Source organism: Capricornis sumatraensis, chromosome 20, assembly GCF_032405125.1.
Source record: "Capricornis sumatraensis isolate serow.1 chromosome 20, serow.2, whole genome shotgun sequence".
NCBI lineage: Eukaryota > Metazoa > Chordata > Mammalia > Artiodactyla > Bovidae > Capricornis > Capricornis sumatraensis.
This window is the reverse complement of record NC_091088.1, coordinates 39,969,736-40,110,897: the sequence shown is the minus strand read 5'-3', so window position 1 is coordinate 40,110,897 and position 141,162 is coordinate 39,969,736. Positions and strand designations below refer to the sequence as shown.

The window sequence follows — 141,162 nt, the reverse complement described above, 5'->3', positions numbered from 1 at the left end:
CCTTTCAGATCATGAGTATGTCTACTTAGATAAAGCAGAATTTTATTAATTTCTGTTCCACAGTGAAAATTCCAGAGGGTCAATAAGCAGAAAAGTCTCTGTTTAAAATCCAAAAATTCCTTTAGGCCTAAGAATAATATACAATTAGGAAAATTATTTGCATCATTTAAAGTGTGGGTGAATTTAGTCCATTATCTGTCAGTATTTCCTAAGCTCTATGGAGATGATTTAAATGGTCTGCTGGGCTATTTTGATGTGTAATTCTCAAGATGTGTGCATGTTGTTTTAGGTCAATCGGGAAAACGTTTTGTTGCCTCAACCTTGCTGGCAATAGTGTTTTTTTTTTTAATTGGAAATTATCTATGTAACAGAAGATCAAATACTACTTAAAGAAGCATCCCCAAGAGTATGACACACTGTAACTTGGATGATATTTTGTATCAGTCACTGACACTTTATTTAAAATAACTTCCATTGCGTTCTGAAACCTTTAAATTTTATCCTAACCTTTGGCTAACTTGGTTAACATGAACTGCTTTTTTCCCCTCAAATGGAATTTGATAGTAAATAAATACACATCAAAAGGAAAGCCAAAGAATGATCACATATTAGAGGACTGTTTGGTTTTAGGAACCCAAACCCAACCAGTTCCACAGGGGACAAAAAGCCAGACCCTTGGAGTTGGAGCTTACCTCAGTTATAGCTCCTTGCCAGAGGCATGAACTAACTGCTGTACAACAATCTGGACATTGGTGGCTGTCTTTAGTTTTGCCTATATGCTCAGAAACCTGGAATTTACTGTTTCACAGGGTGATAATTGATGGTCAGTTCTTCCTTATGCCAAAATGAAATATGCCTTTCTGGAGTACCTCCTGCAGAACCACAAAAGTTGAATCGCTTTTCCACATACCAGCCCTTTAGAGAGGTAATGATAGATGTTCATCAGTTTCCCCTCTACATCCTTTATCTTCCATGCTGCTGAATCTTAGCTACTTCCTGCTTCAGCCAAACAGTGTCATGTCCCCTTATGAACTTAGTCACTGACCACTGGGCACCTTTTTATTTATAGACTGTCCCCCCAAAAATGTGGACTGACTGACAAGAGTATAGAGACCCGTTTCTTTGCTAGCCCAAAGGTTTTATAAGAGCAAGTGAACATGGACTCGATTCAGTGAGTCTTGTGTGCTCAGTCATGTTCAACTCTTTGCACCCCCATAGACTATTGCCCGCCAGGCTCCTCTGTCCATAGACTTTTCCTGGCAAGGATACTGGAGTGGGTTGCCATTTCCGTCTCCAGGAGATCTTCCCAACCCAGGGATCTTCCCAACCCAGGGATCGAACCTGTGTCTCTTGCCTCTCCTGCATTGACAGGTGGATTCATTACTGCTAGTGCCACCTGGGAAGCCCCAAAGGTTTTATGGACCCTACCTAGGATGCTTCTTGGCATTCTACATGACCAACTTTCCAATTACAATTGATATAGTTAAGGCATGATTTTTTTATTAATTCTTACCTTGTTCTTATTTTAACTCCACTACAAGACGTCAGTGTTTGTATGTGTTAATCAGTTGTGTCCAACTGTTTGTAATCCCATGGATTATAGCCCGCCAGCTTCCTCTGTCCATGGAATTCTCCAGGCAAGAATATTGGAATAGGTAGCTATTTCCTTCTCCAGGGGATCTTCGCAAGCCAGGGATCAAACCTGGGTCTTCTGCATTGCAGGCAGATTATTTACCATCTGAGCCACCAGAGAAGCCCCACAAGACTTCAGTGGTCCCTGTTGAATTTTAGATTTATTCTGTACTCAGTTTGTCATCCAGTGTGTTAGGCCTCCCTTCCTGCTTCAGGTCATCCACAACTTCTATGAGTGTGTGGCTGCATTCTCATCCAAGTCACGAATGATATACCCTGAATTGACTGGGCCAAGGCAGGAGATTGGAGCATGCTTCTAGCAGCCTCCTTTGGGCGGTGGGTAGGGAGGACTTGCTCATCAGCCCCCTCTGGGACTGGGCTTTAACAAGCCTGGATACCATCATCCAGCCTACATTTCACTTTCTTGTCTATGATGTGCATTGGCAAATGTCCTGTTGAAATCTGATTTTGCTATGTCTGCAGCATCCTCCTACTTGGTATTCCTGCAAAAAAAAAAAAAAAAAAAGGAACTAAATCTGGTGCTATCTTTTCCTTTTCCAACTGGCCACATTAGAGAGTTTCACCTAGGGGTGATGAATTTCACTGGCCTGTAGTTTTCAACTGTCTTTTGTCCAGTGAAACTTTTGATACTACTTGCTTTATGATTTACAGCACTTTTCTTTGCTTTTCCTAGACTTCCAGAGGTATAATTCTTAATAAGTTTTCACTCCCATTGTCTTGTTTGAACCTTACATTCAGGTTGGCAGATGATATGCCGATTTATTGGATCCTTTAATTTTTGGCAGAGCCAGGATCAGAGTCCTACTCATCTGAAACCCACATATCCTTGCTTTTCTGCTATATCCTACTTCCTTGTGATATTTAGAAATGCCTTGTAAAATGCCTCTGCTTCCACAGAGCCCTCGGGTAGCAGTCACCTAAAGTGAAACTGGACAGGTGAAATGTATTTTTTTTCCTTTTCTTCCCATTACCCTCTTCCTTCCCCTTTCCTCCCCTGCCCCTTCTCCTTTCACATCTATTCCTTTTTCTTTCTTTTCCTGAAGAAAGGAAATTAAAGCCTACTATTTTTGGTGTCAAACCCTGGCTCCCGGGGGGGAAAAAAAAAAAAAAGCCCTGTTATTAACGTAAAAAGTGTATTATTAACTGCCATAAAAATCACTGCCTTGTGGTCTTAAGAGGGTCAAGGAAGGACGAGGTGAAAAGCAGGATATTTGTATTTGGGGAGTCTCGTTTAAGGCCGATCTTTCAACTCGTGGCTCGATTAGGATTAGGCAAAGTTCATGGTATATATAATAGGTTAAAACTAGTGAGTAAGACTGAAGTACCAGGATGCTGTCAGAAGCATTTGAGTCCTTGGTCAGGTTCCTCAAGATTTCTGAGTTTCAGGTTCCTCACCCTTAGAGAGTTAGACGAGATTTAGTGAGATAACGTGGGACTCTGGCACATGATAAGCGCTCGATAAACGGCGCTATCCTGTATTGTTCTCATTGCAAAGCCTAAGCTTTTCGCTTCAGCGCCTCCGTCCGGTGCCTCAGCCCCCGGACAGCGCAGCCGGAGCGGCCACTGGACGGAAGACCTGAAACAGGGGTGCTGTTGCGCTCTTCGGACGGCAGAGGCCGCCAGCGCGACCTCCGCCCGGGCGGCTCCCGCTAGCACCGCCGCCTCCCGAAGCAGGGCTGCCCAGGCGGCTGCCTGACCACCGCTCACCTCCGACCACCGCCCACCTCCGACCACCGCCCACCTCCTACCACCGCGGTGGCCTCACGACCCTGCAGGAGCCCGCGGACTTCGCAAGCCCGGCGGAGCGCGGCAAGCGGCGCGGACCGTGCGGGGCGGGCGGCGCGGGTTGCGGCGGGCGCGGGAGGCCCGGCGGGGTCCTCGTGGGTCCTCGGCGGGCCCGGGGGAGGGCCCTCTTTGTGGCTGCAGTTGGCAAGATGGCGCCGGTGGGGGTGGAGAAGAAGCTGCTGCTGGGTCCCAACGGGCCCGCGGTGGCGGCCGCCGGCGACCTGACCAGTGAAGAGGAGGAGGGCCAGAGTCTATGGTGAGACTGCGGGGCGGCCGGGCTAGGGCAGCCGGTCCGGGGAGGGTGCGATCGGGTGGGGCGGACCGTCGGACGGACTGACGGGCAGTCGCGGACCGGTCAGATTCAGGCTGGCCCCGGGGCCGATAGCTCTGCCGTTTTCCCACAGGTCCTCGATCTTGAGCGAGGTGTCCACCCGCGCCAGATCCAAGCTACCGTCCGGCAAGAACATTCTGGTCTTCGGTGAGCGCCGCCGGCGGGGCGTTGTCCGGGGAGCTGGGGTGGGCTAGGCGGGGCGCCCTCTCCCTGGTCCCTGCCTTCCTCTCCTCTGTCGCCTGCCTGCTCTGGAGACCCTGGCTGGATAGCCCTAGTGTGGCCGAGTCACCACGGCCGAGGTCGGGACACTGCCCCTTTTCGAGAGCCCAAGGATGCTGGCAAGTGCTCTCGGCACATTCCTCAGTCGCTTGGCCGCAATATTAGCTTTGCTTTAAATGTCCCTGAGTTCTTGTGCTGGTAGCCTCGAAGTTCACCAAACTGGGCATGAAGAGGGGAGGGACTGGATGAGGAGGTTAGCGGAGGAGGCGGGGGGAACGAGGTGAACTGGGGGTCGTCGGATTGGGAGGAGATGCCACAGGAGCCATTTCTCGATCTTGATGAAGCAGTGTAAGATGAGAAGAACGCCACGAAGGGCAGCAGCTTTGGAGTCCCCACCAGGGACTTTTCCTGCATTGTTTCAGGCTTCTCTGCTGGGTTACCTGGCTTACGTCCCTCAGCATCTCTGTCTAGTGAGAGGCTTTGGCTGGTTTCATTCGTACAGCCAATACCCATTTGTTGAGTGAGTCCTGTACTGCCCAGGTTGGATCTTGGGATTGTACAGACATCCTGCAGACACTACACAAGAATCTCAGTCTAGTGAGACGGGGATAGATGTCTTGGGCATAGGCAGATGACTCTGGAGCATCAGCCATGGCTTGCTGCTGTTTGGAGTTAGGTGTTTTGAAGGATAAGTGTCAACATGCAGGGCCGCAGAGGGTTGTGTTCTCAGGAACACAGGTGAGGAGGATGGAGGAGGTTGGAAGCTAGCACAGCCTCCTTGCGGAAAGTGACTGATGAGATAAGGTGGAGGTACACTGTGGAAGGCTGAAGAGTCACTGCTTTTTTCTGAAGCCACTTGATTCTTAGGGGCTTTTTATTTCACCTATACGGTCTGATTCTCATGGGAATCACTTGGAGGGTGGTTTTCCCACAGTTTTTGAGTGGAATGGATGGTCTTTAGTTGATGACCACTGTAGCAGGTAATGGAAAACGCTTGGAGGTCTTCACAAATTGGGGGATCCAGGGCACCAGATCTCTGTTTAGAAAGGGGACTCTGGCATAGAGCGGCAGGTGGTCTGAAGTCAGGCTGAGTGCTCAGCACGTCCCGATGGGATGCGGAGGGCCTGAGTGAGAGTGGCATTGGGGGCGGAGAGGAGAACTTGGATCTATGGATTGCCTTTCAGTTTTCTTGGTCCATAATTCTATATTATTAAATCCAAGGAGTGCCAGCAGTGTTTCTTGGTGGTGGCTCCTTCTGATGTTTAAGGTTTCTTTTGAGGCTGGGGGAGGGGAGTTGTTCATTGGGTGGAGGGGGACGAGGAGAGGCTTGGTAGTTACTAAGGTTGCTCTTTAAGAGTTTTGCTTAGGTCTGTGATTATTTTCATTGGTTTCCTAGCCTTTACGGTGCTTATGAAAGAAATGTACGAAAACTGAAAGTGAAAAGCAGCCCCATCATTCATGATTATGAGGCAGGGTTAGAGTTTTTTTCATTAAGGTTGATTATGTTTGGAAGATTTGCTTTTCTTGGGGTAGAAGTTTATTTTGTGAGACACTAGCCCCACCTTTTACTTTCACTTTTCCATATGTGTGTCTTATAAATTGTAGATAGGGTCTGTGGACCTGCCTTCTTCCTTTCCTTGGGAGGTAAGGATGGCTGCAGTAGATTGTCATTTGAGATCTTGGAAATTGCCACCTTTCTCACTACCCCCCCCCCCACCCTGATTACTCTTGCTGCAGGTCCTGCTTTGTTTATGAATACAGATGAGACCTCTGTAGCAAGCTCCGTATGAAAGTTCCTTGTGTGACTGTGCAGACTCCCTATCCTTGCCTAGAATAAACAGTACACTTTGTCTTCTTACATGCATCACTTGTAGGTGAAGATGGTTCTGGTAAAACAACCCTCATGACTAAACTTCAAGGAGCTGAGCATGGCAAGAAAGGAAGAGGCCTAGAGTATCTCTACCTCAGCGTCCACGATGAGGACCGAGATGGTGAGTGAAGCATTGATACCCATGCAGGTGTCTGAGTCCTTGGTTACCATTCCTGTAAAATAGCCAGGCATTCTCAATTTTCTGTTTAGTCCTAAGAGAATTAGTCACAGGGGAATAGATGAAGTGTGTGTCTTTGTAGGACTTTACCTACTTATCTTTATATAGAGGATGGTAGCAAAATGGGGAATGGGCCTATTAGCTGGGTGGCCCCACTTAAAAGGAGATACTGAGGGTAAAGTTTCAGATGCACATAAACATAAGAAACTAAGAAATTTTTAAGTGCCTTGAACTTTTCTATGAGAGAAATGCTCGGCTGGCTGATCCGGGCACCGTCGTTACTCTGGCTGATTCTAGTGGAAAATCTGAAATTGGTGTAGTTCAAAATGTAACAGCTTAACAGATATTCACAAGAGAATTTTGGAGTTTTTTTGGTGACAGTATAGAATTGCTGATTTCCTGGGGGATGTTTGTTTAGTGTTTTTTGTTTGTTTTCCCTAAGTGGAGAGAAAGAGACTCAGAGGCAATAATGTTCTCTTTTAATTCACATTTGTAGAATGTCGATAGTAATTGTTTTCTACCTTCTGGGTATTTGGGATGATTAAAAGTGCATGGTAAGCTTTCTTATAAGGATTAGATATCATTTAAAAGTTTTTTCTTATGAGTCCAGTTGGAATAATGGTTTTTGGTTACCACTAGTCAGTATTGCCTCCTTTCTAAACTTTCAGATTTTATGTTAGCTCTTGAATGACTCTAAAATAATTATTAGTGCCTAGGTCTTTTAATTTGTAGGAAAGTTATCTGTGTAGCCTAAGAATGAAACATCTTCTTTAAATTACTTTCTTTAAAATTGCCTTTACCCGTTTAAATAGTAAGAATCACCATGTAACAGTGATTTTACAAGGGGACAAATTCCACCACCTCTAGTCCCTCATTTCTTTATTGCTGAAATGAAGAAGCTGATCTCAGGTGGTTCCTTCTACCTTAATTCTTTGAGCTCCAAGAATCATTTAAACAGAGGGGCAAAAACCCTTTAATCTTAATGTTATGGTCATCTTAGAACCCCAGGGACTTTTTTCCTGCTCCTCCTTCCTTGGCTTCCTTTTCCTTGCTGAACATTCCCTGTGTTCAGTGTGAAAGAGAGGTAGAAGGCACTGAGGACTCTCCTTGTCTGAGGTGAGCAGAGGCTTTCCAGGGCCCGCCTAGGCTCACTGGAGTTTGTGTAGGTAGTAGGATTGGGACTCAGGGGTCCCTGAGCTAGATTAGGGGGCCTTACATGTCTGAGTCTTTTGCTTCCTGTCCTTGATGATTATTGTGGAAATAACCTGGGCATTGTAGCCAGGCAGAACTGGTTTAGAATCCCACTCCTGTAGTCACTAGTTGAAACTGACTTCCCTCGTTCCTCGGTTTCCTCATTAGTGATATTGGACAGTGAAACTAGTTTGTAAGTTGACAAAATGAGAGGTGGCATGTGTTAAGTGTCGCTGAGTGCTTGAAACACAGTGGTAAGTCTAGTACCCATTTTTTTCCCCCCAAAAAACTTTAATTTTGTATTGGGATATAACTGATTAACAATGTTGTGGTAGTTTCAGGGGAACAGCAAAGGGATCTAGTAACTTTTTGAAAGTATATGAAACATGTATATACTCTGTACATTTCTACAGATGCTTATTTCAAAGGGCATAAACATATCTCATCCCAGCCTCAAAGTAACCATGTTCACTTGCTTTTTTGAGTTGAAGTACATGTTAATTTTTATTTCAGGTTCCTTAAGGTTGCCTTAAAAACTTCTTGACCTCTGCATTTATGGGATTTTTTTTAGGCCTCCTACTTGCAAGTTCCTCTTTGATGATAGCGTTGTCCTTACCTGTGGTTAATTATACATTTTTCAGCCTCCCTTTTTTTAATTGTGTGTTATGACTGGGTTATAAATATACATTTTGCAGGCAATCACCTAGGTAGAGAATATAGGTTCTGGTTTGTCCTTCATTTGTGGTAGAACTTGACATGTCAAAGGACCTCTGCCTTCAGAGTTTGGGGTATCCATTTAATACCACTTGTGATGTGTGTGATCTCCATGCACACGGGTGAGTTATATGTAGTGGGCAGTGGGAAGAAAGGAGCTATGTCTTGTGAGGAGCAGGCATTAAAATCTGCAGACTTCAGGTACAAGCAGTATTTTTGAAGGCATTCATAGAATCCAAATCAAAACTGCTATCTGAAATGTGTTAAAGGTTTTGAAAGCATAGATGTAGATACCTTTATTGTACTGTTGAAATAAAGTCATGAATATAAAATTTTTTTAAACCTGTAAATTAATTGATTATACCAGAAAAAGTTAGCTAACTGAAGATAGTTTTTTTTTTAAAAAAAAAAAAAAAAAAAAAGCAAGAGACTTCATTGGGAAGGGGCACCCAGGCAGAGCACAGGAGGGTAAGGGAACCCAGGAGAAATGCACTGACATTTCTTGGATTTCATGGCTTGAATTCTCGGATTTTATGCTGATAGGATTTGTTTCCGGGTTGTCTCTGGCCAGTCACTCTGACTTAGGATCCTTCCTGGTAGCACACGCATTGCTCAGTCTAAATGGTTTCCAACGAGGTTCTGGGCGGTCAGTAGGACACCTAGAATCTCCTTTAGACTTTTCCCGAATTTGAAGACAGGTTTTTTAAAGTTTAAGTTGGAATTTATTGGGGAAGAAGTTAATAAAATTATATTTTTGCTAGTAGGATGGCTCCTTTGAGGTGCTTATATTTAAAAAAAATTTTCTTAAAAAAGATATTTAAAAATTTTATGTATGTTATTAATTTGGAGAATTCTACAGTTTTATTATCTAGGTATAATTTTAGAATCATGTGCTTCATTAAAGGTCAGCACGTGCACATTTGTGCATGCGTTTTTAACTTTACTGGGGAAAACTAAACTACCTAAGACACAGACTAATTTGATGAGCCCCAGTATATCTACCCCTGCCTTCAGATTAGCAATTCTTGGTGAGTGTTATGTCAGCTATATACTCCAAGTTGGGTTATTTTCAAGCAACTTCAGATGTTATTTCTTTTTATCTGTGACTACTTCCATATGTATATCTAAAAGATTAGGATTTTTGAAAATGTAATTATACCAAAAATAAGTGTAGTTCCTTAATATCATCAGGCATCCCATAATCCATATCTTAGTTATGTAAGTAATGAGTTTATCTCAGCATTTAAATACAAAGGTCCTGTTTCTTTGGCACCCTTTGTGGTATGTGAGCTCACTGTTCAGTGTGACTGACAGAAGAAGAGCTTGTTTAACCACAGGCTCTTGGCCACAGCTTGCCGCCTCACAGATTGCTGATATCTTAGAATGGATTATTTAGACTATGGCACAGTTGTCCAGGGAACTTTTGTAGCTTTTATTCATGGTTTCTGATTCTTACTGAAAGCTCAAATGTCCTTTATCCTTTACTCCTCAGACATTGCAGCAGTCCTGTTAGATGTGGGTACAGTATATTATGGTTGTTAAAGAAATTTTATGGTTTGGACAGTTCACAGGGCACCTTGATGAAGAGTTGTTGTGTTTTCTGGTTAGGATTTTTTTGTGTTCTGTGTTGAATTCTGTGGCTGTCATCTTCAAATGTATTCCTGCTGTGACTCTCCTTTTCAGCTGTGCTGATGGTCATCATCAGTAACTTCACTTTGCTTCTTTTCTTAGATCACACACGCTGCAATGTGTGGATTCTGGATGGAGATCTATACCACAAAGGTCTGCTGAAATTTGCAGTTTCTGCTGAATCCTTGCCAGAGACCCTAGTCATCTTTGTTGCAGATATGTCTAGGCCTTGGACTGTGATGGAATCACTACAGAAATGGGCTAGTGTTTTACGTGAGCACATTGATAAAATGAAAATTCCACCAGAAGAAATGAGGGAGCTGGAACGAAAGTGTAAGTAATGTAGGGTTTTCTTAATTGGAAAATTCCCTGGTCTCTTTGGACGATTCCAACCACCTTCCTTTTCACAGGATCAAGAGGCTGCAAAGCTCCGCTTATAGAGTGTTTTGTTTTGTTTGCACCATTTATTTCAGAGTTGCTTTTGTCGATTCAGTAGTCAAAAAGTCTTCAAAGCCGGAATTCCTTTTCTGTCCAGTGGCTGGGACTCCGTGCTTCCCCTGTAGGGGATACAGGTTCCATCCCTGGTTGGGGAAGTAAGATCCCACAAGCCTCGTGGCATGGCTAAAAAAAAAGTCTTCAAAGCAGTCTTTGTCTCATCTGTCACAGTTGAAGAAAAAACATGAATCAGTATTCCTTATTGTCATTGGTTTTCTTTTATAATAAGTGTTCTTGCCTCATCCCCTAAAATGTGATTGGTTCTATAAGTCTTTTTCCTCTTCTGTTTAGCCCTTGTCTGCTGAGTTTGCATCTGTGGGTATGGAGATTTATTATGATTTCTGTAGCAAGTCCATTGCCCTGGATATCATTGAGGTCCTATGGACCCTTTCGTATGCAGGTTTAAAGGAAGCCTCACAAAAGATAAATCTTTCAGCTCTTACCTTAGTTCATTTTGCCATCCAGCAAATACAATTTTAGTAAGGAATAGGAAGTTCTTTTTTTTTTTTTGTCATTAAAATGAAAGGATATTTTAAGACTCAGGACATCCAAGGCCTTTTGAGAACAAACTTTAAAGGAAGTTCATTTTTGTTTTATTTTTCCTTTTTGTGATTCAGAAGCTTGTTTTTCCTTTTCTTTGCTTCTGTGCAGTTACATCAGCTTCTGTCCACTTGCCAGGGAAATGGGAGGGGCAGGGGCAGGGGCTGGAGCTGTGGCAGCAGCAGCAGCGCTGTCTTGGCCAGGGCAGTCTTGGCTCCGCCTGGCTTATTTCCACAGGATGACATCATTCCCTTTAGTGAATTAATGAGGGCTGCTGGGGCATGGCACACGGGACCTTCATACTTACTGGCAGAGACACATCGGGAATCTCGATGTGCTTTTCAAATCAGATTTCTTGCTGGGTGTCTTCCTGTCATAACTTCAGCTTGCCCCTGGCTCAAATTAGCTAAAACAGATTTAACTGGTGATTCTTTAGTTTGCCGTGTGCATGTGTTTCCTGGGACACCCGCCTGTGTGCTGCAGTGATTGTCATGCAGCTTAGCGCATCTGTCCTCAAACACTGACTTTTTTAGATAAAGCCGATCTTTCCCCTAAAATAGAGACCCTGAAGACAACTTCTGAGAAGAGTTCTGAGGCTGAAGAGCTGTTTTCCTTTCGCTGCACATTTACCATCGTACCCAAATTAGTGGCATGGGAGATTTCAGTTTCTGAACCTGTTTTCTTAGAATTGTAAACTTTGTAAAGGTTTGTTAAAACAGAAAAAAAAAAAAAAAGGAAGAGATTGGACCAAGGATATTTTTGCTTCCTAGAGAAGGCAAGTGTCTGCCTGGGGCCATGTCTGTTCTAGGTGTTTGGGGTACATACAGCAGACAGGGTGCCCAATCCTGGGGGCTTGTGTTCCCATGACACACTGAATTTATTTTGTGGTCTTAGTCATTGATGTCTGTGTCACTTAGGATTAGACTGAGCTGCATGTGACACAAGCCCCAAAATAACAGTGGCCTAAACAAGACTGGGCTTTATTTCTCGCTTTTGTAAGTGAGATCCAGCAGTGGTTGGTTAGTTCAGGCCTGGAAAGCGGCTCGAGGAAGACAAATCAAGGACCCAGGCTCCTTTTTGCTTACTGCTTGGTCATCTCTAGGGTGTGGTTCACTTCCTCTTGGCACCTAGAGCTCCAGCCTTCACATCTGTGTTGCAGGCAGCGGATGGAGGAAAAGCAAAGGACTGAAGGGCGTGTGCCCATGGTCTTCCTAAGAAGACATTTCCTTAGGAAATGTAGTCGGTGTGGCCGTGTGTTTTAAGCGTCACGGTTCTGTTTGGTTATAAGGGAGAAGAGGAGGGGACACTGGAGGGCAGCTGGAGATTGTTGAAATCGCATCCATGCCTCATGACTCTGGTTAACCTTCTGAGGGCCTCTCGTTTTCACTGCCCTTCGTCTGAGATGTTTGGAATGGTATTCACGCCTTTGTGTTACCCTTTGAAGGAGTGCCTTAGTTAGTGCTGGTTTCAGGTTACATTTTAATAAAGCGGTTGGCCATCTTCTCGCTTGAAGGACTCCCACTTTCCAGATTAATTGCGCTCTAGGTATTGTATTGAGTAAGCAAAAGGCTGCCGCCCATCCTGCTTTCAGTCTCCAGTCAGCTGAGTTTGGAACGCTGCTCCCTGGCCAGCCGCTCTGTTTCCGGATTAGGGTCCCCAGTGGTCCTGAATCCATGGCAGCTGTTTGGCAGCAGGATTGATGGGGGAGGACAGAGCAGTCCCTGAAGCTGCCAGAAGGTGGTGGTGCTTGTGTGTAGGTTGGTCTTCTCTTTCCAGCTTTGTGTTGGGGGCTTTCCTTGCTTATCAGGTAGAGGAAAACAGTTAGATACTGTCTCTTGAGTCTACTCAGAACTGTGGAACCAACAGATGATAAGTGATCTAGGAGGGAAAAGAACAGAAGGAGGTGGCAGTAGTAGGGTAGAGCGCTGCTCCTTCCTGTACCAACTCCATCTGACGCCCCGGGTGGGTGGGTGGCTCCTGCTGTGAACTCCTGGCCATGCCACCTGCTGGAGAGAAACTGTTAATACTATAGTATGTGTGCACTTGGGCTTCCCTGGTGGCTCGGTGGTAAAGAATCTGTATGCCAATGCAGGAGACGCAGGTTCGATCCCTGGGTCAGGAAGATCCCCGGACCGAGGAGCCTGGCGGGCTACAGTCCATGGTGTTGCAAGGAGTCAGCCACCACCTAGTGGCTAAACAACAACAACAAATTTGTGTGCCCTAAGTGAAATGTACATATTATTATTCAGATTACACAGTCCTCACTTTATTTTTATCATTCCTTTTCATCACCTCTGTTAGGAATATCTGCTCTGCCTTCCAACTTATTTTTTTAATGCTGGGTTATTAAAAACGTGTGCATTTCCTGTTGTTTTTGGATAGCATTAGTTAGGCCAGTCCTTCAGAGAATAAGGAGCCTAGCCCAGGGTTTCCCAGCCGTGTTCATGTCATGGCGTGTGTAGAACACGACGCAGTTTATGCAGCATGCTGGGAGTGGAGGTTCAAGGAGCAGACTGCTGGAGCTGCCCACCCCGCCTGCCTTCCAGTAGTCACCTGGCTCACCTGTAACCTGTTCCAGGCTCTGCTGTGCTCATTGTCTTGTGGCCTGTTTGACTACTGCATGTGACCTTGGGGAGTTACAGATACTATCCAGTTAAGCCATTGTATTTTTCATTGACCTGAAGATCTGTTAAAATGCTTTTAAAGAGAAAATGTAGGAAGACTAAAAAGAGAACATATGCTCAGTTACATTTATGTATAATTCGAGAAAACGCAAACTAAATCTCACTGCTGTGGCCCAGATTCAATCCCTGGTCAGGGAACTGAGTTCCCGCAAGACACAAGTCAGGTCTCCCTTCCCCCCACAAAAATCAAATTTACATTTTAAATGTGCAGTTTGTTGTGTGTCAGTCTTGGCTCCATAAAGCTAAAATAAAGCAGATTTTTAAAAAATAAGTGGGAACTTTTGATTCCTTCAAGATCCTTCAGCAGTTATCAAAAAACCCTTCTCTGTTTTTGTCCAAAATGCAATGCAGTGAAGATCTCTTCAGTCAGTTGTTTATATTCGCAATGAGTTTGTATGAATGAGCTTAATTAAAGAGAAGTTGTAGAGATGAAACATTACATCTACACTTTTGGGGTTAATCAGTGGTTTTCAATTTATGTGAAAGACATGTGTTCCCAGATAATTCCAGAAGCTTGGATAATGATAACCTAAACTCTTAGTAAATTAGAACTCATCATTTGAAAATATTTGAAACCTGTTCTGTGAGTGAAGAAGAGAACATGTGCTTTTCTCCAGGTTTGCGTTCATCTAGTCCTGTGTGTTTTCTCAGTGAGCATGTTGTGGATGCGAGCAAAGGTCCTTTAGGGTCCTTTACTCGTGTTATTTGTAGAAGAGTAGAGCTGCCCATTTGTTCCTCTGGCTCAAAGTAGCTTTAATCACCATGTCCTTGTTCTCTGGCCTGACATGTGACTTTGAAGCACCAAGAAAAAGGTGCAGGTCTGTAGGCTTTGCCTGAACCAAGACCATAGACTACTCTCAGCTTGAAGGCCCTCCTGTGGGGTTGCATCCTTGGCCAAAGTAGTGACAGTGTGTTCCAGGGAGTGAATGTTGTAACACTGACCCCTCCTTGCGTCAGGCAGGGACAGGTCCATGACACACATACCTCAGGATCTCTTAAAGGTGAAAGTCCACAAGAGTGAGGACGATGAGGAGATGCAGGTGGTGCTGGGCAAGTGCAGCCCCACTCTTTACCACAGACACACCTCTGTATGGAAACAGCATGTTTTTGTGTAGATCAGGTGGTTTTAACTATTTCTAATGAGAAAGCTGGGGAGTTTTATAAGTTATAACCTATTTCTAGTGGTTGCCTCTGTTGAATTAACACAGTTCAACTATCCTAATATTTTGAAAGTGTAAAACATAAGAAAATCATTGGGAGTTCCCTGGTGGTCTCGTGGCTGGGACTCAGCGCTTTCACTGCTGTGACCTGGGTTCAATCTCTGATTGGGGAACTATGATCCTGCAAGCCTCCCTGTGTGGACCAAAAAAAAAAAGTGTTTGCTTTTTGTTTTCATAGTAGGAACTGTTGAAGCCTTCGAAGATTTTTAAAAACCTGTTTAATTGTTAAGAGCTGGATACAGTTGAAGATGACCAGGGCACTATCTTTGCCACTCTGGGGTTACACTGCTCAGACTGAATATGTCAGAATTGAGATTTTTGCATCAGTACCCCTAAGTCCCTAGTACTGCAGTTAAGTTGGATGCAATTAGGAAGTTTGTCACAACTCTTAATGTTTTGTGCTTATTACTCCCTCTTTCAGTCTTCTAAAGCTGGCTTGTGCATTTTTTATTGTGTGAATGCATGTGTAATTTTCTTTTCTTTCTTTACCTGTAGTTGTGAAAGATTTTCAAGACTATGTCGAGCCTGAGGAAGGTTGTCAAGGTTCCCCACAAAGAAGAGGGCCTTTGACCTCAGGTCCTGATGAAGAAAATGTTGCCCTGCCTCTCGGTGACAACGTGCTGACTCATAACCTTGGGATCCCAGTGCTGGTGGTGTGCACAAAGGTGGGACTCATAAGGCTAGCTGGGTTTGGGCAGTGAACACTTACCATCTGTAAGAAACTTTGAGAAGCTGCAATTAGGTGTCTTCTTAAGGGGATGTTGGGCTAATTCAGGGTTCATTAAGGTACACTGAATATATCAGTATAGAAAATATCGTCATTTTACCTTGCTGCCAGAAATGTGACATTTACTTATAGCTTGAGTTAATCTCCTCGTGGAGCACGGTCAACTTTGTTGAGGGATACAGACTTGGAACTGGAAGTAGTTTTCCTGAGGCTGTGTAAACCAGTTCATTTAGCTCAAACTAGTAGTGAAAAAGGAACACAGAAGAGCAGAATTCTTTTGGCCTTTGGTCTCTAAAGTCTGTTGGACTTGTTTTCAGAAAGGAACATAGCAACCCTGGAAAAAGAAGAAAGTGGATTCAGGGTTTGTAAAATAATGAGGTGGGAATAGAAATTAAGGGTAGTCATAGAGACATAAAGTTGTGTCTCTTAGAAATGAAAAGGAAATAGCTGTAAAAACACTTTGGGTTTCAGAAGTTCTGTGATCTTAGTCAGAGCTGGTAGGTTGCCCAAGTATAGCATGAGCTGTTCACATTATACTCTGTGAGAATGGAGCCCTGTGGAGTGTGCGGTGCACAGTCATGTCCAGGGGCCTTGTTCCCTGATGTGACCTTGTTTGATTCCTAGAACAACTGTGAGATGATCAGGGCTATTTTATCCCACTTTACAGATGTGGAAGCTGAGGCCCAGGATGAAGGGAAAAATCTCCAGTTGCTTTTCACTCTTGTCTGTTTAGTTAATTAACGCTTGGACTCTAGGCTGTGGCTTCCTTCTATGAAGCTGTGATAGTTTTATTTCTGAAGCAGCCAGCGGTCCCAACCTCAGCAGGCAGGGAGGCAGAAAGGTGACTCCCTTCTCTTTCTGTTTTCCCTGCAGTGTGATGCGGTGAGTGTCCTGGAGAAGGAGCACGATTACAGGGACGAGCACTTTGACTTCATCCAGTCACACCTACGGAGATTCTGCCTTCAGTGTATCCTTGGGGCGCTGAGCTGGGGCCCAGGGGCACAGGCTTCCCTCTGTGTGTTGATCCGGGCTTGCTCCAGATGGGGCATCTTCAAAGAGATGAAGTGCTTCCTGAACCCAGAACAGTCTCATGCCAGGGTGAAACTGTATACATGTCTTTACTTTTTAAAATTTTACAGTGTTGGTATTTGAGACTTAATAATTTCTGCCTGTTTTTTATTGCTTTCTATTTTTAATGGTGTATATATGATAGGGTTTCATATTAAGAAAGCTGATACGTGATAATTTTATTACAAATTATCTTTACTGTATCTTGGAAATCTTGCTAAACTTCACTTTTTTTTTTTTGTTTTTAGAAAAGGTTAATTACCCAAATGACAGTGTTTTAGATGCTTCAGGGTTTCCTGTTTGTTTATGTTTTGTCCTGTCAGTGAGAGAGATGGTTTGTCAGCAGTCTTTTGAGTCTTATTTCTGTGAAAATCCAGTAACCCCACGTCCTGGGCTGGGGAGGGTAAAGGTGGGTTCCACTGCTTCCTTCGGGCTCTTCAGCTTGTCCAGCTCAGTGGCGAGGGCCAGTAACATGGTGGTGGCCGTCTCTCTCATGCTTAATGGCACACTTGGTCACATGTGGGCATCTGTCTGGGAAAGAACCTGTGTGCCTTGGCGAGGCTGAGGGTTTTCCCGGGCTATAGCCTTAAAACCAGTAACTTGACTGCTTGGGACACAGCCTAATGGGTTAGAAGATGGCAGTTTACATGTTTTTAAAAAAAAAAGGCCCATGTGGCCCGTTATCATCGACATGCTCTATGCTTTTGACTTGCTTCCTCTGCTGCTATTCTTTTTTTTTTTTTTAATTTTTTTTTTTTTTAAATTTTAAAATCTTTAATTCTTACATGTGTTCCCAAACATGAACCCCCCTCCCACCTCCCTCCCCATAACATCTCTGTGGGTCATCCCCATGCACCAGCCCCAAGCATGCTGTATCCTGCGTCAGACATAGACTGGCGATTCAATTCTTACATGATAGTATACATGATAGAATGCCATTCTCCCAAATCATCCCACCCTCTCCCTCTCCCTCTGAGTCCAAAAGTCTGTTATACACCGCTGTGTCTTTTTTCCTGTCTTGCATACAGGGTCGTCATTGCCATCTTTCTAAATTCCATATATATGTGTTAGTATACTGTATTGGTGTTTTTCTTTCTGGCTTACTTCACTCTGTATAATCGGCTCCAGTTTCATCCATCTCATCAGAACTGATTCAAATGAATTCTTTTTAACGGCTGAGTAATACTCCATTGTGTACATGTACCACAGCTTTCTTATGCATTCATCTGCTGATGGACATCTAGGTTGTTTCCATGTCCTGGCTATTATAAACAGTGCTGCGATGAACATTGGGGTACATGTGTCTCTTTCAGTTCTGGTTTCCTCGGTGTGTATGCCCAGCAGTGGGATTGCTGGGTCATAAGGCAGTTCTATTTGCAATTTTTTAAGGAATCTCCACACTGTTCTCCAAAGTGGCTGTACTAGTTTGCATTCCCACCAACAGTGTAGGAGGGTTCCCTTTTCTCCACACCCTCTCCAGCATTTATTGCTTGTCTGCTGCTATTCTTAACACTTTCTCTTAATTGTGTATTGATCAAAAATGGAGCAACCTGTGACTAATACTTTGAGGGTTGTGCTTGTGTGTTTTTGTCCCCTTCTGCAGTGAATTGATTTTCCTTAAGCAGATTGATCAGATGGAGCAGCTTTGATATACACATCAGTTAAAGAAGAGAAAAACCTCGACTTGTTGTATAAGTACATTGTTCATAAAACATACGGTTTCCACTTTACCACACCAGCCTTAGTTGTGGAAAAGGAAGCAGTTTTTATGTGAGTTCTTTATAGGTGATGCTTGTGTGTGTGTGTGTGTGTGTGTGTGTGTGTGTGTGTGTGTGTGTAGCAGAATTTTATTACAGTGAAGAAGGGACAGAAGAAGCTTCTGACATAGACATCAGAGGAGGGCAGAGAGTGATGCTTTTGAATGCTTCTCTTTATGGTACATTTGCTTTTTACATTTTATCCTTCCAAGTGACGTGCCTCTGTTTCTCTCATACAGCCAGCTTGCTTGGCAAAGTTCTTAGAGTTGGACCTCCTAGGGCATAGATACACCCAGCTTTACCTCTCTGCTGCTTTCCAGATTACTTGCCGTTCTGCCTCCTGTCTGAAGGAAGTGGGTGGAGTGAGGTCAGGTGTGCTGCCTCACTTCATTGAAACCAAGTTGTCAAAACATTTTTGCCACTTACTGTCAACTCTGGTAAAATACTGGCTGAGAAAAGGAGTGGCAGCATAGGGTGCTGGCGCTTCGGGGATCCTGGACGTTTTCTGTTGCAATGTCTGGTGTACTAACATCTGTTGGCAGGATGGCTGCCTGTGCCCTCCCTGGCATCTCATCAGCTTGGGCTTTGGCTGTACTGAATGCCTGTTGTGTTTCTGGCATTTCACACCTGGGAGCCACTGGGGCCGACTGTCCTGGACAGAGACTTGGAACCTGTGTCATTCCCTCCCTGGAGAATGAGAAGCATGGCGGATGCATAAATAAATGTTGAAGGTGTGGTCTCTGAGAGGCCTTGTGCGTTTTTAGGCTTACATGTCCTCTTGACTTAAAAAAGAATGGCAGTTCATCGAGCAAACACTGAGCACCTCCTAGGTGACCGTGTTCTTTGCTGAGGACGCAGAAATGAACAAGCTGTGGTCCCTGTGTGTGGCCTATAAGAGGCACGGCTGAGCGGGTAGGTCACTGGTGGCGTAGTAGAGGCAGTGCCACAGGAGAGCAGAGGAGGTGCTGGGAGGGGAGTGGAGTGTGCAGGCCAGAAGGAATGGAAGGGCGGGAGGGACGGTGTGGGAGAAGACTGAGGGGAGGAAGCCAGAGCTCTCGGGGGCTGAACAGGCTGTCTCCTTGACATTTAGGGAGAGCTTCACTCGGCAGAGTCCCAGACAGCAGACTTAGAGACGTGGACTGATTTCAGAGAACCGTTGTCCAGAGCAGGCAGGCCGGCAGCAAAGCCACAAGCTCTCCGTGAGTGGTGTGCTTTTGGAGTCAGTCAGTACCCGAGTCACTTAAGATCTCAGGAGGAGGAGACACAGGGAGACTGGTCGTGTTCAGGGCTGGTCTGGAGTGGAGAAGAAGCTCAGAGCTTCTGAGGGTGACATGGGTCGTGGCAGTGTCTTTGGTACCTTGGGTCCTGTTGGTTGTTGCTCGCTGAGGAGCTGGTGAAGTCAGCAAAGCCATTCGTGGGGAGCACCCTGACTAAGCACCTCCTAAGGGGTTATAGAGCTGTAGAGCTAGAGTTGAATGGAGAATGGGAAGCCTAGACAAAAGTATGTCATGTAGGGCATTTTACAGTTACTCCTTACCTTAGGCTACAGCTTAACTTAATGGAATCTGGGTGCCATCCTGCCCTGCGATGTCCAGCTGGGCAGCACCCATTCAGGATCCTCAAAAACTCCTGTGTTCCTCTGGTTTGAGGCCCAGGGTAGTGCAGGTCCTACCACTCCCCGTTACTCCAGGGTACATATTCACACATAGTAAAATTAGCTAAGCCTTAAGAAGACCATTGTCAGAAGAGGTTTCAGACGACTCATGGGTGGGTCTCCATGCCAGATTCCAAGAGAAACAGTCTCACCCTGGGCTCTGTGTTGCTCTGTATTCTCCCCTCTGTCAGAACAGGGCCCCATGGTGTCCTTGTTCTTCTGGGTGGAGTTGTGGAAAAGCTCTGAACACTTCCTGTGGTCCAGGCAGCATGTACAGTCAGAGAGATCTTTCGTTGGCTCCTCGGGCCTTGGCCCTGTGACCTCAGTATGGAACTGGACCTGCAGTGAATATTGGCTTGTCTGCCAGAGGCTACCAGCCAGCCCAGCAACTGCTTATCAAAACTTGGGGGAAAAGGGTATCAGCCGGAGGTCCTCTCTAACCCGGAGTGAGCGCGGCGTGTTCTCTAATGCAGTCTAAGGAGAAGCAAATCAGTCTCTGTTTCTTTGCCTTTAGACCTGCAGGCTGGGACAATGAAAAGAAAATAGCTATTTTACATGAAAATTTCACAACTGTTAAGCCAGAAGATGCATATGAAGACTTTATTGTGAAACCTCCTGTGAGAAAGGTACCCGAATCAATCATTTTAAGGGTTGTAGGTGTTCTTACACATTGAACCACTTAGGGAGTAAAAAATGGATAATAATCCAAGGCCCTTTAAAAAGTCTTTAGATGAAATCTGGTGTTCTGTAAATTGTTCTGGGTGGTGCAGCATGAGAGGTGGAGTGCCTCCACTGCCTCTGGGTTACTGTTCGTAGATATCCTTTGCTCCTGAGATCGCCTGCAGACCCTGAGCTGGGAGGTATTGTTTAGAACCTGCCAGACTTAAAATGCCCACATGCCAAGGCTGGCCTTGAAACAGGGTCTTTGCTAGGCTAGAAAAACCTACCTCTACAAAGACTCCCCAAACCCATGTTGAGACATGAACCCAAGATTCTCCTTTCAGCGTGAATTTTGACAAGTAGTTGGGGTGTTCTTGGCCTGTGACTGCAAATGAGTGTGTTGCTTCACTTCACAGCTGGTCCATGACAAAGAGTTGGCAGCAGAGGATGAGCAGGTGTTTCTAATGAAGCAACAGGTAAGAAGACCAGTGAGGCCAGAGCAGAGGCTTTGTCATGAGCGGAAGGCCAGCTCCTTGGGGCAAGGTTAGGGGATACCACAAAGAGCTTGCGACGACAAAGGGGTTGTTACCAGTTCTCGTCATTCCCTCTCGTTTGTCGGATCAGTACAAGGTACCTGCCTTGCAGATTCTCCTACAGCGATAGGCTTACTACCTTATTAAGTGCCTGTTCCTCTCTGGGGTGTTTTTTGGCCATGCTGAGTGGCATGCAGGATCTTAGCGCTCTCACCAGGATTTGAACCTGTGCATCCTGCATTGGGAGCTCAGAGTCTTAACCTCTGGACCACCAGGGAAGTCCTTCAGTGCCTGTTATGTCTGTAAATGTTAAATGTACATTTTCTGACATAGCGTTTTCCATGTTAACAGTTTACCAAATGCCCTGACCTCACTTCCAGTGTGTTGCGTAGCCCCCACACAGCCCTGTGCATGAAGGAGGTGAGCCAGTACACACACTTCGTAGGTGAAGGGAGTAAAGCCAAGCTGACAGTTGAGAGTGCAGACCCCGCCCCACCTGTCTGTTTCACTGAGACTATTGTTAGACCCCATGGTGCAGACAGGTCAGCAGAGGGAGTTGATAGTTCCTCTGCCAGCTTTTCCTCCCTTCTGTGCCCTCTTTACTTCTTTAGCTTAAAAACTGGGTCCTGGAAGTATTTTTTTCCCACCATCTATCAAATTGCTCAATTAAAAATGTTTGCATTTATAGTATAGACCCTGTGACTTGGTTGTTAACGGTGCCCTCTAGTGGAATACTCAGAAGTGTTTCTCCAGACCGGTGCACTCTGCAGGCATGTGTTAATGGCTGGTGTGTCCCTCTCTTTGCAGTCGCTCCTTGCCAAGCAGCCAGCCACGCCCACTAGAGCCTCTGTAAGTACCTTAAATTAAGCTGAGGGTCAAGGGCCAGTGTCATGGGTGGCCAAGCTTTATACCATTATTTGTGAGAGCTTATATTTGTGTCGGCTTCTATGTTTTCAGAGGGAATGTTGTCCCCCTAAAAGCCCAGGGCCAGAAACATAGTAGAAAATCGAAAATGTCTGATGAAGGAATACAGAGCTCTGGGCATTAGAGTGAACAGGCTTTGTTATCTTGATATTTCTTCTCTCAGGAGAAATTGGGATCTAAAAAGAAACTGAGCTGAGTACAAACTCCCATTCCTGCCACCTATCTCCCTAAACTATGAAAAATAGCCCACAGAGGAATGTCTTTGTTTTGGGAATATGTATTTTCTGTTATTTTGATGCCTGTGTGTGACTCGACCTGGTTTTGGACTTAGGAATCCCCTGCAAGAGGACCCTCTGGCTCTCCGAGAACCCAGGGCCGGGGAGGGCCAGCCAGCGTGCCCAGTGCCTCCCCAGGCACGTCAGTAAAGAAACCGGACCCGAATATCAAAAGTATGTACCCTGTCTCCTTGGAGGGTCCTTGGCCTCTTTCCTGCTTTAGGGGCTGAGTCAGTGAGTTTGGTAGGTGGAATCTTAAGGCAGCTGAGCTGTTTTCTTCCCCACAAGGGCTGTTTTCCACTTGCTGTCTCAGAGAGGGAGCTCATGGGTTGGCAAAGACCAAGGTCTGTTCCTTCGCTGGAGTTGGTGGCCCTCACTCCTGACGTTGTAAAGGCCTTGGTTAGGCCTCTCTGTATTCAGGGAAGAATACAGCATAAGTCATTTAAAAATGTATATTTTGAATCCTTGGTTTTGTTTCTTAATAGGTATATATTTTTACCAATTATGAATTGTCACTTCCTTTGTCAAGCTCAGTCCCTTACTGGTTTGGCCCTCATCCCACTGACTTAATGATACCCCAAGATACTGGCTTTAGTAAAACAATCAAATTGTATTTAATTCTTGCATGTTTGATGCCTGTATTCTGAATAAGAGTTTTTCACAGCACCTTTGGAATGTCATGGGCTTATAAAGCTTCTGCCTCATGGACAGGGAGATGATTTGGAGTGCAGGTTCAGGTGAGAAATATAAACAAGTTTCACTTAATTAATTATGCTAACATGTAATCAGCCTTAACAGTAGCAGTATATAAGGCATCATAGTGAAGGAATGTGCTCAGTATCAAAGATCATAACCACAAGTGGATAATTCTAAGCTGAAAAATAGTTTGTTGTTTAATTGAGTCATCCAGTTTGTGTGATGCTTTTTTCCTTAATGTTTCCTTAGATAATGCAGCAAGTGAAGGGGTGTTGGCCAGCTTCTTCAATAGTCTATTGAGTAAAAAAACAGGCTCTCCTGGAAGTCCTGGTGCTGGTGGGGTGCAGAGCACATCCAAGAAGTCAGGTACTGAAGGGCCCCAAAGATTTATGACCCTTGGAATGGAGGGGTGCGTGAGGTGCTAGACAGGAGTGTCTGCTTCCACTGACCTGCAGACCCTCAATGTTCTGAACAGGTGTTTGGTTTATACTGAGCAGTATACTTTACAACAGAATTACCATGTTACCATCCATGTTTCTTGGCACATTTGAGATGGGATTTATGTATATTTGGTTCTCTGGGTGAATTGAGGTAGATCCTAAACATGTGGCCCAGGTGTAGGAGCTCTGTCCATTGGAAGTATGGTCTAGAGTGTACTGTTGACATTTTATTTACTTTTTAATTTTTACGTTGCTTTATAAGGATTTTGTTCACTCTGCTGCCCCCCAGTCTTGTCATCAGCTGCCTGTGAACTCTGCAGCCTTTTCTCCTCCATGACGCTCCCTGTTTTGTCACACATACACGTCTCTGTGACCGCCCACTCATCTGTTCTCCCAAATGGGCAGGTGGGGCAAGTCTATTACTTGGAGGTCTCTGAAACAAAAGAATCAGTTTCCTCAAAAATTATAAATTTTCTCAGGAAGCTTGAGGCCATTTCAGAAGGGTTTTAATTTTCCATTGGCTATAAGGAATATTAGTTAACACAGTGTTTTCCTTAATTGGTATTTTCTGATCAAAGCCCTCGGGAAATCACTGTATCCTCAAGTCAGCCTGGGCCTTCAGGGGCTCTTGTGTTCTTGGAGACTCAGGAGTCTGGTCTGGTGGCCCAGGCTATAAGCTGGTATTCCCTGGGAGGAAATAGGGTTCATTTTTAGGCCCCAGTTCGTGTTCCATAATGTGTGCACCAACTTTGTGCAAGGTTGAAATTGTCAGCCTTAGTCTAATATTCTTATTGAAATATGGTGATTCCAGGATTCCATATGAGTCCGTTGTATTAGAAACAAAACATAAACATCTGTCTGAGGCACAGAGAGTAGTTTGCTGCATGCCAGAAACTCAAATACCACCTCTCGAAGATGGTGATGAGAGTGCATAGGGCTCAGAGGGTTTTCAGAAAGGCCTTTGTGTTTGGCACAAAGGCATTCCCAGGCAGGGGGCAGTAATGTAGTCTGGGAGCCCAGAACTGTGGCATTTGGAATAAAGAAGGGCTGAAATACGGTCTGTCTCCATATAGTCAATACAATGAAAAAAGACTTTTCTCATTCTTACTGGAATTATCACCAAAAATGATAACAGAAATCTGTATTATTTTAAATGTTCTTAAAAATTTTTTTTTTTTCTGGTCTCTCATCAATGCTGCTTTTTTTCTTTTTAAGGACAAAAGACTGTGTTGACAAATGTTCAGGAAGAACTGGATAGAATGACTCGAAAGCCAGACTCCATGGTAACAAACTCTTCAACAGAAAATGAAGCCTGATCCTCCTTAAAAAGTGCATATGTAAAATGACCAAATAACTATGTATATTGATCTTCTCTAAGACCAGGATTTTTCTGATATGGCACATGCTATCAGTTTTTTGGGGCAGGGGAGATGAACTTAAAAAAAAACTTCAGTGGCTGTCCGAGTGTGAAATGCACCTTTAGGAAGGTTGTGTGTCAGACCCCTCTGTGATGGATAACCCTTGGACTCTCAGGCGTGTGGCTCTCCTGTGGGCAGCAAGTGCAGCTGGGCCTCTTGTGGAAGGGAAGATAGATGGAGAGAAAGAGGGCCCACTTTCTTTTAGGGTGGAGCCAGTGAGACTGGGAAGTCATTGATCAGATGGTGGCTAGTCCAACCAGTTGCATGTTAACAGATTCACTTCTTCATGTGAAGCACATTAAGTAGCAGAAAGTCCAGGGAAGAGAAAGACTGGAAGGAAGAATGAGAAAAGTGTTGGGGAAGCTGAATGTTGCAGGAGGCAGAGGAGGAGATGAGCAATGTTAGTAAATACTGTGTGTTCAGTAGAAGTCAAGTCATTTTTAAAACTTAAAAATCAGAAGTGTTTCCAAACTAAACACTAAGCAAAATAAGAATTGGACTTGTTCTGAATGCATCTTTTCCTTGTGGAAGATGTGTTAGGTGTGGGGATGCCTGAGTCGGGTGGAGCTGATGTGGGGTGGGAAAGATGGCAGCTGCCCAGGGCTCATGTGCGTGGCCCAGGCTGTGTCCTCGTGGGAAGTGTTGGGCTCCACACATGTGCATCGTGGGGCAGTCAGTCACTGTGGGGTGTGTTTAAAGTCAGCAGTTACAACATTAGTTTACCTTGAATTGTGTTTTCTGAATAGCTTCTGCTTTGTCATTTTTTATTTTATTTTATTTTTTTACTACCACAGGCTGGCCTATTAGTAGAGAATGGGTGACCAACCTCTCATTTTATTACCATAATGCAGTGTGCTACAGAAAGTATGAGGGAGGTTTTAATGTAATTGCACTCTGATTAATTGGCTCACACTGTCCCTGCCTTAAGGTCATTGGAAACCTTCATGGAGTTCCAGTGATGCGAAAGGGTTTTGTCCTAGCCCCCTGGTCTGATCAGTGCTATCAGATAAATTAGTCTGAATGTTTTGTATTGAGGATGGAAAGGATGCATTTCTCTTGTTTTATGTCTTTCATAAACTAGCATTTTTTTTCTTATGGAAATAAGTGTTTCAGGTGTTTCCATTTAGGGCAAATTCATGCACATTGTCGTGTCACACCATCATCCTGGAAGTGACTTCTGTGGATTTAAAACAGCACTTTTAATTTTATACATGACACAAAACGTTGAAATGCAAACACTACCATTAATTTAATGTATAGAACCTTTGTTGTCAGACCAAGGGAAAAACCACAGTTCACTTCTGTGGAGTTTACTTTTTTTATATGAATGTTTGTTGTACTGTTTCTGAGCATAACTTCCCTAATATCGTTACTTTTACATACCAGATTTGACTGACCACTAACTGTACTGGGTGTAACTTAATATCCTGTGTTATATAACAAGACTCTAAGACTGTCTTGAATTGCTTTTTTGTAAAGGTCTGAACACTGTTAAGGAGAAAGCTGAGTATTTACTTACCTTTCTGACAAACATAAAAATATGTTTCTTGTGCCAGTTTTATTGTTGAAAATACACTTCCCCTCTTTTTTAATTCAGTTTTTTTTTTTTTTTTTTTAATGTATTCTGGCTTCCAGTTACCAGATTGTCCAGGTGATGACAGTAAACTGACTTGGAATGATAGTTGTGGTATAATGACCAATAGAGGCCAAACAGCTTTCGGCCACACGAATGATGAGGTCACTTTATCCCTCTCTAGCATCTGGCAGGGGCGGGCTGAGGGCACAAAATAAGTGACCTCAGAAATAAAACAAAATTCTTTGAAAGGCCACATATCCAGGAGGGATACAGTGTGATTTTAAATTTTAATGCAAGACTTTACTTTTATCACTTAAACTGATACGCACTTTTTGTGTCAATATAAAATGTACTAAAACCGAAGAAATGCCAGGACGCCTGTCTTGTGAAGGAGGATTTCTTGGCAATCACTTTTAGTTTCTCTGGACAAGTGGCTACTCCTAGGATCAGAAGAAGCTGATGTATAGTGTCACGTGCTCAGTGGTTGCCAAAGTCTACCAACTTTGGGGAGCTGCAGGGTTCTTTTTAGGGGGGGTGGGAGGAGGGGGCATATTTTTTGTTATTTTGGGGGTTTTCAAGCATTGGAACCAAAGGCCAAACAATAAACAGCCTTTACTTTTTAAAGTAAAATTCATTTTATTTGCAGAATACACTTGTATGGTAGACTGTTAAAGATAATTTTATGACTATTTATATACATTGTAGTGGCTACATCTGCTGTTTGTCTTCAAAATGGAAAAAATCAAAGAAACAAGCCCAACCTTAAAGATATGGCCATGATAAAGGCCATGAATTGGTCTTTCCTAAAAATGCAACGGGTATGCTGCTAGAATTATTTAATTTTGTTTGCACTTTTTTTTTTTTGATTGGCATTTTTAAACCAGTATTTAAACTGAAGATGTGTTTTATTAGTTAATTGAAAGTGACTGCTCTGTACATCATGACCTTAACAATGTTGATGCTGTAAGTGAAAGTTCACTGTTGTCTCTATACTAAGTTGATTGGTGTTTTTAACTTAAAAATTAGGACTGCAGATATATTCCCCCACTAGCCTTAGTCCAGGGGTGTGACACTGTCTGGATGCAGTATGCAGTCATGTGGAACCTTGCTTTCTAGTGCTGAAAAGAAGATGTCTCTAATTACTGGCTTCAATAAACACGAATCCAGACTGCTTACAATTTTTGGTGACTTTCTTTATGATAAATCATCACGCTGGAGATACATTGAGTTGTCCACTAGTCATATATGGGGTGTCTACCATGTAGCTAAAGATATATACCTCTCTCACTTGAAAATATCAAATATTCTATTAAAGAACATTTTAAAGCCATATTCTGAGGTATGTAGAATTCCAGGCTGTGGGTAAAGCACAAAGGTTGTGAGTTGTCCAGCATAGTTTCTTGCCTGTTAGGTAAATTTTTGATTGTCAGAATTGGGCTAAGAAATATTTGCTTAACTTATTTAGAAAACTTGAGGATTCATAGAGAAATTTCAGAGCAATTATACCATAATGTTTCTCACTTACTGAAATGGGCAACAGTAAATTATGTTTAAGAAAATCAGATACTTTATATTAGAGATGAATTGTGTTTCTGATTATTACACTTTTAAGCATGTTGAATTTTCCGTTCTTTTTAAGCTGATTGATTACAGAAATTTTCTCCCCAATTTTTTATTTTGAAAAGATTTTTCAACAGAGAAGTTGAAAGAGGAATATATTGAATACCTGTGTTCTTTTACATAGATTCACCAGTAATTGACTTTTTGCCATATTTTTTTCTCTTTCCCTCTCTTTCTCTCTCCCTCCTTCCTTATATCTGTCTCACTTTTTTTCCCCTCAAGCCATTTAAAATCAGTTTGAAACACCAGGGTATTTTACCCCTAAATGTATTAGCTGAGTCCAGGCCAGTTGTCTTATGAGAGTATCCCACAGTCTGGATTTGTCTTAGTGTCTCCTCATGATTTCATTTAGAGTAAACAGTTTTTGTGAGAGCGCTACCTGAGTGAAGTTGTATGTGCCCCAGTATGGCACAGCGGGTTACTGCTGTGTTGGTGACGCTTTGATGAAGGTGTGTCCTCCACGTCTGTCAAACTGGGGTGATACCCTTGAAGACCTTGGCTCTCAGCCACCTTTTACACATCATTTGTAGCATCCACTGATTATCGTTTCCTAAATCAGTTACCACACTAGAAGTTTTTAAATGGTAATTTTCTTATCCCATCACTCCCTGCCTGCATCAGCTGGCATTCATCTATAAAAAAGTTTTCTTCCCTCTACCCTTCTTGTTTTCACTATGAATTTACAGGGTTTTTTTTAAAATTCGAATTGTTGTAATCTAATGGCTCGTTCTTTTTGATGCTCAGATTGCTCCAGATTTGATGAGTGGGAGCTTCTTCAACCAGCTGTGTCCTTTTTTCCCTTTTATTGAGATACAATTCATCATTTTAGAATATTCAGGGGTTTTTAGTATGTATATTCATTATATTGTGCACCTATTGCTATCATCAAACTCCAGAACATATACAATACCCCAAAAAGGGACTCCATACCTGTTAGTCCCATTTCCTTCTCCCCATTCCTAGCAACCACAGATCTGACTACAGATTTGCCTATCCTGGATATTTTGCATAGGTGGGCTCATTCAACATGTGGCCTTTTTATATCTGGTTTCTTTCATTCTAGCATGTTTTCTAAATTCATCCGTGCCGTAACATTGTATCATTCCTTTTTATAACTGAATGGTGTCCCATTGCACGGAAGACCATATTTTATCCATTCATAAGCTCATGCATATTCGGGTTATTTCAAGTTGTCGGTTATTATGAATAAGGCTACTTGAAGATTCATATATGAGTTTTTATGTAAGCATATGTTCTTTAGGCAGATACTTACAAGTGGAAGGGCTAAATTGGTAATTCTGTTTTAGCAGAGAATCACCAAACTTTTCCATAGCAACTGAACCACTTTATATTCCTGCTATCAATGTATAACATTCTTTCTCCATATCTTGGCCAAGACTTGTTTTCTGGGAGTTTTTTGTTTGCTTTGACTATAGCTCTCCTAGTGAGTGAAATGGTATCTCAGTGACTAATGATGTTGAGCATCTTTTCATGGCTTGTTGGCCATTTACCTAGCCTCTTAGAAGAGGTGTCTGTTCAAATCCTTTGCCCACTTTAAAACTATTTGTCTTACTGTTGAATGGTAAGAGTTCTTTATATATTCTAGATAGTAGACTCTCAAACATAGAGCTGTGTCCTTTTGACCCCATCATTGTTCTTTGAGCATTTCTCTACTTTCTGACACAAAAAGGTATTCCAAGCTCACCTTGTATTTCCCCTGACCTGGAATCAGCCATTTTCCCAAGGAGTCCTGGTTCCTTTAGAGAGGGTTGGTATTTAGAAACCAAGATCTGGACTGTAGGCCATGCTTCACGTTATGGCTGCTGTTGCCTCTTGGCCCTTTCAGTGGAGTACTTTTTCACCTAAAAGTTGCCTAAAAGTTGTTTATATATATATATATCAGTTCAGTTTATGATTGTTGTTTATGGCTACACAGTACTTGCTTATGCGGATGTACCGTAGTTTATTGAACCAGTCTCTTGTAGATAGGCCTTTGGGACATTTCCAGTCTTTTTGTTTTTAGATAATGCTGCAGTTAGTAACCTTGTGCATGTGTTGATTTTATTTGTGGAGATGCATCTTCAGGTGTGCAGCTTGTGGGATCCTAGTTCCCCGGCCAGGGATCGAACCCAGGCCCTTGCCGGTGAGAGCTCAGAGTCTTAACCACTGGGCTGCCAGGAAATCCCCAAGTAAATGTAGTTTTTGTTAAATGTTTCAGCGTCCCTTTCATAAAGATCACATCATTCTGTACACCTGTCAGCGGTTGTGGAAGTTATTAACTTGTTATATTTTGGCCTAAAATTTAGTTTAGGAAATTTTGTGAGTAAATAGTTTACTTTATTTGATGATACCAGTGATTCCTCTAGGTGTTTTATATAAATTGATTTAATCTTCACAAAAATCCTCTAGAGGCAAACTAAACATGGATAGGTGAGGCAGCTACCAGGGTCAGAGCCAGAATTTGAACCCAGTCAGCGGAGCTATGCTTGAATTCAGTGTGCTCATTTTGAAAGCAAATGGGGAAAATAAAAACGATTGAAAGTGTTTTCATCCATCATTGTAAGCATGCATGGCGCGCCTCTACACCTCTTCCCCTTTTCTGTTGGGGATGAAGGAGTCCTTGTTAGGCGGGGAAAAACATGGCAGAGAATGCACCCAAAGGAAGATCGCACAGTGCGCCCATGCAAAAGGGGGCGGGACTTCAGTCAGTCACTTTGCTGAGAAAGGCAAGGTGGAATGCCTGCCGTTCCCCTTGGAAGGATCTCTGCCTCTTAGGTAAGAGCGATTTGGTGGGTCACGGTGGTAAGGGCTCCTGGCAGGCCCTGAGATGTAGAGCTTCATCGGTACAGATACTCTGGAGCATATGTGAGAGGCCAGCCTGCCCGTCTGCCTGCCTGGTGGCCTTCATACACACTGCGCGCCACCACCACCCCCCTTCCCTCTCCGGCCACCTGTGGACTGGGGACAGCACGTGCAGTGAGGCAGCTAGAATGTTGGGGAGTAGGTTCCAATCCTGGTGTTTGCTCTGACTTTATGGAAGTCTCATTACTTTTGAATCAGGTAAGTAACAGTTTAGGCAGATCAAGAAGTAGAACAAGAAAACAGTGAGGCTTGGGCAACTTCATCCCTCTTAGGCCTCCTTTTGTAGTAAAGTGGGGATAAAATTTCTTCCCAGTCGTTGTGAACATTAGAGGAGGCACACAAGTGCCCGGTATGTGGTAGGTCCTCAGTGTGATGGTTGGCCCTGAAAATACCTCTAGGAAACTCTCCAGTGAATGTTGTTCCAGCAACCCCTTTGTATGCCTGTAGAATCTACCCTAGCCATTTGTGGGATTTCACGGTTAGCCTAAAGATCGTCTCATCTCTGAAGACAGTAGATGTCGGAGGGATGGATATCCTGTGACCGCTTGTCTGGTTCTGTTCCCAAGGGATCCCACAGCAGAGCCTTGGGTTCTGAAGGCAAGGACACTACTTAGTACTTGGTGCTGTGTGCCTTCCCCTGTGAAGGCCTGCAGTTAAGCACCAGGATGCGGAGTGCTGTCCTGATGCTCTTTCTGACTTGCTGGGGGAGGCACAGATGGTGAGTTCTGACTAGGAGGAGTCGGAGATGACAGGCCTGTGGCAGGGTTGTTGGGAGCAGGAGGAAGAAGCCAAAACTCCCACTGTGGGTGGACATTGCTTCCTGCTGGTACAGAGAGCCAGACTGCGGTTGAGGCATAGCCCAGAAGTCTCTCCCTGGCCTCTGACTGAGGGACTCACAGCTTGATGGGAGAGGAGACACTGCTGAGGCAGCAGGGGTTGAGAGGCCAGGAATTGGGGCAGGGGCGGCCACCAGATAACTGGGAACCAGGGTGCTGTGTGGGAGGGTTGAGAAGTCACGAGGTCGTTTCCCCAACCTTGGCCAGCATTTCAGACAAGAAGAACCTAACCTTTAAAGTGTTTCTAATCTTGTGAAGAAATTTCTATGTGGGTAAAGTTAAAAGTAACTTTTGTGTTCCATCTTGATTGTTCTCATCAAGCAACTCAAGATAAATCACAGGACCAATACGAGATGTTTTCATTTATGTTTTTCATTTATGATTTATTCATTTATGTCAAAGATGTTTTCCTGGAACATTTAATTGAACTTACTTTTGGGGTGTAGGACTGAGTTAACATTCCTAATTGATTGTCAGCCTTCACCATCTTCCTCAGCCTGCCTCCCCACAAACCCACCTCACCCAATCAGCTTCTCTGTGGAACTGTTTTAAAGTCCTTGAAAGGCAAACATGATGTGAACCTCAGATTTTAAGCATCTTAAGTTTCACGTGGGGAAGAATTTAACAATTTAAACTATGTCCCTGTTGAAGGCAGTAATTTATTTTAAAGCGTGGGGGGTGCTTTGGCACATCTGTCAGCAGCCTGTGGCATGTTACATCTGTCCTTGATACTTAAAATATTTGGCAGCATTTTACTGTGAATCCATTTCTGACCTACTCAGAATCATCTAACAAATGCTGGCCTGGAATGAATCCTTGGAGTCCATGGGAAACGAAACAGTGTCACTGTTTAAACTATGTATACAGACGATATGTGCGTGGTGAGGAGGTATTTCCAAGGTTCCAATTAGCACCAGGTGGCTTTGCGCCCTGCAGGCCCATCTGAGCAGATCCATTGTCTGTTCCAGCAGAGCTGCAGGAGGCCAGCAGGCGGCAAGGCTTTGCTCTATAGTAAAGCGACTGCTGGTACGGCCCCGAGTTGTGGTACAGGCCCTGCCCCTCTCTGGCAGCCTTGCTGTTGACATTGCTCTTTGCATCTGTGAAGGCCTAAAACTAGGTTTCCCAGAGTGTCCTCTGGCCATGTCATAGTATAGGTGGTCAAGAAGGATGGGAAGACTCAAAGTTTAACTCAGTGGAAACAGGTTTTCAGTCTTGATTTGTTTTATAGGGGACTGGGTAGGTGTGACTCTTCAGAAAGGCTCAAGTGTGGGCGTTCCCAGCTGACCATGACTGTGGACAACCTCCAGGTTCCACAGAACGCCCTTTGAGAACACCCACACGTGGGGTTTGTAAGGCTGGGTCAAGGTTCATGTTTTCATGACTTGTGGAATTTGGATGCTGGTGATCTTTGCATGTGGCTCCTCGGTATCCTCTTTGCTGCCCCACCTTCTCTTCCCTCTCACTGCCCCCGGGAGGATCAGCTTCTGTGGACTGGTGAGTTTGTCATAACTAGGACAACTCCTGGGAGGTTTTCCCCCTGGGAGCAGGTTTCTCCAGGGGCTCTCACAGCCATCATGGTCCTAGGCACAAAAGGAGTACAGCAGACACAGCTGGCTGTGGGTCCTTAAGGGGGAGCATCACCAGCACAGCCTCAGACCAGCCACTTGGCCCACACTTGGAACCAGTGGCGTTGAGCTGAACTGGAGCTGCTCTGACATAAAAGGAAAACCATGGCCCACAGTTCCAGTCTGGACGCCTGGGCGGTGAACCCTGAGACAGGAGGACTTGGGTGACAAGTCACTTAACCCCTCTGAGTCTTAGCGTGTTCATCTGGAAAGCGGTGAGCAGGTTCTCATCTGCCTCACAGGGAGGCTGGATGCATTGAAATGGACATGCAGCACAGCGCCTGGTGTGCAGACCGTCTTGAAACAGCCAACCTTGTACCAGCTGTGTGAGAGACACACCTTAGTTTTTGAAAGGGTCTTAGAAATCACCACTTTCAAGGTGGGGAAATAAGGCCAGGGAGGGAAATGACTTGTCCAGGTCACACAGAAGAAAGCAGAGTTGTGACTGAGAATCCAAGAGGCATTGCTGCCCCATCCCTGCCTTCCTCTACACAATTGTGGGCCTCTTCCCAACCCAGCCGAGCTAAACACCAGGTCTTAAATCCAAAGAAAGAAATTGCTAGTTTAGACTGTGAGCAAGAGAGCTATTTTAGGGCAGGCACACTTTCAGCACACCATAAATTCCATCACCTGGGCAACTGCCTGATTTCTTGGGCAAGGCAGCACTCCACCATCTGCATGCGTGGGCACCTGAATACGTGGTGAGGTATGGGGCTCCTGGGGCCTCCTCCCTGCTGCTCCTCAGCTACCACTGTCTTCTCCCAGGGAACCGTGGGCAAGAGAGGGTGACTCAAGATGCTGGTGATGGAGGGGAACAAGGTGAGCCTTCCCCACAGGGCTTATAGTCTACCACCACAGTCAGCTCTCTGCTCCAAGTAAACAGGTCTTTGTGGTCTTCCTGTTCCCCACCGACTTGTCCCTATAGCCTTTAGGTGGGCAGAACTTGGTAGGTCAGGGTCGGGTGGGGTGGTGACCCCAGGCTGGGTTTGGAACATGAGAGTGTCCCTGTGGGTGAGGATGAGAGAATGGCCTGGCATGGAGCATTAACCTGAGCAGGCTGAGGAGGGCAGCTACCTGCCCAGGGCAGGGCTTGGGTGAGACACTGGGCTCACAGCCCAAGTCAGGTGAGGAGAGCAAGCCCGCCAGAGGGAGGGTGGCGCGGAGTTGACTTGGCTCAGGCTGCCCACGCACGTGGGGTGAGGAAAGCATCCACAGGAGGCGTCAGAAACAGGCAGGGGAAGGGAGCCTCCACAGGAGGAGGGGGCCTGGTGTGGGGCTGTGTGGCAGGAGTGCATCTGGGTAGGGAGGGAGTGATGGGATGGATGAACACAGAGGCAAGGATCAAGCAAATTACCAGATGAAAGAGTAGCCAGGGTACTCACCACCGGAGAAGGGAATTACAAAGAATAAAAAGAGAAAACTAGAATGTTGAGTTGGAGTTGGACATAGCGCTATGAACTCATTTTCATGCCTAGAGAGAACGAATATATAGATGTAAGTATGTGCATGTATATGTGTGCATGTATATACATACACATTCCCTAGCTGGTTGCACTGATAGCTCAGGCCTGGGAGCAGCAACAGCCCACTGAACATACCTCAGGTCCAGACTCATTTTCGAGGTACCCTTTTCCAAAAGAGTCGGGGCTGGGATAGGGAAAGTATAAGTGAGCTTGGACATCTATGCCAGACAGAAAGGGCTCAGAGCAATGGAGACGTGTCCCAAAAGAAAAAAACCAAACAAACAGCAGTCCAGTGGCCAGGATTGAGGGACAATTTGAGCATTAAAAAACAAAATTTGTAATGGATTACAACCCATTAAAAAAAAAGGAAGTTGTGAGCCTATATTTATATAAATTAATTCAAAGTTTAATAAGAAACAGCATTCCCTGCCTTCTCAAAATTTCAATGGATATGATTTCTTTGGTGGGTTATAATTCATTACAGTCAGTACTTAATTTGATTGCTCACAGATTTATTTGTTCATTACAAGAGGGGGGTGGGGAAGAGTAACAGTGGAGGACAAGCCTGGGAGACCCAAGCCTAATCCCTAGAAGTAAATGCCATCAGTAATATAAGTGTCAGTACCAGTTCAGTCGCTCAGTCATGTCCGACTCTGCGACCCCATGGACTGCAGCATGCCAGGTTTCTCTGTCCATCACCATCTCCTGGAGACTGCTCAAACTCATGTCCATTGAGTCAGTGATGCCATTGAGCCATCTCATCCTCTGTCATCCCCCTCTCCTCCTGCCTTCAATCTTTCCCAGCATCAGGGTTTTTTTCTAATGAGTCCGTTTTTCACATCAGGTGGCCAAAATATTGGAGCTTCAGCTTCAACATCAGTCCTTCCAGTGAATATTCAGGACTGATATCCTTTAGGATTGACTGGTTTGATCTTCCAGTCCAAGGGACTCTCAAGAGTCTTCTCCAGCGCCGCAGTTCAAAGTCATCAATTCTTTGGCCTCAGCCTTTTTTATTGTCTGGCTCTCATGTCCCTACATGACTACTGGAAAAACCATAGCCTTGATTATACAGACCTTTGTAGGCAAAGTCATGTCATTGACGGTTGGATGGTAGTAATATATCTTGAGTAACTTTCAGGTTTTGATGGTTGTATTCTGGTAAAGCAGGAAAATATCCATTTGTAGTATTTGAGGTGATGTGGTTTTAGGTTGACAACTTACTCTCAAATAGTTTTGGGTGGGGGGAAGTTCTTTGTTCTGTACTTACAACTTTTCTGGAGACTGTTTTCAAATACATTTAATTCAAACAAACCACCTTTGAGTCTGCCCACGTATGTGGACTGAAGAGTCAGGTGGTGTGACATTCAGGCCATTCATGGTGCTGCTGCTGCTAAGTCGCTTCAGTCATGTCTGACCCTGTGCAACCCCATAGACGGCAGCCCACCAGGCTCCCCCGTCCCTGGGATTCTCCAGGCAAGAACACTGGAGTGGGTTGCCATTTCCTTCTCCAATGCATGAAAGTGAAAAGTGAAAGTGAAGTCACTCAGTCATCTCCGACCCTCAGCGACCCCATGGACTGCAGCCTACCAGGCTCCTCTGTCCATGGGATTTTCCAGGCAAGAGTACTGGAGTGGGGTGCCATTGCCTTCTTTTCAGGCCATTCATAGGAACTCCTAAAACTGTTCCACTTCTTTGTGTTTTTCTCAGCTCACATTTCATTCTCCACCCCCCTCCAAGTCTCCTGGCTTTCCACACTTTGCCCTTGGCATGTCCTACGATCATGCTTTCTGTCCACTCTGATCGTTTACCTAAGTCCCATCTGCTTTCCATGCCCCTTCTAAGAACCAGGTCAAAGAATTCCTGGAGCATTTCTGGCTGCCCCCTGGCTTTCCCTGAGTAGGTCTGGGGACCCCCTAGGCATCCAGAGAAGTATTCTTAGGGGCCTCTGAGAACTTTCTTCTTTCAAAGAGCTCTGTACATTTTTCAGGATAACAGCTCTAGTACCCATTTGATACAGCAGAGATAGGACTTTGAATTATTCATTGGTACTTCATTTTCACCCACATCCAGTCATGTCAGCTCCCTGCTTAGAGAGCACAGTGCGGCTCCGATGGCTCCCCTGACTGCAGGGGCCTGCAGTATCTGCCCTTGCCCCTGCCCTTCACATACCTTTTGACCCCTCTCTGTCTGAACAAGAACCAAGACTGCTCCCCTCTTTCTGAACCTCTACAGCCTTTCCATCAGGGCCTTTTTTCAGGCTGGGTCCTCTTTCCAGAAAGCCTTGCTTGTTCAGAATGGTGACAGCAACAATCATGAGTAAACATTTGCTGAGTGCCTCCTTTGTCTCAGACACGATGGTAGAGCCTTTACAAGGTACAGATGAGGAGACTGAGGCTCACAGATGTTCACGACTTGTCTGAGGTCATGCAGCCAGTGAATACAATCCTATGTTCCACAAATGCTTCTTTGCACGTCCACCCCACGTCTGGCCCTGAGCCAGGCCAGAGGATACAACAGAGAGGCCTTTGCCCTCTCGGAGCTCATGGTCAGAGACCGATGGGTAAACAGTGAGTCATAACACAGTATTATAAACACTTTGATGCAAGGAACCGTGGAAGCCAGGGCCGGAGCACCTGACCCAGCCTGGGAATGCAGGAAGGTGTTCCTGATATGGGGAACATAGCCCTCTGCTGTTTTGAGGTTTAACTGCTTTAATATGTGAGAACAAGTAAAGCAGTGTCTGGCATGTAGAAAGCATGGTAAGAGTGCCACTTCCTTCTTCCCCTCCTCTTCTTCCTCTTCCTCTTGGCCTTATAAAGGAATGGATGTTTTTAGTGTGGAAGAGGGCACAGAAGGTGAGATTATGAGGTACATTCTGGCCTAATGGAATTCAGGACACCCAAGGGTGACTTCTAGTGAGAGAAAGGTCATAGGAAAGAGGATGAAGCTAGTACCCTGAGGGACACCGAACGCTAGGAGCTAAGCCCATAAGATGACTGACGAGAGCCACCAGAGAGATGGGAGGAAAATCAGGAGAGCCAGGGGCCATCTGTGCCACGCAGGGAGATTGTCCCAAGAAGGCAGAAGCATTTGGCAGGATCACATGCTTCTTGGTGAACTCCTCCTCAGCTTTCGAGACGCAGTGTAACTCCACGAAGCTTTCTCTTCCTCTCTTACCCTGGGCGACTGTACTGGCCTTGTAGTCCTGTATATATGGTAGCAGCAGATTCCTGTTCCCCACCTTAGGGCCTAAGCATCAGACTCTTGGGGGAGGCCCTGAAAATCTTCCCCTTGAGTGAATCCTGTGCACATTAAAGTCTGCAGCCGCCTGCTTTCTAGAGACAAAAATCCCAGGGTAGGAGTCTCATTGGCTCAACCTAGGTCCCAGGCCCACCCTGAGCCCATCTAGGGTGAAAGGGAACCCTGATTGGTCATTCTTGGGTCAGGTGCCGACTCTTCCCAGGTGGGGATCACCTGGAAGGTGGGAGGTGGATGCTGGGGTAGAAGAGGAACGGCCTCGGAATACAAAAGCTGCTGTTACTAGGAGCAGGGATCGTGCTGGACAGACAGAAGTCCTCTACGCTTCCACAGTTCTTTTCAGAGAGCCTCCAAGCTCCAGCATGTGGTTTGGGCACCGGGTGTGGGTGGGTGGGGGGTGGGCCATCAGCAAAGATTTACTTTATTTGTCTCGACTCCTGGCTAACCTGGGCAGCTCCTGGAGGCTCACAGGCTAGTTTAGCAAACCCAGGCTGGTGGGGGCCACAGTATCGGAGGTAAGTGTAGGCAGTGTCCCCGTTCCCTTGTAGCCACACTTTCCTCTTTCTTCCCCAGAAAACCTTTCCTCTGCGCCTGCCCTGGGAAGAGAAGGGGAGAGGGGAAGGCAGCCAGGGAGAAGCCAGGCAGCTGCTGAGCGGGCCAATCTCCCCCTGAATCAGGTGCTAGCAGGGTGTGGAGGTGGCAGGAACCACAAACTGGGGTCCCACGGAGGGTGGGATTCCACTGGAGGCCCCCATGAGGGGTGCAAATGGTTTGGCCCGGATTGTCCTTGGTCATAGGAACTGAAGGAATGTCAAACTGGAAAATCCCAGCGAGCACTATTTTTAGAGGAGACTTGGAGAGCATTTTTCCGGCTGAAGGGACAAGTTCTTTCAGAAGCAGCAGTTAACTCTAACCCCTGAACCGCTCCCGCTTGGAATCGGCCCAGGCCCTCCAGGCTCATGGGAACACTCGAGGTCGGGGTGGGGGTGGGGTGTTTAATGGGGGAGGGGGTTATCGACTCCTTTCAGACATGGAAAGAGGTTGTTTATTTTGACATCTTTGAGTCGAATCCTTCAGACATTAGGAGTTTATACCGGAACCTTTCTTTAAGAGTAGAGAATCATTTCAGGCCAAGCTCATAGTCTAGAAACATTAAACATGATTTTCTTGGGTGTTCGCATCATGCTTAATATTAATATTGTTCACGATCAACTTAGTCTTCCCACTACCTGCTTTATGCTTGCAGTGTTCTACTTAACTACCACTGTCAGTGTTTTTCTGTTTGAGGTAGAAGTCTCTAGGGATCCTGCTAATTACTGAGCTTATTAAAAGTGGTAGATTAGATCTACTGCTTAATTGAAGTCACAGGAAAAGCTACCCCAGCCCCCAAAACTCAGGGGGTTGCCCTGGGGAGGGGCCTCAGTAAGAAACAAAGTGAAATTGGAAGCCCTTCTCTCCTCACCTCATCAGGCAATGCCTTCAGGGACAGGGACCCCAGTTGGGGAAGGTGTTTTGCTCCCAGCCTTTCATGGAATTTAGAATCTAAAGCCCTTGTAGTACCAAGGCTTATGAGGTTAGTACTCTCCAAGGAATCCATATGCCTGGGCAGGAGAGCTAGAGTAAGGAGTCCCCCAGACTTGGAGGTGGTTGCCTTTGGGCTGAATGAGAAGCTAAGAGATTTTGCAAGAGGTCAGGCCTGATGCAGGTAAAGCAATGAATACTGAGGCATAGCGTGCACCTTCAGTTAAAGAGTTTATTCCAGTACCTTTTCTTTGGAAAAGCCCCTGATGCTGGGAAAGATTGAGGGCAGGGGGAGAAGGGGACATCAGAGGACGAGAGGGTTAGATGGCATCAACGACTCAATGGATGTGAGTTCAGTCAAACTCTAAGAGATAGTGAAGGACGGGGAAGCCTGGCGTGCTGCAGTCCATGGGGTCGGAAAGAGTCAGACACAACTGAGCAACTGAACAACAAAGGATGCTGTGCTTTGAACAGCTCTTTCACAATGAGTTTATGGACTGAGCTAAGAATCAGCATTATATTTGCTGGCAAGGCTATCCACTGGCAGCAGTGAGTGAAGTAGCGTTTGGTTCCTTCATCAATCTCTTCTGAGTCTGGTTTCCTTGAGTAAGCCCTAGATAGGTGGACCAGATGCTGGAACCCAGGGATCTGAGGGCTGCCCACCTCTCTGTCATTTCTTCTCTTCATTTTGTCTTCAGCATTTGCAGACACCTGGAGGCACAGCTCTAGCCACAAGCTCATGCTCGATTACAGTTGACCACTTGAGGAAGGCAACGGTGCCAAGTTTTATCTACTACGTGGGATTCCCAATAACGCCCATTGAAAGTCTGTGAACTTTTGCTAAAAACCAGAAGGAAAAATTTCGAATCTGTCCCTGGAACTAAAAATAAATGTAGGCTAGTGTCCAGGAACAGGGAACAGTTAATGAGGACTGGAGAGGAGCCTCCAGTCTTGCTTCCGCTCAATCTATCTCCTTTGATGAAGGCCAAGAGAACATTCTAGAGGGAGGTGTCACTCTTCTGTTTAACACTGCTTAATCTATCCTCTCACATGGCCCCTGAGGCCTTGCAGGGAATGCCCAAAGCCACCTTTCACCCTCTTCATTGTGCTTTGCTTTCTCACTTATCTCTGGGTCTTTGTGCATGTTGTTCCCTCTTGCTGAGACACTTTTCCACCAATCCTTATCTCTTTGCCTTGCTAGCTGCTCTTTGTATTTCAGACTTCAGCTGAAATTCTGACCCACAGACTCAGTGAAATCCTTCCGGGAAATTCCCTTACCACCATGAACAACACACAGCACATTTTACTGGTTTCAGTGCTTGCTCCCCACGTCTGTGCTGGCAGGCATGATATCAAACACTCAACATTTCTTTTTAAAAAATCATTTAAAATCTGCTGCTGCTGCTAAGTCGCTTCAGTCGTGTCCGACTCTGTGCGACCCCATAGATGGCAGCCCACCAGGTTCCCCCGTCCCTGGGATTCTCCAGGCAAGAACACTGGAGTGGGTTTTCTTCTCCAATGCGTGAATGTGAAGTCACTCAGTCATGTCCGACCCTCAGAGACCGCATGGACTGCAGCCTACTAGGCTTCTCCATCCATGGGATTTTCCAGGCAAGAGTACTGGAGTGGGTTGCCATTAAAATTATATGAACACATAAAAATTACATGAACATATCATTGAGAGAATCAAATAGTTCTACAAGGCCTATAACCCCCATTACATTTCCAGCTTCCTAGAACTGACATTTTAAAACTTTTAACCAATCGTATTCATCATTATATGGGAAGTCCCTTTACCATTATCTTTTTAATTGTCGTGCATATACTGCTACCTCTTGAGTTTTAAGCATGTCTGATAAGTATTTAGGTCTCTTGCCCACCTTCCCCTTCTCCCTATCACACACAGACACATTGTATCTCTCCTAATATGTCCTTTCTTCCTAATATGACCAGGTACTGTGGTGAGATCAGCACTAATTGTTTACATTGTTATAATTATGCAGGTATTATTCACCTGTGATTTACCATACTTCTTTTCTATGTATCATTTTATTTCCCCACAGTTCATCTATGAATATTTCCTTAATTTTCTGTGCAGTTATCCCTATATGTGCGTGCGTGCTCACTCAGTCGTGCCTGACTCTTTGTGACCCCATGGACTAGAGCACATCAAGCTCCTCTGTCCATAGGATTTTCCCAACAAGGATACTGGAATGGGTTGCTATTTTCTCCTCCAGGGGGTCTTCCCAACCCAGGGATCAAACCCACGTCTCCTGTGTCTCCTGCATTGGCAGGCAGGTTCTTTACCATTGAACCACCTGGAAAGCCCACATTTATCATTAATTTATCTGAAAACTTCACTGAAACTATGAATCTTTCTTTTCTGTATATTCAGACACATTCTTACTGCATTAGCCAAAAAGTTCTTTGGGTAAGACAGTGAAAAACCTGAATGAACTTTTTGGTGAATCGAATAATTTCATCTTGAAGATGTCTCCTGAACCCTCTAGCTGCTCTAATCTGGTCTGGTCAACCCCCAGCCCTGCTGCACAGGGGCCTATGTCTCCCTCACCATAAGGACTCTTATCACCTCTCTCTATGCTGCATCCACCCTTTCCTGGATCCCATGTCCTCTGCTTCTTTGGTTTAAATCCTTGTACTGATGGTATTCTTCTCCAGCAGCCTCCTGAGAAGAGACAGGAGTCTTTCATGTCCAAAAGAGTCTTTCATAAGTCATCACACCCAGTTGATACTCCAGCTGGAATCAGACTTCTAAGTGGGCATCATTTTTCCTCAGGATATGGAATGATTTACTCCATTCCCTTGAACCTCCCCCTAAGTTGCTTTTGAAAGGTCTGATGCCTTTCTTTCTTTCTTTCTTTCTTGATGCCTTTCTGATTCCTGATCTTTATAATGAAACCTGCTCAGTTCTCTGGAATCTTGAGGCTCTTCTCTTTGCCCCAGTGATCTGATGTATCTGATGCTGGTCCATGTTGATTCATTGTGCTGGGCACTGATGGGTCCTTTAAATCCAAAACTCATATCCTTTGGCTCTGTAAACATGTTCCTGAATTATTATTTTTTGTTTTCTTCCCTCCATATTCTCTGTTCTAACTTTATGAGAGTCTTATTATTCTATTAGCCTCTTGGACTATTCGTCTAATTTTCTTTTCTCTCATTTTCCACCTCTTTGTCTTTTGATTCTTTTTCCTGTGAGATTTTAACTCATAATGAATTAAAATTTGTTTTGCTTTCATATTATTTAATATCCAAGGACACAAATACATATAATTTTTAATATGGTACCCCCTACCCTCAACTGTGCCTAGTGTTCCCTAGCTAAGGGACTCTGTCTTCCCGTCTCTAGAGAAAAAAGTTCTAGTTGTGGGTGATGGGCAAGGGAGGGGATCCAGGAATCCATTTGCTTCTTAAAAGTCTTTCACTTGGGTTTTTTTTTAGTTTGTTGTTTAGATTTCTGCTTTCACTCCCACTTCTAGATGTGTTTGGTAATGTCATGATTCCCAAGCCTTTTTTCCTGTGATATGACCTAGGATGCATTTCAGCCTTCCCCTGTACCAGCTTAGGGTTTAGCTTTTTTGGATCTGCTAAGTCAGTTACCATTTGCCCCTTTGCTCTTCTGCTTCCAACATTTTGTTGCCATTGTCTCCTCTCTCATTCTTTGTCCCTGTGGTTTTATGCCTTTAAAACATAAATCCGTGTAACTGTCATTTCACTGGGATTTGGGAAGAAAGCAGAGGCCAGAGCCTGCATCCAGTCATTCAACTTGTCTTTCACTGACAATCTCCAGGTCTTAACATATCCTTTAGCATAGAAGTGCCCAGTAAATATCTGTTGGTTGAATAGAGTGTTCTTGTCTTTCCCATCTTTGGTAACCAAAAGGTGAGTGCTGTTTAAATTGAGATCACCTTAGTTATGGCATTTAATGCTTCTCACTTCACAACCTCATCTGAAATATATACTAGGCAATGGACATGAATTTGGGTAGACTCTGGGGGTTGGTGATGGACAGGGAGGCCTGGTGGGCTGCAGTTCATGGGGTCGCAAAGAGTCAGACACGACTGAGCAACTGAACTGAACTGAACAACGTGTAGTGAAAAAATAATTGGACGTGAGCTGGCTCTGTCCACCAACCGTGTTGCCTGGGACTACCAGTCTGAAACCTTAGTCGAGTCTTCTGTAAAATGGGAATAACACTTTCAAGGGTCTTCCTCAGTGCCCCGAGCATGATAAGCTCTAGCTATTTGAGGTGTGGAAGGGTTCAATACCAAAGCGACAATTCTTAGAAAGTCAGTGTTTTACTTAAGCTTAAAATTAGTCTTCACACTTGAATTGCAAATTGGCCCCTAATTAATGCCCTTCAGTGTAAAAAATCTGTGTTTTACTTGCCTTGATGATTAGACAGAGATGGCAAAAACCTTTGCATCTAAGAGAGGAAACTAATGTTCATCACCAAGGGTCTCCTATGGGCAAGCGGCCACTCCTCCGTCAGGCAGGTGGACCCAGAACGTACACTGGGAGTTATTCACAAATTCTAACTGTGTGTCTGTCTTTCAGACCCGGTACTAAACGACCCCACTCACTCACTCACTCACTCTGATTTCTCCTCACTTGTGTCCCTGACCTCAGAACCGGTTTGCTGCCCGGTGAGGGAGCCCAGACACTTCGCCCCCTCTTGTCAGTCAAACAGCCCAAGTCAGGTCCACCCCGGGCTTACTGTTCTCAGCACCGAGGTCGCGCATCTTGGCCTTCACCAGAAAGTCCTCCGGCCTACTTCCTCCAGGGGAGAAACTGAGGCAGCGCCCTGGGAAGGCAACACCGTGCCCGCCCAGGTCCACCTCAACCCTCCGTCAGCCCCCACTCTCGGGTCCCCACAATCCCCCATCTCCTGGACCCCTGCCCTCCCACGCCGTGATGGCCTGACGCGCAGCCGCGGCCGGGCCCCCCGCAAGGGCAGGTGAGGGCGGGGCCGGAGTTCCCGGCGCCCCGCCCCCAGCCCCGCCTGGCTAGAGGCCCCGCCTCTCCGAGGCCCCGCGGCGTGGGCCGCCACCTCCCCTTGCGGGAGCAGCCGAGCAGAGCGCCGCCGAGCGGCCAGCGGGCGGACGTTCGCTCCGCCCCCTCCCGGCCCGCCGCGCCGGCTCCCGCCTCCTCTCTCCACTCGCTCCCGCCTCCCTCCCTTTCCGCTGCTGAGGCGGCGGGAGCCGAGCCCGAGCGGACCGAACCGCGGCCGCAGCGGGGCGGCGGGTGCAGAGGCGGCGGCGCTGGTGCGGGAAGTCAGTCTGTCGTCGTCTCCGTCGGCGGCGGCGGCGGCGGCAATGCGGCGGCCCTGCTGAGCCCGCCAGCTCCGGGCGCCGGGAGCCAGCCGCGCGAGGCGGCTCGGGCCGGGCGGCAGCATGCGGAGCGGCGAGGAGCTGGACGGCTTCGAGGGCGAGGCCTCGAGCACCTCCATGATCTCGGGCGCCAGCAGCCCGTACCAGCCCACCACCGAGCCGGTGAGCCAGCGCCGCGGGCTGGCCGGCCTGCGCTGCGACCCCGACTACCTGCGCGGCGCGCTCGGCTGCCTCAAGGTCGCCCAAGTGGTAGGTGCCGGGCGGGGCCCCAGGTGCGGGCGGGCGGCCTAGCCGCGCGCCTTCCCTCGCTGCTCCCGCTTCAGGGGGCGCAGGCCCTGCCGGCCTCCACCGCGCTCCGGGCTTCCCATCGCCCAGCTCCATGCGCCCCCTCTTCTAGCCGGATCCCCGGGCTTCCCTCCCGCCTCCCTTGGGGACCCCGCCTTCCCCAGCCCTGCTGCCTCAGTTGTGCGCCTTCTTCCTGAACACCTGCCCTCGGGCCTACCTGTCCACGCCAGCCTTCGCTATCGCGAGCCTCTTTCACTGTTGGACTTGGTGGTCCGCGGAACCCGGCGGGGGTCACGCCTTCCCCTGGGTGCTGCTGGTCATAGCAACAACTTGTGTTAGGTTTTCGGGGGCCGCACATCCTCCACTGCTCAGGACCGTCGTCGTTTGTCTCTGGTGCCACTACTGGGAAAGGTTTCTTCCCCCGGTGCCCAGCAGAGTGCTGAGTATATGGTAGACGCTCAAATAAATGTTGGTTGAATGGAGGCATGTAGTCTAGATGCATTGAGGGAGCCCAACTCTGCCCGCAGAGTCTCCAGTTTATACTGCAGAGGTTTTGATTCCTTCTAATTAGCCCAGAAGATAGAACCGGCATCTCTGAATCTTCCGCCCCAGCACGGTGGCTGGCATTGCCCAGTTGGTACCCAGAGTTAAATCACTGCAGGAGGGCAGCCAGTTTTGGAGGTAATAGAAACAGAGAACTTTCTGTTGGGCTTGTCTATGGTAGAGCTCGTTCCTCAGAATACTTATTTTTAGCTTCCAGGGTGTTCAGGACAGTGTCCCCTCTGCCTCTCTTTTGTGGGTTTCTAACGAGCCTGTTTGGTTAGTTGCTTAGCTCTGTTTGTGGATAGAGCATGCTCTTGTTGGGACAAAACTGTGTCTCGGTATTCCCTGACACAGGTAGGCCTTCCGCTGAGGCCCCTTACAAAACTTCATTGACTTCTCAGCCAGAGAAGCCATTTGCACGGACCTGCACGGTATATGCATTTTGTTTCTTCCAAGCATTGGTCTCCTTGTGCTTACTTGAGTACGTTGGTAAAGGTTCCTTGGGAATCATTTAACGTGAATATCCTTTCAATAAAGGTCTCAGTGTTTGTAAATTGCAGAATCATAGCCTGTTTTATCTTTCTTTTGGGTGAAAGGCTTGTTCTGCTGATTGTGGGGTGGTAGTTTTTGAAGGGCTCTCAGGAAAGACAAACGGAGCAGGTTATTCCTCTCTAGAATTTTAAACTGACCTTATCTGTTAAACTGGAATGTTCTCAGAGATATATTGGTTCTGGACTTAGGCATTGCTGTTAGTAAAGAGAATGGAGAAGGTGGGGGAGGTGCCATTTACAAGAAGCAGCTAGCTGATGTTTGAGTACAGCGCAGATAATCACAAGTGAATAAAAGAGCTGGGAGAAAGGGAATTTGGACCCAGGTGGAATTTAGGGATCTTGTTAAGTACCTTGCTTTGTTCACTCGGACTTTTAAAGGTAAACAGACCTGCCACTTAAGGGATCTGGTAAAAGAATGAAATCCAGTAGTTTGTATAACATGTTAGCTATCACCTCATTGCTGGAATTTTGTCACCTAAGGCCATAAATGGAAACCAGTGATAAATGGTATTTATCATTGCCTTTTTGTAAGTTGCTATTTTTGGTAGAACTTTACTTTTCATCTGGAAGAACTTTGGTGTCCAGCTCCTAAAATCTCCCCTAACTCTTGCCTCTAGAATTTAAAGAGTGAGAGGTTGTCTTATATGTGGGTGAGTGAAGGACAGGGATCTGCTTGAAGGGTATGGCAACATGAAATAGTCTCCCATGCATTTAGCTTTTCAGCCTTGATTAAAAACTCAGGGTTTTTAGAGGGAAAACCCCTCCACAAAACTCCAAGAAATTGGACTCTTGACTTAAACTGGAAAAGAAAACAAGAGTCGTTATGAAGTTTTTTTTTTTTTGGCTGCCCCACATAGCATGTGGGATCTTAGTTCCCTGACCAGGAATCGAACCCATCTCTTCTGCCTTGGAAGCACTGGCAGCTTGGAGTCCTATTCACTGGACCACCAGAGAAATCCCTGAAGATATTTCTAAGATGTTGCAACATCCCATCAAGAAATATGTTTCATATAAGTTTTAATTCTGTGGCTTTTGTGAAAAGTTTGATTTTTTAAAATTTTGTTTTAGTCTTTAGAGACATTTTTTTTGTAGTCTGTGGCCTATTGCCACCTGTAGGTCCTTGCTCCAAGTGTGGTCGGCAGTAGTCCTAGCATCTAAGAGCTTGTTAGAATTGCAGAATCATAGGCTTCACCTCAGACCTTATGAATCATAATCTACAGTTTAGCAAGATTTGCCAGTTCTCCTGCACATTAGAGTTTGAGACTTACCTTTCTGTAATCATTTTTAGTGTTAAAACTTTATACCTGTGTATGCATGCTCAGTTGTGTCCGACTCTTCATGACCCCATGGGCTGTAGCCCGCCAGGCTCCTCTGTCTGTGGAATTTTCCAGGCAAAAGTACTGGAGCGAGTTGCCATTTCCTTCTCCAGGGTATCTTCCTGACCTGGGGATCAGACGTTTCTTGTATCTCCTACATTGGCAGGTGGGTTCTTTATCGGCTGAGCCACCAGGGAAGCTCTGTATCATTTTAGTGTTAAAACTTTATATACAGGTACTGGCTATCAGTTCTCTGTCAGAACCGTAAATAGTCAGCATCAAGGCTGGGGTTCTTCTGTAAAATAAGCCTATACCTCCCTCAGGATTAAGAGGATGAGGTAATAGGTGGAAATTAGCACCTAGCTTATTAGGTGCTTAGTTAGTGTGTAATAAAATGTTAGCTGTCACTGTTGCTAATTAATTAAAGAAACGTGATGAAAATGCCACCCCAAAATTATAACTAAATTTTTAAAAATAAACTTTCACCACCTCTCTGGTCCCTCTTTTTAAAAAAGTTTTAGTTATTTGTTTTTGGTTGCCCTGGGTCTTCGTTGCTATGCAAGATCTTTCTCTGGTTGCCAGAGAGAGGGCTACTCTTCACTGGTTGGGGAACATGGGCTCTAGAGCACACAGGCTTAGTTGCTCCGTAGCACGTGAAACTTCACAGACCAGAGATCCAGCTTGTGATCCCCAAATTGGCAGGCAGATTCTTATCCACTGCGTCGCCGGGGAAGTCCTAAAATTACATATTTGAACTAAAGATAGCTTACTTCCTAGTGATTTAAAAGTTAAATTGATCTTTTAAGTGGAACCTTATTTGATCATAAAACTAATCTGAAATAGCATGGAGATTAATCAGTGCATTTTCATAGTTTATATCGTTGGGGAGAATATCTCAAACAATGTGAATGTACTTTTTGTAGGAAAACAGTTGGTTTAAGCTGTAGATTTAAATACCTTCTTCTTCCTTTTGAATGTGGATTCTGTGAGTGCTTATTGGTTTTTAGCTCCCAGACATCATTTAATGAAATAGTTAATGTTTATTTATTGTTCATTGTTCTATTTTGATTTTGTTTTTTTCTCAAGCACACTTGGTTGAAAGCAGAATTTTGCTCTTATGGTGGGGAGGGGCACACTATCAATTATACCTTGATGTCAGGACAGTGTCAGAAAAGCACAGGCCCTCGGTGGGACAACTTTCTGAGTAATAATAACAGCGGACATCATTAATGAATGCTTACTCTCGTCACTTTTATGGATGAGAAAATTAGAGGCACAGAGGTTGTGACTCCTTTAAGGCCTCATGGTTGGTGGAACTGGGATTTGAACCCAGGCAGTATGCTCTTTAGGCTTTCCAGGTGGTGCTAGAAGTAAAGAACCTGCCTGCCAATGCAGGAGATATAAGAGATGTGGGTTCGATCCCTGGGTCAGGACGATCCCCAGAAGGAGGGCATGGCAACCCAGTCCAGTATTCTTGCCTGGAGAATCCCGTGGACAGAGGAGTCTGGCAGGCTATAGTCCATAGTGTTGCACAGAGTCAAACACGACTGAAGTGACTTAGCATGCACGCACACGTACTCTTTACTGCCTCCTGAACACATCACTTTGAGTTGTTCCACTGAGCAGGACAGACCTTGAGTCCAGGAACATTTCTCTGGTCTTTGGTCCACCCTTTTGGGTGATCTTTTGGCTGACTCTTACATGCTGAAATGATACGCTCTACAAGCATTTTGATTTCTCTGTGGCCATTGTGCTGTCCCTAGGAGAGCAGTTCCTGTGTAGTGTCCTGTTCCTCAGCCATTAGTCTTGCTCACTTTCTGCAGTGAGGGGATGGGCCTTGTCAAAAGAGCCAAGACCAGAATCAGCATTTAAGTTCCTAAAACACCCCTCAGCGAGCTCTTTTGCATCAGATTCCTTTCTTTCTTTCCTTTCCTTCTTTCCTTCTCTCTCTCTTTTCTCTCTTCCTTCCTTCCTTTCATCACTTGTATTAATGTTTTTGGGCTGTGCTGCCCAGCTTGAGGGATATTACTTCCCCAACCAGGGTTGGAACCCGTGCCATCTGCAGTGGGAGTCTTAACCACTGGACCATCTGGGAAGTCCCTGAATCCCTTTCTGAAGTTCCTCCCATGCCTGATTGACCTTCTGACCTTGCATTGCATTTGTCTAGGACTATTTTTTAAAACAAAGTTGGGTAGTAGGTGATGTTTAAATTCAGACTTTAGCTCTGCTGATCGCCTTGAAATCTCTTAATCCCATTGTGATTTGGCTTCTCCCATAGTAAAATGTCAGAGAAGGCAATGGCACCCTACTCTAGTACTCTTGCCTGGGAAATCCCATGGGTGGAGGAGCCTGGTAGGCTGCAGTCCATGGGGTCGTGAGGAGTCAGACATGACTTCACTTACACTTTTCACTTTCATGCATTGGAGAAGGAAATGGCAACCCACTCCAGTGTTCTTGCCTGGAGAATCCCAGGGATGGGGGAGCCTGGTGGGCTGCCGTCTATGGGGTTATACAGAGTCGGACACTACTGAAGTGGTTTAGCAGCAGCTTAGCAGCATAGTAAAATGTGAGTGGTAATGACTGAACGTTTGTGAACGTTTGGGGAATTATAAGAACTAAAGGGGTTAATGTTTGGCAGGTGCTTTCTTAGGTAACTCAGTGACCACTGTGAGTATTTGCATTTCAGGGTTGGGTAATAATGTATCTTTTATTTGATAGAAACTGTGTCAGTTTTTCATCCCAGGCTGGGGAGCACAGTTCCTGCTTTGCTGACTACACTGAAGCAGGGTGGGGACCTGCAGAGAATGACAGGTGAAATAGTTCCATTGCATGAGATTCTCACATGTACCTTAAGGTGAGAATAGTTAGAATAGTTTTATTTTCCCTTGGGAATTTTGTTATCTTTGAAAGTTGTGTTCCTGCTCAAAAACTTGGAGTCAAGGAAATTCTAGCAGAAAATCGAAGATTAAAACCATTCATAAGTTTTTTTTTTTTTAGTTTTTTATTTTTTTAATTTTAAAATCTTTAATTCTTACATGTGTTCCCAAACATGAACCCCCCTCCCACCTCCCTCCCCATAACATCTCTGTGGGTCATCCCCATGCACCAGCCCTAAGCATGCTGTATCCTGCGTCAGACATAGACTGGCGATTCAATTCTTACATGATAGTATACATGTTAGAATGCCATTCTCCCAAATCATCCCACCCTCTCCCTCTCCCTCTGAGTCCAAAAGTCCGTTATACACAGCTGTGTCTTTTTTCCTGTCTTGCATACAGGGTCGTCATTGACATCTTTCTAAATTCCATATATATGTGTTAGTATACTGTATTGGTGTTTTTCTTTCTGGCTTACTTCACTCTGTATAATCGGCTCCAGTTTCATCCATCTCATCAGAACTGATTCAAATGAATTCTTTTTAACGGCTGAGTAATACTCCATTGTGTACATGTACCACAGCTTTCTTATGCATTCATCTGCTGATGGACATCTAGGTTGTTTCCATGTCCTGGCTATTATAAACAGTGCTGCGATGAACATTGGGGTACATGTGTCTCTTTCAGTTCTGGTTTCCTCGGTGTGTATGCCCAGCAGTGGGATTGCTGGGTCATAAGGCAGTTCTATTTGCAATTTTTTAAGGAATCTCCACACTGTTCTCCAAAGTGGCTGTACTAGTTTGCATTCCCACCAACAGTGTAGGAGGGTTCCCTTTTCTCCACACCCTCTCCAGCATTTATAAAACCATTCATAAGTTTTTATGATGCTTAAAATAGTAAAATTATCATTCAAGGCCTCAGAAAAATGTCTAGTACACGTCTGTTTAAAACCAGACAAAGACAGTTCAAGAAAAGAACACTCCAGACCATGTTCATCCTCATGAACACAGGCACAAAAATCCTCAACAAATATGAGGAAATCGAATCCAGCAATGTTATGTAGAAAGAATAGTACATCACAATCATTGTGGTTTGTCCCAGGAACAAAAGGCTGGTTCAGTTTTCCAAAATCAGGCGATAGAATCCACCATGCTAACAGTTTAAAGGGCAAAAAACACTTGATTATGTCAGTGCAGAAAAAAAAAAACTTTTGAGAAAATTCAGTATTCATTCATGATAAATGTTGCCAAGCAAACCTGGAAAAGGGCATCTGCGAGATATCTACAGCTAACATACTTGGTGGTGAGAGAATACTTTCCCCTTAAGATGGGGAGCAAGGGAGTGAAGTCTGTTCTCACCACTGCTATTCCGCATCCTACTGGAAGTGCTAGCCAGTGCAGGAAAAGTAAATAGAAGGCATTCAGATTGGAAAGAAAGAACAGCTGTCCTATTTGCAGATGGCCTGATTGTCTATGTAGACAGTCCCATGGGAATCAATAAAAAGAAAAGCTCCAAGGACTAATGTGTGAGTTAGCAAGGTCAACACACAAAAATCAATCATATTTTTATATCCTAATAATAAATCACTGGAAGCTGAAATTGGGGGCGGGGGAGCAACCCTTGTCAGTTACGATAGCTCTGAAACAAATGAAATAGGTCTAAATCTAATAAAACGTGTACGGGATCTGAAAGCTATGAAGCACTAAAGGAGGAAATCAAAGACTACCGATATAAGTGGGCAGACATATTCATGAATTGGAGGACTCAATATAGTTATTAAAATATCTTTTCTCCACAAATTGACCTCTAGGTTTAACATAATCCCAAAATCCCAGCAAGGTTTTTTTTTTTTTTTTTTTTTTTTTTAAGAGACAAGATGATTCTAAAATTGATATGCAAAGTCAAGTTAATCAGGTAGAGGAGTGGTGAAGGATTGGTTTCCAGGGCAGAGGAAACAGCAATGTGAAGAGAGAATGCAGAGTTCAGGGGTATGTGTAGGGGGAAGGAGGTTGAGGAGGGGTTCTGAGAGTACGGGCTTTATGTCTCTTATCACTGCAAGACTTTGAGCCATTGCTTGTTCACTTCAGGCCACAAGCAGGTCTCCTTGTTTGTAAATCGAAGCTGATCAGAGCACTACTGGCACGGCACCTGTGAGCCTTCTGTACAAAGTCCTTAGCAGAGTGTCTCTCACACAGAAGTCACGTGAACCTGTTGGCACTGTCACACATCTCTGAAATGTCCTAGTTGGGAAACTGGGCGACCAAGGGTCAGGGTGGAAGGGAGACTCATTTTTCACTGTATGACTCTTCATCCTTTTGTATATCACATGCAAATATCTTCTATTCAAATATTCCCAGGGCGTCAGCTGTCACTAGCTCTACCTCAGGATAGATTAGCCTTAAAGCTGTTATGCCAATCATAATGTTTAGTTAACCTCTTATTACTTTCCTTACTTTGTAATTTGGAGGCCCTTGGGGAGAATGACTTCTATAATACAGACATCTTGAAGAAACTTGAAGCTTAGGAAGTTTTTCAGTCTATCTTCCTTAAAAAAAAAAAGCCTTCAGCGTAATAGCAGGTGCTTAGTACATTTGTTGATGCTAATGGGAAAACTTCTTGCATCTGAAAGGAATTTACCCTATAGCATGGTGACTATAGTTAATAATACTGTATTGCAATTGAAAGTTGCTAAGATAATAGATCTGATAGGCTCTCACAGGAAAAAATTTTTAACTATGTATAATGATGCATGTTAAATAAGACCTACTGTGCTGATCATGTGGTGATAATGTCTACATCATTATTGATACAGATATTTGTATATAGAGATATTGAATCATTCTGTTGTACACCCTGTTATAATGTTATATGCCAGGTAAATCTCAATGGAAAAAGAAAACATTGTAACTTAGAAGGAAATTAGGGAAAAAAATCTTAGGCAATGAAAAGAATTTTGGAATTTTTCCCTTCCAAAGACTGCATTAGATCCCCTGATCATGGTTTCCCCTGATCATGATTTCCAATTTTTGCTAAAAAGAAGGATCCTTCAGTAAATGTCCTGCATTCTTCTTTTGAATTGTTACTATTTTGGTGGTGGTGGTGTTAAATTTCAAGTAGTACTTCTACTAGATCAAAGGGCAATATCATTACATTTCTGAACATTAAAAAAAAAAATTATGAACTTGGTCCTACAACATACCTAAAGTTCTCAGTTTATTCCAAGTTACCAATGTCCATACCCACAAGAACCTCCAGTGGGAAATGGTGAGCTCGGTAAGACCTTCAGGACTCCTCTTGGGTCCCAGGACCAAATTAATTCTCAGCTGACAGCTCTGGAAGACCTTTGTTTTTTCTTTCTTTCTTTTTTTTAAAATTTCCTTTCCATTTTATTGCCATATGTGTGTGAGTGCTCTGTCACTCAGTCGTGTCCCGACTCTTTGTGACCCTATGGACTGTAGTCTACCAGTCTCCTCTGTCCATATGATTTTTCAGGCGAGAAAATACCGGAGTGGCTTGGTTTATTGAGATATGCTTAACATAAGCACTGTAAGTTTAAGGTATACAGCATGATGATTTAATTCACATACATCATGAAATGGTTGCCACAGTTAACTTTAATGAACAGCCCTCTCCTATAGATAAAAATTAAAGAAATAGAGGGCTTGCCTGGCGGTCCAGTAGTTAAGACTCGGTGCTTTCACTGCAGTGGGCGTAGGTTCAATCCCTGATCTGAGAACGAAGACCCCACATGCCATGTGGCACAGCCAAAAAAAAGAAGAAATAGAAAAAATCTTTTTTGCCTTGTGACTAGAAAAACTCAGAATTTACTCTCTTGACAACTTTCATATATAACAATAGCAATGTTAATTATACTTACTCTATTGTACATAACATTCCTAGTACTTACTTATCTTGTAACTAGAAGTTTGTACCTTTTGATTGCCTTCATTCCTTCCCTTCTTCCATCTCTGGTAGCCACAATTCTGATCTCTTTTTCTATGAGTTTAATTTTGAAGTATAATTGACCTACAACACTGTGCTGGGGCTTCCCAGGGGGCGCTGCTGGTAAAGAATCAGCCTGCCAGTGCGGGAGACATAAGAGACGCGGGTTTAATCCCTGGGTCGGGAAGACCCCCTGGAGGAGGGCATGGCAACCCACTCTAGTATTCTTGTCTGAAGAACCCCATGGACAGAGGAGTCTGGCGGGCTGCTGTCCATGGGATCGCACAAAGCTGGACACTACTGAAGTGACTTAGCATGCACACACTGTTAGTTCCTGTTATATACAAGATAGAGTTTGATATTTCTATACATTTCTAAGTTATCATGATGATGAATTTTTTTCTTAATTAGAAAGTTCTAAGAGCCTTTCTCAGGTCATGGCACCTCAGAGGATGCTTAGAGGGGTCAAGGGGTCAGGCGTACACGCCCTGTCAGATCCGTGAGGATTCTCCTGGTAGAATGAATGGGTGCTTTCCTGCGTGCTGGGGAGAGGCATATTCCAGCCTCTGGAATTAGTGCTGCGTTTACCTGAGCTCCAGCACAGGTAATGGGGTGTGTGATTCACCCCATTAAGGGCTGAGGTCTGTGTGGTGGCCAGAGCAGTTTATTTTCCATGATGGTCCATTTAGCTTCCTGAGCTGTTGAAATGACTGAAAATACCAGCATTCTGGCCTTCAACCCACACCTATCACTCGCTGACTCTTTATCCTTACTCCTAGAAGTAGCTTCAAATCCTTTTGTAGAATGATGTCATGTGTCTTTAGAAAATAAAGTTGTTTATTAGAGAATAGAGCAACAGTCAAAGGCCTGATCACAGATCCTACATTTTCCCAGACAGCCCTGATTTCCTGTGCTGTCTCAGACTCTATGTAAGTACATCCTAAGTTAAAAAAAAATTATTGTACTTTAAATTATGAAATAGTCCAGTCATTGAAATCAGAGCCGCAAGGGCTCATATATTGACAGTGTGTTCTGAGGTTTTTCTTTGGAAAGTAAGAATATTCCTGGGGGACAGGCTGTATTTGCAGAGATAAAAGCGGGTGAGACAAGTTGGGATTTGGATTCGTTAGCAGAGTCTAAGGAGGAGAATAGACCGGGAAAGGCAGAGAATGAGAGAGCAAGACACCTCTGGGTGAGGGCATGGCCTCAGCATCTCATGTGGTGGCCAGGAGCCAGTTTACACTTTCAGAGGCTCAGTTGAAAGTGGTCCAGAGCTGGGAGCAGGCCTGTAGCTGACCGAAGAGGGGGCAGATGAGTAGTACAGAAGTCAGAAAGTGACACCTCTTTTGGGAGAAGAGCTTGCCTTTTTAGCATTTGGAAACCGTCTTATTGTGAAACAGTTTAATTTCTTTTTTTTTTAAATGCTATTTTTAAAGCTATAATGGAGGTAACAAAATATCCTTTACTATTGAAAATATTTTTAGCATAGTCTTGTTTAGTTGCTAACTCATGTACAACTCTTTTGCGACCCCCAAGGACAGTAGCCCACCAGGCTCCTCTGTCCATGGGATTTCCCAGGCAAGAATACTGAAGTGGGTTGCCATTTCCTTCTCCGTGAATGGCTCTTTCTTAAGAGCACCTCGAGGCTGGGAGAGATGTAAACAGATAGTTGCAGTATAGCGCAGGGGTGATGTAGGTACAGATTGCTGTGGGCACGTTAGACCAGGAACATTACAGCGTGGAGGTTACAAGCGATCACACTAAAGTGGGATAGCCAAGATTCAACTTCAGGCCCTGCCAGTCACACACTGGGTAACCTTTGAAACTGTTCACCTCAGAACTAGAACTTGAGCCCATACACAGGGACCAGAACCTGGGCAAACCCCACAGTCTTCCAATTGAGATCACACACCTGGTTTCAGAACTTAATGAAGCTCATCTCAGGAAGAATTCAGTGAGAGAGAAAGTGATAGGTAAGAATTGGATTATTTAGAGAGAGAAACACACGTCGCAGACAGAGTGTCGTCTATCTCAAAATGTAAGAACGGCGCAGTTTAACTTCTTGGGGGGGAGGATTTTTGTGTGAAAAATTCTCACGTAAAAGGAGGCCCAGCCCTCATCTCAGCTCCTCCCGTGTGTGGCCTTGTTTGCTCACATTAGATGGTCGAGTCTGTCACTCGTTTTCAGAGTGGGGGTGTCCCCTGGGAGCCCTAAGGTTGTTAGTATAAAAGTGCGAGATTGAGAGTCAGACTGAGGGACTGTGTACCAATTGTATTTCAGAAAACCTCATATAAAGCCCAGCATCAATTTCTTTTTTTTTTTATTTCTTCTTATTTTAAATTGGAGGATAATTCTGCTATTCAACAGTGTGAATCAGCCATAAGTATGTATGTGTGTATATATATATATTCTCCCTCATGAGCCTCCCTCTCTCTCCCCCCACAATTTCTTTTTTGACTAGGGTTTTAAGGTCCTGATTATTTCACTTGACCAGAAACTTTGATTTACATATTCCTGTCTCAGAGTCTTTGCATTTGAAGTTCAGTCTTCATAGACCGCCCCCCCACCCCGCCCCCCGTCCCCTCTCCGCCATCCATCCCTTCCCCAGAATGCCCACTTGGCTCTGTTCTTCAGAACTGCTGTTCTCCTGTTCTGTGCAGGAGACCTTCCCTGACCACCCTGTCAAAAGTAGGACGTTCCCCCAGTCCCGCTTTTTATCCCCTTCACCCTGCTTTACTTTGCTTTGCAGCATTTACTACCCAACTAGAATTTCAACTCCACCAGAGCTGAAGCTTTGTGTTTTGAGTTCCCTGCTATATCCCCAGTGTCTAAAACAGTCCCTGCCCATAGAGAGACCCTGAATAAACAGGTGAATATACATATTTGTTTCATAGAAGAAAGAAAAAAAAGTCACAGTTTATGTAGTATTTAACATAGTTCCTAAAAGGTCCAATTGTTTGAAAACATGGAATCTATCAGAGAACAATAACATGTATTTCTAAGCAGAGAAACTGGACTCTGTTGTAAACGGAAAATATTGGAGAGAAAGTATAGAAACAAAATGCCTTTGTAATTCTTTTTTCTTTTTTAAACCGTGAGTTTTAAAAGTGTGTAGAGTGCTACTAGGAAACAGAAGCTTTTGCTTAGGAGACAGATTTTTGTAAAAGAAGAGGAAACCATAAGAGGCTTTGCCAAACTTTCTGCTTAGGAAAGTATAAAATGAAAACCAGGGGTTCTGTAATTATTATTAAAGTTGTCTGCTTTCTGATTGACTTGCTGGGCGAGAGGGTCACTCAGGATCTGCCAAGTCAGTGTTTTGAAAATCCTTAGAGCAGACACTTAACACGTGCAAAGAAGAAGTCACAACTGAGAGTCCTTGTGCTTGTTTTTATGGCATTCTCTGGTGAAACCAGAAGAATAGCAGTTCTGTGAGGCCGGAGAAGGGGAGGCCTTGATCTTCACTGAAGACTGCAGAGGCCCGTAGGAAATGCTGGCATCCAGAATGATGTCTCTGAGCATTTCAAACAGTTGGTTCAATTTGGGAATTCAGTGGGTTAATAAACACTTAAAATGTTGGGTTTAATCAAACGTGGATCATTTTGGATGCTTTCTTTCTTGCCACTACGATTTGATGACTGGTGCAGGGGAAGCCTTCATTTTTGTGGTTTCCCGTTTATTCCAGCACAGCTATGAAAAACAGTTTAAGGCTAAAAGTTTTTTGTGCCAGTGGAAAAAAAACAAACCTCAGGAACAATGGCTCTTCCAGCAGTAGTTGCTTCTTTATAGCTGGTCTACTTTCAACCATTTTTGGTCCAAGCTCTACACAGTGTGTATAATTTCATATTAAGAGCTGGCTAAATAATTTTAGAGTTAGATCAAGGTCAGTAACTAGATTTTGGTAAAAATTCTAACATATTCTTTCCATTTGAAAAAAGAACTCTGTGCTTTATATATGTGTTGAACACCTAGGCTGGGCCAGGTGCTAATGTACCTCCATCAATAGGACACAAAGCCCTGCCTCTGAGGGGCTTGGAGGGTTTGATGTGAGGCAGAAAAGGTACACCATCCGTCCTGACCACTGGAGCCAAGTGCTCTACTAGTGGCCCAGGACAGTGGGCTTCCTAGGAAGCCCTTGTGGGAAATGGACATATTTGCACATTGAATGGCTAGAGCCTGGAATCAGGTATGGTGTGTCCTGTGGAGAAGGAGTATACCAGCTCCTGGGAGTCACGCGTGAGCGTGAAATGGGTGAGAAGGAGGTGCAGGTATGGTTCACCGGGCAAAGGTATGGAAGGGCAGGGATGGGGGAGGGTGGGGGGCACCGAAATGGGGCCCAGCTTGTTAGGCTAATGGACTTGAATCTTCTGAAAGAGATGAGCGGGCAGAGCGGTGGCTGTTGAGCACTTGCAGTGTGGCCAGTATGAACTTGAGGTGCTGTTGCTCCCTCAAGTCTCCCAGTGGGGTCTACTCTTTGCGACCCCATGGACTGCAGCAGGCGGCCTCTCTGTCCCTCATAGTTTTCCAAAGTTTGCCTAAGCTCATGTCCATTGAATCGGTGATGCCATCCAGCTGTCTCCTCTGATGCCCTTTTCTCCTTCTGCCCTCAGTCTTTCCTAGCATCACGGACTTTTCCAATGAGTTGGCTGTTCGCATCAGATGACCAAAATACTGGAGTTTCAGCTTCAGCATCAGTCCTTCCTACAAGTATTCAGGGTTGATTTCCCTCAAGATTTGACTGGTTTGATCTCCTTGCTGTCCGAGGGACTCTCAGGAGTCTTCTCCAGCACTGCAGTTTGAAGGCATCAGTTCTTCAGCACTTGGCCTTCTGTAATTACGGTTCGACTCTCACAACCATATGTGACCCCTGGGAGAACCATAGCCTTGACTATATGGACCTTTGTCAGCAAAGTAATGTCTCTGCTTTTCAACACACTGTCTAGGTTTGTCATAGCTTTCAGCCCAGAAGCAATAGTCTTCTGATTTCATGGCTGCAGTCACTGTCTGCAGTGGGTTTGGAATCCAAGAAGAGGAATTCTGTCACTACTTCCACATTTTCCCCTTCTATTTGCCATGCAGCAATGGGGCCAGATGCCATGATCTTAGTTTTTCAATATTTCGTTTTAAGCCAGTTCTTTCACTCTACTCCTTCACCCTCATCGTGAGGCTCTTTAGTTCCTCTTCGACTTCTGCCATTAGAGTGGTATCATCCATATATCTGAGATTGTTGATGTTTCTCCTGCCTGTCTTGATTCCAGCTTGTAACTCATCCAGCCTGGTATTGCTCATGATGTGCTCTAGGTTAAACTAACATATAGGTTAAACTAACAGGGTTGCAGCAGATGGTGGTGTCGTATTCCTTTTTCAATCCTGAACCAATCAGTTGTTCCATACAGGGTTCTAACTGTTGCTTCTTGACCTGAATACAGGTTTCTTGGACGACAGGTAAGATGGTCTGGTATTCCCATCTCTTTAAGAGCTTTCCACAGTTCGTTATGATCCACACAGTCAAATATTCATTGAAAGGACTGATGCTGAAGCTCCAATACTTTGGCCACCTGATGCGAAGAACTGGCTCATTGGAAAAGACCCTGGTGCTGGGAAAGATTGAAGGCAGGAGGAGAAGGGGATGACAGAATGAGATGGTTGGATGGTATCACCGACTCCATGGACATGAGTTTGAGCAAGCTCCGGGAGTTGGTGATGGACAAGGAAGTCTAGCATGCTGCAGTGCGTGGGGTTGCAAAGAGTTGGACACGACTGAGCACCTGAACTGAACTGAACACAGTCAAAGGCTTTGGTGTAATTGATGAAACAGAGGTAGATATTTTTCTGAAATTCCCTTGGTTTCTCTCTGATCCAGCAAATGTTGGCAATTTGATCTCTCGTTTCTCTTCCTTTTCTAAAACCAGCTTGGACATCTGGAAGTTCTTGGTTTGCATAATGCTGAAGCCTGGCATGCAAGATTTTAAGCATGACGTTAGTAGCATAGGAGACGAGTGCAATTGTCTGATGGCTAGCACATTCTTTAGTACTACCCTTCTTGGGAATTGGGATGAGGATTGACCTTTTCCAGTCCTGTGGCCGCTGCTGAGTCTTCCAGATTTGCTGACATATTGAATTTGAGGTATGCATAAGTGTAAAATGCATGCTAGAGTTTAAAGATGTAATAGGAAAAAAAACAGAATGTAAAATTATGTGTCAAAATGGTGATATTTTGGCTACATTGGGATAAATTAAATTTACTATTAAAATTTGCTCCATCTGTTTCTTTTTTTAAAATGTGAAACCATGAATCAAGGAAAGGTCTCCATTTTGGAGTCTTATTTTTAAAATTATTTATTTTTTTGTGGTGGTGGGTCTTCACTGCTCTGCGAGGGCTTTCTCTAGTTGTGGATAAGGGGCTACTCCGTTGTGGCATGCTGGCTTCTCACTGCTGTGGCTTCTCTTGCTGCAGAGTGCAGGCTTTAGGCGCAGGGCTCAGCAGTTGCAGCTTGTGGGCTGTAAAGCACAGGCTCAGTGGCTGTGGCACTCGGGCTTGGTTGCTCTGCAGCGTGTGAAATCTTCCCAGACAAGGGATCGAACCCATGTCCCCTGCATTGGCAGGTGGATTCCTATCCACTGTACCACTGTGGAAGTCCACTCCACCTATTTCTTTTTACTTTTTAAAGTATGACTGTTGGAAGACTTGAAATTACTCACGTGGCTCATGTGTTTCTGTTGGCCCTCGCTGGGTTAGAGAGTGTGAGGAATGGCTTTGAGAAGGATGAGATGATCCAAGGCCTGCTAAGAGACTTTGAGCAACTCAGGTGAGGATCAGAGGCGGAAAGGATGTGACAAGTGGGAGAGAAGAGGCGGTAATCATGTTTTATTATATCCCTTGTTGTTACTTTTCATTGTTTGTTTCTCAAACAAAGAAATATTGAAGCTAACATTTATTGCACTTCTACCACGTCCAGACTGCTAGTGTTCTGCATGTGTTAGCTCATTTAATGCTCATAGCAGTCCTACGAGGCAGATACTTTACTGCTGAGGAAACAGGCTGAGTTCAATCACTCACTCAGAGTCCCCGCAGCTAGTGAGTGGGGAGCTCACTAGTCTGCCTTTGGAGACCACACCTGGACCCCCTACATGTGTGTGATGCTGTAATACAACCATTAGACAGATTATGAGATTTGTTCCAACATCACTCATCTTTCCTGTTGTACAGGAACTTAGCCCATTTCTGTTTTCCCTCTTCTGCCGGTATTGCTCCTGGTGGGCCAGGCAGCTTTAAGAGACCTTCTGGCTCTCAGTTCTTGCACAATCCATGAATCACATCTGTCATAGTTGGGAGGGGTGGGTGGTATTACAGAGTGAGGCCCCTTAGTCCTTCTCTTCTAACTCCTTGGATTATCAGTGAAATTTAAGATTTGCTGGTAGAGGAAGGGTAGAGGGATAAAGATTGAAGCTTGATTGTCCTGTTTGCTTGTGCCAGTGGCCTTCAAAGTATGTGGGGTTGGAAGGATTATTGATTTCTGGAACCTTTCTTTCCCCTTCTTAGAGCAGCTAATACACCCTTGGGCACCTTTTTGGACTTGGTTTGTTTATGGGTGCATGCATGCTAAGTCGCTTCAGTTATGTCCAATTCTGCCACCCACTGGACTGTAGCCTGCCAGGCTCCTCTCTCCATGGGATTCTTCAGGCAAGAAAACTGGAGTGGGTTGCCATGCCCTCCTCCAGGGATCTTCCTGACCCAGGGATTGAACCCACATCTCTTTATATTTCCTGAATTGGCAGGCCAGTTCTTTACCACTAGCGCCACCTGGGAAACCATGTTTATGGGTATTAGAGGATAATTTTTAAAAGATAAAATCATGACTCACATACAAATATGAAAGAGTAAATAATGAAGGAGCCAGTAAGATGTCATAGCCTGTTCAAAGGAAAATTCAGAGTAGGCACACATACATATACCATGAAATGAATTTCAGTAGATGCAACTTTGACTTTGAAGCGGGGAGTGTGTTGTCTCTCTGCCAAACAATCCATGTACCTGTCTTCAGGCAAGAATTATTTGCACTGCTATCACTTATGTATAACTTCAGAGTTGCAAAATAACTCAAAAGACTGTGAAAAGTATAAAAACCATAGGATAAGATAACTTGCAAAGTTATATCCTAATAAGGCCTATTCATCCATTGAATATGTCTTTTTGGTCTATTTTCAAAATCGTCCACAGTTTATCCTGAGAAGGGAAATAAATGGGGAGGGGTCTGGGTGGGCAGGCTTTTTATTTTTTATTTTTATTTTTTTCCTTTTGAAAAATATTTAATGAGTATAAATAAATGTCCTATACATTAAATATCAAGAAATATTCATTATTGATTACCAGTCAGCTGTAATACTGAATGACCCACAGAATCAAAATATCCACCCATGGTACAGTAGTGATAATTCCATTCCAATACTGGACACAGTAATGATATACTCACAAGACAGAACAAAACTCACCCAAAAAGGCCATCACTATAACCAACCTATAACACCACAAGAGAAAATGGTTTTGAATCATAATATGGACAGTCCCACCATTCTTATCTTTGCCATCAATATATCAGGTCAGTTTGAGATTGTGGAGATATGGTGTCATAGAACTTAAAAGATATCCATTTCCTTGGTTTTATTTCAGAATTATTATTATTAAGGAATTAAGATGGACATATCCAATGATAATTTTAAGTTAGTCTTTCATAAGAGAAAAGGAATAAAAATTTAGTATCAAGAAAGCCTCCTCCAAGCAATGAGTCTCTTATAGGAAAAAAAAAAAGCAAAATAATTAACTTTTCCTCCAAGGAAAGGAAAGAAACCTAAATCTGTTATGGCAAACTTGGAAAGATAAATATTCCCCAGTCCCAGAATACGCATTTATTTTACACGATATACTTGAATGATGAAAGTCTACGAAGCAGGGATCTGTGGCAATCCAAATTCATCCACCAGGACTCCATCCTTGTTCTTTGTGTCAGTGGGAACACCTTCTGGAATTGTGGGCGCAGCTGCTGCTTCATCCAAATAAGAACTGTCTTCATCAGCCAGAAGCTCATCGCCCAGTGCATCCAACTCTGCTTCGAGGTCATCTTCATCTAATTCTGGGGTGCCGTAACTACGACTCAGTGCTTCTTGGATTTCATTTGCATCTTCCATCATATCCTCTAGCTGGTCTTGTAGATCCTCAATCTGGTCAATTTTCACTTGCTTGTATGCTTTCTTCATTTCCTTTACTCCCAATTTCATAGCATCAACCGTGGTCTTGGTGTCCTTCAATGACTGGATGGTGTAGTTGGCTTGCTCCATATTAAATGACTGTTAGGCGAGATTGTCCCGCTGTTGCTCGTACATCCGCTTTTGCTTTAAAACCCGCAAGGCTTTCTGCTTGCCCATATTCTTTGCAGGTCCCTCCCTCATCTTCTTGATCTGATCCTTATACTTCACTAGTTCAGCATCCAGCTGAGAAATCTTCTTGTCAATGGATTCTGCTCTGCTGTCCACCGTGCCAATGCAGTCAGTCAAGCTGGGCGGCGGAGCCTTGGGTTTCGCTTTCCCGAGAAATCGGTTCATCTTGGGCGGCCCTGGGCAGGCTTTTTAATCCAGCCTGTATATGTTAGAACCTCCTGATTTTATTCATTCCTTACTCTCTTTCCTGTGTTCCTCCATCCTGACGGTTGATTTCCACATTGTCAGGTGGCTGGAGGAACATTCTTTATGGCCTCCTGCACCTTACTGTAGAGTTCTCTTTTGTTTTTCTTATTTCTCCCTGGTTACTGTTCTTCACAAAAATAGATCTTGATCACCCATCCGTAGAACTATACATTTTAGGCCTCATCCTTCCGGGATTTCCCAGATGACACTAGTCATAGAGGACCTGCCCGTCAATGCAGGAGACATAAGAGATGCAGCTTCGATCCCTGGGTCAGGAAGATCCCCTGGAGGAGGGCACGGGAACTTACTCCAGTATTATTGCCTAGAGAATCCCATGGACAGAGGAGCCTGGCAAGCTATAGTCCATGGGATCGCAAAGAGTCAGACACTACTGAAGTGACTTAGCACACACGCACAGCTAAGATTACCTGCCACTGTAGAGTTGATGTGAAGTTGAACTGAAAGTGCCAAGCATAGAGCCTGGGTGTGAGAAGTGTGAATTTAGGGGCTAGGGGGATACAGTTCAGTCCATAGCAAGGTGAGAGCATGGTGTAAATCAGTAATAGAGGTTTCAGATGGCTCAAAACATCTTTAAACTTCAACTTAGAATATAATTTTGTACACGTGCTCAGGTGTGTCTGATTCTTTGTGACCCTGTGGACTGTAGCCTGCCAGGTTCCTCTGTTCATGTGATTCTCCAGGTGAGAATACTGGAGTGGGTTGCTGTTTCCTACTCCAACTTATAATTTTAGACCAGAAGGAATCTAGAAGCCATCCACGTGTGCCACTCCTTTGTTTCTTAGGTGAGGAATCTGACCCTAGAGAAGCTGTAACTTAACCTGTGGCTACCCAGTTTGTTGATGGTGCTGGAACCTGGGTCTCAGATGGGTGTGCTTGCCCCTGTAACTAGCTGCTGCTCTTGGTGACAGTTTGATTCCTTTCTGTGAAGCCAGATGTGGGATAGCTCTGAATTCTAATCATCTTTCTTATCCTTTATGGGATTATGGGGAAGACAGATGAATGGTTAATAGCCTCAGGCACATTCTAGGATATTAGTTTTAGGAACAGCTGTATATTACAAATCAAGTCTTTGCCTGTGATATTCAGTTTAAAGTGCAGGCATTTACCCAGCCCAGGCACATGGCTCAAGTGAATGTACTAGGGTGGGCAGTAGACTTGGGAACCCCCAAGCTTGGATTGTAGTAAAGCCCTGATGTTGGTAGATAGAATTTGCCTTTTAGTTCCTTAATTTGTTAATAAATTGACATCAAGGGGAATTTGCTGGCTGTCCAGTGGTTAAGACTTGGTGCTTTCATTCCAGGGACCTGGGTTTGATCCTTGGTCAGGGAATTAAGATCCTGCAAGCTGCACAGAGAGGTCAAAAAATAATGTGTTAAAAATTGAGATCAGGGGGCTTCTCTGGTGGCTCAGTGGTAAGGACTTCTCCTGCCAATGCAGGAGACATGGATTCAACCCCTGGTCCAAGAAGATCCCATATGCCGTGGAGGATCTAAACCCGTGAGCCACAACTGCTGAGCCCAAGTGCCCTGGAGTCTGTGCTCTGAAACAAGAGAAGCCACCACAATGAGAAACCTGCGCACCAAGGCACAGAGTAGAGCCCGCTCTCCGAGACTGGAGAAAACCCCATGCAGCAACGGAGACACACCACAGCCAAAAGTAATAAATAGTTATTCCACAGCCAAAAATGATAAATGCAGTTATTTAAAAAGTTGAGATCCAGATAATTTTTTCTGCTGAAAAATTGATGGATGTTCCTTTAGAGTTTGGTTTTAGAGCTGAAACTAGGGAGACAGACCCCCACTTGTCACAGGTGGGCTCATCCACACGGCTCTGTGCATGGTCCCAAAACGTGCGATGGTGTGGAGCTGGTGATGAGGGTGTTACTGGTGCTGTGGGTGCTCAGAGGTGGTTTTGGTGAGGTAGCTGGGGAAATGCTGCATGTGTCTCACCTTCACCATATGCTTTGGAAAAATTTTAGCTCTTAGTTTGGGATTTTTTGGACCTGGGACTGCCAAGCTTATTAGATAAGGGAAGCCCACAGAGAATGATAAATTACTAGGTTGAGGGAAACCTGGGGGAACTCATTGGGGGCAATAGTTTATGAGGTCTCTCCTCTGTGTTTAGCTCCATGGAGTTCTGTAGGAGACCTGCCAGTCTTATTTTTATTTAATCATTTAATTAATTTATTTGTTTTTGGCTATGCTGAGTTTTTGTTGCTGCTTGGGCATTTTTCTAGCAATGAATGGGGGTGTCCTGGTGCACGAGCTCGTCATCGCAATGGCTTCTCTTGTTGCAGAGCCCTGGCTCTAGGGCACGTGGGCTTCAGCAGTTTCAGCTCCCAGGCTCTAGAGCGCAGCCTCAGTAGTTGTGGCACATGGGCTCAGTTGCATGCACGGGCTCTGAAGAGTGGGGGATCTTCCCAGATCTGGACTCCAACCTGTGTCTCCTGCATTGACAGGCAGTTTCTTTACCATTGAGCCACCAGGAAAGCCCCTTTGTTTTGTCTATTTTTTTTAATGGAAAGTGACCTCTATCGTTGAGTCTCAGACCAGATCCATATAAATGAAAACAAAACAATATTTTAAAATTCTACCTATTAGTAAGCTTCTTAATACTTAACAAACAGATCATCAAGACCTGCAAATACAGGATTTAGCAAGATTAGTGAAGTGAAGTCGCTCAGTTGTGTCCGACTCTTTGCGACCCCATGGACTGTAGCCTACCAGGCTCCTCCTTCCATGGGATTTTCCAGGCAAGAGTACTGGAGTGGGTTGCTGGTTCAGTATTATTATTATTGTCATAGAGGAACAAAGAAAGTCCCTGCGATCCTGCTCTGAATCTGTATTGTCCGTGGCTACTTTGTACAGTTGGGCAGGTTGTGTACTGCACGGTGGGTCTAGCCAAGAGGGTGAAGGAGGCTGAGATCCAGCCTGCATGCTCTGTTGCCAAGGCACATGCCCTGGTACTGGGCAGCATCCCAATTCATCAGCCCAGAGCAGGTGCCGTTTTTAATTTGCTATCCTCTTGCCAAGCCAAGTTGCCACCCAGACTGGAATATCTCTGACTGGCACAGAGGTGCTATGTGAAGCAGCTTATGTCTTGATTGTTTAACTGGGAAACTTATTTAGAGGTATGGCTTAGCTGTGATATTAAGTTAGATACGAGAGTGCATTTTTATTTAAAAAATTTTTTAATTTATTTTTGTTTTTGGCCGCACTGGTCTGTGTTGCTGTGCAGGGGCCACTCTCTAGTTGCAGTGCCTGGGCTCCTCGCTGTGGTTTCTCTTGTTGTGGAGCGCAGGCTTTAAGGTGCACGGGTTTCAGTAGTTGTGGTGCATGGGCTTAGGTGCCCCGCGACATGTGGAGTCTCCCTGGACCTTGTCCCCTGCACTGGCAGGTGGATTCTTAACTGGACCACCAGGGAAGTCGTGCGAGTGCATTTTTAAATAAGACGGACTGGATAAAACCAAAGTGTGAACTTGAAGTTTAATTTTCCAGATTCGGTAAATAAATTTATTTAGATTAGGAAGCGTATGCAGGGCCTTCTAGCCTTTTGTGTGGTCCTCTGTGAGGTATGTAGATGATGATGTATTCAGTGCTGAATAGGTGAATACAGATAAAAAGGTAACCTTCTGACTCATTTCAACGAGAGCTCCCATGTTGTTGTAATTAAACTTGCAATCCCGTTCTGAACCTAAATTATTGTTGGAACATCTGTCCAACAATTGATGGGTCATCAAGGCTGTACCAATCCCCTGACATGCCTTCTGCCCCAGGAGCTCTGGGTGTGGGCACTGAGGGGCCTCCAGGACTGACCGGGTGGGCTGCCCTCATGGCTGAGCCCATCCATGCAGTGTGGGTCCGCTCTGAGTTGCCCAGAACAGAGGGACACACGGGCTCCTTTGGGTGGACACACGGGTTCCTTTGGGTGGACTGCAAGACCAGATAAACCTTGGAGGGAGCCCTGGCAGGGCCAAGCAATGGGCCCTCATGAATCTTGGGGGTTTTACTCGAGTCACTGCCTCATTCAGCAGGACTGTTTCTCTTTCTAGCTGCCGGGTTGAGGGCAGCCCGTGGCTCCTGGGCCACAAAGGACCCATGTCCTCTTCCCGTGTCCACAGGGCCCATGTCCTAGCCCGTGACCTCATCACATCTGAAACGGACTGGGCTCTGCCCAGCTCCGAGCTGGCCCCATTCTAGCCTGAGGCCAGCCAAGCGCCTCTTGCTCTGACAGCTGGGCTTGCTTAGGGGTGGGCATCTGTCCGCTGGGCTGGTCTGGCAGCAGGGGTTTCTGAGCACTGACTGCCTCGGTCTGAGAAGTTGGGGGCACGACCTGGCTGGTGGGGCTCCAGGGTCCTGCCCCACTGTGGAGTGCAGCCTGTGGTCGGGGGTCTGTCTCAGGTCACCAAGGGCTGGATGCTGTCAACCCGAAAGAATCCTAGCAGTGAGTCTGTTCAGGGATCCAAGTGGAGGCTGAAAACTATGCACAGGGAGTTTTCTTAATAAAACGTGAACCCTCCGCTTGCTTGCTTCCGAGAAGAGAAAACTGGCTGAGGGAAAGACTGCAAGGAGGAGCAGGTTAAAAACATGGCTGCCTGACTTGTTAGCTGCGGGGAACACCATCTCCTGCCGTTAGGAATCGCCTAATGGAACAAACATGTCTCACTGTTGAGTAGCGGCACCAACGTGCAGGACAGCCTTCAGGCTCTGCAGTGCGTGCCCTTGGGTATTTTCTGTAAATGATGGCATAACACAAAAAGCAATTCAGAGGAATTGTAAAAGAACAGTTAGGTAAAGTTGCGGTTGTTATGGTTTCTGATGTACATGTTATAAACAGATTCTGATAGATTATTTAAAATGCCCCTCCCGGGTCTGTCTGCCCTTTCTGATGCTCACTTGCTCACTGCAGCTGAACTCCAGAAAGTGTCGGATTGGCCTGCTTACCGCTGCCTCTGTTTGTGTGGAGCCTTCCCAGCCAGGCCAGATGAGACAGCCTTGCCGGCCTGTGGGTTGGCTGTCCTAGGGTCAAGGGCCCGTGCCTCTTGTGCACTGGGGTCCTGAGCATGACACCGCTGTGCAAGGAACAGCCTGAGGTCCCTTCTCTTACGGGTGGGGAGGCAGGGGAGGAAAGAGGGGTGGACTAGTTAGCTCTCTGATCTTTAGTGAGCACAGTGGTCTCTTCCTTCTCACCTGTTCTAGATTTCCTGGTCCCCTACCTTGGTCTGCTCCCCTGCCTTTCTTCCATGTCAGGATCTATTCTGCCTCTTTGCTATCACTTTCGGGCCTTCCCCCATCTGAATACTTTTGCCACTTGCCTGATTTCTTCCCCTCTGTTTATTCAGAGGCGCTAGAGAAGTTACCACTTCTTATGACAAACTTTCCATATTTCTGTTCTCTCTGCATGCATCTGGTTAAGTGTCTTTTGGGAATCTGGTATTGTATGAGGCTTACAAGGCTCCATTATGTCAAGGAGTCCACAGCCTAAGTCATACATAGATGGAACCGTAGTATAAATATCACATTTTCAACTTGAATGCTGTTTTCCAAAATGGGGGGAAAAAAGCGCCCACATTTTTTCTGATTATAAAAGTATTTGTGTCTGTGGTTATTAAAAAAAAAAAACACTATAGAACAGTGAAGAAAAGAGTAAAAATCAGTAGTATTCTCATTAGCTGGAGAGAACTTCCATTGTTGTTTAGTTGCTCAGTTGTGTCCAACTCTGCAACAATATCGACTGTGGCCTGCCAGGCTCCTCTGTCCATGAGATTTTTCAGGGAAAAGTGCTGGAGTGGGTTGTCATTTACTTCTCCAGGGGATCTTTCCAACCCAGGGACTGAACCCATTTCTCCTGCATTGGAAGGCAGATTCTTTACCACTGAGCCACCTGGGAAGCCCACTTCCATGATTGGGTACCTATTGTTATTCCTTTGTGTGCATATTTGTAAAAATGGGATATCATCCAGTAACTTGCTTTCAGGTATGGCAGAGAGTGGTGTTTCTTTCTTTCTTTCTTTTTTTTTGAGCTACAACTATAGATTTATGTTTTTGCTTTTAAGGACTTTTTATGGAATTGTATATATTCAGAAAACCGCACAAATCTTTTTGTTTTTTAGATTATTTTTGACTGTGCTGGGTCTTCCTTGCTGTGCAGGCTCTTCTCTCGTTGCGCGAGCAGGGCCTCCTCTTTGCTACAGTGCTTGGCTTCTCAGGGCGGTGGCTTCTTGTTGCGGAGCAGAGACTCTGGGGCGTGTGGGCTCCGTAATTGTGGCACATGGGCTCTGTAGTTGTAGCTCCCAGACTCAAGATCAATGGCTCAGTAATTGTGGCAGACAGGCTTAGTTGCACCATGGCATGTGGGGTCTTCCCAGACCAGGAATCAAACCTGTGTCTCCTGCACTGACAGGCGCATTCTTTACCACTGAACCACAGGGGAAGCCCCAGAAGTGCTCAGATCTTACTAATGTCTGAACGTTATGCTTCATTATACTTTAGACTTTAGCTGGTTAGCCCCATCCAGTCGACTCAGTCTTGCTTTGTTTTGGTTACCATTTTGGAAATGGATCTGTTTCTTTAGATTATTTTTGTTTCATGACTGAGTGGCAAAATTGAAGGCTTTTATTCTGTGTCTTGAATTCTGGAAAAACAGCATTTAAAAGCTAATTTGAAATTTGTCACGTCATGGTTTTGAGAAATAAACCAAGAAGAAAAAAATTTAATAAGGGAATTCACACTATTTTCTTGCTGAGAGTGTAAGAAAACTGATGGAAGTTTGAGCTCTAGAGGGTTGGAAACATGCTAAGGATGTTGGTGGTCTCCACATGTTCCTTTTAAAATTCAAACACAATAAAATTGACTTATTTTTGATGTTCAGGTCTGTGAGTTATAACAAAGATATATATACATTCATGTAACCACTACCACAATCAAGATACAGAACAGTTACATCAACCCACAAACTTCCTCATTCTTTTCCTTTGTGGTCACACCCTCCCACTTGACAACCACTCATCTCTTCCCCATCATTATAGCTGTGTCTTTTCCAGAGCATCATAGAGTATACAGCCTTTCGATTTTGTATTTCAGTGTGCTGCATTTGCGATTCATTTATGTTGTGTTTTATCAGTAGTTTATTCCTTTTTATTGCTAAGTAGTTTCACACTGTAGGTATGTACTATAGTTTGTTTATAATCATTTACTGTTGGAGGACATTTGAGTTCCAGTTTTTGGTGATTATGAATAGAGCTGCTATAAATATTCATATACAGTTTTTGTGTGAACATAGGTTTTATTTCACTGGGGTTAATATCTAGAAGTGAAATCGCTGGATCATGTGGTATGTGTATGTTTACACGTGTAGTAGAAGTGTTAGTCGCTCAGTTGTGTCTCACTCTGTGACCCCATAGACTGTAGCCCACCAGGCTCCTCTTGTCCCTGGAATTCTTCAGGCAAGAAATACTGGAGTGAGTAGCCGTTCCTTTCTCCAGGGGAATCTTCTAACCCAAGGATTGAACCCAGGTCTTCTACACTGCAGACAGAATCTTTACCATCTGAGCCACAAGGGAAGCCTTACATGTATAAGAAATTGCTGAATAGTTTTCCAGAGTGTCTGTGCCACGCTGCATTTTATCATCAGTATCTGAGAGTTCCTGTTGTCCTGCATCCTGGCTAACGGTTGGTGTTACCATCTTTTTTCAATGTAATAGGTAGCATCTCACAGCAGTTTTAATTTGTATTTCTCTAAATAGCTAAAAAGCTAAGATCATGTATTGTATTTCCCTTAACAGCTAAAAAACTAAGATCATGGCATCTGGTCCCATCACTTCATGGGAAATAGATGGGGAAACAGTGGAAACGGTGTCAGACTTTATTTTTTTGGGCTCCAAAATCACTGCAGATGGTGACTGCAGCCATGAAATTAAAAGATGCTTACTCCTTGAAAGGAAAGTTATGACCAACCTAGATAGCATATTCAAAAGCAGAGACATTACTTTGCCAACAAAGGTCCGTCTAGTCAAGGCTATGGTTTTTCCAGTGGTCATGTATGGATGTGAGAGTTGGACTGTGAAGAAAGCTGAGTGCCAAAGAATTGATGCTTTTGAACTGTGGTGTTGGAGAAGACTCTCGAGAGTCCCTTGGACTGCAAGGAGATCCAACCAGTCCATTCTAAAGATCAGTCCTGGGTGTTCTTTGGAAGGACTGATGCTAAAGCTGAAACTCCAATACTTTGGCCACTTCATGTGAAGAGTTGACTCATTGGCAAAGACTCTGATGCTGGGAGGGATTGAGGGTAGGAGAAGAAGGGGACAACAGAGGATGAAATGGCTGGATGGCATCACCGACTCGGTGGACATCAGTTTGAGTGAACTCCGGGAGTTGGTGATGGACAGGGAGGCCTGGCGTGCTGCGATTCATGGGGTCGCAAAGAGTCAGACATGACTGAGCGACTGAACTGAACTGAACTGAACTGAAATAGCTAATGATTTAAGCATCTTGCAATTATTTGCTATCTGTATATTCCCTTTGGAGAAGAATTTGAGTCTTTTGACTGTTTTTATTAATTTGGTTTTAAATTTTTTTATTTTGGCTGCTCTGGGTCTTCCTTGTGGCACATGGGCTTGTCACTGCAGTGCCTGGGCTTTATCCAGTTACAGTGCTCGGGCTTAGTTGCCCCATGGCATGTGGGATCTTAGTTCCCCCATCAGGCATTGAATCTGTGTCCCCTGCATTGCAAGGTGGATTTTTAACCACTGGACCACCAGGAAAATCCCAGCAATTTTAAGAATTCTTTGTAGGGCTTCCCTGGTGGTCCAGTGGTTGGAAAAGCCACCTGTCAATGCAGGAGATGTGGATTCGACCCCTGGTCCAGGAAGATTCCACATGCTGGGGAACAACTAAGCTTGTGGACCGCAACTACGGAGCTTGTGCACTCGGCAATGAAGAGTAGCCCCTGCTTGCTACAAGTAGAGAAAGCCCATGCACAGCATGAAGACCCAGTAAATTAATTAATTTAATTAAATGTTAAAAAAAGAATTCTTTATATACTTTGGATGTAAGAACTTTGTCAAATACATGACTTGAAAATATTTTAAACTCATTCTGTATCTTTTCTTTGCATTCTCTTAACCCTGTCTTGCAGAATGAGTTTTTAGTTTTGATGAAAATCAGTTTATCAGATTTTTTTTTTTCTCATGGATTCTGCTGTTTATGTCATATCTAAAAACTAATCTCAGGTCACAAAAAGTTTTCCCATGTTTTCTTCTAAGAATTATAGTTTCATGTTTTACATTTATGTAGATCTAGATTTGGTAAGTTTTTATACAAGGTGAAGAATTTAGCTTGAGGTTCATATACTTGCTGTTGTCTAGTTCCAACACTGTCGAAAAAGTGATCCTTTCTTTATTGTTGCCTTTCCGCCTTTGTCAAAAATCGACTGGCCACACTGTGTATGTCTGTTTCTGGACTCTCTGTTCCATTGATCTATGTGTACATCCCTTTATTACTATTATACTGTCTTGATTACTGTAGCTTTATAGTAATTCTTAAATCAGGTAGTGTGAATCCTTCAACTGAGTTCTTTTTCAAAATTATTTTGACCATTCCTTTGATTTTCCATATAAATTTTATAATCACCTTGTTTCTATCTACAAACAAACCTTGCTAGGATTTTGGGATTGTGTTAAACCTATAGATCAGTTTGTGGAGAACTGATATTACAACCATATTGAGCTTTCCAATTCAGGAACACTGTCTGTATGTAGGTTGTTTTAATTTCTTCTTTCAATGTTTCGTAGTTTTCATTGTGCAGATCCTGTACATGTTTTGTTAGATTTATATGAAAGTGTTTTATTCTTTTCAGATCTGTTGTAATTAATATATATTTGTAAGATTTCAGTTTTTGATGATTTACTGCTAGGATATAGAAATACAATAGATTTATGTGTGTAAACCTGGTATCTTGTAACCTTGCTAACTCACACATTAGTCCCTGGAGTTTTTTAACATAGATCCCCATAGAATTGTCTGTTTAGACAATCATGCTGTCAGTGAGTAGGGGCAGTTCTTTCTTTCCAGCCTGTATGCCTTCTACGTGTTTGCCTTGCACTGGATAGCACTTCCAGTAGGATGTCGAATAGCAGTGGTGAGAACAGACTGCATTGCCTTGCTCCCCATCTTCAGGGAAAAACATTCATTTTCTTGACAAAGTATGATGTTAGCTGTAGATTTTTGGTAGATGCCTCTTGGGTTGAGGAAGTTCGCTTATCTTCCTAGTTTGCTGGCAACATTTATTGTGAATGAATGTTGAATTTTGTCAAATGTGAGTTTTGGGGGGTTTTTTGGCTCCATCCATTGAAATAATCAAGTGTTCTATGCTGGATTACCTCTGTTGATTTGGAAAACTGAACCAATTTTTTAAGTTCCTGGAATAAATCACAATGATTGGGGGTACTACTCTTTTTACCTAATATTGTTGGATTTGATTTCCTCGTATTTTGCTGAAGATTTTTATGTCTGTGTTTATGAGGAGTATAGTCATCTTTTACTTCTTGGATGGGTTTTAGTGGTTCATGGCTTTCAAGAAATTGGTCCCAGTCCTTATTAATTTATGTGTGTAGAGTTGTTTGTAGTATTTCTGTATTATCCTTTTAATGTTTGGGGATTTGTTGGTATGTGTTTTCTTAACTTCTGATAACCAGTAAACTTTTTTTTTCTATGAACATTTTTTGTTGCACTGACATTTGTCTCTTTTGTTCCACTTTATTGATTTTAGCTCTTTATTATTTCCTTTCTCCTACTTATTTTAAGATTACTTTCTAGTTTCTTAAGGTAGAAAGTTAGATTGTTGATTTGAGATCTTTGCTCTTTTCTAATGTGAGCATTCAGTGTGATAAATTTCCCTCAGCACTAGTTTAACTCTATCACAAGCTTTTAATAAGTTGTATAATGTTTTCAGTTTCATTCAGTTCAAAATATTTTCTAATTTCTCTTGAAACTTCCTGTTTCATACATCAATTATTTAAGAATACGTTGTTTAATTGCCACGTGATTGGTGATTTTTCCAATTTTCTATTATTCTAGTTTAGTTTCATTATGGTCAGATAACATACTTTATGTGATTTTGAGTCTTTAAAATTTATTCAAGTATGTTTTCTAATAAAAGAAACTGTCTATTTCGGTGATGTTCCATTTGTATTTATGAAGATTGTGTTCTCTTCTCTAGATAGGTGAAGTGTTTTATAAACATGAGATTCAGGTGGTAGATGATATTGTTCAATATGTTTATATTTTTGAAATTGTGATAAACTGTGCAAAATATGAAAAACATATTTTCTCTCTACATATTTATTTTTATCCATTTGAAGTTGATTTACAATATTAGTTTTGGGTGTACAACAAAGTGATTCACTTATATTAATACATATATTCTTTTTCAGATTATTTTCCATTACAGTTTATTACAAGATATTGAATATCTTGTAATGAATATAGTTCCCCATACTATACAGTAAATCCTTGTTGTTTATCTATTTGATGCCCTCAACCATCATATATATTTTAAAAAACTCAAAAGGAGAAATAGTGTCTATTTATTTACCCAGATTTTTACCATTTCTGTTGTTCCTTTCAGATGTCCCAAGTTTCTTTCTGGTATCATTTTCATTCTGTCTGAATATATGAAATTTTCTCATTTCCTTCAGAGCCTCTATGCTGGCTATGAATTCTTTCAATTTTGTCTAAGACTGTCTTTATTTCACCTTTATTATTAAAATTTTTTTTAATTAAAAAAATTTTTTTTGGCCACAAGGCATGTGGGATCTTAGCTACCCAGCCAGGGGTCCAACCCATGGCCCCTGCATTGGAAGTGCACAGTCTTAACCACTGGACCATCAAGGAAGTCTCTTCACCATTATTCCTGTAGGACAGTTTTGTTGGCTGTAGAATTCTGGGTTGTCAGTTTGTTTCTTAGCACTTTAAAAATGTTATTCCACTTATTTCTGGCCTCTGTGGTTTCTGATGATAAATCTGCATCATTTGAGTCATTGTTTTGCTGTGTATAGTACACCATTTTTCTCTGGATATTTTTAGGACTTTTTCTTTCTCAGTTTTAGACAGTTTAATTATGATGCATCTGGGCATACATTTCTTTGAGGTTTTGCTTTTTTTTTTTCCTATTTAGAGTTTGCTGAACTTCTTGAATCTTTAAATTTATGTGTGCTTTTTTTGCCAAATATGGGAAGTTGTCTGCCATTATTTCCTCAAATACTTTTTTTCCATTCCACATTCTCTTCTACTTTGGGGACTTCAGTGACACCAATAGTAGATATTTTGGTATTATCTCAAGGCTCTGCTGAGCTTTGTTCATTTTCTTCTCTCTTTGTTGTTTAGATCTGGTAATTTATATAGATTTATCTTCAGGTTCACTGATTATTTTCCTTTATCACCTCTGTTTTTTTTGCCTCTACATTGAGTTTATTTTGGATATTGTGATTTTATAGTTTTGAAATTTTCACTTTGTTCTTCATATCTCAGTTTGTTTGCTGAGACTTTCTATCTTTCCATTCTTTTGAAGAGTGTCCATCCTTTTCTCTTGGATTATTCTTATTATAGCTGCTTTATAATCTGATAATTCCAACAACTCTGTCATCTGACCATTGGCATCTGTCGTTTGTTTTTTTTCTGTGAGGTGGGATTTTCCTAGTTTCTGTATTTCAAGTAATTTTGGATTATATCATGAACATTTGATTATTGCATTTTGAAATTCTGGTCTTATTTAAATCCTATGAAGAATGCTGAGTTTTGTTTTATTTTATTAGGCAGTCAATCTGATTGGGTTCAGGTGGCAAGTTGTGGCCAGTCTTCTGTGGATTAAGGATTCCGTGGCAATTGTTTCAAAGCCTTTGCAGTGCTCTTTGGATCTCTCCTTTGTGTGTACCACCCAGTGGCCAGTCTTTTACCTGTGTGGTGACCTGTCCCATAGATTTTAGTCTTTCCTGGGCTGTTTCAAGTAGGATATGCACATACAGCTTGGAGTGAGCTCTGCATGTATAAGCAGCAGCAGTTTTATGGATTTGTTTCCCTTTCTGCGGTCTCTGTCCGTTTCTCTGTAACTCCCCTTTCAGGTCTGTGTCCAGAAAGCTGGCCCTTTAGTTGCTAGTGTAACTGCCTTCACAGCTGTTTGCCTGGGGCCAAACTGTTAGTCTGGGAGGACAGGGATAGGAAAAAGCAGTGGGGTTCACCCACTCTCTTGGAATTCTCATTCTTCTGATCATGCAGGAAGAGTGCCCTCCCTCAGAGGTTCGGGCATCTGCAGGCTCCTGCTGCTGCAGCTGCTTCTGCCACTTCAGGACTGCCTAGAATCTGGAATAGGAGAGAATGAAGGGGAAAAAATTAAAGCAAACCCAAAATATTTTATATTAACACATGCATATGGAATCTAGAAAGATGGTACTGATGAACCTATTTGCAGGGCGGCAGTGGAGACGCAGACGTAGAGAACAGACCGTGGACACAGTGGGGGAAGGAGAGGCTGGGACGCATTGAGAGAGTGGCATGGAGACATGTACATTACCATGTGGAAATAGATACCAGGCGGGGATTTGCTGTGTGACACAGGGAGCTCAGCCCAGTGTTCTGTGAAACCCGAGAGGGCTGAGATGGGGAGGGAGATAATGAGGGGGTCAGGAGGGAGAGAACATATGTGTACCTGTGGCTGACTCATGGTGACGTACAGCAGAAACCAACGCAATACTGTAAAGCAATTATCCTTCAATAAAAAAACAAAATAAAACAAAACCAGGATTTCTCCCAGTGTTTATAATATTAAGAATCCCCTTGCCCATGTCCCCAACCAGAATAGAAGGGAATGTCCTGGAGCTCTCTTCGTCCACACCTGGTTCCCTTTCCTGAATTTGAGGCTACTTTGAGTCTTAGCTGGGGAATCTTGGAGGAAAAATAGGAAACTGCCTGCTCGCTCAGTGGAACTTTTGCGTTCTGGTCTTCCTCCTCCCATTTACCTGCTACTGTTTATTTTTCAGAGTCCTGAAATAGCTGCTCCATGCATTGTGTGCAGACATGATAGCAGCATTCAGGGGAGAGTGTACTTGCTCCATTAACTGGAACTGAAATTCTGAAGTTGTAACATTTGGAAGCTTTCTGTTATGTTTTTATTCAGCAGAGAGATTATTGGCTTGCAGGCTGCTGGGACCTTGGTCTGCTTAGGCTAGGGAGAAGTTAGAATGCTGTCATATTCTGGTTTATTTATATTGTTATTTGTTTTTGAAGTAAAGAAGTATTTAAAATGTCACTCTGAATATTCCTGATGTGAATGGAATCATTAACACGACCATTTTAATAAGATTTGGACTTAATGTCTTTTCAAACTAATACACAGACTTCATCCTGTGGATGTGCAAATGGAGGGTCCTAGATGAGAAAGATTTATGATCACTCAGCTCAACCCCGCCAACCAAAATTTTGTCTTGTAACTTCATCCTTTACCGACAGACATTTGGCTTCAGCATGACTGACGTCACCTCAGATCACCAGGTCTGTTTTTACCTGGCTGCTTCTATCAAGTTTGCTCTCTGCTGTTCTGTTTTATCAGGTCTCTCTCAGCTGGCTCTTTGAACTTCCAGTGTATTCCAGGTAGCATCCACTAGCACCTGTTGCAATGATTTTGAAACTTAATTTTAAGTATTAACAAGCCCAAGTCTTATCCACAAATATGGTAAGTGATAAGCCAGCTTTGTATGTTCTTGCCCAAATAATTTCTAGAAACTGAAGTGGTCATGGGTCATTTCAGAGGCCCTTCACCTGAGCCCATATTGTGAGTTGGCGTGAAACATTAATTATCACCCTTTGGATAGTATCCAGTTACCAGTAGATGTGCTTTACTGGTCATTTATTAGATGCCTGTGCACTCCCAGTTGCTTGGTGAGTCATTTTAGTGAGTGCCTGTTGGGGGCCGCTTGTGGAATAAAGCAGGGAAACTAGATACACATGAGTCCTGAGGCAGGTGCCCTCTGGGGTAAACTGGGGTGAACACAGGAGTAAGGCGGGTGAGGAGGCACTTCCTCACTTAGCTCAGTAGAGGAGACTAAGGCTCCTCATTCTGAGAGATGGAGGCTGCAGGGCAGCCTGCGGTCAAGTGCTTGGAGGAGGTGGAGGGGAAGCCTGAAAGGTGAAAGGTTAATTTGTGGAGGGATCTGGGGAAAGCTTCCCAGAGGAGCTTGCATTTTTCTTTTTATCTGCTGATTTTAAAATTACTTTTAAAAGGAAGCATACAAATAGTACTAATTTATTTTAGGGGAAAAAATCAGGAAATAGCAGTAAGTTAAAAGAAAAAAGCAAGTTTCTTGGAATTTTGCTAATCAGAGATGAGCATTATTTATGTTGCACCTGTGATACTTTTGCCTGTGTATTTACTAACGTGTAAATATGGCTGTGTACATATGCATGCATAAACACACCCACACTAACTAGAAATGGCTTTATAACACTACTGTTTTATAAATGCCTCTGTTTACCAATAGCCTTAACAGCATTTTCTTTTTTCTGTTTTTCTTTTAGTTTGCATACAGTGAACTCACTTTTCATAGTGTACAGTTCTGTGAGTTAGACAAACATATGGTCGTGTGTCCATCACTGCATAGTTCAGGATGCTTTTATCACCCCTCAAATTGTCGCATGCTGCAATTTTGTTGTCAGTCCCTCCTTTCTTCGATCCAGCCCTTGGCAACCAGAGATCATGTTTCCATCCATGAAAGTTTTGCCTTTTCCAGGGTGTAGCTTTTTGAGCCTGGCTTTTTTCACTTAGCACCATGTATTTGAGATATTCTTCCATGTTGCTACGTGTATCTATGGTTTGATGCTTTTTACTGCTGAGTAGTATTCCATTTTATGGACATACCACTGTTTGCTTATCCATTTGCCCGTTGGAGGACATTTTGGATTGTATCCAGTTTGTGGGTAATTATAAATAGAGGTGCTGTCCCTGGTGGCTCAGACAGTAAAGAATCTGCCTGCAATGCAGGAGCCCTGGGTTTGAGCCCTGGGTTGGGAAGATCTCCTAGAGGGTGGCATGGCAACCTACTCCAGTATTCTTGCCTGGAGAATTCCCATGGACGGAGGAGCCTGGCAGGCTACAGTCCATGGGGTGACAGAGTTGGGCCCAACTGAGCAACTAAGCACATAAACATTTACATTGAGGTATAGGATTATAATTTCCATTTCTCTAGGGCAAATACCTAGGAGTGGGATTACTGGGCCATATGACAAGTGTATGTTTAACTTTATAAAAAACTGCCAAGCTGTTTTCAGAGTGGCCATACCATTTTGCATTCTCACCAGTACTGTATGAGAGTTCCAGTTGCTTTGCATGCTTGCATCACTATTTTTAGTGTCTTAAAACTTTTAAAAATTATAGCCATGGTAGTGAGTGTGAAGTGGCATATCATTGTGATTTTAATTTGTATTTCCTTAATGGCTGATGAAGTTAAGGATCTTTTCTTGTGCTTATTTGCCATAATGTTACCTTCTTTCATGAAGTGTCTGTTCATATCTTCTTCCTACTTTTTAATTGGGTTTATTTTTTTTCTTCCTTTCTTCCTTCATTTTAATTTTATTTATTTTTTGGCCATCCTGTGAGATCTCAGTTCCTCAACCAGGAATTGAACCCAGGCCATGAAATGAAAGCACCAAATGCTAACCACTAGACCACCAGGGAACTCTCATGGATTGTTTTATTATAAAGATTTGAGAGTCATCTGTATATTCTGGATATAGTCCTTCAATATTCTTTTTAAATTTAGCTTTTTATTACGGAAACTTTCAAATGTTTACTAATTGTGTTAATCAGAGTTCTCCAGAGAACCAGAACAATAGGATATGAAAGATTTATTATTGAGGAGTTGGTTCATGAGATTATGGAGGCTGAGAAAATCTCTTAATCATCTGAAGCTTGAGACCCAAGAAAGTCAGTGGTGTAATTTACTCTGAAGCTGAAGGCCTGAGAACCTGGGGAGCTGATAACTAATTCAAGGACAGGAAAAGGTGTGATGAGACATGCCAGCTCAACAGAGAGCCTGGAAAAAGAGACAGATCTCCCCTTTGCCTTTTATTCTATATAGACCCTCAGGAGATTGGGCAAAGCTCAGCCACTTGAGGGGAAGCAGTCTGCTTTACTGAGTTTACAGTTCAAATGCTAATCTCACCTGGAATCATCCTCACAGACATGCCTAGGAATAGTGTTCAATCTGGGCACCTGTGACTTACTCAAGTTGACACACAAAATTAACCATTAGCTAGTATACCTTTCAGGGCTTCCCTGGTGGCTCAGTGGTAAAGAATTCGCCTGCCAGTGCACGAGACTTGGGTTTTATCCCTGGGTTGTGAAGATTCCCTAGAGGAGGAAATAGCAACACATTCCAGTATTCTTGCAGGGAGAAAATCTCATGGACAGAGGAGCTGGTGGGCTACAGTCTGTGGGGTGACAGAGACTCAGACACGACTGAGCACAGCACATTAGCATTATTTCAAAACAAGTCTCAGGTACCATAGCATTTCTACTGTAAATGCTTGTTAGTATTCAACCCTAACAGTTAGAGACCAAACCAGTCAATCCTAAAGGAAGTCAACCCTGAATACTCATTGGAAGGACTGATGCTGAAGCTTTAATACTTTGGCCACCTGATGTAAAGAGCCAACTCACTGGAAAACACCCTGATGTTGGAAAAAATCGAAGGCAAAAGAAGAGGGCAAATAGAGGATGAGATGGTTGGATGGCATAACCAATTGAATGAACAGAAGTTTGAGCAAACTCCAGGAGATGGTGAAGGACAGGGAAGCCTGGTGTGCTGCAGTCCATGGGGTCCAAAGAGTCAGACATTGCTTAGCGACTGAACAACAGCAATTACAGACATTTTCCCCTAAATGATATATTCACAGTGATCACATCTAAATAATTAATAATTCCTCAATTACAATGTAATATCCAGTTTGTGTTCATTTTTCTCCAGTGATCTCAAAAATGCCTTTTTGGTTTGAATGAATTAGGATCTAAACAAGATCCACACATTGCTTCGGTTTGCTGTGGTTTTTAAGTCTCTGTTCTTCTGTACCAGCTCCCCTCTCCTTTTATGCCATATATTTGTTGATGTGATACGCTAATTTGTTGTATAGAATTTCCCACATTTTAGAGTTGGCTGATTGCCGCCTCGTAGTATAATTTTAACAGGTTCCTCTAACTCTTCTGTTTCCTGGAAGCTGGTTTAATTTACAGATTTTTGGGAGAGGGGTCCTGAAAGAAGCTTTATAGATGCTGCTGTTGCATCTGATTGCATCCACATCAGAAGGCAGTAGTAGTCTCATTGCCTTACTTTGTAGAGACAAGACATGGATTGGTGAGTGTGTTACGGAACTGCTGCCAAAATCTTGGCTCTCTGTGCACCAATGCCGAACAGAAATATGGAGACAGAGCTATGGAGAGGGAAGGAGTGGCTTTATTTCTTTGCCAGGCAAGGAGGAAACACAGTAGGCTAGTGCCTCAGGAACTATGTCCCCTCCCTGGAGAACAGCCAGCGGTTATATAGTCAGGCAGGTATGTGCCAAGGGTCAAGGCAGTTAATACTCTTGCATTCTTGTTTCTGCTGCAGAGCTTCACAAGGGTGGGGGTGCTGGCAAGATTAGCATGTGTGCAGGGTCTCAGGTGGTCAAGTCCCCTAATCTTGATGAGCTTCTCTGGTCTCTTTAATCTTGCTTCAGGTGGTTTCTTGGCTGTTCCTCCCTTGATTAGCAGCTGCCCTTTGGGGAAAGGTCATGAAGGCTGGAGTAGAAATGGGGGACAGTAAGGCCTCCATGCCCAGGAGCCTCACAGGATCCTGCTTGGCATCTGAACCAACACCAAGGGACTTCCCTGGCGGTCCAGTGGCTAAGACTCCACCCTTCCAATTTCGGGGGCTCAATCCCTGGTCAGGGAGCTAAGATCCCACATGCTTCACAGCCAAAACCAACACCAAGCAAAGCCAGTCTACTGACACTAGGTTGTGGTGAAGGAACACACAGAGTTTGTTGTAGGATGCCAAGCAAGGAGAACAGGCAGCTTGTGCTCAAAAGATCTGAACTCCCCAGTGGCTTTCAGGGAAGCGTTTTAAAAGGCAACGTTAGTGTTACCTGGAAACTTGGGTTCACCTCTTGCTGGGTGTCAAGCCAAAAGACACAACCAAGCCAAAGATCGGAGGAAGGAAGGGTTTATTGTTATATGCAGCAAATAAGGAGAACACTGGGCGTCGTCTCCAAAACAGTGTTTCTCTTGAATAGTATAATTGGGGAAGTTTTAAGCTAAGAGTTCATGCAAATTCATGAAGGGGCTTGGATGGTGGACAGAGTCCAAGCATTAGTTGATTGAAATCTCAAGTGTCAGAAATGGTCAACACCATCTTCCCCTTCAGTTCAGTCCAGTTGCTCAGTCATGTCCGACTCTTTGCGACACCATGGACTGCAGCACGCCAGGCTTCCCTGTCTATCACCAACTCCTGGAGCTTCCTCAAACTCATATCCATCAGTCAGTGATGCCATCCAACCATCTCATCCTCTGTCATCCCCTTCTTCTCCTGCCTTCAATCTTTCCCAGCATTAGGGTCTTTTCCAGTGAGTCAGTTCTTTGCTTCAGGTGGTCAGTTGGAGCTTCAGCTTCAGCATCAGTCCTTCCAATGAATATTCAGGACTGATTTCCTTAATAATTGACTGGTTTGATTTCCTCATCTTCCCTTCAGTTCAGTTCAGTTCAGTCGCTCAGTCATGTCCGACTCTTTGCAACCCCATGAATTGCAGCACGCCAGGCCTTCCAAACTCTTGTCCATCGAGTCAGTGATGCCATCCAGTCATCTCATCCTCTGTCGTCCCCTTTTCCTCTTGCCCCCAATCCCTCCCAGCGTCAGAGTCTTTTCCAATGAGTCAACTCTTCGTGTGAGGTGGCCAAAGTACTGGAGTTTCAGCTTTAGCATCATTCCTTCCAAAGAATACCCAGGACTGATCTCCTTTAGAATGGACTGGTTGGATCTCATTGCAGTCCAAGGAACTCTCAAGAGTCTTCTCCAACACCACAGTTCAAAAGCATCAATTCTTCGGCGCTCAGCCTTCTTCACAGTCAAGCTCTCACATCCATACCTGACCACTGGAAAAACCATAGCCTTGACTAGACGGACCTTTGTTGGCAAAGTAATGTCTCTGCTTTTGAATATGCTATCTAGGCTGGTCATAACTTTCCTTCCAAGGAGTAAGCGTCTTTTAATTTCATGGCTGCAATCACCATTTGCAGTGATTTTGGAGCCCCCAGAAATAAAGTCTGACACCGTTTCCACTGTTTCCCCATCTATTTCCCATGAAGTGATGGGACCAGATGCCATGATCTTCGTTTTCTGAATGTTGAGCTTTAAGCCAACTTTTTCACTCTCCTCTTTCACTTTCATCAAGAGGCTTTTGAGTTCCTCTTCACTTTCTGCCATAAGGGTGGTGTCATCTGCATATCTGAGGTTATTGATATTTCTCCCAGCAATCTTGATTCCAGCTTGTGCTTCATCCAGCCCAGCATTTCTCATGATGTACTCTGCATATAAGCTAAATAAGCAGGGTGACAATATACAGCCTTGAAGTACTCCTTTTCCTATTTGAAACCAGTCTGTTGTTCCATGTCCAGGTCTAGCGTTGCTTCCTGACCTGCATATAGGTTTCTCAAGAGGCAGGTCAGGTGGTCTCATATTCCCATCTCTTTCAGAATTTTCCACAGTTTATTGTGATCCACACAGTCAAAGGCTTTGGCATAGTCAATAAAGCAGAAGTAGATGTTGTTCTGGAAATCTCTTGCTTTTTCGATGATCCAGCAGATGTTGGCATTTTCATCTCTGGTTCCCCTGCCTTTTCTAAAATCAGCTTGAACATCAGGAAGTTCACGGTTCACATATTGCTGAAGCCTGGCTTGAAGAATTTTGAGCATTACTTTACTAGCGCGTGAGATGAGTGCAATTGTGTGGTAGTTTGAGCATTCTTTGGCATTGCCTTTCTTTGGGATGGGAATGAAAACTGACCTTTTCCAGTCCTGTGGCCACTGCTGAGTTTTCCAAATTTGCTGGCATATTGAATGCAGCACTTTCACAGCATCATCTTTCAGGATTTGAAATAGCTCAACTGGAATTCATTTCATCACCTCCACTAGCTTTGTTTGTAGTGATGCTTCCTAAGGCCCGCTTGACCACATTCCAGGATGTCTGGCTCTAGGTGAGTGATCACACCATTGTGATTATCTTGGTCGTGAAGATCTTTTTTGTACAGTTCTTCTGTGTATTCTTGCCACCTCTTCTTAATATCTTCTGCTTCTGTTAGGCCGCTACAATTTCTGTTCTTTATCAAGCCCATCTTTGCATGAATTGTTCCCTTGGTATCTCTAATTTTCTTGAAGAGATCTCTAGTCTTTCCCATTCTGTTGTTTTCCTCTATTTCTTTGCATTGATCGCTGAGGAAGGCTTTCTTATCTTTCCTTGCTATTCTTTGGAACTCTGCATTCAGATGCTTATATCTTTCCTTTTCTCCTTTGCTTTTCACTTCTCTTCTTTTCACAGCTATTTGTTAGGCCTCCCCAGACAGCCATTTTGCTTTTTTGCATTTCTTTTCCATGGGGATGGTCTTGATCCCTGTCTCCTGTACAATGTCATGAACCTCCGTCCATAGTTCATCAGGCACTCTATCTATCAGATCTAGGCCCTTAAATCTATTTCTCACTTCCACTGTATAATCAAAAGGGATTTGATTTAGGTCATACCTGAATGGTCTAGTGGTTTTCCCTACTTTCTTAAATTTAAGTTTGAATTTGGCAATAAGGAGTTCATGATCTGAGCCACAGTCAGGTCCTGGTCTTGTTTTTGCTGACTGTATAGAGCTTCTCCATCTTTGGCTGCAAAGAATATAATCAGTCTGATTTCGGTGTTGACCATCTGGTGATGTCCATGTGTAGAGTCTTCTCTTGTGTTGTTGGAAGAGGGTGTTTGCTATTACCAGTGCGTTCTCTTGGCAAAACTCTATTAGTCTTTGCCCTGCTTCATTATGTATTCCAAGGTCAAATTTGCCTGTTACTCCAGGTGTTTCTTGACTTCCAACTTTTGCATTCCAGTCCCCTGTAATGAAAAGGACATCTTTTTTGGGTGTTAGTTCTAAAAGGTCTTGTAGGTCTTCATAGAACCGTTCAACTTCAGTTTCTTCAGCGTTACTGGTTGGGGCATAGACTTGGATTACTGTGATATTGAATGGTTTGCCTTGGAGACTAACAGAGATCATTCTCTTGTTTTTGAGATTGCATCCAAGTACTGCATTTCGGACTCTTGTTGATCATGATGGCTACTCCATTTTTTCTAAGGGATTCCTGCCTGCAGTAGTAGATATAATGGTCATCTGAGTTAAATTCACCCATTCCAGTCCATTTTAGTTCTCTGATTCCTAGAATGTCGACGTTTATTCTCGCCATCTCCTGTTTGACCACTTCTAATTTGTCTTGATTCATGGACCTGACATTCCAGGTTCCTATGCAGTATTGTTCTTTACAGCATCAGACCTTGCTTCTGTCACTAGTCACATCCACAACTGGGTATTGTTTTTGCTTTGGCTCCATCTCTTCATTCTTTCTAGAGTTATTTCTCCACTGATCTCCAGTAGCATATTGGGCACCTACCGACCTGGAGAGTTCCTCTTTCAGTATCCTATCATTTTGCCTTTTCATACTGTTCATGGGGTTCTCAAGGCAAGAATACTGAAGTGGTTTGCCATTCCCTTCTCCAGTGGACCACATTCTGTCAGACCTCTCCACCATGACCCGCCCATTTTGGGTGGCCCCACAGGGCATGGTTTAGTTTCATTGAGTTAGACCAGGCTGTGGTCCGTGTGATTAGATTGACTAGTTTTCTGTGATTATGGTTTCAGTGTGTCTGCCCTCTGATGCCCCCTTGCAACACTTACCGTGTTACTTGGGTTTCTCTTACCTTGGACATGGGGTATCTCTTCACAGCTGCTCCAGCAAAGCGCAGCTGCTGCTCCTTACCTTGGACAAGGCGTATCTCCTCACTGCAGCCCCTCCTGAGCTTGAACGTGGAGTGGCTCCTCTCAGTCCTCCTGCGTCTGCGCAGCCACCGCTCCTCGGATGTGGGGTTGCTCCTTTGGGCCGCCGTCCCTGACCTTGGGCATGGGGTAGCTCCTCCCGGCTGCCGCCCCTGGCCTCGGACGTAGGGTAGCTCCTCTTGGCCACGCTTCTGCGAGGTCCGTTGCAGCCGACGCGCTTCTGCTTCTGTATTCCCTTAAGATCACTAATTACCAAGCTCAATTCAAGGACAAGCATTGTGCCCAGGCTTAGATCAAAAATAGAATAGCTTAGGTAAAAAATGACTTCTCTTATGTCCAGAAAGATGCTCTTTCTCCTGCTTACATACTGGTGAGAGTAGCAGGGTGCGGGATCAGCTCGTGGACTTTCTTCTGATTGGTTGATGGTGAGGTAACAAGATGATGATTTCCTAATCTTATTCATCAGCCTTCTGGTTTTAACCGGCCTAGGGGCTTCATGCTGGTGGGCAGCAGATAGTCACCATGCTCCACCTGGGTATGGGTCACAGTTTCTGCAGTTTGACTCAAAAATGTGGGTGAGATCGTTTTGTATGTCCTTTGTGGAGGACCAGGGCTCTGCCGTATTGCTGAACTGTTGTTTAAGCCACCATTACTCTTCTTGCTTACCTGCTTTCCCTTTGTTTCTGTGTTCCTTCTCTTCTCTAATTAGTAGCTACTGAGTCTGCTGCTTAGAAGCCTTGCGAGACTAAAGCTTTTCTACAAACGAGGACCTGGGGCAGAGAGGGGTTTTTGTACCCAGCAGGGTCCTTCACGATTCTTCTCGGTTTCAGTCCCCCTCTTCCTTTTGATACTCCTCAGTGCTTGGGGGGAACAGGAGGGAGACAAGAAAGGGAATAAAGTTTTGGATACAGAAGTTAATCATAAACTCTGCAGGGAAACTCAGTTTTAGGAGGACTCAGTTTCAGATACAAGTGTTCTAAATTTGATCTATCTGTTTAAAATTCCTCATCAACCTTTTACCTAGTGGTTTAACAGCCTTTAATGATCACGAACTACATCAATGGTTCCCACTGGAGGTGGGAAGAGGTTTTGCCCCCGTCCCCCAGCAAACATTTGACAATTTGTTGTTGTAGTTCGCTCAGTCGTGTCCAACTCTTTGCAACCCCATGGACTGCAGCCAGGATTCCCTGTCCTTCACTGTTTCCCAGAGTGTGCTCAGACTCATGCCCATTGAATCTTTGATGCCATCCAACCATCTCATCCTCTGTTGTTCCCTTCTCCTCCTGCCTTCAATCTTTCCCAGCATCAGGGTCTTTTCCAGTGAGTTGGCTCTTCCCATCAGGTGGCTGAAGTATTGGAGCTTCAGCTTCAGCATCTGTCCATCCAATGAATATTCAGGGTTGATTCCCCTTAAGATTGACTGGTTTGATCTCCTTGCTGTCCAAGGGACCTTCAAGAGTTTTCTCCAGCACCACATTTCAAAGCATCAATTCTTTGGCTCTCAGCTTTCTTTATGGTCTACCTCTCATATCCATACATGAGTACTGGAGAAACCATAGCTTTGACTATACGGACCTGTATCGGCAAAGTGATGTCTATGCTTTTTAATACACTATCTAGGTTGGTCATAGCTTTTCTTTCAAGGAGCAAGCATCTTTTAATTCATGGCTGCAGTCACTGCCCACAATGATTTTGGAGCCCAAGAAAATAAAGTCTGTCACTGTTTCCATTGTTTCCACATCTATTTGCCATGAAGTGATGGGACCAGATGCCATGATCTTAGATTTCTGAATGTTGAGTTCTAAGCCAGCTTTTTCACTCTCCTCTTTCACCATCATCAAGAGGCTATTTAGTTCCTCTTCCTTTTCTGCCATTAGGGTGGTGTCACCTGCATATCTGAGGTTATTGCTATTTCTCCCTGCAATCTTGATTCCAGTTTGTGCTTCATCCAGCCCGGCATTTCACATGATGTACTCTGCATATTAGTTAAATAAGCAGGGTGACAGTATACAGTCTTGACATACTCCTTTCCCAGTTTTGAACCAGGCCATTGTTCCATGAGAACCATTTGAACATTTGACAGTATCTGGAGACAGTTTTTGGTTGTCACCACTGGAGTTCCCCTTCCTGCAACAACTGGAGTAAGTATTGGCATCTGGAGGGTAGAGGCCAGCAATGCTGCTAGACATCTGCAGTGCACAGGACCATCCCTGCAGCAAGCGATCTGGCCCACAGTGTCAGTACTGCTGAGTTCATGAAAACCTGGCATGCAGGGGTGGTATAGTGTGGGCATCAGAATTTTGAAATGATGAACCAAGGATGTGAACCACTAGCAGAGACCAAATGCTACAGGAATTCAGAGAGAGAGAGAAGACTGGTTTGGCAGAAGAAAGAGCCAGAGAAAGCTTTAGTGGAAACTGACTCAAATTGAAATTAGAAGAATGACTTTGATAAGTGAACGTTCAGAAAAATAAGGTTTTTGGTTGAGTCCAGCAAAGTTAAAACCATCTAGTTTTTAGGTGGATTGAGAAACTCTGGCCTTGGTCCATCACACAGTGGTGATTCTCTAAATCTATCAGTCCTTCTGCCTTTGTTAGCTGGGATTCTGTAAGGAACTTGCCCTCATCATCCATTTGATTACCCTGAAATACAGTTTATATAGGAAAGGCAGGGTACATGCTTGATTTTTTTCCTTTACTTATTGGTGTTCCTAATAACAAGCTGATGCTTTAGCAACTTCCACAGTTGAACAATGGGTTCTTCCTCCTTGTAATGTCCATACAAACTTGTGATATGGTGTTAGTTTTTTAGTCATGTCTGACTCTTTGCAGCCCGATGGACTGTAGCCTGCCAGACTCCTCTGTCCTTGGTATTCTCCAGGCAAGAATACTGGAGTGAGTTGCTGCTCCCTCTTCCAGGGGATCTTCCTGGGTCTCCCGCATTGCAGGCAGATTCTCTACTTGTGGCTTTTTATGTATTTAATATATTTCAATATTTTGTGGTCATCTAAAAAGACTTTATTTTGAAATAATTTCAGTATTACATAAGGATTGCAAGAGTATAAAATCATACATACTCACACCTAGATTCTCCAAATGTTTAATTTTTACCACATTTTTGCTTTATCCTTTCTATTTCCCTGTTTACATGTATTTATGTACACATGTGGATCTGTGTATTTTTATAATATTTTAAATCTTTTGAGGATATGTTGCAGACTTGATGCCTCTTTGTCCTGAAATACTTCAGAATCCTCAAAGACAAGATCACTGTTTATGTAACCTCAGTACAACGATGGAAGTCAGAGAGTTAACCCTGATACAATTGCTAACCTGTACACCGGAGCTGTGTTCTCTGATTGTCTCAAAACTGATGTTCATGGTACAAGAATGACCTGGATTGATGTCGCATTCACTCATCATGTCTCTTCAATCTCCTTGAGTGTGGAGTATCAGCCTTTGTGTTTCATGACATTGACATTTTGCAAGAATACAGGCTAGTTATTTTGTAGAAAGTCCCTCAGTTTGGGTTTGTCTGAGGCTGTCTGCTGTCTCGATTCTGGTTGTTGTGTGGTATCGTCAGAAATGCCACAGAAATGATGATGCATTCTTCTCAGCGCATCACCTCAGAGGCAAGGGACACTGATTTGGTGCATTCCCGATGACCTTTGTTAAAGTGATGTGTGCCACGCTTCTCTGCTGTGAAGTTGTTTTTTTTTTTCTATGTCATTAGTAACTGTTTTTGTGGGGGAGATACTTTTAGACTGTAAATATCCTATAACTTCTCCAGCTTTCACTCAGTGTTTTTAATATCCACTGATGATTCTTGCTTGAACCAAGTATTATTTATGACAGTTGCCAGTAATGGAAATTTTATGAATCCATCATTCCTTGTGTGTTTATTAGCAGGATTTTCAATCTTAAGGAAGAGTTTTCCCTTCTTCCCTGTTTGTTTACATCAGTGTAGACTCATGAGTTCATATGTTATCAGTGGGTTTTAATACTTAGCTGTCATTATTTATTTTGATCAGATTGTCCTGGGTTTGGCCAATGAAAGCCCCTTTGAACTGGCTCTAGTGCCCTTTAGACACGTTCACTTCACTCTCTAACACAAGGTTTAAAGACTCATCTCAAACTCTTCTACCTCAGCTCCAAGGAACCCTGGTTCCTTTCAGTGAAAAAGAATGGTATTTAGAAACCAAGATTTGGGTGTTGTTTTAATGAAATACATAAATTAATGAATCAATATTTTGATGCTTATATCGTCCTCTTGGCCATTGGGAGCCCCTTCAAGTTGACTTGTATCCTTAGTCCCAGTAGTCTTTAGAGCATTCTTGCTTTCTGACATGCTCATCTTGTGTTTGTCCTGCTGCACGCCTGGAATGAGTCATTTCTCCAAGAAGTTTCCATTCCTATTAGTGGGAAATAATATTCAGAACCTTGTTCTGGACACTTGAGGTGCTTATCATTATTGAGTTATTGTTTCTAGTCCTTTTCAATGGATACAGCTATTTTTAAAAAGAAATAATTTCATATTAATATTTTCTATTGCGACTTAAGGGGTTTTACTTAACTACTTTGATTTTTATACTTTCATTTCTTTTTCTCTTATGCTTAAGTTTTTAACTCCTAAAAATTACAAGTAGAATTACCATATGATCCAGCATTTCCCCTGGAGAAGAGAATGGCAAACCACTTCAGTATTCTTGCCTTGAGGGCAGGAGGAGAAGGAGGCAACCGAGGATGAGATGGTTGGATGGCATCACTGACTCAGTGGACATGAGTTTGAGCAAACTCCTGGAGGTAGCGAAGGACAGGGAAGCCTGGTGTGCAGCAGTCCACGGGGTTGCAGAGTCGGACACGACTGAGCGACTGAACAACAGCTGGCCGTTCTACTCCTGAGTAGAACGCAAAAGAATTGAAAGCAGGGATTCAAACGGGATGTTTCTACAGCCGCTTTCATAGCAGTGTTATTCACAATAGTCAAAAGATAAAAGCAACTCAAGTGTCCATCAACAGAGGAATGGATAAACAGAGTGTGGCATACACGTATGATGGAATATCATGTGTCCTTCACGAGGAAATTCTGACAGACGTTGCAGCCTGGACACGTTTCCCCGCCGGAGTCAGCCTGGTGAAGACTGGACTGTGTGTGCGTTCTGCTGGGCCTTCCGCATAGTCAGGACAAGGGCTACTGCCTATTGCGCTTTACACTCACGGCGTGCTGGGTGTGCGGCTAAGTGTCTCACAGTGTTTAATCCTCACAGCAGCCACAGAGGCCCAGAGAAGAGAAGCAGTGTGCCCAGGGCACCGAGCTGTTTTTACTAAGTGGCAGAGCTGAAGTTAGAACTCAGGATCATGAGGCCCTAGAGCCCCAGCTCTGTAATTACTATGCTGAGTGACTGTTGCTTACGGCTGGCGATGCCGTTAGTTGCGTCAGGGAGGGAGTTTTGTGTTCACATTTGTGGGTGACTGGGGACATTTAGGTGCAGCCTGCATCCGGGGCTTAGATGGGAGCTCGGACTAGAGAAGCAGATTTGGGAGTGGGAGTCGGGGTCAGGGAACTCTGTTGGGTACACACGTCTGGTGAGAAAGCAGCAGAGGGAACTGCCCTGGGGAGCACCCACTGTTTGCAGGGCTGTAGGATGGGAAGGAAGGACCGGAAGCCAAGGCTGGATGGGAGGGTGATCAGCGGCGGCAAGTGCTGTGAGGTGTTCAGGGACCAGGTTTCGCCACAGCTCTGCCAGAGACTTGCTGATCCTGGTTGGGCTGTTTACCATTGCTCCCTCAGTTTCCTTATCAATAGGGTGGGGCTTGGAAATGATGTTCTTCTTGGTGTGATGAAGACATCCTGCAATTACATAATGATGATGGGTACATGATACTGAATGTGCTGAAAACCACTGAATTCTGTGTACACTTGAAGTGAATGATCTTTATGATGTGAGTGAATTACATCTCAATTAAAAATGAGCAAACCAACCATGTTCCTCCCAGAAACAGGTGCAGGTTAAGTAAAAGGAGAGAATCTTGTGACACTGCCCAGCATAGCATGTGACCTGTGGTAGAAGGACTTGGCAAATCTTGAATTTTTAAAAAATGTTATGTATCTATTATCTATTTATTTTTGTCTGCGCTGGTCTCTGTTGCTGCACGCAGGCTTGGTCTAGTTGCAGCGAGCAGGGGCTACTCTCTCAGCTGCAGTGCTTGGTCTTCTCACTGCGGTTACTTCTTCCTCTCTTTTTCTTTTTTTTTGCAGTGGTTTCTCTCATTGCAGAGCGCAGGCTACAGGCACATGGGCTCAGCAGTTGGAGACTGAGGGCTCTGGAGTTCGTGGGCTTCAGCAGTTGTGGCGCACAGGCTCAGTTGCCCCGCAGCATGTGGGACCTTCCCGGACAATTTTCTAACTGGTGGTGTCTCCTGCACTGGCAGGTGGATTCTTCTTCTTCATTTTTTAAATCTTTTATTTATTTTAAAAATTTTATTTATTTTTTAATTGGTGGAAAATTGCTTTACACTTTTATGTGGGTTTCTGGCAGGCAGATTCTTAACCACTGGGCCATCAGGGAAGACCCAGCAAATGTTGGATTTTTGAGGAGGGCCACGGGGTCACACATTCTGGAGGGCACTGTCCTTATTGCCTTCGGTGCTGGGGACACCAGTATACCAAGACTGTGCTGAATTTGTAATCCAGTGTCTGGATCTGTGTGCTAAGGTGCAGGGGGAGGTACCTGAATGTCTAAGTCCCTGAATATATGTGCAAGGCCCTGGGGTGTGGCCACTTAAGGAGGCTTCTCTCCTTTGGGACCCTTCCTCAGCTGGATGCTGCTGCTGCAGTGCTGGGGGCTGTTAGGGCTGTGCTGGGCGTTTCCAGGTGGACTTCTTCCTGGCCTCTTAGGATATGCAGTTCTCTATTGTCATTCAGTTGCTCAGTCATGTCTGACTCTGTGATCCCCATGAACTGCAGCCTGCCAGGTTCCTCTGTCTATGGGGATTCTCCATACAAGAATACTGGAGTGGGTTGCCATGTCTTCCTCCAGGGGATCTTCCCAACCCAGGGATTGAACCCAGATCTCCCACATTGGAGGCAGGTTCTTTATTGTCTGAACCACCAGGGAAGCCCATGCTGAGGCCTAGCATGCAAGATTTTAAGCATGACCTTACTAGCATGGGAAATGAGTGAAATTGTCCAATGGTTAGCACATTCTTTAGTACTACCCTTCTTGGGAACTGGGATGAGGGTTGACCTTTTCCAGTCCTGTGGCCACTGCTGGGTCTTCCAGATTTGCTGACATATTGAGTGCAACATTTTGATAGCATCATCTTTTAGGGGTTTGAATAGCTCTACTGGAGTTTCATTGCATCCCCTGGCTTTATTGACAGCAGTGCTTCCTAAGGCCCATTGACTTCATCCTCCAGAATGTCTGGTTCTGGGTGACTGACCACACCATCGTGGTTATCTGGTTCATTAAGATCTTTTTTTGTACAGTTCTTCCATATATTCTTTCCATCTTTTCTTGATCTCTTCAATCTACTCGGTCTCTTTCGTTTCTGTCTTTTATCGTGCTCATCTTTGGGTGAAGTGTTTCCTTGACATTTCCAGTTTTCCTGAAGAGATCTCTAGTCTTTCCCCTTTTGTGGTTTTCCTCTGTTTGTATGCATTGTTCATTGAAGGCCTTCTTGTCTCTCGTTGCTGTTCTTTGGAACTATGCGCTTAGTTGGGTGGACCTTTCCCTTTCTCCCTCGCCTTTTGCTTCTCTTCTTTCTTCAGCTATTTGTAAAACCTCCTCAGATAGCCGCTTTGCCTTTTTGCTTTTCTGTTTTGGGGGGATGGTTTTGTTCAAAATCTCATGTACAATATTATGGACCTCTGTCCATAGTTCTTCAGGCACACCATTTACATCTCTATTTTGGCCTCAATTAATCTTTAGCAAAAAATTGCTCATGGCCTCCTGCTTTCTCATTCACTGAGAAAAGCTGTCCTGTTCTTCACATCTGTTGAGGTAGTTTGTCAGAGATGTTGGGGTAGGAGGTGCTCAGGCATTAAAGCAGGGAGAGGAAGGAACAGTGGGGGTGGGGGGGGGGAGGTTTTGCGTTTTTGAATCACGCTGGTGATATGACACTGCTTTCTGAGATTTCAGCTCCGCCCATGAAGCTAGGACACTAGAAGGGAAGGGGGCAGAGAAAGCCCGGACGCCAGGAGCATCCAAACATCTTCAGATGCGTATGGTTTGAAGGGCTTGTTTCCTGTGTCCTCTACACGCACATCGTTTTCGCTCCATTACTGATTCACATGGTCTGAAAATGCAGCTTTGGGGGCAGGGTGGCTTTTGCAGTAAAATGCTGTGGGCATTCTTTTGGCAGGAAAGATGTTGACCGTCCTGTGGTTTTCTGAAATCATGTGCAATTATATCATCAACCACATAAGGTTTTCAAGACTTAAAAAAAAAAAAAAAAAGACAAGGAAATGTTTTTGCACTTCATTGGATAATATTGTTTGTGTGCTCTCAGTCACTGAATGTCCCCAAAGAAGCCTGTTTTAATTGGTCTGAGACTGACAGACTGTGGCCAGCCATTGCCAACAAATAATGTGTGGGTTTAGTATGTGTGTCCTAGAGCTCACGCTGTTTTAAGTATAATAATTTATGGTAAAGGTAAGAGTCTTGCCAGAAAAAGAAATGGAAGTGCAGTCTGCTGAGTTTGGCTCTTAACTTACATATGGATTTGGGATTCCAAAATAGCAAACTTATTTACACAGTAGAACCCAGTTTGAACAACAAGTCAGAGTACTGGCTGGAGTCGGCCTTGTGACATGGGCCAGCCTCAGGCCAACCAACAGACAGCTTTCTGGAGCAGCAGCAGCCTGAACCCTTCTGTCCTCTGAAAACAAAGCCCTCGGAGGTTCGAAGCAAGCACAGCCTGGAGCGCGCCTGGTAGAGCTGGCCTCCCAGTCCCTGCTTTTCTTCTGACTGCCTTGAGCCCTCAGCAGGCTCCCTGCTTTGTCTTCATCTCTCTCTTTCTGCTCAACAGTCAGAAACTTATGTGCCTTGGCCCCCTTGGCTCCCTTGCTTAACTACTGCCCAATTCGTGTTCCCTGCCAGGCTGGGTGCCTTTAGCTCCTGGGGGCATCCCTGCCTTTCCCAAGCAGGTAGTTTCCTTGTAATTTCTGCATCTCTCAGGTCTGTAGCTTGGACATTGTTTAGCTGGAGAAAAATAATGGAACGGAGATCGTGGGGGAAAAGCATTGATTGCAGGTTAAATGATTGACACCTGTAATTAGCTCCTTTCTTTCGGAACCAAAATGTGTTTGCTTGTGGCTCTATTGTCTCAGGGGAAGGAGGGTTGTATTTTAACTCATGGGATGGATGGCCTCCCTTGAGTGGAGCAACTCAGGGATTATTTTTCTTAGAAAACTGAGATGCTGCTGTCGTTGGATCCCTTTGAGTAATCAAGCTGTGTGCTCTGTCAGAGACTCTCGACTGGCTCGTAGTTCTCCTTCCGTGCTCCTTGAAGAAAAATTATGCACGGAGGCCTTTTCCCATGGCCTAGGGTTAGGGAGGTTCTGGACCCTGGATAAGTCCACCACTAGGCATCTGGGGTAGAAGAGAGGTATGTGGAGAGGCCAGCTCTGGGCCCTGGGACAGAGCTTCTGGGTACCCGCTGGCTTCATGGGGAGGCATGAGTATCAGAGATGACAAACGGGGCTTCCCTAGTGGCCCAGTGGCTAAGACTTTGAACTCCCATGCAGGGGGCCCAGGTTCAATCCCTGGGCAGGGAACAACTACCGCCTGTGCCGAAACTGAAGACTGCCACAGCCAAATAAATATTTTTTAAAAAAAGAGAGAGAGAGAGAGATGACAAATGGACTGTGCCCAGCATGAGGCCTGAGAACATGCTCATTACATTGTTGATGCTGCCTAAATGCAAGCTGTTGTCTTTCTGAAGCACTGCTACTGCACAACTAGCTTGTTGAGACCCTTTGCGTACTATGCCACATGGCTGCAGACCTGAGAGCTTGCTTATGCTTTAGGGTGATCTCTCGTTTGGCCCGCTTTAGAGCAGCTTAAATTCCCTGGTCTCCAGACTCAGAAAGATGGAAGGGAAAGACCTGCTATGCCTTTTCTGCAGTTCTAGTCTCAGGGACCCCCAACTGAGCATCCGCTGAGAGTGGTTAGAATGGAACTACTTCTTGAAGTGCGGTGGCATTTTAACAACTCACCTGTTGGATCTCTGTGACTAAATGCCAAACGTGCTCATCTTTCAGATATTGTTTTCAGTACTGGTGGGAAGTTGTTGTTATTTAGTCATTAAGTCATGTCTGACACTTTGGCCACCCCATGGACTGTAACCCATCAGGCTCCTCTGTCCATGGGATTTCCCAGGCAGGAACACTGGAGTGGGTTGCCATTCCCTTCTCCAGGGGATCTTCCCAATCCAGGGAATGAACCCACATCTGCACTGCAGCTGATTCTTTACCACTGAACCACCTGGGTAGCTCCACGGCTGGGAAGAGAGATATTTTAATTTTGAATGTGCCAGAGTTGATTAGAGCTTGGTCTGATTCTGAAGGTACTTTGAACCCTGCTCGTGTGTGTGTGTGTGTGTGTGTGTGTGCGCGCGCGTGCGTGTATCAGTTAACAGGTCCTTGGTTGTTGCTACCCTGATGAGTAAATGAGCTTCTGTGTTTTACTCTGTGCATTTATTTAATTGGAGGATAATTACTTTACAATATTGTGATGATTTTTGCCATACATCAACATGATTCAGTGACAGGCATGCATGTATCTCCTTCATTCTGAACCCCCCTCCCACCACCCTCACCACCCTGTCCCTCTAGGTAGATTCAGTTCAGTTCAGTTCAGTTCAGTTCAGTCACTCAGTCGTGTCCGGCTCTTTGCGACCCTAGGGAGGCACGCCAGGCCTCCTTGTCCATCACCAACTCCCAGAGTTCACTCAGACTCATGTGCATCGAGTCGGTGATGCCATCCAGCCATCTCATCCTCTGTCGTCCCCTTCTCCTCCTGCCCCCAATCCCTCCCAGCATCAGAGTATTTTCCAATGAGTCAACTCCTCGCATGAGGTGGCCAAAGTATTGGAGTTTCAGCTTTCGCATCATTCCTTCCAAAGAACACCCAGGGCTGATCTCCTTTAGAATGGACTGGTTGGACCTCCTTGCAGTCCAAGGGACTCTCAAGAGTCTTCTCCAACACCACAGTTCAAAAGCATCAATTCTTCAGCGCTCAGCTTTCTTCACAGTCCAACTCTCACATCCATACATGACCACTGGAAAAATCATAGCCTTGACTAGACAGACCTTTGTTGGCAAAGTAATGTCTCTGCTTTTCAATATGCTGTCTAGGTTGGTCATAACTTTTCTTCCAAGGAGTAAGCGTCTTTTAATTTCATGGCTGGAGTCACCATCTGCAGTGATTTTGGAGCCCCCCAAAATAAAGTCTGACACTGTTTTACTCTGTGCATTTAAATTGTGAGTGACCTAACAAAGCTGCATACTGACCAGCACACCCTTTTTGTGTTTCCCAAACTCATTTCCCTCCACACACTGCTATGTAGTGTTAATAGGCATCCTGAGAAATAAAACCATTTTTTGTTCAGGTCATGTAGTCCATGTGTCAGATGAAGGTAAACAGGTTTTTGACTGTGGGGCTTTTCAGAAAGGTTAACATGCTCATGTGTTCCGAGGACCTCAAGACCAGGAGGGATGTCATTATGATGGAAACAGCATGGAGCTTAGTGTGAGAAAACCCAAGGCTGGGTGGCCGTGGGGGCCGCAGCCAAGCACTCTGTGTGAATTCAGGACTGCTGCTCTGTAACTGGAAGAGTCAGCCTGCAGTAGTTGTTTTCAAACTTAAAATAATTTTTTTTTAAGCACGACAGAAATATTTTCCCAATGCATAAACCAGACTGATGATTTGCAAACTGTGCTTCCTGGAGTGTTAGACCAGGAGACTATTAACAGGTGTTCTGGGGAATTCCCTGGTGGTCTGGTTAGGACTCCGCATTTTTACTGTTGAGGGCACAGGTTCCATTCCTGGTTGAAGAACTAAGATACCTGGGAACTAAGATCCCACAAGCTACACAGTGTGGCCAAAAAATAAAAATAAAAACAAGTGTTCTGTTCCTTGAACAGAAGAGTTTAGGAACCAGTAAAACAAAAGTACTTGGGTGAGGGGCTAGGTTCTGTGCCTACACTCCACCTCACCCCCAGCTAAGGAATTCAGTGTGGAAGCGAGGCACCACCAGACACAAGCATTCACTGACTCTGCTGCTCTCCAGAAAACCTTCTAGAGCCTCCTGCTGGTCCCCAAACTCTCAGTGATCCTCAACCCACACCCCTAACCCTGCCCCAAGCCCCTGGTACCTGGTTAGTTACCTGTCTGTGTATTTTGGGGTGTGGTGGCTGGGTTGGAACAGAGATTCTGAGCACAGCAAGCCCCCAGGTGCCACTGAGCTGTCAGGGTCGGGGAAGAAGCCGTGTGACTACATAGGAGCCATGCAGGTTAATGTTATTCCAGACATCTTCGAATCTGGAGAGTCATTTTTACACCTGGTGGTTCTTAAGACTCCTGAAAATTGTTTTTAAAAGCTGTGACTTTTGCTTGTAGGTGTATTTTTAAATAAGCTTTATGAAATCCTTTGATAAACTGGTGATCATGGAAGGTTAGGATTTTGTCTAATCTTGCAAGATACTTTCATAGATGCACAGGTACTGTTCTCTTAGGTGTGAGGGGGGAGGGTCCTTACCATCCCATTGGTGACAGCGTGTGTGTGTGTGTCTGTGTGTGTGTGTGTGTGTGTGTGTGTGTGTGTGTGTGTGTGTACATGCTAAGTTGCTTCAGTCGTGTCCCACTCTTTGCGACTCTGTGGACTGTAGCCCGTCAGGCTCCTCTTTCATGAAGATTCTCCAGGCAAGAAAACTGGAGTGGGTTGCCATGCCCTCCTCCAGGGGATCTTCCTGACCCACGAATCAAACCTGCATCTCTTTTGTCTCCAGCAAGCATTGGCAGGCGGGTTCTTTACCACTAGCGCCACCTGGGTAGCCCAGGCTGCCTTTTTCCTTTCTTTTTTTAATGAAACGAGCAATATTATGTAGGTTTCAGGTGTACGACAAAGTATAAGATTCAGATGTATATATATATACACATATATATATACATTCATGTACACATATATATACATAAGCATATCATATGTTAGGCCTTGGAGATGATGAACTTTTCTGATAAAGAAATGGGACTGATGTGGATTTTGGAGGGTGACTTTCATTTTCCCTTTAAGTGTATAATATCATTTTAAAATATTCATGACTAGTTTCAAAACAAATAAATGATTCTTAGAAGTCACTAAAACGTAGCTCCTAATAAATATGAATGTTTCCCCAAAGTGTTTACACTTAAAATTATTTAATTTTAAAAATAAAACCACACATACTTATTGTAGAAATTTTGGAAAGTAACAGAAGCCTAAATTAAAAAAAAAAATCCACAATCCTGCCACATAGATGGATCCCTGAAATTCCAAACGTTTTATACTTTTCTTTGTTTTTAAAAAATCTAAATAATATAGTCAATATCTTTACCTTAACAGTCTGTTATGAATTGATTTGTAGGGAATTCCTTGGTGGTTCAGGGATTAGGACTCTGAGCTTCCAATGCAGGGGCCTGGGTTCCATCCCTGGTCAGGGAACTAAGATCCTACAAGCTGTATAGCCAAAAAAAAAAGAATTGATCTGTAAAACCATTTGAGTCTGGTATCTTCAACAGTGAGTGGTATAGTAATGTATCTATCCTACAAAAATTTTCATTGTAGTAAATACCCAAGACCTGTTGTGCAGGTTTAGCTCTATGCCAAGGTGCCCTTTTTAGTCAGTATGAGCTTGAGTATGCCATAGTAACAAACAAACGTAAAATCTCCATGGCTTAGGACAAGGGAGGTTTCCTTCTCCCTCGTGTCATGTGCTCATCTCAAGTCAGTGGGAAGCTGGCTGCCCATCAGCCTCACTCAGAGGCCACCCCCACCAGAAACGCTACTGGCGAGCTGGAGGAGAAGCATCATGAAGTTGCTCACAGTTCCTGAAGGAAGCCAGAGGTAACAGGTGTCTCGTCCGCTCACCTTTCTTTGTCCAAACTCAGAAGCAGAGCCAGGTTTTGAGAGGCTTGAGACTCATATAATTTTGGAGACCCACTCTTAAGGGAAAAGGTTTAGAATTAACAATATAAAACTAGGTACAATAGTATTTAAGAATGAGAAGCACACAAAATTACAAATTTTAGAAGTATTTTCCTTCTGTTTTTTTTTTTTTTTGGCCTCCACTAAGATATGGAGAAGGCAATGGCACCCCACTCCAGTACTCTTGCCTGGAAAATCCCATGGGTGGAGGAGCCTGGTAGGCTGCAGTCCATGGGGTCGCTAAGAGTTGGACATGACTGAGCGACTTCACTTTCACTTTTCACTTTCATGCATTGGAGAAGGAAATAGCAACCCACTCCAGTGTTCTTGACTGGAGAGTCCCAGGGACAGCGGAGCCTGGTGGGCTGCCGTCTATGGGGTTGCACAGAGTTGGACACGACTGAAGTGACTTAGCAGCCGTTAAGATAGATGGTATTTGAATGTTAGTATGATCAGTTAATTTTGAAAAAGTGCACAAAAATTGATCTGAAGTTTAGGAGGACATCAGAGCCATCTGGGGCTTCCCAGGTGGCACTAGTGGTAAAGAATTCACCTGCCAAGGCAGGAGATGCAAGAGACATGGGTTCGATCCCTGGGTTGGGAAGATACCCTGGAGAACCCACTCCAGTATTCTTGCCTGGAGGATCCCATGAACAGAGAGCCTGGCGTGTTATAGTCCATGGGGTGTTAGCACACACCGGCCAATTCAACCTTTAGTTTGCCCACTCCCTTGTGTCGGGTGATGTCATTACACAATCAATATGCTCTTATACTGCATATGTCAACTTATTGATGGGTGTGTGTAGGAGGCTGTCATTGGAACATTTGTCTCTTCAGGCTGTTGCTATGCGTTGGAGGCAACTTTGTGTGCCATTTTATTTGGGACTGTCAGACTTTGTCAGCCCAAGATTTGTCAGATACTTTATAATGTGATCTGCTACACTGGCTACATAAATTATATTAATCTCCCACACATAGGTATTTTCCCTTTATAGTACTGCTGCAGGTTTCTGCCCTATGAATCCCAGAATTCTCATCAGTTCTATTTCATGTGATTCCCACCAAAATGGGAGGAAAGGTACAGTGTGTTTATAATTGGATACTGTGCCTTATGGGGTATATCCCTGTTGGGAAATAACTTCCATTTAGGCACCGATGAAAAGAGAATTGTCCACTGACGACTGTTTCACGCATTTGATTATCTGAAGAATTCTGCTAAAAAATTCTAGCTTCTGGCCCCTTGTGATTTCAAACCCCTTCTTCCTTCACCACTCAGACACTTCTAGCTTGGCATGGAAGGGCATGTTGATCTTGTGAATTTTAAGGCCTGTTTCTTCATCATTATGTCAGATCAGCACATATCTCGAGGCCGTTGCTACAGAGGGAAGACTAAGTGGCTGTCCGTGGAAGCGACCGCTAGACCCAAATTCAGTCTCTTTCACTCAGCTTCCAATTAACCGACTCCCCAAAATGCCCACTGTTACTCCATCACCACTGGCAAAAGGCATTGTAATGGATGGGAAGTTGAGGCACAAGCTTCATCATCCTGAAAATAAATTCACCCTGGGAAACTCAGCCCCAATCTCCAACCCTACCGTGAGCCCGGAAGTCAGAGAACAGGCTGTACTGTGAACCATACTGTTGTTAGCACAGTGCTCCAGAAGGGTCCTGATGGTTTTCACTCCCACCAGTAGTAACAGGGGGTTATTTTTAAACTTTTATGTCATCTTAATCAGCCAGCTGTTTGCCCCCCATCCACACTTTTTGACGTTGCCAGTCATAATCAGCCATAGTTGTGGAAATTTGACAACCTTTTTTGTTTTTTAATTTATTTTAATTGGAGGCCAATTACTTTACAATATTGTGATGGTTTTTTGCCATACATCAACATGAATTGGCCATTGCCATATATGTGCCCCTCCCTCCTGAACCCCCTCCCCATCCCAACCCTTCAGGTTGTTACAGAGCACTGACAACCTGTTAATATCAACACCTGTCAAGCAAATATTTACTCCTGAGCAGTTGGTAGGTGCTACGCAGAACGGACTCTCTTCCAGGGTGCACCTGTGATCTCCTGGTGAGCAAATGCAATGGCTCTTCCTTATTTACCTCTTTTTTAACATCCCTGTACAGTCTTACATGCATCTTTGTTTACTGCGGAATTGTTATAAGTTGAATTGCATGATTCTGTAGGTGCTTCGAAGTTGTTGGCTTCCAGTGTAACTCTGAGTCCCTGTTTTCTTTCTTTTTGGCCATGCCACATAGCATACGGGATCTTAGTTCCCCAACCAGGAATGAAACCCATGTCTCTTGCAGTGGAAGTGCAGGGTCCTAACCACTGGACTACTTGAGTCTCTGTTTTCTTATTGGCTATTAGATAGGTTTTACTTCAACAATGACTGTTAGATTTGTGCTGGAGGAAATTTGACATTTCCTGTACCAAAAGGCAGGCAAAAAAAAGTATTCTCCTTACTAGAATTTATGGTTAGTTCATTTATGAGAAAGGGGGCAAGAATATACAATAGAGAAAAGACAGTCTTTTCAGTAAGTGGTGCTGGGAAAACTGGACAGCTCTGTGTAAAAGAATGAAAATAGAACATTCTCTAACACCATATACAAAAATTTAAAAATTGGCTTGAAGACCTGAATGTAAGACCATAAAACCCCTAGAAGAAAACATAGGCAGAACACTCTTTGACACATGTGGCATCTAAAATATAGCACAAATGAACTTATCAATGTATAAAACCGAAACAGACTCACAGACATAAAGAATGGGCTTGTGGTTGACAAGGGGGAGAGGGGATGGGAGAGGTACGGATTGGGAGTGTGGGATTAGCAGATACAAACTGTTGTATATAGAATGGATAAACGATAAGGTCCCTGCTCGGGGAACTGAGACACCACGTGCCTGCTGCTGCTGCTGCTGCTTAGTCCCCTCAGTCTGGCTCTGTCGACCCTGTGGACTGTAGCCCGCCAGGCTCCTTCGTCCGTGGGCACTCTCCAGGCAAGAGTACTTGAATGGGTTGCCATGCCCTCCTCCAGGGCATCTTCCCAACTCGGATCAAACCCCAGTCTTCTGCATTGCAGGTGGATTCTTTACCATCTGAGCCACCAGGGAAGCCCCAGCACCACAAGAGAAGGTCGACAAGTCACAACACACCCAAATTTTTTAAAACAGTGTATAGTTTATGTTAGAGTATTACAAACCACCTAAACACCTATCAGTGGGTATTACTGTATGTCTGTAGTTGTGTATGTGTGTGTATTTATGTCTAACTCTTGTGATACTGTGATTTGGAATAATGAAATATGTATTTGGTCTTCATTCCATTTCTGGCACAGAGCTCTTAAAACTCATGGAATTTCCTAAGTGATAAGAGGTGTTTGATATCTATATTTTTTATATTTACAACAAATCTCTTTCAGCCACACCTGAGTTTGTGTTAAATGAGATGATTTTTGGAAAGCTCCTAAGGATGGGGGCTGATTGCCAAGGAAAGCAACTAGGTGATAAGAGAGTTGGAACTTTTAACCTTACCTGCCGACTTCTGGAAAGGGAAGGGGACTCCAGATTAAACTCTATAAAAACTCTTGAACAGGATTGATCTTCCACGTTGGTGAGCCAAAGCACATCCAAGTGCTGGGGGTGGGTGCACTTCAAATTCCAGACAGAGAGAGGTTCCTGTAATTGAGACCTTTCTGGACTTTGCCTTGTGTATCTCTTTATCTGACTCTTCAATTGTATCCTTTAATAACTTTATAATAAACTAAAGTGAACTTTGTAGTAAATCTAGAACCTTCTCATAGAGGCCTTCCATAGTCACTCTGCCTAAAATTTCCAACACCCTTGTCCTAGTTACATTTCATCTTCCTTCCCTGCTTTGATTTTTCTCCTTTGTACTTATCACTGTCTAATATGATACATTTTAAAATTTAATTTAAAAAACTCTTCATTAGCATATGAGCTAAAGAACAGGGAATTTTGTCTGTTCTGTGCACTCCTGTGTTGTGTGGCCTATCTGATTTGCATATTCTTGAAACCATTTTTATTTTAATATGTAAGAATGTAGGTGTTACCTTCTCACACAAATATGGTTGAAGTTAGCATACCAGAAACATTTGTAACTCATTAGTAGAGTGTATTCTTTCTTGCCTAAGATTACTAGATCCAATTACAGGGGTTAAAAAAAAATTTTTTTTTCTGGAGTTTCCCTTATATAAACTATTTCTTTGTGATTTGATTATAAGTCAGGCATATAATTCAGATGGAGAATTAAAGTGTCTGGTTCTGTAGAGAGTTAGGAGAGCCATTGGGAGCAGAAAGTGTGTGCTTAAAAGGCCTGTAATTGTAACGTGTTGACTGTGAAGAAAGCTGAGCGCCGAAGAATTGATGCTTTTGAACTGTGGTGTTGGAGAAGACTCTTGAGAGTCCCTTGGACTGCAAGGAGATCCAACCAGTCCATCCTAAAGGAGATCAGCCCTGGGTGTTCTTTGGAAGGAATGATGCTAAAGCTGAAACTTCAATACTTTGGCCACCTGATGCGAAGAGTTGACTCATTGGAAAAGACTGATGCTGGGAGGGATTGGGGGCAAGAGGAGAAGGGGACGACCCAGGATGAGATGGCTGGATGGCATCACCGACTCAATGGACATGAGTCTGAGTGAACTCTGGGAGTTGGTGATGGACAGAGAGGCTGGTGTGCTGCGATTCATGGGGTCGCAAAGAGTCGGACACGACTGAACTGAAATGAACTGAACTGACATGGAAATATGGAAAGACTACATATTGTTAAACAGGCATGGAAAAAGGAGAGTCTCCCTTCCTTTCACGTGGAGACTGATGAGTCTGTCAGGAATTGTTGGGGTGGGTTTGTAGAGGCTCCCTGAGCCCCCATTTACCTGCTTTGTGCAGGTTCGTGTGCTTGGTGCCTTGGGAGTGAAGGGAGGTGGACTGGCCCCTGCCGTCCGAGAGCTCAGGAGGCAGAGATGCGTAGTGGCAGGTATAAAAGATGGGATGCAACCGCAGACCAAGCTTTCCTGAGGGAGGTGGGGATCAGTCATGTGTGGCGGGGAGAAGCGACATCAGGGAGCGCAGTGGGAGGAGGTGAGCTGATCAAGGCACGAGTCGGACCCCTGGAGGAAAAGAAGGGCCCCAGAGTAGCCTGGGCCTTCTGTTTTCCCCATGTTTCAGTCATCTGGGGATCTTGTCAAAAAGCAGATTCTGACTCTGGGGGTCAAGGAGAGGAGGCAGAGAGTCTGCGTTTTCATCTATAACAAGCTCCCTGGTGATGCTGATGTTGCTGGTCTTGAGGACAGACCTGGGACCACAGAGCTGCCTGCCCATTCTTCCTCCACCTTGGAGGTGGAGGTCAGCCTGGAAGCTCTGGCATAGGCTTGACAGGTGGTAGGTGGTGAGGAGCTGGGTTACAGAAGTAGGGTACAGGCCAGGAGCCCAAGACTGGTCTGGTTTTAGGTGTAAGACCACCTGACTTTTCCTTGATCACAGGGCCATTAAACTCAGTCCCTGGGCCTCCTCCTGTTCCTGAAATGTCGCTTTAAAAGTTGACCTGTGATTTTCATTGACACCTATTTGCCTTCATGATCTCTGATCTCTTAGGACATATTGCTAGAGAGTGTTACTTTGGTCTTTCAGAAAGAAGGTGTTTCTAATGTTGGTAGATTTTAAATATTTTTATAAACTTCCCAGGCTGTCTCTTCACGATCAGATCCAATGATAAACTTGAAAATATTTATTTGGCCGCATCAGGTCTTAGCTAGGGCCTGCAGGATCTCTGTGGCAGTATACAAGATCTTTCGTTGCATCATTTGGGCTCTCAAGTTGTGGCGCTTGGGCTTAGTTGCCCCCAGGCATGTGGGATCTTAGTTCCCCGACCAGGGGATGAGCTTGCATCCCCCACATTGCAAGGTAGGATCATTCATCATTTAGTGGTGCTGAGTCTTAGTTGTGGCACAGATGGTCTTAGGTGCATCACATGGATTCTCATTCGGGCACCTCGACTCTCTAGTTGTGCTGCTCAGGCTTAACTGCTCTGCAGCAAGTGGGTTCTTAGTTCCCCAACCAAGGATTAAACCCTCGTCCCCAGCATTGCAAGGTGGATTCTTTTTCTTTTTTTTTGCAAGGTGGATTCTTAACTGCTGGACCGCCAGGGAAGTCCCTCCAATGAGAAACATTTTAAAAAGCACGGCTCATAAATTAATTGTAGTTGTTGTTCAGGCACCAGGTCATGTCCAGCTCTTTGTGACCCCATGGACTACAGCATGCCAGGCCTCCCTGTCCCTCACTATCTCCCGGAGTTTGCTGAAACTCATGTCCATTGAGTTGGTGATGCTATACAACCATCTCATCCTCTGCTGCTGATTTCTCCTTTCACACCTAATGATTTAATTAGGTGGGCCTTATTTTTGGGTAGGACTTCTAAATGGAGGGGTTATACAAGTCCTTCTGTATATTGTCTGTATATTGTCACCCTGCTTATTTAACTTATATGCAGAGTACATCATGAGAAATGCTGGACTGGAAGAAACACAAGCTGGAATCAAGATTGCTGGGAGAAATATAAATAACCTCAGATATGCAGATGACACCACCCTTATGGCAGAAAGTGAAGAGGAGCTAAAAAGCCTCTTGATGAAAGTGAAAGAGGAGAGTGAAAAAGTTGGCTTAAAGCTCAACCTTCAGAAAACGAAGATCATGGCATCTGGTCCCATCACTTCATGGGAAATAGATGGGGAAACAGTGGAAACAGTGTCAGACTTTATTTTTCTGGGCTCCAAAATCACTGCAGATGGTGACTGCAGCCATGAAATTAAAAGACGCTTACTCCTTGGAAGAAAAGTTATGAGCAACCTAGATAGTATATTCAAAAGCAGAGACATTACTTTGCCAACTAAGGTCCGTCTAGTCAAGGCTATGGTTTTTCCTGTGGTCATGTATGGATGTGAGAGTTGGACTGTGAAGAAGGCTGAGCGCCGAAGAATTGATGCTTTTGAACTGTGGTGTTGGAGAAGACTCTTGAGAGTCCCTTGGACTGCAAGGCGATCCAACCAGTCCATTCTGAAGGAGATCAGCCCTGGGAGTTCTTTGGAAAGAATGATGCTGAAGCTGAAACTCCAGTACTTTGGCCACCTGATGCGAAGAGTTGACTCATTGGAAAAGACTCTGATGCTGGGAGAGATTGGGGGCAGGAGGAGAAGGGGACGACCCAGAATGAGATGGCTGGATGGCATCACGGACTCAATGGACGTGAGTCTGAGTGAACTCCGGGAGATGGTGATGGACAGGGAGGCCTGGCGTGCTGCGATTCATGGGGTCGCAAAGAGTCGGACACGACTGAGCGACTGAACTGAACTGATAAAAGTCCTACTAAAACTGTCTCAGTCAGCCTCATAGACCTCACACAAGTCTCAGTCAGCCTATGTGATATCAGCTGAACCAGAAGGGTAGTTGCAAATATTTTAACACGGACACCACCAAGACCCGGCCCTGTTAATGTTTGACATCACCCTGATAGAGACTGTGAGTGAGAAACGCATGGAGGCGGCATCCACTTACTGGGGCAGAGGCAGAATTGAAAGCGCTGTGAGCCTGCTCCTCTCTGCTTCCTCACGGGGGCTGCACGCGCCAGCCTGGTGCCGGTGTCCTGTGGTGGCATGGTTGTTCACATGTGGAATTTGATCCTTTCATTAATGCCCCTGTACCTATTCTTACGTAAGAATTGGATCAGGTCACCTTCCTGTCTGTGATACTGCCATCCCCAGGGGAAAACTCCGTGGTTGTTGTGTTGTGGTGGCATTTGAGTTTTATTTAAAGGCGACAGGCACGTGTGTCCACAGATGTGTGCTAACCATACATGTTCATGTGTGTCTGCAATTTTCTTCCCAGGTCTTGGCCCTGATCGCATTCATCTGCATAGAGACCATCATGGAGTGCTCCCCGTGTGAAGGCCTCTACTTTTTTGAGTTTGTGAGCTGCAGTGCGTTTGTGGTGACCGGAGTCTTGCTGATTCTGTTCAGTCTCAACCTTCACATGAGAATTCCCCAGATCAACTGGAACCTGACAGTGAGTAAAAGTCATGTTCTCTGACTAGGAAAGGATCGAGTCGAGTGCTCCACGGCTCCCAGGAAAATGAGGAACCATTCCATGGCATGTTTGGGACTGGTTCATTTTGATACATAAGTATTCCCTTGTAATACAACTGTGAAATTTTAAATTTCCATCCTGGGTTGAATAACATGACTGCAGAATTAATGGGACCTTCACTAATGACAGAAACATAACGATTATTCTGACTTCTTTAAAGATGTCATTTCAATTTGGAGATCCTGTGAGACGATTGGTAATGTTGATATTTATAGAATATGGGAAAGAGAGCATGGAATGAATACATTTGCATATTTTCACACTGGACCTGAAAGCCGTTTGCAAAAGTGCTGATTCGGGAAGAGCTGAAAATATGAATGAAATTGCCATTAACTTGCGAAACCTAGGAAATATTATTACTATTAAATTCAGAGCAGCTGGGAGGTCCCAGAGGGTTTTACTGGGTTGATCAGCGAGTCTTGAGGAAATGTGTCCTTTGCTCTTCATGGTTTGGGGCTCTTAACTCTGATGGCCCTTAGTCTCTGATCGGCACGGGAAGCTCAGGGCCGGTCACTCCCAGGCCCCCTTTCTGGACTTGTGTGACTTGTCCCTGCTGTGCCAAGCAGGAGAGTGAACTTAACAGCACTTTGTTGTCTTGATATTTCTTTGCAAATAAGCACATGCAGGATCTCAAAGAGAGCCAGTCAGGGAGACACAGGAAAGCCCTATCAGCCGCCTCGGGTTGCGGGGGAGGGGCTCTGAGCCCGCTTGCGCTCACGTGGGCTCCTCTCCTGCTGGCCGGGCACGCGCCTGCAGCACTGAAAAGCATGGCCTGGAGCGCCCGAGCCCGGGAGGAAGCAGCCTGGCTGGTCGCCTTGCCTGGCGGGGCCACTCCCATGGTGTTCCAGTGGGGGAACCAAGAGGTGACCATCTTCCTGACAGAGTGCAGTCTGCGTCATTCAGACCCTTTTAGGAAGAAAAATAAAAGGAGAACTGGGCTAGAAAAGTTGTCCATTGAAAAGTTGGTTTCATCCTTACATTGAAAAGGAAGAAATAAGCTCTAAAACCTCAAGATTTACTGGAGGCATTTCATCACAGTTTTTGGTGACAGGTTTCAGCTCTTTTTAAGATAAAGTCTATGTTAAAGAAAATGCTTCCAGTGTTGTGATCTAAATTGACTGTAACGAACAGGCAGTGCAAGAGTACCTCGCAAACCTCCCCCAACCAGCATGCAGGCTCCGTGGGGGCAAGGTCATCGTCATGGGGTAGGGTACATTGGAAACCCAGACCCCTAGTGTCTGCCTCTGCAGCTGCTGCTAAGTCGCTTCAGTCGTGTCCGACTCTGCGCAACCCCATAGATGGCAGCCCACGAGGCTCCCCCATCCCTGGGATTCTCCAGGCAGGAACACTGGAGTGGGTTGCCATTTCCTTCTCCAATGTGTGAAAGTGAAAAATGAAAGTGAAGTCGCTCAGGCGTGCGCGACTCTTATCAACCTCATGGACTACAGCCTACCAGGCTTCTCCACCCATGGGATTTTCCAGGCAAGAGTATTGGAGTGGGGTGCCATTGTCTTCTTGCCAAAATAAATACCTTTGAGGGAGGCGCTGGGCTGGGCTGTGAATAAAACCACACCAGAGATCCTGTTTGACAAAGACAGCTACTAAGATGGTTAAGACCCAGGGGCTTTGAGTTAGGCTACCCTGTCTGTATTCAAGTCCAGGGTGGCTCTTAAGAGCTGTATATGACTCTGGGCAAGTCACTTAGAGCCCCCAAGTGGAGATAGTGGCATTTTTCTTGCAGGGTTGTTTTAAGAATGAAATGAGACAAATGTGTACAAAGGCTCCAAACCAGTGGGCACTGCTGCCAGTATGAGAAATAGTAACTTTACTGTGAGTCAGAGGCCATTGGTGTCTGTCAGCCACGTCATTCTCCTGTAGACTTCACCAGCTTTGACTTCACACCCTGAATTCTGTCTTATCTACTTATTTGACAGCCATAAATTTATTAGAAGACTTCATACCTCACTCAATTGTATAACATAGGCAATTATAGCCATTTTCTTACAATAACTTCTAAGGAAGTAGAATCTGCAAAAATACTGAGTCACTCTGCTGTACACCTTCCTTTTTTTTTTTTTTTTTTTAAAGAAAGAATTGCCAGGAATTCCTGGCAGTCCACTGGTTAGGACTCTGCACTTTCACTGCCGTGGGCCCGGGTTCAATCCCTGGTTGAGGAACTAAGATCCCACAAGCGGTGTGGTGTGGCCAAAAAAATAAATAAATAAACAGTTAATTTTAAAAGGACCCCTGATCCCAGATCACCATAACAACAAAAAAGACTTCAGGTTCTAATTAATTTGTTCAGGACTTTATCTCCAGAAATACCTATTTGGTGAGCTTTCTTAAATACCTAGTTTTTCTGTTTTAACCTTGAAAGTCTTTCCACTGGTTGGCAACCACATGTTGGGGGTTGTATCAAAATGCATCTCTTTCACTGGAAAGTTAACATCCCTCCTTTTCTTTAGGATGGTGTTGGCTGGGGCAGATGACTGGGTGGTGCCCCTGGCCTCCTCTCCCACCCTGTCCCTCCGTCCTTTCGTCCTTTTCCTGCCACTGACTACCAGGGTCTCCCACTCCCCGTAGCTGGCAGTCAGAGCCCTCCAGCCCTGGAAGCTCAGTCAGACTTTGTAGAGGAGGGAGGTCCGCACATGTCTGCTCTACTTGCCTACTTCCTGATCTCTCTTCTCAGCTTTTGTTGTCAAATACAGCATATTCAGAGAAATCTGTAGAAGTCAAAGTACAGTTTAGTGAAGAATGATAAAGACTATGTAGCCAGACCCCTGGGTCAAGAGTTAGGACAGTGTCAACACCCTACAAGCCTCCCATGTGTCTCTTCCAAACATGGGGACTGCCTTTTCCCCTCTACCATCCACTCCCCCGACACTCCGTCCTTGGAAACCCTCTGGTCAGGATCACTGGGGGTCGCTGTGCTCCTGGACCCTCTGCCCTCTTCCCAGTCCCGCCGCCCCCACCAGTTGTTTCAGCCCTGGAGTGCGCCCTCAGTCTCTCTCCTGCCCTGCTCTCTCCTCTTGCCTCTGATGACACCACAGTCTGTTTTTCTTCTTCCTCTCTGTGTTCCTTCTTCGATGGCCTTTGTGGTGTCTGCTGTCCTCAGGTCAGGACAGGTGTTTCCTGCCCTGAGAACCCAGGCTGGGTGCTCTGGTGAGCTGAGAGCAGTCTGGAGCCACCCAGAGGGGCCACCTGCAGAGTCCTGAGGCTTTGCTCTGACTCATTGTGTGGTAGTTTCTGACACCACTTTTGACACCAAATATATAAGGCTTTTTTTCCCCTACACCAAATCTGTGTAGTTTTTCCACACTGAGTAATTCTCTAAGACCAACTGTGCTGTGCTTAGTCGCTCAGTCGTGTCTGACTTTCAACCCCATGGATAGTAGCCCACCAGGCTCCTCTGTCCATGGGGATTCTCTTGGGTATTCAGCAATTCAATTTAGTTCTGACACTAATTCCTGGAGTTAATGCAGACTCCACAGGTTAAAGGGCAACTAAGGGCACTCAGGAAATGTTAAGGAATCTGGGACAAAGACCAAATATATATTTTTCATTATGCCAAACTCATCTTTTCTAGAACTCAACTTCCTTGAGGCCCTTTATTAGAGGTGTCTTGGATCCTAATTAGGTTAGTACTCAGTGAGACACTGGGAGTTGTATGATTGGCGCAGTAGGCTCTCTATAGATGGTAGCTGCCCCATAATTCAGGGGGGTCCAAAGGGGCTTCACTGATAGCTCAGAAGGTAAAGAATCTGCCTGTAGTGCAGGAGACCTGGGTTCGATCCCTGGGTCGAGAAGATCCCCTGGAGAAGGAAATGGCAACCCGCTCCAGTATTGCTGGCTGGAGAATCCCATGGACAGAGGAGCCTGGTGGGCTACAGTCCATGGGATTGCAGGAGTTGGACACGACTTAGTGACTAAACCATTCCACAGAAGAGTTCCCGTCCTTTATGTCTCAGTGCAAAAAGAATTTAGCGAGAGGCAAAGTGATAGATAAGAAGTGATTTATTAGAACCGGATGCTTGTGAGGGTTATAAGCAGCTGGGTGAGAGGGCTACAGTTTTAAAATCAAAGGAAAAGTGGGGAGGGGAAAAAGACCACTTTTTTTTCCTCTTTTTTTTTTTTTTTTAAGTAGATGTCATGCCTCCATCATCAGCTCCTCCTCCAGGTTGAGTGGGGGAGTTTTTTTGTCCCTACCTAATTAAGCCAAGATGGTCATGGGACTGTGGAAATGTTATTTCAGGTCCCAGCACAGTGAGGATCTTTACTTTGAAATGTTGCCTTTCCATAAATTACTGCCTTTTTAGATGTGCAGAGAGCATGTCCTTAGGGGTCATAACCTGCTGAGCTCCCAGGCAGCATGTGGGTCTCCTGCGCCATTGTTTGACTGTCTTGGGGCGCATCTCATGCTTGTGCTGCATGGTTTTGGTGCTCAGGAAGCCTGCTTGGTTTTGTAGTTAAGCAAACCTGTTTTCTTAAGTGACTGTTAACTTACAGGAGTCTCCCGAATTTTTTTTACTTACAATCCCTTAGTGGGATTAGCTGTTCAGTGACCTACCCTGTCCCTCTCCTCTGTCTCCGCCACTCTGTCATCAGTAGTATGGCCAGTCTCACGGTACTGGGGCTGTCAGGGCACAGTGTGGGCTGAATGGTTGTAAACCTCCTCTCTTACTCGTGTGTAGAACTGACTTCAGCCAGGCGCAGAGCCTGGTTATTAAGCAGTGGGGGTGGGCACCTGTCTGGGGCCAGGCTTTGGGAGCTGAAAGCAAGCACGGGGTAGACGCTAGCTGCTCTTCTGTGTGCTGTGTGTGATGCGGTCTTGTGTGAGGTCTGGGAGAACACAGTGGATTCCTCAGGGGAGGAGGCCTGGAGCAGGTCAGTTGGGGAAGTTCAGAGGAAATGCCAGATTCCAGTTGGGCCTCAAGGGATGAATAGGCACTTGCTGGGCACAGAGTATGGAGGGGTGGGGCACACTGTAGGGTGGTCCACTCTCTGGGACTGCAGCAGGATCGTGGGCTTAGGGCCCCGTGGGGCTGGGTATGTGATGGAAATGGGCAAGTGACGAGATGGGCCGGCGGTCCGTGAGACCCAGAGGTTGCTCTCCTAAGTCCCAGCCAGTTGTGTTACTTCACGGGACTTTTAAGAACAATTTTTCAGGAACAGCTGAAAGTTGGATTTTTTTTTTTTTTTTTTGGTTGCACTGGGTCTTCGTGGCAGTGTGAGGACGTTCTCTAGTTGTGGCACAGGCTCAGCAGTCATGGTGCATGGGCTTAGTTGCCCCACAGCATATGGATGTGAGTTCCTACACCAAGGATTGAACCCGAATCCCCTGCATTGGGAGGTGGGTTGTTAACCACTGGACCACCAGGGAAGTCCCTGGACTTTTTTTTTTTCTTTTAAAGAAGTTTCTTATTTATATGAAATGTCCAGGATAGGCAAATCCTTAAAGATAGAAAAGTAATTGGTAGTTGCCTAGGATTAAGGGAAAGGATGAAGAATTAACTGCTAATGAGTATGAGGTTTGTTTTGAAAGTGCTAAAAATGTTCTAAAATTAAATTGTGGTGAATTATATCTCAATAAAGCTGTTATTAAAATCATATGTGATAGCAGCCGTGCAGGGGTAACTACTTAACACAGGGGTGTAATACTCTAGAATTCCCTAGACTGTCTTTCACAAGTAGATGTATGTTGTGATATGTGAATGCCAAAAAATGGAACCATTAAAGTCAAGCTTTCCCATTTGAACTATCTTGGGTATCTTCCATGTTAAATATAACTATATCATTAGTTTTAATGACTGCATATTGTTCCAATTGGAAATACCATTTTACTTAACAAGTCTTTGATTCTTAAGTATTTCATCTTCAGTTTTTTGCTCTTTTAAATAACATGATGAACATCCTTATGCTTAGGCCTTTTTGCAACTAGTATGCTATTTAAGATGATTTAAGAAGTATGCTGTTTAAGAAGATTTCCAAATGTGGAATTCATAGACAAATAACATGCACGTCTTCAGAGGAAATTGGGCATGTTCAGGGTGGTATAGCTGTAGACACAGGAACCTCTTCAAAATCTCAGCGTTATATCATAAAACATTTCCTCCTGTTTCTGAGTAGACAGAAAAGTCTACTTTCTGAACAAAAGTCTAAAGTTTCTTTGGTTTAGAAACTATAATTGTCTTTATCCCTGCAGCTCCTTACCCAGAGTTGTGTGTAACTAAACACATCCAGGTTTAACTTTGTGAAACATTTGTCCTGGCTTCACGCTGGTCACCACTGAAAACTGCCCTGCTGGTAGACCTCTCTGGGTAGAGTTCGTAGTTGTACTTTGCTGCTGTTCATGAGCAGGGGCAGAAGCAGAGGTGCTGGCCAGGAGTGTGGCAGGAGATGCTGCAGGGCTCAGGACTGTTAGGAGGTGAATGTTGCCATCTTTAAGGAGGAGATGGCCCCCAAAGCCAGGTCAGCCGGCAGGACCCACCGGGCGGTGATGATACAGTCAAGCTGGCACCTAAGCATTGTAGGGTTTTGCCTGGTTTCTCTTTCCCTGGAGCATAGAGGCGCTTTGGTATGACCCAGGCTGTGAGGGTCTAATGCACAACTGGAAATATCAGAAGTAACAATAAACATGCAGGGAACCCTAAGTGTGGGCTAGGCACATGCTTGGTTTTTCATGTACGCCGTTCCACCCAGTCCTTGAAACAACTCTGGAGGGGTGGGGGACTGTGCCCACATATGACACGAGAGGGAAAGTGACCTGTCCACAGTTGTGGGTGGTTAGGCCCCTCGTCTGGGTGTTTATCTGAATCATTGTGCTGTATTCCCCTAGACAAGTAAGACAGGAGCTAAATCTTTGAAGCGTTGGATTTGTAACCTGATTTGCTTTGCAAGGAGCTTAGGGGAAAATCCTCCAGGCTTTAGCATCATGGAGACTTGGAAGACCATGCACGAGGAACAGAAGTGTGCGGCCTGGCTAAGTGTGTGCTCCAGGTCTGGAAGCAGCACTCTTTATATGTCACAAACGCATGAAGGGGCTTCACCAGTTTAAGTCTATTCTTGTCCATAAGAGGATTTGAACGTGTTTTGAAAAGAAGACAATAGAATTCTACCTGGTAATTAGTGAGTGTGTCCTTGTGGGTTAGCAGTTTGGTTCCTATAATAGGTCATTAAGAAATGGTCATTTAACATGGTGACTTCCTTGGTGGTCCAGTGGTTAAGGCTCTGAGCTTCCTCTGCAGAGGGCGTGGGTTCAATACCTGGTCAGGGAAAATGATCCCACATGCCTTGAGGCAAGGTCAAAAAACGAAGAAAGAAAGAAAGAAATGGTAACAGGATGTGTTTGGTTAAAGTGTGGATTTTTCTGTGGTGGTTTATCAAGCAGCATCATTAACTATTTAATTAAATAGGATTAATAGCATCCGCTTTGCCTTCCTCTGTGCAATCAATACCCCTGGGCCACCAAAATAAAAATAAGGAGCCATCAGAGAGGCTGGGCATTGTGCTTTTTATGTCAAAAGTTCTTCAGTGATTTTTTCAGACAAAACCTGCAATGATCCTTTTCAAGTGACTCTATCTTATTCTTTAGGATTTGGTCAACACTGGACTCAGCACTTTCTTTTTCTTTATTGCTTCGATCGTACTGGCTGCTTTAAACCATAAAACCGGAGCAGAAATCGCTGCCGTGGTAAGTGAACGCAAAAGGTCAAAACAAGGCTGGTTCATACACTTTCTGTGCCTTGCTGCTCTGTTCCCTGGGCCTGTGTCCTACTGCTTCTCCTTTAGCCTCTCCTTTGCTAATGATGTCACTGGGCCAGCGGAGGCCCCGGTCCCTTCAGTGCTGTGGTTCTTAAAGTGTGGTCCCTGGAAAGGCAGCATCACCCGGGAGTTTGTTGGAGATGGCGTTCTCAGCCTTCCCCAGAGCTGCCCAATTGGCAGTGTGTTTTAACAAGCTCTCAGATGCACGCTCTGGCTTGGGCACCTCTGCTTCAGTCTCTGTCCAGCGGAGGCCTGGATGTCTGAAAGGGCTGTTGCTTTTAAGGGCCTTCCCTGCCAGTGTGGGGTGCAGTCTGCAGGAAGATGCAGTCTGGACACCACATGGCAGTCAGCACAGTGAGGGGTGGGGGCGGAGGATGGGACCAGGTAAGGTAAGACTGTCTCTCTCTCTGCTCTGCCTTTCTTTATTGTTCGGTATTTACAAAGAATATGCAGCACTTTTATAACTGAGAGGATGGTTAAAAGGTTTATTGAGAGTACTAAACTATGAGCTCTCCAAGGTATCACTCAGTAGGTTCATCAGTCATTATCTAATCATTAAAACACCACCACTTCTGACTCTCAAGCTGCCCACCCAGAGCTGCCCACATGAAAGGCAAGTAGGGCTGGGGAACTAAGATATGGAATGCTGGGCCTTGTGGCTTGATTTGGGGTCACACTTGAGACCCTGATTTTTCATCTACATGGTGTTTTGTCTACGTGGTATTTCTCCCAGGGACCAGTGTCATGAAGGTCTGTGAAAGAGGCCCTTCTGTGATCTTTTTTCCCTTGTAGATCCAGAATACTTCGAAGGGTCCTGAGGCTGCCTTTTTGTGGGTCACATGACTATGAACTTGGCCAGGGTCTGACAGCTGGACATGTAGTGGGGTCTGGGTGTCGGGCTTATAGCCAGGAGAGGCTAATGCACCTCGCTCACTGTAAGCTGCCCAGGGGCCCTGCGGACTAACCCGGCTTGTGTCTTGTAGATATTCGGCTTCTTGGCAACAGCGGCCTACGCGGTGAACACATTCCTGGCCGTGCAGAAGTGGAGGGTCAGCCTCCGACAGCAGAGCGCCAACGACTACATCCGCGCCCGTACTGAGTCCAGAGACGTGGACAGCCGGCCCGAGATCCAGCGCCTGGACACGTGAGGGCGCACTGAGTCTTCTTCCCTCTGGTCCTCATGCCTGTATTTTCAATCAAGTTTTTCTTTCCCTCATCACATCAGATTATCATGTGACTAAGTTGAATTTTGTCCTCCTTGGTAACAGTTCATTCTGGGCAAGAGTTTTCATGGCAGCCCTGATGGGTGCAGGAGGCGGGGGACCCCGTGCCCAGCCTTTCACAGAGGCGGTGGGAGGGTCCTGCCCCCCCTGCCCGCCCCCCCGGGTTTGGTGACCGTGGCAGCCACTGTCCTTGCGGGCCACCGTGTCCCCTTCACTGTCCCTGAGCACAGGCTTCGCAGCTGACTCTGAGCCACCCCCTCATATGTATTCATGATGAGTCAGGACTTTGGATTAAATGGGGGCTGTTAGAGGGGAAAAAACAAATGCAGGGAGTGAAACTTTATGGTTGGAGAGGTGGGTCAGCAGTGCTTTCTGAGCAACCTGCATAGAGGCGCTGGATGCGCTTTAGTCTCGCTGCCAGGATGCCCCTCTTCCCATTGTTTCCATGTCTGAGGGCACTGGGACCCCAGCAGGAGCGTGGACAGCCAGCTGTGACACCAAGGGTCTCGGCGGTGGGTGTGCCTGCTGGGTGCTTTGCTGGCTCTGGGGGAGGCTGGCACACTCTTGGCTGGACTCCAGGGCACTGCTGCCCATCAGGAGGTCACCATCTGTCTCCTACCCTGCTGAGACATCCCTGGAATCATCTTCCTGAATCCAGAGGCTCCTCCAAGAATACGAGGACCATCTTGTTTTCCAGTTTCCTAGCTTCCCTGAATACACCAAGGCCAGACTGCAGATTTCTGTCATCTTACCTTCCCAGATAAAAGCCACAGGAGAAATACAGTTTGTCCCACCAGCCCGGACCCTTGCCCATTTGCTGGCCTCACGGACCAGAGGTGGGGACATGCCTCTGTTTCAAGGGTATGCACTGATTTTCAAACACCTGAGAAGAGTTTTAGAGTGAATTCCGAGTGGCTCCGTCTAGGATTTGAAAACTACTTGAATCTGCACCATGACACCCCCTTTCACTGATGTTTCGGAGGGCGACGACCCTGTACCTCAGGGTCATAACTATGAACGTCGAACTTGGAGGCTGTCGGGGAACATTTTAGTTACGTAAGGTTTTTTATGAATTCTCGATAAAGTGAAGATTATTGTGACTAAGTTACACAAGCCCCTGCGATGCTGTAGTTTTTTGTTTTTTTCTGTTGGAGACTAATTGTTTCTCTTACGGAAAGTTTGTTTTTACATGTCGAGTTTTCACTCTGAACTGTCCTTAATGTTTACAAACCTCACTCTAGCTCTAATATTTTGTGTTTCACCCTCACCAAGGAAAAGAACGCTCACTGCTGGTGGGAAGATTTTGCATTAATGAGGAGAGTCCCCAGGATCTTGTGCTAGTGAGCGCTTGCAGCTTCAGCAGCGGGCAGTGTCATGAGAGAGGGGGCCTCGGGGAGCAGAGCCTGTGTGAGAAATGTCCAGCCCTGCACAGGCTGGCATTGCCTTCTGCAGAGCGGAGCAGCGTACGATTTCCTGCATGGGTGTCTTCGTCAGGTAGCACTGCTTGGCTGGGGACCCTGTAGGAAATGCTACTGTGCCGTCTCTGAAGGGTTGGGGTTAGGGCTCCCTGAACTGAACATCCTATACAACTCAAGTTCTGCTGAAGTTCCTTTCTGGGGCTGTGACCCAGGCCACCTGTTCAAGCCCCTGGTCTGGTCAGAGACCCAGCTTGTCTGGGAGTAACTGACCTCCCACTGTCCCCAGCTAGGGCAGCCAGGCCTGGTCACGGCGGGTCTGACTGAGCCCTCTTCCCATGGATGTTGTGAGGCCGTACAAACCAGGCTTCACAAACCTCATACCTATTATGTGTAGTGACTTTTGAGGAGATTATGACATCTGGATTTTATCTGTTCATTTTATATATTTATTTTGCATTTGTAGAGTGTATATGCTTCGTCAAAATGGGGCTTATTGCCCTCTGAGAGTTCCATTTAAAAACAGGGTTACAAAGACTCAGCCTTGCATCAGATGGGGCCCACTTAGAAGGACCACCCTGAACTTTATCAGAAATCTCCTTCTGGGATTCATGTTACTTAGCCTCAATAAAAAGCTGCCTTTGAAGTGAGATTGGAAAAAAGAAGACTCTTCAGGCGTGGGTTGTTGCCCAAGTTTTTCCAAGTCACTTCAATAAAACCAGTTTATCATCCGGCTGAAAGGAGTCTGTTGGTATCCTGAGGATGTATTGTCAGCTGCAAGGAACAGTTCTGAAGCCCGCTGAAGTTGTACATGCCGACAGATGATAAAAAGTGATGACACCTTGTGCCATAGGCCACTTAAGAATTAATTTACATGTTAGTGGTAGAATCTTGGAATTATTTATGTCCCTGTAACTATTTAAAGTCCTTTGTGCCATGAGGCTCTCCCATGGTTTTTGTAAATATATTTCTTTATATTTAATTAGCTCCCAGTATAGCCAAAAGTGACCAGATGTACTTACTGGTGTACTGTAGAGTCATAAGTCTTGTCACGTGGTGAGAAGGAAGGAAGGAATGTGGTTCTAGTGTGAACGGAAAGATACTCGCATTTTCTTTGCGTTGTTTCTGTGTATGAACAAGACAATCTAGATTTGGGGAGGCTTAAAAGGGCTTTTTTTTTTTTCTTTTTTGCAAATTGAAATAAGCTTATTTTTGCATTTAACAGTTGTAATATGGACCAGCGTCAGTTTGGTTTGGGGAATTTTTAAGACTGAGGCAATCTTAGTGTTTTTTAATTTTCTGGTGGGATGATATTGGCATTCACAGTTGATGCCCAACTTGTGTACATTTGAATTTGTTCCTGGAGACTGGATGGTTGAAACCCTCAAGCATTTGGTGGAACCTCTGGTGGTTTTAGATGGATGCAAACACTGACGTCTTCAGAGAAAGTTTATCCTGGCATCGATCTGGTTGATGTGGTATTTTTTCTTTTCTCTGATTCTCCTCTACCCTCCCTTCACATTGCCGAAGGCATGGCAGGGGGGTGGGGTGCCTTATCCCTTTCATACGGAGAGATTCCAGTCACGAGAGCCTAAAGATACTTGTCAGCTCTATAAAGATACTTGTCAGCTCTATATAAAGCCAGGGAAGGCACAAGCAGTTACAGATTAAAACCTCATAGCAGAAGTTCTATTTGAAGTAAAAGAAACAGATTTTCACTCGGCAGCAAGTCATTCAAGAGAGACTACCTTTGCCCACAGAAAGGCAAGAATGTTGACGCCTGCCCAGTCCCAATATCCATGTCTTCCTTGGCAGCTTGAACCAAAGTGCCAACGTGGATGGAGCCCAGGCTGGCTGCAGGGAAGCTGGAGACCCAGTCTGTTTCTGGGGGCTTGGCTCTGGGAAGTGGATGTCACCCCCTACCCTTTGGGCACCATCACTGTCCCTTAGCTAAAGGCTCCTTCCTGTGGGCAGGCATGGAGTGCCTCTGACCCCACCCCATGTCAGAGGCTTCTTGAGAGAGCTTTGTGACTCAGTTGAAAACATTCCTAGTCTTTTAAAGTTTGCAGTTTCATTCGCCTTTCTTTGAGGCTTTCTGAGTGACTCAGTCTTGGGTTGAGCCACAGGCAGCCTCTGAGGAGATAAAGCACTAACTCTGGTCTGCACATGTATGTGAATTCCTGCTTGCAGCAAATGACCCTTGAATACCTCCTCCAGGTGTCATGTGTGTGTGGCCCAAGCTCACCTTTTCTCATAGACTCACCTGTGCTGTTTGGGAAGGAACCCCTCGCCGCTCCATGTGTTTAAGAGGTGGACCAAGTCCCTAATCTTGGGCTTTGCAGGATTTTCTGTGGGCTGTTCTTAGAATATGCCCTAACAGAGTGTGGAGACAACACGTGGCCACTTTAGGGATTCTGGGAGGCAATGACGATGTAAGTGGGTCCCGGTGTGCCACCCATGTTCCAGACAAAGCAACCACGAAGTCTTTGTGCCAAGGCCCGATAGTCATTTTCTCCACATGTGGTTTACCGGAAAACATGACACTAAGCAGATAGCAAAAGGAGAAACCAACTCAGCTGAGGGCTGCTTCTAAATTGACTGTCCCAACCACATAAAAAATGGCTTCCTGCTCTAGTGACTGCCATTAGCGAGTGAGGTCTCCAGACACATTTCCAGCCCCTGGTGAAGTGTGCAGAACCCAGGGGCTCTCTTATTTCATCAGCACCCACTCCCAGGACTAGCTCGGTGACAGCTGATGAGGGAGCGAGCAGGGGCGGGTCTGGGAGGTGAGAAGAGCAGGGAGGAGGCCCAAATCATCTGCTGAGGGCCTGTCAAGAGCACTGGACATGGTTACCCACCCTGGCTGTGCTTGGTTAACTACATCCTGCCCTGGATGGATGTAGGAAAAGCGAGGTCTTGTATTCTGGAACCCACGTGAGAGCGGGAGCCGAATGTGGGGACCAGCGTGCCTGGGCGCTGCTGGGCTCTTTGTGTGAGTTTGGGAACTCACAGGTGTGGGCAGGTGACTCAGATTCTGATCTGGGGCCCCCTCAGAGAGGACGCAGACCCGACACCGCCTGCCTTGAGCCGTGTAAACCTTCCTGGCTCTTTGTAAAAATCTTCATTTCTTCTCCCCTCAGCAGATATAGCTGAAATCATAACTGTCTGGTTGAGAAGGTAATTGGAAATCTTTGGCTCTTTACATTTCTTTTATTTAGAAACCTTTTCTGCTCTCAATATCTGTTAGATCTAAAGTTTTTTTTTCTCAAAGTTTAATGTTTGTTTAGCTTTTCTTCATACCAGTAAATGGCATTTATATACTTATAGGCTTGAAACTCCCTTCTTTGGTTTAGATTATATTCTCATTTCATTTGTATGTAATTTCTCAGCCTTGGGGATTTATTTTTTCCTTTCTTGTTTTTATTATTCTATAAACATTAAAAAAATTACCCACCAGCCCACTGAGTCTAAATCAGTGGCAATTTGCCTAAAGTTTAGTTTATGGATCCTTGAATTATGTGTCCTTTTCACAGGATTAGTTTGTTGTCTAGCTTTCATTCCAAGACTTCAGTCTGGGTGACTTGCCATCTGGACACCCTGGTGTGTCATGTCTCTTTTGGGATGCATTCTACACAGGGCTGAGAGCCTTCAAGAAGGGGTTAATAGCCTGGACTCTACTGAGCTACATCAGAACTTTCATTTAGAGTAGGACCTTGTCTCAAATGACCTTAATCAGCTTTGCTGGCAGGATTAGGGTGAGGCCCGAGTTTTTCACCATTGCGCCTCAGAAGAGAGAACGCGTGACACAATTGATTTGACGAGGGTTTGTACAGGATTCAGTAATAATCTGAAACTATCCAATTTGAGTCATCTTGGGAGGATGCTGCTGAAACCCGGTAGGAAGCGCCCCTTTTATTAGGACAGCCATCTGAAGGAGCGGTCAGGAAGCGAGGACAGCATGGGGTCCTGGTGCCCAAGCAGGCAGGGCCGCACCTGGCTGCTTCCCTCTGTGGCCCATTTTGCTTTCCTGCCTTTCCCAGAATCGACTTCCCAAGATTCAGGACTTTGCTCTCCTCTCTGCAGATGTGAGGAAGGCAGATACTCGGGGCTTGGAGGGCAAACTGACTGGGCCAAGGCCTCCTGGGGGAGCTCAAGGGTGGGACGCCTGTGCACCGCCCACATCCCCCTAGGACTGGCCCAGGCCCAAGGCCTCACCCACTCCCAGCTCTGTCGCTCTGTAACCTGTTTAAAAACGAGTTTTCAAACCCTGCCTCATGATGAAACTGACGTGTGTGGATAAAACCAATGCTTTTCCTAAGCAATAAGAGAACGCTAGGGGGCGAAACTATTTGTATATGTTGAAATTTGTAAGGGTTCAGGAACCCATGGCAAAAACACTTAGCTATTTATTACAAGTATGACTGTACTTTTTCCTTTTCCCAAAGTAGGTAGTTGTGTCTTTGGATATTCTAAGACAAATAATAATCACTTCACCTTGGTGCCTTCCGTGTCAGTCACATAAACACTCCCGTCAATCATGGAATTGAAAAGGATGCACATTTGGTTCAACAGATAACACTATTTTTGTAGCATGATTTTAGATTGTGTCCTTTTAATATTGCTTTCAGCAATGCTAGTTTTGAGGTTCGGTCGTTTTCCCTGTAAAACTAAAGAAATCCAACCCCTCAGCTTTCCCTTGTCTCTTCTCTGCTGCTTTCTCCCCAACATCTCGTTTCCGCTTACTTAAACAGTCTGAGAGTAAGAGTATATTTCTGTGAAATAGTTACTAATCAGTATAACTGCATTTGGCATTTTTTTACCCACTTGCTACTTCTGAACAGCCACTGCTCACCTCAGATAGTAAGAGGAAAGTAGTTCCATAAGAACAGAACAGAACATTCTCGGTGCTCTGACTTCCCCTTCTTTGGGTCTGAAATGGTGACAAGCCCTTTCCCGGTTGCTGCCCGTCTTGCAGATCCGCTCAGGCCACCAGCTTGCCTCTGCCCGTGTGAGGCGTCCTGGGGCGGGAGTGGGAGTGGGGACTCTGCTGGCCTCGGGCTCATCTTCCACTCGGACCTCTGGTTTGTGGATGCCCTGGATAGGTTCGATGGCCCTTTCTGGTTTTCCAGCCCAAACATACTAGATTCCGTGCTGTGATGAGCTTGATGAAGACACAGACGACCTTTTGCTTTCCCGCCCCTGCAGGACTGAGTTAGTTATGTCTGGTCAAGAGAAATCTTGAGGAAACTAGCTGAGTCCATTTAAAATGAAGGAATGGATTTATTGAAATATAAAAGAAATTTTTTTTTTCCGCTTTGAAGGGTCAGACAGAATGTGTCATTATTTTCTAACAAAGGAAGACGAGTCAGATGGCTGATAATTCCCATGTGACTACTCTGGTACTTGGCCCAGTGGTACTTGGGGGAGGGGCGATGTTAATTTAATAACTACTACACTTTGCTTCTTAAAAGTCTATTTCCTTTAACAGTATAGATGCAGCTGTGGGGTGAGCTGAGGTGATGTGTGTTCAGCAAACTTCAGTTTCTGCTATTGGTCAGTCCGAGCTCCCATCCTGGCTTCTGAGGCTGGTGTGGGCACCATTCAGCTCCCACCAGCCCCAGATTTGACTATCCATTCAGAGTGGTTTGGGGGCCCCAGAGCCTTCGCTCCTGTTGGTTTATTCCTGACAGCCTACAAAGCCTCACACTGCCCTCAGTTTTCCCCCTTTATTTCTTTTGAAGGACCAATTTTTTCACGGTACTTGTCCTGATTGTTTTCATAGTGTTCAAATCTGTATTTTTGTATGTAGAGGGAAATAATTTTCTCAACACTAATCGCTAATAAATACTGAATTGTCATGAAGGAGTTCTTGTTTAATAAACGGACGTGTAAAAACAGTATTGTCTCTTTCTTCACTCTGCCTTGCTCCCGCCCCTTCAAAGCCTGTGGCCTGGATCCTGAAACAGGCTTGTGAGGTGGGGGCCAAACAGCCACCGTGGAGGGTGAGGACACTTCGGTATTGCTGTTGACCAGTGGCTTGGCCAGGGCTGGCAAGGTGGAGCCACTCCCAGCAGCCCATCGGCTTTTCCAGGTTCTACTTTTATACGTGTTTTCAGAACACGTTACATATTGTGCGAAAAGCTGGGGCAGAGTGCCCTGATCTTTCCCATCGCCTGGGCCAAGACACTGACTCACTGTGGGATTGTTACCTACCTTGATGTGAGAAGCTGAGACCCCAGGCCTCTTGTGGAGACCTGAGCAAGTCACAGAACCTTCCGTCAGATTCCTGGACTACGAGAGGACCATGTGAGGAGTAAAGAGCCCCCACGAAGATGCCTGGCGGGGAGCAAGTGCGCGGGCATCGCCGCTGTAACCTGCAGATGCAGGATCCACGTGGTGCGTGGGACCACGCGGTGCTGATGCATCTCACCTGACAGCGTTGCTCTGGTGTGTAAGGTTTTTATCAAACACACACACTCCAAGCAGGAAGTGAGTCTGGTTTAATCCATGATGGCTTTTTTCAGGATAGGAGATTCACATGCAAGAGAAGAAGAAAAGACTACAAATGCCCAAAACATGGGTCCAGAACTCTGGCTCATTCACAAGGTCTCTTGGGTCACAGGAAATGCCACTGAAGAAGCTGCTTTTGTGTTAAAAAAAAAAAAAAATCATACATAAAGTAACAAAATCCCATTGAAGATATATGCACAGCATAAGGTCCTTAGGTGAACACAGAAGGCACGTCTCACCCCTCATGTGGGTCAGGTGTCCAGAAATACATTGTCCTGAGGGCCTGGGAGCCGCTCACCTGCTGACGGCCCCAGGAAAGAGAGGGTTGGGCTGGGCCTGCCCCTGCCACTTGCTATTTGGAGCCCTCAATCTTTTGGACCTGGTAAGCTTGTCTACAAGCTTTGCTTTGAAACAGTCGTACACCCAGAATAGGCAGGTCACCTGAAGTCATGGTCCTGGTCTCCAAAAGTGTGAGGTGGGCAATGGAACCTACTCTCTCCTAGGTCACAGGGTAGAGGCTAGTTTTCTCCCTACTTCAAGAATGAAGAGGGAACTGGTGCTCCTTGAACAAAAGAATTTTTGGAAGGATCATTATTGACAAAGTGCCTGGCATGAGCAGGGGCCCCAGCCACAGACAGAAACCACCGGGGCCCAGGGCTTGGCCTTGTGGCAGTCTTTATCTTGTTTCTCTCCCCCACACCCACCACAGCATGAAGGGCCCCCTGTGATGGGGTAACAAGGCTCCATCTGCTCTGTCCCCTGTGCTTATTTTTGGCAGAGAGGTTAAAGGGCTTAAGGTCCTGGGGTAGAAATGAGAAGGGGCAGAATATTCACAATGCCATCACGGCAGAGAGGCTGGACAGTGCTAAGCCAAGGGTTGCCATTGTGTATAGGGGGCTCAGGAATGTTGCTTGGGGCTGTAAGGAGGCCTGCTCCGTCAGCAGCTCCCACTGCTGCTTGAGAAATCACAGCCTCCCTCCCAACAGGCTTCCTGGCCACATTCTGGCCGACCTGGTCAAAAAGTGCGGGAGTGGAGGCCTGCGTGGCTCAGGTGCCAGGGCAGGGCAGGTCTTCAGTCGGAGTCAGAGTCGGAATTCTCTTCTGAAAGGAAAGCAGAGAGGACACTTGGCAGGAGTTCTGGGGCCAGTGGTACCTGAGAGCTGACTCCGGGGAGGTGCTGTCAGCTAGAACCCTGGGCCCAGGCCGCAACAGCTGATGGTGGTGTCCGCTTGGTGTGGGGACTATGAGTGCCTGGGACCCTCTAGGCTGCAGCAGAAGGGAGGCGGGGAACCCAGATGCCCCTTCCTCTGGGGCCCCAGGCCCTCCCAATCTGCCTGGCTGTTCTCACTGCAGGCGGCAGGCTTGTGTATCTGCACCCCACCACACCCCACAGCACCCCCCCCCCCCCGTTGCCCCCCAGCCCGCAGTGGGGCTGGCTGTTGTCCGAGAAACTAAAACATCCTGGAAAAGCAGGAAGCTTGTTTTTAGCCATTTCAGTCTCCCCTGCCCCAGGAGTTTCAATGTCACCTGCCTGGGGACAGCAGGCCCTCAGTGGAAAGAAGCCCCGCAAAAGCCCACCTTGTCTCTGTCCCGCCCTGGGTCACTGCTGATCCTCACAGGGCATGGCCACCTGTTCCAGAAACACCTCACCTGGACGGGGGCACCTGCCCTTTACAGTCTGTTGTCCTCACTCCCCCTGCCCCATTTACTTTGCCTGCACACTCCTACAAATCTATCAAAACCCAGCTCGGGTCGCCTCCACAGCCTCCGAGCTGGCCCATAGGATGGGTGCTCCCTCGGCTGCTTCATCTCCACCTCTGTGACCCCTCGTTTTGCTGTTATAGTTGAAGTCAACTTGGGTTCCTCCTGCTCCCTGTTCATGCCCTGCATGTACACCACCACTCTCTCTCTCGGTCTGATTCCTGCCCTCTCAACTCCCTGAGGGCAGGTAGTTATCTTGCCCATCTGCACATCCCTAGGGCCCAGCACATGGCAGCCTCAGCAGGTGTTTAGGTCAACAGATGCTGACAGAAGGGCTGGGAGGGATCGGGGACACCAGGCTTGTGGGGAGGAGTTGTGCTGAGCCAAACATCTGATTTACTCACTTGCAAGGAGCTGACATCTGTCTATCCATTTAAAGCCTGCCTGGGGGTTTGGAGAGGAACAGGCAGGTAAACAGCTTGGGGCCTCTATCCCAGGTCAGCTCCTGGGCTTCCCTGCATTTCTGTGTGGGAGCCTTCACTGCCCCTCCAGGTCCTGCCCCTCTGGGCAGGGACCTCTATCTCCTCTGATGGCCTCCCTGGGCAGGAAAGCCCCAGGCTGCGGCTGAGGAAGCCCTGAGAGATCACAAGCTCCAAACTGGCTTGGTCCCTCTGGGCATGTCCCTCAAGGCCCCCCCTGTGCTGCACATATGCACGCCAAGGATGTGACGTGTTGGTATGGGTGCTGTCACGGATGGGAAAACCAGCCATCCAGCTTGCAGGTTTTTCCTTTCTTTTTAGGTCAGGTAATGGCACAACAGCCATTCTGAGCCGAAGGATGGCTGGAGGAGGCCAGAAAGTCTGTGGCACTTTTCCCTGGATATAAAAAATATCCATCCTTGGATAAAACAAGCCCGAGCTGCCCTGTATCTGCCTGGGTGCTGTGGATAAGAGCTTGGCTTGCTGGTCTTTAAGCTGAGGGGCAGGCATGACTGGAGACAGGGGTGCTCTCTGGGACCAGTGACTGCTCTGCAGCCCAGTGGACAGCACCTAGGAGTGGTCTCGTGAGGTGAGGAGGTGCCAGGCGTGCCCTCAGCGTGCCCTTCCTGGAGAGGCCGAAGCCCCAGAGAACCGTGTGTTCCCCGGAGGGGAGCAGTTTTATCACCAGTGCCACAAGAAGAGATACTAGAATCATGCTGTGAACACACTTCCTGCCCACGGGGAGAGAGGAAATGCTCTTACTCCAGCCTTAAACTAGCCAAGAGCCCCCAAGGGAGGGTCCCCGCAGCAACCATCCCAGGTGACAAGCCCGGTTCTCTGTCGGAACCCACAGGGTGGCCACCCACCTTCTGCCTTGTCAGCTGTGGTCTCGTGTGCGGAGTCCTCTTGTTTGAGGAATTTGGCCACGTCGTTAAAGATCAGGTAGAAGTCAATGGCAAACACGATGGTGGCAAAGAAGCCAAATACCTGTGGGAGACGGGCGGGGCGGATGGCACGTGTCAGCAGGAGCAGGGACCTGGGAAGGGGAAGGCCGCCCCGGGCACCTGCCGCCCTGTCCCCATAGCTTGTCTTCATCTGCTTGGATAAGCAGCTCAGAATGGCGGGCACAGACCCCCTCCCATTAATAACAGATAGGCAATCGAGCTGTTCATTTGGTTTGGCCAACAGCTTTTCCAAATTCCGGGCAGAGTCTGTCTTCAACCAGAGGACTGTGGCGTTGCTGAGAACCACAATCAAAGGCCAAGGTACCTCAGCAGAGGCAGACTGTGCCCAAAGAGCTAGGAGGGGTACCCACTTAGGAGTGGGGTGAACGTGAGTGGGGCACCCCCCCTTCCCAGAGGTTGGGGAGCAACTCACCCCGGCTGCTTTGGAAGCCCCATCTGGGTATTTGGCCACGGCTGTGATGGAGATGGCGAAGTAGATGAGGGCAGCTGTGACACAGCGGAGGAAGTCCTGGGGAGACAGGGGTGCAGCCACACGGCTGTGAGCTCCCTGCTGTGGGGCACAGAGCATGGGAAGGTGGCCACGGGGAGCTGAGGCAGGGGAGAGGGGCTCAGAAGGGTAGTGTGTGCCAAGGACAGGGCTGGAATCCCGCTGTCAGATCCGGGACACAGGCAGAGCCCCCAGACCAGCCTCCATGCACTCCCCCTTCCAGGCCCCACCTGCACGCCCTGGTCCTCCTCCAGTCTCGACTCCTGCCCTGTCCAGGTGCCTCCTGCCTGCCATTCTCTGACAGGTGGACAACAGGGTACAGACCAGGCTGCAGCCCACCCTGTGGCCTGGCCCATCTGGTGGGGAGGGAGAAGTTGGAACCCTTGTCACCCGCTCCCTCTGGCTCTCCAATAGTGAGATCTGGTCACCGGTCTTGCTCTGCCACATGCTTGTGGCAGATCCATTTAGGTACCACGGTTTGCACCTGCTGATCCCTAAAATGGGGACAGGAGAAAGCTGGAGACCAGGGTTCAAGTGTTTCAAGTGTACCTTTGCTGTTCCTTCTGACTCATTTCATACAGCAAAGTCCAGGGTGGGTTTCTGGGCCCTCCCAGGTGATAAAATGAGTTGCCAGATGGCTGAGATCTGGGGGAGTCCTGCAAGTCCTCAGTTAACCCGCCCTGCCCCATATGGAAATGGCTAGAATTCCTGCGGCTTGAGGCTCATTCCGAAAGGCCCAGCTGGGAGCACCAGCGCCACCTGATGGCCAAGGGTGAGAATGCCATCTGGGTTCACAGCCTCATAGAGGGACCCTGGAGGCCCAGGAGGCGGGCAACCTGCTCTGGGTCCCCTGGTTGCTGCATTGTGAGGCCTGGATCATCTGAGGCCAGGCCTACCCCAACAGGTTCCAACTAACTGCAAACAGCCTCCAGTGACTTGAAGGGAGGGTGAGGGCCGGCCAACCCCTTCCTCCTGGGGCCCCAGCCCTCACCATCATGGGCCAGCACAAGCCCTGCCACTTGTCATTCAGCTGCATGGCATCAGCAAAGAGGAAGCAGAGGGCCAGCAGGAACTCCAGCAGGGGCGCCGTGAGGAAGGCAGATGCTGAGGACGCCACATAGCAGACGAAGATGATGAACGAGAGACCCTGGGAGGCGAGGGAGGGAGAGGTCAGGGCCTGTGCACAGCCCCACCCTGCAGGCAGGAAGAGAGGTGGCTCCAGCAGGGAGTGACCTGCCCAGTTCTGCAGCCGCAGGATTAGAACTCACAGGGTGCTGCCCCCAGTGCCTCTGGGCATGGCCCTGCACCCAGACTCAGGCTAGCTCCCTGCCAGGACCCAATGAGGAAGCCCCAGCCTCTCACAGCGTCCAGTACCCCAGAAGGCTACCTCCCCGCCACCCACCCCTGAGGCTCTGTAGCAGAATCCACCCAACCCAGATGATGCTCCACAGGGTAGAATCAAACCTACACTCTCTCAAAGGCAGTCAACTAAGCAAGAGCCAGTTTGAGAAAATTACACCCCGAACCCAAGAGCTGTGCTGTTCAATGAATGAAGAATTTACATGAAAACCAGGATACAAATCTGGCACTTTAGTTAATAATATGCCTGCTGAAGTATTCAAGAGTTGAAATGTACTGATGTCTGCAATTTACTTTGGATGCACCAAAAATAAAACAGATTGGACTCCCCTGGTGGTACAGTGGATAAGAATCTGCCTGCCAATGCAGGGGACACTGGTTTGATCCCTGGTCCAGGAAGACTCCACATGTCAAGGAGCAACTGAGCCTGTGTGTGCTGCAACTACTGAAGCCCATTCACCAAGAGCCTGTGCTCCAGCAACAAGCAAAACCACAGTAAGAAGCCCATGCACCGCAATGAAGAGTAGCCTCTGCTCGCCGTAACTAGAGAAAGCTGGCCCAGTGCAACCAAAAATAAAGTATAAAAAAGTTAAAAAAATGGACTGATGGACAGAGAGATATGTGACAGGGGCTTCCCTGAAAGCTCAGTTGGTCAAGAATCCACCTGAAATGCAGGAGACCCCAGTTCGATTCCTGGGTCGGGAAGATCTGCTGCAGAAGGGATGGATAGGCTACACACTAGAGTATTCTTGGGCTTCCCTTGTGGTTCAGCTGGTAAAGAATTTGCCTGCAATGTGGGAGATCTGGGTTCGATACCTGCTTTGGGAAGATCCCCTGGAGAAGGTAACGGCTACCCACTCCAGTATTCTGGCCTGGAGAATACCATGGACTATGGGTCACAAAGAGTCAGCCAGGTCGCCAAGAGATTTGAGAGCAAGTAAGTAGCAAATAAGGCAATGTGTTACCAACTGTATAATTGGTGGGCATATGTTTTTGCTGTATATTTTCAAATTTTCATAATAAGGAAAAAACATCCAGAGGGAGAGGGAGTGGTGACATTGCCACTGCATGCCCTGCTGCGTCACAGGTCCCGCCTTTGTGGAAGGAGGGGCAAGGTGTCATGAGGAACTGATTGAGAATGAGATGTTTTCTGCAGCATTGGCAACTGATGCGGGAGGATGCCAAGGCCCGGTTAGTTCCGCAGACCGTGCACTGGGAAGGGCAGACAGGCTTGATGGGGCTGTTCACAGGGCCCAGGGTCTGACGAGGCTTGTGAGAGCTCCTCACCAGCACCCGTGCACCCAGTGCCGTTCACAGCCCACTTTGCAGATGAGAAGAGTGAGGTTGACAGATGAAGTGGCTTGCTCAGTGTCATACAGCTAATAAAAGGGCATCAGAATTTGAACTCTGGTCTGGCTGACTCCACATGTGGAATTCTTAAGCAATCCTGCTCCGTGGTTGCTGGCCCTTTTCCGTCCTGGTTTCGGTCACTCTGGCTGGGTTTGAGCACGTCCATAGCTGAGTAGCTCAGAGCAGGGTAGGGGGGCTCGGGAGGGATGACACCCAGATGCCCCACAGGGGGCACCATGGTGACTTCAGACAAATGAGCTGCAGAGCACGGGCGTCTGCTCTGAACATGACAACGGAGGTAGCTGAGCCCAGCTTGAACAGATGGGAAACTGAGGCACAGAGATGTGCTGAGAGGCTGCTGGAGCCTCCCAAGAAGACAAGACCACGGGACCCTGGCCCAACCCTATCCTCTACTTCCTGTGCCAAAGGCTGTTATCGGTGGCCCTCATTTTCCTTTCCCCTACCCCCAGAGCCTGATTCTGGGGATCCCCCTTTTGATTCTGTTCCTCATTCCCCAGATCCCTGGTGGCAACTTCCTCCCCGTTCCTGCCCATGTCAGCCTCCCACTTGCTTGGGCCTGGGGGCAGCCAGAGGTGACCTGAGAGGCAGAGTGATCTCAACTGGCTCCCCTTGCCTCTTCAGTGCCCATCCCTCATCCGTCCTTCCCCCCCTTTCATCCACCTGGACCCAGGATCTTGGTGCCCAGTTTTGCCAAGAGCCTCCTCTACGCTCTGGCCACTCCTCTTCCACCCATGAGAAGGGTCTGAGTTGAGTGTGTTTGGGGTCCCCTCAGTGGGCCTTGGACTCAAGGCTTCTCTCCACAAATGTGGCTCCTATCAGTCTGCAAAGCGGCCAACCAGGAGGCAACTCCCAGCAGTGTGAGCTGAGTCCGGGATCCGGGTGCCTCATGTGGGGAGTTGGACAGGTGCTGGCTTTGTGACCTCTGAGCTGACCCCAGAGGCAGGAGGAGGCGGTAGGACCGACGCCTGCCATCTGCCCCCTGAGAGCCCAAAAGAGAGGTGGGCACAGAGTCCTTCCTTTGATCCCTGGTGTTCTCAACCATGCTGTCACCTGACCTGCAACTCATCCGGGTCAAATCCCCTAGATGCTGGGGCCTCAGCTTTCCCGTCTGCAAAGTGGGAATAATGACAGGCGTTATCAAATTGCTGGAGATCCAAGGAACAAGTGCTTCTGCCTCATCCCGCCTCCCCGCTAGGCGTCTTCCTTCCCTTCCCTCCCCTCCACGGAGGCCAGCTCCAACCCCCAACCCCACAGGCCGACAGTGCGAGGGATTTTCAGAGTGTCCCGAAGACAAAGGGCTGAAGGGCGTGGGTGGGGGGTGCGGGAAGAAGGAAGGAGCTCAGCGAGGGTGGGACGGCTGGCGCTGGATCCCAGCGAGGGCGGGGAAGAGGGGGATGAAGTCATCCCCCCCGCGCCCCTCCGCAGTCTGGGTGGGGGTAGGCTCCTGCGCGCCCCCCAACCTTGTGGCCCGGGCCTCACCCAATCCCGGGGGGTCGCCCCTCCCGGCTATCGGGACTCCACTCTGGCTTCCGCCCAGCAGCTCGAGGCCGGGTCGGTCCTCCCTGCGCCCGAGGAAGCGAGCCAAGGAGCCGTGGGCCCACCCTGGGTCGCGAAGGGCCGATGCCTCCCGGGCCAGAGCGGGGCGTGGCGGGAGGTTTCGCGGAGCGGGGTGCCCGTGAGGGAGGCCTGAAGATGCGGGGACGCAGCCCGTCCCAGGGGCCCAGAGAGGGCGGAGGCGCCGGAGGTCACACAGCGCCGGGCTGGGCTCCCCGGGGTCCGGCCGCCGCGTCGGTGAGCCCCCTCCCCGGGATCCCCTGAGGCCCCCGCATCGCCTGCGACCAGCGCGCGGCTCAGCTTCAACGAGCCCATCCCAAACGGGGGAAGTTTGCCCAACTCAGCCCAACTCGGGGGGCTGCGAGCGAGGCCGGCGGGCGGGACGCCGGGCGTGCAGACGGCGGCGCCCCCAGCCCCATGCCCGGGGGCTGCAGGCGGGGGGCGGCCGCTGGGGGCCGGGCTCCGCCTGGAGGGGGGCCGTGGGCGCCGCACTCACCGTCTCCGCCAGCAGGAGGCGGCCTTTGAGCGAGCAGAGGAAGGCGCGCGCCGGCAGGAGGGCACGGAGCCCGGGAAGGGCCGCGCTGGGCTGGGACCGGCCGGCGGGCTCGGGGTCCGGGTCGGGCTCCGGGTCTGGGGGCCACATGGCGGCGGCGGCGGCCGATGCTGAGGCTCGGCCTCGCTCCCTCTCACCCTGCGCCCGGGAGGGAAGCGGAAACCCCGACTGTGCGGAAGGAGAGCGGGGCTAGACTCGCAGGGCGCGGGGGTGCATCCCTGCCGCTCCGCCCCCACTCCCGCCCCGCCCCACCCCTCCTCCCTTGCTGGGCTCTTCTCGCCTCCTCGCCTGCAGCCTTCCTCCCTGACTCCTGCCCCCTCCTCTCCTCTCTCCCCTCTTCCGCCCGCCTTCCTCCTCCTCCGCCCCTCCTACCCCTCGAACCTCGGCTGCCCGCACTCCTGCAGCCCGCGCTGGCCCGGGGCTTCCTCAGACCCCCGCCTTCTCCCCTCACCCCTGTCCTGGCGGCCGGAGACCTTCTTCTTGCCGCCACCCAACACTCCGTCGGAGCTCTCAAACCACCCCTCCTTGCCCAGAAGATTGTCGGCTTTCGCTGTCTCCCGTCTAACTTCCTGCCCATGCGTGCTGGGGACCCAGGAACTTAGGCCTTCAAAGAGCGAGAAAACTCTGTCTTCCTGCGGCTTTGACCCCCACGGTCAGCTCCCTGCCCTACTCCCTCTCTCTCTGCACTGGCCACCGCACCCCTCTTTGGCCTGCCCAGCCTCCTGGAGTTTCTTCTTTGGCTGCCCCAGCCCTGGATTCGGCAGCGCCCCCCGCCCCCCACGCCACACACGCATCTTCATCCTGGGAGGACTCCCAAAGTTAGACCTCGGAGCCCCAGCCCCTACACAGCACACGCACATGTCTCCATGGAGTTCAGTGTGACCAAGATCCCACCCAAGACATTTTTAATACCCCTGAGCCTCTGCAATGGGCAGTGCCAGTTGCCCTTCTACCCCTAAGAGCCAGACCCCCCCTCCCAGCCCCGTCTTCACCTCCTTAAGCTTTCTTCTATCCATGTCCACGTGTTAACCACCACAGCCTCCACTAGACTTCAGACAACTCCTCTCTCCTTCCTGGACTGTTGTGAGGGTGTCTTTTTCTTTTCTTTTTTACTTTTTTGGCATGTGGGATCTTAGTTCCACACCCAGGGATTAAACCCGCACCCCCTGCCCTGGGCCACCAGGGAAGTCCTGTGAGGGTGCCCTAGGGGGCCTCTCTGCTTCCTCTCTCGGCCCACAGAGGGATGCTTAAGTCATCGGTCACAGTTGCTTCCATTCTCCTCACCTGCAAAGACCTTGATAGCTCCCCATCTTGTTTAGGGTCTTGGTACAGAGTAGAAACAGCCCCTTGCTACCCTTTCCTCTGCCTCTCCCACCTGTAGAGCTGATGATCTCTTCCATGCTGCTTCTTGCAAAGGGATCTTTGTAAATGTTGGCCCCTCTGCCTGGAATCAGATAACAAGGAAGAGAAATGTTATCTGATTGACTCCTCTTTATTCTTCTGTGATCATAACCACATTGTCACTGTCTCAAAGGAGACTTCCGGACCTTCCCAGCTAGGTAGGAGTCATTGGGTCATTTATTTATTCATTCCACACCAGTGCTAGAAGCCCAAGAGGCAGGGAAACCCCAGATTTGTGTGAGGGGGCAGGGTGGGTGGGTAAACACTAAAGGTGTCCAGAGAATCCTGAGTAAGATGATTCCTGGTAATAAATGAGTGGCTGGTTCGAAGAGCAGCCAAGCAGCCTGTGTGGAAGAAAGGACTGAGCTAAGAGCTAATCACACAAGAGGAGGAGCCAGACTGTAGAAGACCAGGCCTTGGGGTTTAGATTTTACTCCAAATTCTCTGGGAGGTGGTCAGGTGAAGATTAGAATAGACGATGACCTGGTTCTGATCTGTGTTAATTAAACACTATTCAATACTAACTCAGTAAGAAGAAGACAATCCAGTTTAAAGAATGGGCCAAAGATTTGAACAGACAATTCAACAAAGGTATATGAACATCCAAGAAGCACATGAAAAGATGTTCGATATCATTAGACATCTTAGAATGTGAATTAAAGCCACAATGAGATCACATTGCATTATACTCCTATCAAAATGGTTTTGTAAAAGGGGATGCTGCTATTTAAGTGCTGGTGAGGATGTGGACCAACTGGAACTCTCAGACACAGATAAGGGTGGAAATTGTTATCCCCACTTTGGAAGACAGCTTGACAGTTTCTTAAACAGTTAAACAGAGGAATGGATATAGAAGATGTACATATATACAGTGGGATGCTACTCAGCCATAAGAAGAATGAAATAATGCCATTTGTAGCAACATGGATGGACCCACAAAGTTTCATACTGAACAAAGTAAGAAAGAGAAAGACAAATATCTTATGATATCACTTATATGTGGAGTCTAAACTGTGGCAGAAATGAACTTATTTATGAAACACAACAGACTCAGACATAGAGAACAAGCTGGTAGTTGCCAAGAGGGTGGAGGAGAGATGGGTTGGGAGGTTGGGATTAGCAGGTGCAAACTATTATCTATAGAATAAACAAGGTCCAACTGTGCAGCACAGAGAATTATATTCAATATCCTTTAATAAAGTATATTGGAAACCAACATGGAAAATATATACATGTGTGTATAACTGAATCACTTTCCTGGACAGCAGAAAAACATTGTAAATTAACTTTTTTCAATTAAATAAAAAACTTAAAAAAAAAAGTGAAACAGAGATCTACCATATGACCCAGCCATTTTACTCCTAGGTATTTACCCAAGAGAAATGAAAGCACACATCTCTACAAAGGCTTGTAGACGGATGTTTATAGTAGGCCTATTTTTAATAGCTCCCACTGGAAATCACCCATGGTCCATCAGCAGGTAAAGGAATAAACTAACCATGGGATGTTTATGCAATGGCATACTTCTCAGGGATAAAAAGAAATAAATGATTGACACATGCAGCAACATGGATGCATTTTGCAAATATTGTGTTGAATTAAGAAAGTCAGACTCGAAGGGATGATACTTTTGAATCCATTTTGGTGGAATTTTAGTACAGGTGAAATGAACCTATGGTGACAAAAGTCAGATCTGTAGTTAACCTGGGGGCATGAGGAAGCTTTCCGGGGTGCTGGAAATGTTATTTATTTTGATGGGGGTGATGGTTTTACAGGAACTTACATTTGTCAAAACACACCAAACTGTACACTTGAAATGGGCGCATAGGATTTCATGTAATTTATATCTCTCATACTGAAGGGGTTCTGAGGAAAAAGAAAATATAGGGACTGAGTAGAGTGCCTGAGACGGCCCAGGAGAGGGCAAGCAGAGACAGGTGGGTGCCCTTGCGTGAGGTGACCTGTGACCACTGTGCACCCCCCGCAGGCTCTGAGCTCCCCGGGGGGCCTGTCCTCATGGCCCGCCCCATCCCAGAACCCGTCACACAGGATGCACTAAGAAATGTCAGCTGTGGAATGAAGTGGGGTGGCCCTTTTCCCTTTACATTCTTTGTGTAAGGAATATTTCCTCATTCCCTTATTTATCTTAACTTATTCTTCGTTATAATTAAATACTATCATGCTTAATTTTGTTGGTTACATAGTTCCCTCTTTGGCCATTAGGACCTACCTCCTTGAGGTGGGAGCCTCTATATCTAACATGCCACATCTATTTCCCCCGCTACTTCCTCTTTTCTTTTTTGGCCATGTTGAGAAGCATGTGGATCTTAGTTCCCCCCGCCAGGGATTTAACCTGTGCCCCCTGCAGTGAAAGCGTGAAGTCCTAAGCACTGGATCGTCAGGGAAGTCCCATCCATGATCTTATTTCCTGACAGTATAAGATGCTCTCAGGTTCATTTTATATTCTCCCCATCCCAACCCTAGGATCAGCTGTTCTTCTAAAAAGCTAATAGTGCTTTTTAGTGGAGAATGGTGTTTAGCAACCGAGATCTCTCGGGACAGTCTTAATTTGCATGTCTCTAGTTATGAGTGGATCAGACTTGAGCTTTTTACATGTGTAAAAGCCACTTGCATTTCCTTTTCTGGGAACCAACTTTTCACATCCTTTGCATATTTTTCTATTAATTACTGGTTTAAAAAATTGATATCTAAGAGTGTATCTATTCAGAAAATTAATCTTGAGTGTTAGTTATGAGTATTTTTCCTGGTTTGTCAATTGTCTTTTACTTGGCTTTTTTGCCACACAGATTTTTTTTCCTTTAGAACCTGCTGTTTTTCTCCCTGAATCTATAAATGTAGTGAATGACAGTAGCAGGCTCCCTAATGCTCACCACCTTTATATCTGTGCCTTTCTTAGTCATGGTGTTTTTGTTCTTTTGATAAGCTGCTGGATTCCCTTTATTAGTACTTTACTTGGGATTTTTGCCTATTTTTCATAAATAGAATTGACCTCTAATTTTTGTTTCATTTTGTTTTTTGTGTTATCCTTTATTTTGCTTGATGAAGAGATTTAAAGCCATATTTTTTTTCCTCTGAGAATAACTTCAGAAACATCCCCAAAATATTGCTCTAGCTTTTAATCCATTTCCAGCTAGCTGGTTGTTTCAATTTCAAGTTCTTCTTTAATCCAAGAATAACTTTTAAAAGGTATTTTTAATTAGATAAATTTTGGACTGTACTTTGTGGTTAGTTTCTAATTTTATTTATTTTATTCAGAGAATAGTTCTATATGTTCTGGTTTTTTGAATTTGTTACTATTTGTGTCCTAATAGTCAATTTTTATAAATGTTCCATGAGTATTTAAAAAGACTGAATATTGAATACAGACACAGACGCAGAGAATGGACTTGTCGACATGACCAGTGGCAGGGAGGGAGGAGAAGGTGGGACGACTTAAGAGAGTAGCATTGATGTATATACACTACCATGTGTAAAACAGATAGTTATCACCAACCTAGACAGCATATTGAAAAGCAGAGACATTACTTTGCCAACAAAGGTCCGTCCAGTCAAGGCTATGGTTTTTCCAGTGATCATGTATGGATGTGAGAGTTGGACTGTGAAGAAAGCTGAGAGCCGAAGAATTGATGCTTTTGAACTGTGGTGTTGGAGAAGACTCTCGAGAGTCCCTTGGACTGCAAGGAGATCCAACCAGTCCATCCTAAAGGAGATCAGCCCTGGGATTTCTTTGGAAGGAATGATGCTAAAGCTGAAACTCCAGTACTTTGGCCACCTCACGCGAAGAGTTGACTCATTGGAAAAGACTCGGATGCTGGGAGGGATTGAGGGCACGAGGAGAAGGGGACGACAGAGGATGAGATGGCTGGATGGCATCACCAACTCAATGGACGTGAGTCTGAGTGAACTCCAGGAGTTGGTGATGGACAGGGAGGCCTGGCGTGCTGCGATTCATGGGGTCACAAAGAGTCGGACACGACTGAGCGACTGAACTGAACTGAACTGCGTGGGAAGCTGCTATATAGCACAAGGAGCTCAGCTTGATGCTCTGTGATGAGCTGGATGAGCTAGGATGATGAGACAAGATGGGATGGCAGTGAGGGTGGGAGGGAAGCTCAAGAGGGAGGGGATATATCTATACATACATATACACAGTGGAAGCTCAGCGGCCTTGAAAGTGAGGGTTCAGTGGTTGTGATGCACAGGCTTAGTTGCTCTGCAGCAGATGGAGTCTTCCCAGACCAAGGATGGAACCTGTGTCCCCTGCATTGGCAGGCAGATTCTTATCCATTGCACCAATGGGAAAGTCCAGTTTTACTCTTTTTGAGAATGTCTTTATTTTGCCTTCCTTGATGAAAGATAATTTCACTGGATATAGTATTCTAGACTGACAGCTAATTTCTTTCAGCACTTGAAAAATGTGCCACTTCCTTCTGAGTTCCGTGGTCTCCGTTGAGAAATCCTCAATCATTCAAATTTTTGTTTTCCTAAAATTAATGCATCATTTCCCTCTGGCTGCTTTCCATATTTTTTTCTTTATTTTTAGTTTTAAAAAAGTTATGATGTATCTGGGCTTGGATTTTAAAATTTTATTCTATTTGAAATTTACTGAACGTGACATTGTAAATGTATGTCTTTTGCCAATCTGGGGAAGTTGTCAGCCATCACTTTTTCAATTTTTTTTCCACCACACTTTGTCTTCAGTTCAGTTCAGTTCGGTCACTCAGTCATGACTGACTCTTTGTGACCCCATGGACTGCAGCACACCAGGCCTCCCTGTCTATCACCAACTCCCAGAACTTGCTCAAACTCATGTCCATCGAGTCAGTGACACCATCCAACCAGCTCATCCTCTGTCATCCCCTTCTCCTGCTTTCAATCTTTCCCAGCATCAGGGTCTTTTCCAATGAGTCAGTCCTTCACATCAGGTGGCCGAA

The 141,162-nt window shown here is 45.5% G+C and overlaps 3 protein-coding genes and 1 pseudogene across 5 annotated transcripts; 2 read left to right on the top strand and 2 right to left on the bottom strand.

Moving 5' to 3' along the window:
- Positions 1–3,587: 3,587 nt before the first annotated feature.
- On the top strand, positions 3,588–26,813 carry DYNC1LI2 (dynein cytoplasmic 1 light intermediate chain 2). Of its 3 annotated transcripts, XM_068991647.1 has the most exons (13): positions 3,588–3,694; positions 3,843–3,916; positions 5,863–5,979; positions 9,673–9,903; positions 15,005–15,174; positions 16,110–16,203; positions 17,939–18,074; positions 20,230–20,341; positions 20,792–20,851; positions 21,716–21,757; positions 22,164–22,281; positions 23,053–23,169; positions 24,459–26,813. In XM_068991647.1, exons 1-13 carry the CDS (start codon positions 3,588–3,590, stop codon positions 24,557–24,559), a joined length of 1,479 nt encoding a protein of 492 aa, XP_068847748.1. In that variant the 3' UTR covers positions 24,560–26,813. The 3 variants fall into 3 exon arrangements, with proteins under 3 accessions (XP_068847748.1, XP_068847749.1, XP_068847750.1); XM_068991648.1 differs by lacking the exon at positions 5,863–5,979; XM_068991649.1 differs by lacking the exon at positions 9,673–9,903.
- An 18,020-nt stretch (positions 26,814–44,833) lies between these two features.
- CMTM4 (CKLF like MARVEL transmembrane domain containing 4) lies at positions 44,834–118,376 on the top strand. Its single transcript, XM_068993260.1, has 4 exons — positions 44,834–45,019; positions 109,171–109,347; positions 117,020–117,118; positions 118,173–118,376. The coding sequence occupies exons 1-4, from the start codon at positions 44,834–44,836 to the stop codon at positions 118,335–118,337; spliced, it is 627 nt and encodes a 208-aa protein (XP_068849361.1). The 3' UTR covers positions 118,338–118,376.
- LOC138096523 (charged multivesicular body protein 5 pseudogene) lies at positions 63,068–63,885 on the bottom strand (annotated as a pseudogene).
- A 7,968-nt stretch (positions 118,377–126,344) lies between the features above and the next one.
- Positions 126,345–134,896, bottom strand: CMTM3 (CKLF like MARVEL transmembrane domain containing 3). Its single transcript, XM_068992721.1, has 5 exons — positions 134,750–134,896; positions 130,961–131,116; positions 129,895–129,990; positions 129,384–129,504; positions 126,345–127,438 (listed from the first exon to the last, which is right to left on the bottom strand). The coding sequence occupies exons 1-5, from the start codon at positions 134,894–134,896 to the stop codon at positions 127,410–127,412; spliced, it is 549 nt and encodes a 182-aa protein (XP_068848822.1). The 3' UTR covers positions 126,345–127,409.
- Between the last annotated feature and the right edge of the window lie 6,266 nt (positions 134,897–141,162).

Bases quoted from the DNA above. Each gene is read 5' to 3' on its own strand.
- DYNC1LI2 (XM_068991647.1), top strand. From the start codon at position 3,588: ATGGCGCCGGTGGGGGTGGAGAAGAAGCTGCTGCTGGGTCCCAACGGG. The intron at 3,917-5,862 runs GTGAGCGCCGCC...CATCACTTGTAG, and splicing joins CAAGAACATTCTGGTCTTCG to GTGAAGATGGTTCTGGTAAA. The intron at 22,282-23,052 runs GTATGTACCCTG...ATGTTTCCTTAG, and splicing joins ACCGGACCCGAATATCAAAA to ATAATGCAGCAAGTGAAGGG.
- CMTM4 (XM_068993260.1), top strand. From the start codon at position 44,834: ATGCGGAGCGGCGAGGAGCTGGACGGCTTCGAGGGCGAGGCCTCGAGC. The intron at 109,348-117,019 runs GTGAGTAAAAGT...CTTATTCTTTAG, and splicing joins AGATCAACTGGAACCTGACA to GATTTGGTCAACACTGGACT. The intron at 117,119-118,172 runs GTAAGTGAACGC...TGTGTCTTGTAG, and splicing joins GAGCAGAAATCGCTGCCGTG to ATATTCGGCTTCTTGGCAAC.
- CMTM3 (XM_068992721.1), bottom strand. From the start codon at position 134,896: ATGTGGCCCCCAGACCCGGAGCCCGACCCGGACCCCGAGCCCGCCGGC. The intron at 131,117-134,749 runs GTGAGTGCGGCG...CTCGCCTCCCAG, and splicing joins GCCTCCTGCTGGCGGAGACG to GGTCTCTCGTTCATCATCTT. The intron at 129,991-130,960 runs GTGAGGGCTGGG...CTGTCTCCCCAG, and splicing joins GCTTGTGCTGGCCCATGATG to GACTTCCTCCGCTGTGTCAC.